Below are 124,414 nucleotides of genomic sequence, written 5' to 3'. Positions count from 1 at the left end.
ACCAAGCTATGTACTTATTTAATGTGAAGCACATAATTTTGGCAGCCAAATTTATTTTTGCCTGCAGATTGTTTTAATTAATGCTAGTAGGTCATTCTGACTAAAGAAGGAAGAGCACAATTGCTTTCATCTTAATCTCTCACTCTTTAATTAGAGATTGGCCTGAAACCAAGCCGGGAGCCCACGCATCTTCACACCCACACATACCGGGGCAAAGTCATCACTGAATTACACACTGCGTTCAGCTATCTGTCTATCTGTACACAATACATGCAGTGATGGCTGTGACACTTGTGAAGTTGCTCTGAGTCTCCAAAGCTGTAAAACTCGTTCCCATGCCTCTCTGACAAAAGTTTAGGTCACGGGTTCAAAATCCAAGTTGAAATCCCAAGACCAGTATCTACAGATAGAGCCCATTACCCAGACCACTAGATCTGAATGGAATCCAGATTTGATCGGGTTTTAAACTAAGCCTTAGATCAGGACCAGGTCTCACACCAACGTGACTGACAGCGGTGGTGGTAGGGCACCTGTTGAAATCATGTCTACTGAGCAGCCGAACAGAAAATGAGTGATGCACCAGTTAGAGAGAAATGAGAGAGAAGGATCACAAAGGTATCTGGGCTTACAAAAGAGGAGGAAGACCAGGTGCCCAGACAGGGTGCCTGGAGAGGTTGTGAATTCTCCATCTTTCAAAACTTCCAAAATTCAAAAGGAACCCCTGAGTGACCTTATCAAACTTAGAGGGTAGCCCTGCTAGGTGAGCTTTCAGGGTCTCTCCAACTCACTTCCTCCAACAAATCTAAAAGAATTAGGGCATTTGTGATCAGGAGACCACACCTGGCAGTGCCACATGGAATAGCCATTGCGTTTCTGTTGCCTGAAGTAACACAAAGGACTTCATCTCATTGTCACATATGATTCTCCACTAATTCCCAGTATCCAATTTGGATTCTGTTTACTTTTCAACATCTTCTCTGCTATTTGCTGGCATGGGGAGTTTTGTTGTCTTCAGGGAACCTAAGATGTTAACCAGGGAGCTGGAGGACAGGACCAAAGGTCTGTTTTCCCAATTCAGTAAGTCGAATAGTGAATCCACACTCAGCTCAGGCTGAACATGGACACGGATCAGGGAGGATGCTTCAGTGGGGAGTATCAGGATGAGTCCAAACTCCAGTGCTGGCCACGAGGAAACATTTCCTTCACAGGTCTGGCCCAGACATCATGTGTGGAGTTAGGTCTCCTGGTGCTATCAGCTGGTTAAGATACAGACGTAAGTGTTGAGTAAAGGGTCCCTCTTGATATCTTGACACTTTGATATCTTGATATCTTGATATCTCTTGATACTAATTTGCTAGTATAGACGTATCTTTGCTCTTTGTTTCACTATAGATATTAATTATACATGTTTATACGTAATAAATATGCGATACATAAATCTAATAATTCCCTGTATCATTAGCCTTCCTATCTGCTCACATATTTCTCTCCTCTCCAGCTTGTAAGATACAAAATGGTGTCAGATACCCACCAACCAAGTTCCATGCCACTGCAGGCAGCATCCCAGGCAGTGCTGGCTGCTCTCCCAGCCTGGAACCACAGCCGGCTGCAGCCACTGCCTGGGGCATCTCCCCGTGCTCATGGCATCTGATTAATTGTGATCCCTGTAATTTTCTCTTTTTATGATGAGGAATGATAATCCTGGGTTTTGTTACATCTCCCTGCTTTATAAAGACCATAATAAGGAATATTTTCTTCTCTTGCCCTGCCTATTTAGAGTGCAAATTTTGCGCATGGGGCAGAGAACTATCCCAGTTCTTTGCATCTGGTAGTTATCAAGGGGGTGCACGTACAGCTGAATAAGCTCGGTGGACTCTCTGCCTTTCTCCTTATCCGTATTTGTTCATTTTCACCTGAATTGTAATAGGATCAGCGTATGAGTTTTAGAAGTTGTCTGACATCACCAATCCTCTCCGTGCACCTGTCTGCTGGCTGATTAGATTACAGCTTTTTTCCACTCTGCTGCTTAGTGCGCGATAATAGGCGTTTCATCATCCCATTACACTAGAACATAAGAAGAGCTACTCTGGGTCAGATCAAAGATTCAACCACCCTAATCCCAAAACTGAGCAATCCTAAACACTTCAGGAGAAAACAGCGTGAGTATACAGCATTGCAGCAGGGCGCTTGTTCCTTTGTAGACATTTCTGTGTTCAAGAAACTGGCAACTGAAGGATTTCATAAGCTGGAGGCTGCAGAGGGTCGCTGTTTTTAACAGCCCCGATGGCTCCAGCCTTCCTCAGGAGCATGGGGACCTGCAGCATCAAGTCCCACGGTGCCATTGGGCGACATAACCTGCCAACAAACCCGCTTCCCATCTGCACATGGTGTTCAGACCGGTCACCATTATCCATGCAATATCCCACTGCATGGTTAGCACAATATCCCATCATCCTAAAAAACAGACCACTTAAGCCTTCGTGAGGCTGGCTCGACAACTAGTGTGCTAACCTAGGGAACCTGCCTCAAGGACTCACTCAGGAGCAGACTTTCTCTGACAAGTTACGCTGCCCCACAGAAGAAACAGCTCTGCCTTCTCTTACCAGCGGTCATGAGGGAAAAAGCATTAAATTCTGAGGTATGCTGCAGCAATAGGGGCTATACGGGGCATGGTGTTGTAAAATATGCCATGAAAATAATGATTCCTAGTTTATTTACAAAGGAAATCCTAGCTAAGCATCTCCATTTGGTTGGAGATGTGTCTGAAACCGTAAGCTCTGGGAAGGAAAGGAGAGAGCAGGCAGTGGGAGCTTCATTGCTTGGGAGTCTTGGCCCCAAATTGGCAGGGACCTGTGTGGGGACGGGGCAGGGAGCAGCACACACACACTGAGAGCAATAAGCTTTTCAAACAGCACACGCTGTACTCTGTGCTAGCAGGAGTTTGTATAACCGTGCAAAACCTCCAAGCTTGGGATCTTCTAAATAAATGCCACATTTATCAGTATCTAAAGCAGAACATGCCACCTACCCTTCCCCGACCCCATAAAGCAGTGTCATCAGTGAAGTCAGAGAGCGTCATTTGTTTCTTTAAGGGTTAAAAAAAATAATCCACAGCCACTGCCAAGCAGAGACAGAATTAAACAGGCAGCAAAGAGTCCAAGCCAGACAGAGACGTAAAGCTACATCAATCATCAAAACGGGCCGCGAGGAGAGCGTATACATACAGAGCAAGAAAGAAAGCGAGAGGGCGTTTTGTTTGGGTAGCTAATGTTCCCTGGACGAGGAGAGAGAAATTCTCCCTCGGGTTCTTAATGCCACTCTAAATATTTACAGCGAGATCCTGGCCAGCTGGTGAGGCAGCGATGGAGGGGAGGGCTCGTTCTCCCCAGCGCTGTTCTCCAGCCCGTGCCCTGGTCGAGGAGAGGGAAGCGGCTGCACGTTGCCATGTGCACCCTGACAGCGACCCATCAAGGAAAACCCTTCCCGTGCTCCTTCCCTTTGCCTCCATCTCTTCACCGGGCACAGACGCAGGCTGTGCAGGGAGGGGAGATGCCGTAGCCTGCAGGAAGGGACGCCAGGCCGACCCCAGCCCATCCCTGACACAGGGCTGGGCCTTCAGGGCTCAGGCACATTACCATGTTGCTAGGCTGGGTGACAAAGTCCCTGGGAAAGGCCACGTATGGCACGGCCCGTCATGCAAAGCTGCTGTTTTGAGAGGACAGGGCCGTCCCCATCCCCACGGGATGCGGTGTGGAGGCAGGAGCCCACGGAGGGCTGCGGAGGCGAACACCACGCGGGGGTTGACACGAGGGCACAGCGGCTCCCAGCGATTTTCCTTCATCTGCCTCGCGGTGACCAGACGCAGACATGACTCACCAGTGAGCCTTGGCTTTGAGAACATGAGAAGGAGTTGTGCTTTAACCTCCTATTTCCCTCTAACTGCAGCGTTTAGGAGTGGTGTTTTAGAGCCAGTCCCGTCCCAAAACAAAGGCAGGAACTGCAGTGTTGACAAGGGGTCCGGGTCAGTCACCCATGGGGCATCCCATGCTATTTTTCCTGAAATGCCCAGAATATCGGCAGGGAGCTGGGCCACATCACACAGGACCTGCTGGAGATCCTGGCCCTTCTGTGGGGCCAGTCAGGGATGCGGAGGATCCTCTGGTTGCACAAGGGGCTCAGCTGATCCCTAGGAATGGATTTAGGCTCATCATCAGACACCTGCATGGGAGTGTCACACAGACACCTACACATGACCAAGGCAGGTGAGCGCTTACAGCCTGTGGAGATTTAGTCAGAGGTGCCTGGAGGACAATTCACCCACCCAAACACAGGTGGTGCTTGTCGGTCACCTGGATAACTCTGTAGCTGTATTGACCAGGCCTCAGGAGCTGCAAGGGGAGCTCAGACACCTTGTTCACTTGCAGGTGTCTGTGCTTAAAGACCCAAATGAGGTATCTGCAATGGGGAGCCATGTGCCACCCTGGGACTGGATGCCTCAGGTGATTTTCTAGCTTGCTGCCCTCACTTCAACAAACTGCCCTGGGCACGGAGTCCCTGTGCACCATCTCCCACCTGTCCACCAGCGCAGACCACAACGGGCAGGTGCTCCCCAGGCCTGTCCATAAGGTGGAGACAAGGTCCGCCACAGCAGGATCCCTGGAGGCCCTTCTTTCTGCACGAAAATACGTGACAGTGCATCACCTAGCGCAAGGCATTGCAGACTGTTTACAGGCTTCTCGAGTTCCCAGGCACTTTAGGACAGGGTCCTGTTGCTGTTTCCAAACGGACAGCCAGGACTTTTATAAGTGAACTTTCCTCTCCGTGTCTATTTATTATATGTAAACATTTGCCAGAAAAACACCACTTGGGCATGCTCAGTACCGGCCAGGTCATTGCAAAAGGCAACGGCGGCGTCACATGTGATAACAGTGAGAAGCCCATATGTGCCTATTCTTAGCCCTGGAATGTATACAATGCCCCACCGCCTTGCGCTCCTGCACAAAGCTCCCGAAAGCGGCAAAAGTGACTTCAGAATAAACACGTCCAGAAATCACCCTCTATGAATCACTTACCTACTGAAAGAAACGTCCTGTGGGTTTATAGTTTTTACCCAGGCTCTAGCTATGGAAAATCTCAGCAGAGAATAAGCGACAGAGAGTAAGTGCATGCAGGGAAGGACAACAGAAGGTAAACGTTTCTACCGTACGATTTCACTGCAGATTGAGCAGTTAGTCATGAAATACTCATCAGATTGTTCTGCCTGGCAGTTAATTTAGTCATTGTGTGTCTGATTAACATGAAAAAAAAAAAAATCAACACAGCTAAGCAGAGTTAACAAATAACTGTTTTAATGCAGATTCCCAGTCTCTAGGGTTTAGTTTGCCCTGCTGCAGAGTTCAGCTCTGCCAGATTTACATTCTTTGGGAATGACTAACTCTAGGCAAAAGAGGCGCAAGTTACTAAACTGCTAATACTTTAAAACAGTGAATAAATGTCTAAGCACATTTATTCAATGTGATTAAAATGAACAACCCAGTTGCTTCAGCAGTTCAGCTTTCATCTCAAATCAGCAAGATAACTTCAGTGCTTTTGCTTCTTGCCAGGGATGCAGGCGATGCTGACCCCATAGTTGCAACCTATCTGACAAATTTATAAAAATTTTAAAGGGTCTTTGTGACCTTATAGCCTCTTTATTATTTTCCCACTGTGCCTAACCCATGTTCCATTTTTATGCATAACAGCAAACGAATATTTCGAGCAACATCAAAGTCCTGATTTGTTCCCTTGGAGCTGGATATTTCAATAAAAGCTGCTAAGAATTTGTTTTTTCTGCCAAGTCCAGAAGTCATCTCTCTCTTACTTTGCTATGGAGGAGGGATCTGCTGAGGAGCTCCTCTTCAAAGACCAGGACTTCTCTTCTGAACTGCTGAGGCAGCTGAATGCTCTGCGGCAGAGCAGGATGCTGACTGATGTTACTCTCTGCTCTGGGGGTTTTGAAGTCCCCTGCCACCGAAATGTGCTGGCTTCCAGCAGCCCGTACTTCAAGGCAATGTTCTGTAACAACTTCAAAGAGAGTCACCAGGCTAAAGTCATCCTGAAGGGCATTGATGCTGAGATTTTGGACCAGATTATCCTTTATGTTTACACCGGGGAGATTCTCATATCTGCCGAGAATGTCTTGTGCCTCTTGGAGACGGCGTCCATGCTGCAGTACGCCAAGCTGTTTGAGGCCTGCTCTGCCTACCTCCAAGACAAGCTGACTCCTGACAACTGTCTGAGCATGGTCAGACTGTCAAAAATCTTGAACTGCCAGAGCCTGAATAAGAAAGCCAAGGCTATGGCTTTGAAATGCTTTCCTGAGGTGGCCTCTTCCGAGGACCTGAAGGACCTCTGTCCTTTGGAGCTCCTTGATTACCTCGGGGACGATGACCTCTGCGGGGAGGAGGAGCAGGTCTTTGAGACACTGATGGTCTGGATCCGGCATGACCTCCAGGCAAGACAAGGCTACATCCAAGAGTTGTTCAAGAAGGTCCGTCTTCAGTACGTCCACCCAACTTTCCTCTTCCATTTCATCGCCAATGACTCCCTTGTTCAGTCTTCACCCACTTGCAGGAGCATTCTCGAATCAGCCTGGAGACAGATGTTTTCCTTGTACAGCACCAACGCACCTGACATCAAGCCCATGGTGCATGTTCCTCGCAGGTACTCCAACCAAGAGTTCCTCATCATCATTGGTGGCAGGAAGGACAACAAGCAGACCACGAGGGATGTCCTGCTCTACGATGACAAGACCAACCAATGGCTAAGCCTGGCCAAACTTCCTGTGCGCCTCTACAAACCCTCTGCAGTAAGCTTACACAGCAATATTTATGTGCTTGGAGGGATGCCTGTTAGCAATAAGAAAAGCCCGGTCAGCGATAATATTTACATTTACTCCCTCAAACTCAATCAGTGGAGGTTGGTTGAGCCCATGTTAGTTCCACGTTACTCCCACAGAAGCTTGGCGTATAAAAATTATATTTTATCATTTGGCGGAATTGGTGAAAACCAAGAAATCCTGAATTCCGTGGAAAGATACGACAGCATCTACAATACCTGCGAGAGCATGGCAAACATGCCTGTTGCTGTCCTTCACCCTGCTGTTGCTGCTAAAGACCAGAGGGTCTACCTCTTTGGGGGAGAAGACATTATGCAAAACCCCGTTCGGCTTATCCAGGTAACAGTCAGTCTTGCTTGTCAGAGGCAGTTTTATCTAAAGTATTTAGTGGTTCATCACCTTGATGAGGGAATTACACCCCCAGAAAACTTTATTGTGAGTTGCAGCAACAGGCAAGATGAGTTGACACACTGCTTCAGGGAAGTCTTGTCTGTGAGAAGAGTTGCAATTCTTTCATTCTCCCCCTTGAATGTTTCTCAGGCACAAGCCCTGAGACCCTTCCTCAGGTGCCAGCTCTGTGCAGGTGAGTTGCTTCCCACAGAGGTCCTGGGAGTTTCCGTGGGTGATGCTACGGCAGGCTACAACTGACCTCTGTGCCTATCTCCATGCTTGTAATCATCTCACCAAAATCAGTGCTTGCTGTTTGGCCAGCCTGCAGCTGAGCTGGGGTCTCAGCTGCGCACCTGCTCCCTCGCAATGACAGCAAAGATGCCAGTTTGAGATCATTAGAGCAATTAGCCTCTCACTCATCAAAGGGCCAGAGCTTAAACTGACAGTTATTTCACATAAACAGTTGTGTTAAAAGCGTTGGTCCTGCCACATGTTGCTGGATCTCTGCCTGCTTTCAGTGGTTGAAGTATATTAGGAGGAAAAAAGACATGAAATCCTTCCTTATCTGATCTGAAGCTTTAGTGATGCAATGTTACTTTCTCCTTGAGTGTTTTTCAGTGGTTTAGGTAGTTTAACTAAGAAGCATCATTAGCAGCCAAGATGGCAACCAGCACACGAGCAATACTTATTTACGATGATAATCCTACTTAATTATCAGGGGAAAGGAAATGTGTTTTTCAACATGGGGAGATGTCCTGGAGATATTTGCTATATTCATCTCTATATGGCATGACACAGAAGTTGGTGTCACCCACGTACAGATGACTGAGTGATTGTCATCTGGCAGCAGCTCTTTTTCTCACGTAAATTGATGACTTTGATATCCTTCTAAGTCCTATCAGCAAGTCTCTTTGCTAATCTGATCACATACCAGCCACCAACACAAATACAGCTGCAGAGCAAACACGGGGGCCACCAGCAGAGCTGGGTGACGTTGTGGTTGGTTTGCCCAGGAAATGGGGAAGGCTAAGGCAGGACTACACAGAGTAACTGGAAAATGAAACGAAGTGACCTGCATTTTGGGAGAGTGTTAGCCAGGAGTTACAGCAATTTAATGGCCAGAAGAAGCTTGCTTCTGGCAGAAACTCTCTGCCTTAGTGTGTGTGCTAGCATCCCCTGAGCAGACAAGCCTGGAGAACCAGAATGCTTTCCAAGGGGATGTACTAGGAAAAAAAAAAAAAAAAAAAAAGAAGAAAAAAAAAAAAAAGAGTGGGTAAATTCTCAAATTTCCAGCAGTTTGAGCCAGTGGATTGTATTCATTAAGACACAATAAAAACCATAAGTTCCTCTGTAATTACAATTGCCAGTCAAAAAAACAACATAAACAGCTGTGTGTATCTTTATTTATTTGTCAGGTTTACCATGTCTCAAGGAATACATGGTTTCGGATGGAGACCAGAGTGGTGAAGAATGTCTGTGCACCAGCTGCTGCGATTGGAGACCAGATTATCATAGTAGGAGGTAAGGGCACTGTTTCACCCTCCCTGCTGCCTGACCATGCCCAGATCCTGCAACATTTCACTCCCTTCCTCTTTAGGATGCCCCCTGCTCTGGCCAGGGATGGTCAGAGCTGCAGCCAGCCATGCTGGCAGTGAGAAGTGTTGATGCCAAGCATGGCTATCACGCTGCGGGGGTGAACATCATGTGAGGGCTGTGCTGCCTGTAACAGCTTGTAAAGCTCGGGAAAGAGAAAAGAAATATGCACCTCTCAAGGGATCTCAAGGCTGTGGCAGTGGGGAAAAGCTCTCCACAGAACACCTGCTCACTCTGGGTAGCAAAATCTCAGTGGGAAAAACTGGGAGGAGGAAACTGGGGAAAACTTTCTGCAGAGAAAGGAAGAAATAAAAAGCCATGGGGGCCCTGCTCCTCCCCTGCTGACTCACAGCCTGGCCCTCCCTGACAGCTCTTCTTGGAAGGGTGGAGGTTACGGCTACCACGAGGCCAAGGATGGCTTGTTGGGGTGGAGGGGGCTATAGGGCTCCTCCTGAGGGTGATGGTGAAATGGCCCAAAAGGGGCATGAAACATCTGGAAAGGAGAAACTTCTCAGTGTCTTATTCAACTCAGAGATCAGCCTCTGCCCATGGCACTTGGAGAGATCAGATCTTGGTACTTTGGCACTCCATAGTCCTTCATGCAGCTTCCCTGACCGCAGGCTGGCAAGAGGAAGCACGTGTTAGATTATTTAAGGGAGAATGAGGCATAGGGAAGCTTTAGAAGAGCAGAGGAGTGAACCCAAATCACACAGGGCCTCGATGCAGTATGTTCCCCCTGCACGAGGCCGCTGCTACCCTGTGCGATGAGAGCAGGGGAGAGATGGGTCAAAAGGTCCCAGACCATCCTGTGTGACAGATGACCCTGATCTCAGACCAAAGTGCCCAAAATACAGTATTTTCAAGTCTTTTATCTTCAAATACTTTTATCTGAAGGGCCTCTACTGACCCAAGTGATGGTTTCAGGTTAGGGGAAGTGGCTTCAAGGCCTGCATAGCAAGGCCCAAAGCAGTTTGCTTGCCATGGGCAGTCCTGATTATCTACATGGGTACATAGACAAGCTACTTCTGGATAACAGTGGACCCTCTCAGCAATGTGAGGTTAAACCACCCTATCCATTGTTGCGCTGGCATGGTGACCAGCACAGAAGTGGCACAGAAGGTAAGGGAGTGGAGCGAGCAGTGGTGGGACTGCGCTGTCAAGTACCCAGCTCCATGGGGTACAGAGCTAACTCCAACCCAACCAGGCATTGTCACTCCCTCTGTCCTTTCTGGCTTCCCACATCACTGTTTTCTATATTTCTGAATGAGGCTCTAGGAGCCTTTTGGGTAAAAACAATTACTCTGTGACTTCTGAAGGTGCACGCGCAAAACTGCAAGCTCCAGCTGTATTTGAGAGGCCTGATCTGATAGGTTTTGTTGTGCTCATCAAGTCTTAGCTGCCAAGGTGATAGGAGACAGGGTGAGGACAAACAAGAAGGGAAGACAGGCAGGCAGTCTTGTGACACATCATCACTTCCCAGTTAGATAGCTTAATTCTGCCAAATTATGTACCAGTATAAACTGAAACAGAAACCCTAATTCCCATCTGTCTCTTCCACCTCTGGTTTTGCATTTAGGGTACACCCGGAGAATAATTGCTTACGATACAAAAGGCAACAAGTTCGTTAAATGTGCAGACATGAAGGACAGGCGAATGCATCACGGGGCCACTGTCATCAAGAACAAGCTGTATGTCACGGGAGGACGGTGTCTCACTGTGGACAACATCATCGAAGACTCAGATTCCTTGGACTGCTATGACCCAGAGACAGACACATGGACAACAAAGGGAAAACTGCCACACAAACTCTTTGACCATGGGTGCCTTACACTCCAGTGCGTCCCCTGTTCTAACCTTCTCTAAATGACTTTTGGTGCATCCCAGGACATTCCTGGTGTTTTCCTTCCCAGAAAGGACCCACCTTGCTCTGCACAGAGCACATGGGGAATCCTTATGGAGTCCCACAGACTCCTGTTCCTGAAGGTACCAGTGGGGCTGGTCATTCCCCAAATACTCTGCCACAAAGGTCACGAGCTTTGTGTTTGTACCATAGCCATCTGACCAGTATCGCGTGTGGTGCTGCTGAAGTCCAGCCCCGAGGCCTTACCCAGCAGCTCAGCAGAAAACAAAAAAAAAATACTGGGTAAGAACCCAGAGCAGGATTTGGTCTTGTGAAGACTTTGAAATGAAAGGTGAATAGGAGTGCTGACACCTCCAGAGAACGTGAGATCTGGGTAACCTGCATTTATGTTAGCATGTGAAGAAGCAGAACTACTCAGCTGCATGGCATGGCCCTTTGCTGCTCGGTGCTGACCAAGCTTTCAATTTCCAGTGGCAGGAGCATTTGGAATAGGAAGCCCCAAGCCCTGGTTGTGTAGCTAGCCCAGTAGCAACTATCTGCATTAGCTACAGCAATCATCTCATAAGACATAGAATTTTAATGACATCAAATTAGAAATTAGAAAAAGGCTGATGCTTTGGTCTGAATGCTCATATTACAAGATGCACATTTGATTTTCTTGAGCTACCTCTGTTTCATGGTGCAGTGAAGAGTTGTGTTTCGTTTGCCTGCACTCCAAAGGAGCAGGAGAAGGGATAATGGAAATAAAGATTGTCTGTGTCTTCTTTTTGGAGGGCTCTTGTTTTCCTGGAAGCTTGTTTCTCCCTTTGCATGTGGGGTTGGTTAGGAAGCTCTTCAGGTGATGTCATTCCTGAAATCTGGAATAGCAGAGGAAGCACATGGAGGGAGGGGATGTAAAAGAGCAGCGGTATTTGGGAGGAGCTCTTTTTTTTTCCCTTTCTCCTCTCTCCAAACCACTGGAAGGCAGTGATGAGAAAACGCCAGTGACAGGAAACCGGCTTTCCAAGAAGAGCAAATCTAAGTTTGCCACTTGGCAAAGCAGCTCTGGCTCCACCAGTATTTTTGTGGGGTTCTGCCACTAACTGCATATTTTCAATGGGAGGGGATTAATCATCAGATACTGAACAGGCTGTGAACTACCGTCAGGTTAGCAGGCTTGGTAAGACTGCTGAAATAGCAAGGAGCTTTTAAGATCACATTGGTGACCAACATCCAGAAAGGAATGGCATAAACTGCACCCTGTTTGCCTTGTGCTTGGAAGAAGGTAGGACTTTTTTGAGGGCATAAGGTGGCTCGAGGAAACCACAATACCTTCCTTGTTGCGGAAGGCTGCACGACCATGTATGCGGTCATCACCACCTTGCAGGACACCAACTCCAACCACTGTGATCGCCTCCTGTAAATCTGTGTCTGGGAGCAGGAGGTTAACAGAAATAGTTAACGAAGCAGGGGGCTGGAAGGAGGACTTGGATATCCACTGCTGTTTTAACAATGCAAAATAAAATGGTTATAATTGTTTGTGCGAGCTTTGCGTTGAGGAGTCCCCATTGTTCCCTCTGCATTGTTGATAGAGGGAATTGTTTTTGTACCAGCAGTTTTTGCCAGGGTTTCCTTCTAAGGATCTGAGTAAACCTGCAAAAAATGAGTGGGAACCCAAACTCATCCCCCAGCTCGGAAGTCTTTGGCTAGGCTTCTCCTGCCTTTCAGCCTGTATCATCATCTCCTCCCGTGCAAAGCAGGGCTAAATCACAGCACTTGCCAAATTGGACCGGAGCAATGATTCATTCTGCTTCCTCACAGGCCAGCTCCAGCTCCCTGGAGAAAGAAGCCTTGTCATGGCCAATTATGGAAAGCCTGCCCAGGGGAGATGTTTATTCCTAACCCCTCGGTACCGCCTTCCCAAAGCCCTTCCTGTTGTGACCCCACTCAGCTCCAAGGCTCCGGGAGACGCCAGTCGCTGCCACGCATTTTAGCTGACACAGATCCCTGCCAGGCTCGTGACTGTACCCAGAACCAAGAAAAAAAAAAGCCGTTTTGGGGTCATAACCCCGTGTTTGCAAACCATTGCCACAGCCATTGGCTTTCACTTGGAAGCAGAGCGGTTTTGTTTAATTCCCGTATCATATAACCACCAATTTTCTTGGTGTACATGCAGGGGCCAAACAGTGCCTTGCACAGCTGAAGCTGGGCAGGGAGTGCAAAAAGGAGGCAAAGTCGCAGCAGCGATGAGCACAGCATCATTCCCCCGGCCCTCGGGGAGCCTCCTGTCACCCCCACGTCCCCTGTGCTGCAAAGGGCTCTGCTCCAGCTGTGAACCCTGCTCCTTCCCTTCACAGGCTCCTCTCCTCACGCCCATAACTCAATGAATTTGTGTTCCCTGGGCAGTAAATAAAAAGCGTGGTTTCTGAGAGCCTTCTGTCCTGTGGCTGATTGGCTTTGATGCAAACTCTGACCAAGGGCTTTGTGGAAAGGGTTGAAATGAGAGCACCATGCTGCGCGTTACGGAGGCAGACATCTGGGTGAGGGCAGGCAGCTGCTGGAGCCACCAGATGCTTTTCCAGAGGTCTCATTGTCCTAACGTTTGAGCATTTGAGAGCCCACTTAGATGGGAAACCCCCATGAGAGAGAAGCAACGTGCTCCACAAATATGACCACGGCCCCATGTGGAAGCAGGTATTTAATAAAATAAAAAAGGTCTTCAGAAAGGACCCTTGATTTGATTTGGGGGTCAGCTTTTGGAAGGTCTGAGCAGCTGTTGCCTTTTTCCAAATCAGGGAGGGCTGTGAAGGCTCAGCACCTCCAAGGTCTCATGACCGGGTGTCCCAAGACAGTCTCCAGATCATGGAAACTGTAGGGTGAAGAGGCTGAAAGCAGGCTGCTCTCTGGGACAGCGAGTTCCCAGCCCCTCGTGGCAGGTACATATCTAACACGTTGAAAATCTCCCGTGACAGACTCTCTGCTCACTCCCTAACATATCGGAGAGTTTTATTAACCTCTTAGCTTTTAATAGTAGCTACCCTAAATCCTCTTTGCTATACATTCAACTATCCCCACCCAGGGAGAGGGCAATTGATTACACTTTATCTTTTTTACATCTTTAAAGTTTATTAGCACTTCCAAGTTCTGTAGACTAAACAAACCCAGCCCTTTCAATCTTTCCTCATAAGTCATGTTTGTAGACCTCCGATCATTTCTGTTGCTCTCCCCTGGACAATTTCCAGTTTGTCATTTTTTTGTTTTGTTTTGTTTTGCTTCTTTTAACTTAAGCGCAGCGCCCTGCCTCAGCCTGGCGGTGCTGAGCAGAGCAGTGAAGCCCTCCTGCATCTTACCTACCGCCCGCCCAGCAGGATATTTGCTTTTTGCCAGATTGCAAGCTTGGGTTCAGTCGTCCTCTGGCCTCAGCACTGAGCAACGTGCTCAAGTTCGGGCAGGGTGACATGGAAAGACTGCGGGAGACGCAGGCTGTCCCAGCGCTGTGCCTTAACTCCATCTCTGCTTTGGCTCGCCGGGGCCCTGAGCCAGATCCTGCTGAAAACAATGAATTTCTCCACAGGCTTTGGACCGGGCCCTAATTATTGTGTTCTCAGCTGGATTCTTCACTAATTCTATTAATTTTTTATAGCAAATATTTAGCGTTTGAGTCATTTTTTATACTAGGGGTAAAGTTTCAGGGAAAAAAAATATTAAAAAAAAAAAAAAAAAAAGAAGAAGAAGAAGAAGAAGAAAGGAGATGATAGCATTTGCTTTTTAGCTTTCTTCCCCTTCCCTTGCTGCGCTCTCAACGCTGGACCCCGCCGCACAGGCAGCTTGCGGCAGTAGGCAGCTTTGCTTTGATCTTAGCAAAGAGCCTCGTAGGTTAAGCCTGTGTTTTCTCACTGCAACCATTTCTCAAACAACACGATCCTTTCCGAGGGCAGCCTTTTCCTTGCGCGCTAATATGTGTTTATAATTATAACGTATTTCCTGCTCCTTCTTGATTAAACACACCTGACAAAGTAGGAAAGCTGTTGCTGCATAAATAAACGGGCACACCGAGTTCAGCCCCTCGTCAGCCCTTTTTTTCCAGCCGTCGAGGAGTTCACCGCGAGGTGAATCCTGTAGCCGAGAAGGAAACAATTGGGCAGAGCACATCTGAGCAGCCTACAGGGTAACTTATCCCTGGCATTGTTCCTCAGCCTGACCTGAGAGCCATTAATAATTGACAGTGGCAAAAACAATCCCTGTTTCAAAATATAAACATCCATACTTTTTTTTTTCTTTCTTTTTTTTTTCCAGCTGCTTGAAAGCTTCCCGCAGAAATTAAACAGCCTTATTCTCCACGGCACAAATGAGCACAAATTCCTAGGTGCAAGCTTGCACCAGCAAAGGAGCTGAGGCCTGCTAATTAGCGGGCTGCTAATGATGTTTTCGTTAGCTATTTCGGGCTAGCTTGCCCAGGGTGCAAATGAAGCCTGGTGCATTGGGGGGAACAGGTATCTCAGGTTGCCTTTGCCACTGAAGTCAGCAGGACTGCTGAGGGCTGGTGCCAGGGCACTGAGATTGATCCGGCCTCTTCTGTTTGTTGAGATTTCCAAAACAGCAGCAGGGCGGCGCGGAGCCCGAGTGCCCTGTCACTCCGCGAGGCACCCCCCGTGCTCCAGCTGCCGCTTGTCACTTTGCTGGGTGCCTCTTTGTTTGCCTGCGCTGCTGTCGTGTTGCAAGACCCGCTTCCGAGAAGAGCAAGGAGCAGCACGTCTCGAGCGGGCCTGGGCCTCGCGGTGCATCCCTCGTGGTGCCTGCCAATGCAAGGCATCCCCACAGCTGCTGGGGGCGAGCCATGGGGTAAAACACTGCTGGGGGCGAAGAAAGGGGGCAGAATCTGCTCCACTTCTTCACCTGTTCAGGAAGATATCTATAACCCATCCTCTGATATCCCATCCTCCCATATCTAATCTTCTTGTGCTTGTTTCTTGGACCTGATGAATAGGCCCTGTCCCACCACACCTCCCTAAGGCAGACACGCGGGGTCAAGGCAGAGGCACATCGCTTTCCTCAGCTCCACCACAGCCATAAGGACCAGTTTTGCCCTGGTCTTGGCTCCTTGCTGAGGTTTCTTCCTGCTCCTGGGCACCTTCTTAGGCCAAAATTTGTAGCAGATGTGCTCTGCAGGTGCCCTGAGGTGGCAGCGACTGCCCAGGACAGCAGGGAACAATACCAAGGACTCAACTCCTTTTAAAGCTGTTCTCAAGCTGGTGGGATGCTCCTGGTCCACAAAACAGCTGAAACCAACCTGAGCCTTCGTGCAGAGTCCTGATGCCTTTCTGCAGGAGCACAGGGACAGCCGGGGAACGTGCAAACCGCGTGGAGGCTACTGCAATGTGCAGCTTGGCCACAAACCTTCAGTGCTGGGAGAGCGGGCGGTTTTATCCAGCTCAACAGCCAGCTCTGGAATTAATAGGGTTGATTAAACAGTTCTGATGTGCATGGTATGTGGAGATAAGGGCACGATTCCCAAGGGTTTCCAATGAAAACGAAGACGTTAACCACAACAGATGTGACATCAGCTGCCAGAGGCAAGGAAAGCTGGAAGGCAAGAGGCAAATTTGTACCAAGGGGGCAAAACGGGCAGCACCGGTGTGAGCAAAGGCACCGTGCACTTGCTGGATCTGTTTTGATGCCGAAATGACGTGGACCCTGGCACTAGGCGGGTCGAAAGTGAGGGAAATACGCCTGCTTTATGTTGTTATGACACATATATTTCCCCCCAAATGACATTAAAGAGTACCAGAGGCTCAAACATTGTTCTGTTTATCTGTTCCCCGGGTAGGGCTCTTACTCTTAGAGACAGCCTGAGCACTGCAGAGCGTGGCCCCTGGCAGGAAAATTTTGCCTTTGGCACCAGGAGCATTAGCAAGTGTGACACAGGAAGCCAGCCCGGGGGTTGGGGTGTGTGTGGCCATTGCCCACTGCCACCTGGCAGAGCCCCACAAAGTGCTGAGCCACTGCTGCACACTCAGGTTCACAGATAGGATGCCAGTGGCAGAGAACAACTCCTTCTTCTGCCGTTGCCAGGTGTTTTCCCAGAGATCATTCTGGGCAAAAGGCTGGAAGGTCTCTTTGTCACCCAGGCTGTGCCTGTGGTGCCTCCAGCTCTGGGCTTCAGGCCACGCTTCAGCCTTGGGTCGTCCCTTCAGAGGAGCTTGCAGCCGGATTAATGGCATCCCACAGTTCCCCATGTGGGATGAACAAACTCGTGCTCGTGCAAGGAGAACAAATGTGGGCAGGGCATCCTGAGGAGAAGAATCCCAGCAGCTATGCTGGGCACCAGCTCAAGCCTTGAACCAGGACATGGTTTAGTGCTGGGAGTCGGTAGGTCAGGTGGGTGGTTGGACTTGATGATCTTGAAGGTCTTGTCCAACCTAGATGATTTTATAAAAACGGGGAGGTCCTACAGATGTTCTTCAAGACACTATTTTTTAATGGAGAATTCATCCTTTTTGCAGTATAGCAGTTCCTGGGCTTGGGAGATGCTAGCTGATGGCTTCTAGCTGAGATGCCCTGTTTAGAGCCTACAAGAGTTGTCTTTTTACTCACTGAAACTTCGAAGAAATGCCAGTCAAAGTGGTCTGTTCCTTCTCCAGTCATACAGGGCTCTGGAAGTGTTTTCAGGAGAAAAACGCCCAGCGAAAGAAGGGGTGCTTGCAGAGTGAAATGCAGCTGACAGAGAAGCAAAAAGTGTGTTTGCCCTTCCAAGCTTGATCTTATGTTTTTAAAGGCAGGAAACATGTCCAGTTAATCACAGATTTCAAGCTGAGTCCATTTTGTCATGATGGCAACATAAAATACCCCGGTTCTTACCCCAAAAACCTTGCAACAGACTCAGAGCAGAGAACACAGATGATCCTCAGAGCATCATCAGCTGGAGTTTGAGAGCATCCAGCTCATGCATTAGGCAAGAGCAACACCTTACACCTTAACCTGGATAACTGAAGTACACTGAAGCCAAAACTCAGCTCTTCCCAGTGTCTCCCTGACCCACAGACCTTCCCACAGATCAGCCCAAAAACAGGATCAGACAAGAGCCAAGAAAGGGTTGGGACAATTCCTGGAACTGGCAAAAAAATATAAAAAATAAATTTTAAAAATGTGAATGTAAATCTTTTCTGCTTTTAAAAACCCATGTTTTACAGTGCATGAGGAGGGAGGAACACTCAGATAGCCCAGGGCTCTCTGATTTCCAGGAACAAGCTATAAAAGCCATTTAGGTTGTCCGGAAATAATTTGGACATTTTCCTTTCATATTTCCAAGGCAAATTCAATGGTAAGGTGACAGGTAGTGCAGATAGATGTTCCTAGGGTTGGCAGGCAGGGAAGGGAAATACAGCTGGGGAAGGGATCACACGAATCCATAGGGTTTTGCCTTTATCATATTTCCTTGGTTCTAGAACATGTTTTTCCTCTGCTGATCTGTGGCTGGACTAGTGCGAATACATGGATTTTCATGCAAATACAGCAGAGCGCTTGGGGCTGCAGGATGTTGGCGAGCTCACCTTGATCAGGAGAAAATCCCTTGCCCAGGTTTCAGCAGAAACGTGCAGACACGGCCAGCAGAGGCTCAGTGGGATATTGCACTTGCAGACAGCTTGAGTCACTTGCCCTGGAGCCGTAGGAGCAGAGCACATCTGAAGATCTAGATCAGATTGGTGAATCAGCAGCATCTGAAACAGTTTAAGAGGTTAAGCCTATTTATAGACAAATGAGGGTAATTTTCATCGCTGAAGGGATTGGGTTTTTCTTCTTAATAAATTCATAATAAACCATAGGGAGGAGAATAGTGAGATCTGTGCTCAGTTAACTGCTCAGAGAGCGGAGGAGGTTTGCCCAAGACAGGGATGGAGACAAAGGAGGCAGAAACTCAAGAGCATTATTCTCACTTTCTTGCTTTTTATCCACCCATGGGACTAGATTATGCTTTCAGGGCAGTACAAAGCATCCCTCTGGAGCCAGGTGTTAATCCCAGTGCCTGGTACACCAGTGGGACTCCCCTGACATCCATTTCTTAACTTATTTCATATTTTACCCCTATTATCACTACCCGTAGATGTGAGATTTAATTTGTCAGTGTACATTAGCAGCAAAGTTAGGTGGCATCATCAGTCAAGTGAGAAGAAATGGGACTTGCTGGGTGATCGTGGACAAAACATGTTAATTCTTTTGTGTCTCTGTTGCTACAACATTAAAATAAGGATGCTACCAACCCCACAGAGGTATCACGAAGGAATCCATAAAACCTGAAAAATGCCATCTCTGGTGAAAGTCCCCCACCAAGTTCCTGAAAATCATTCCTTTGAGGTGATCTGAAATCTTTATTAAAAATTCAGAGTAATACACATATAAACCATAAACCTATTTCATTCATAAACCTCCATAAACCTATTTCATTTCCAAGTCTGCAATTGCAGGTCATGCCAAAACACCCTATTTCCATAGCATACATTACTACATCCACGTACACAGGACCAGATCTTTCCTTTATTCTTGAAAAAAAAAAAAAAAAAAAGTTTTTCAGTTCTTTCAATATTTTGCACCAGCCTTCCTGAGACGCCTTCCTATAACCTCCCTTCAGCATCTGTTTTATTTTAAAAGGATAAAAATGCATCAAAGTCTCACACATTCTTGACACTTTCAAGGTTATCCAATTACATTATTTATAAGAATTCATCTCTCCCCCCTTTCTTTTTTGGTAGTTTTCATTTCATATCGTCAGTGGCAAGGACAGAGACCTGCAGGATGTGTTGTTTTTAAAAACCATTTTATTTTGTCTGTTCTGTGATGAAATCTGCCTGCAAATGGAGGATTGCGAGGATGTTTGGGCACCTGCCATCGCTCTGTTAACTTTAAGCTGATTCTAGGAACTGGCAGTACTTGACTCTCCAGTTCCAAAGTAGCATTTGGGAACTGCAGGAGTCCTTCAACCTTGTTGTCTTCCAAGCACCACTCCCGAGGTCTCACCACCTGCCTTGGTAAGCTCAGCACATCCCAAAATCTTAAAACTAGCAGGAGGCATCTCCATTCTTTGGGCTCTGTGTGCCTGTCTTGGCACAAAAAGGGACATTGAGTGGGGATGCCCAAGAGGGCACTGAAAAGGTTCAACAGCATTCACTTCATCCACATTTGCCCACGTCAAAAATTCATCTATTTCCTGGAGTTTGATCTGACAGCAGATATTGCAAATCAGACTCAGGGTGCTGGTTAAGATTTCCAGGGCCAGCGTGGGTCTCCGGGGTGCTCTGTGGCTTCTCACACCTTCCCAAAAGCAGCTCTGGTCAGCATGCTTCAAGAGAGGCAAGCAAACCAATTAACTCCGTATGAAAATCCTGGCCTCGGTCTGTTATGCTGAGATCCTCTTGATAACAGCACTCCCTGGAGTGAGCAAAGAGCTTCCCTTGTTTTCTCTCAGTCCAAATTCAAGCAAACTTTTGCTGACCTCTTCAATTTGGCCATTCAATTTCAATGGGAAATGGACTGCACCGGGATCTTTGACCTCAAGCCTTGTATATTTTCTCTAATATTCTTTTATCTTCACTAAATAACATGTAGTAATATTTTAAGCTAATGTGTCTCTTCAGAGGGTCACATGCAGTTCAGCGAGCATCTTGCATCAGAAGATTTCTCCAGATCCCTATTGTTTCCTTTATGTTTTTCCAAACAGGTCGGGTACTGACTTGCTGTTGCTTAAGGGAGCAAGCGGAGCCCTTCTGGCTGACAGGTTGCTACATCCAAAATAACGAAAGGGAAACCATATGCAAACCGTACTTTCTGGGAATAAACTGACCGTGCTATATTTACGAGGTCAGGGGAGTACAAGCAACCCCACATGTCCCCGTGTGACTGCCCAAGTTTCTGCATAGCAGGGGGGAACAGGTCACACAGATGTAGTTACAGCAGTTGAAAGGGGATGCGGAGGAGATGAGGAAACGCCACCAGATCTACAGCAACAGGTGGTTCCCCATGGCACCCACGGGGGACAAGAGGAGCTGGGCGCCACAGGGCGCTGAGTGCTCCCCTTCCAAGGAGCCCGCACGGCACGAGGTGGGTCAGTGCCTAGGGACATGGGGCACCGGGGAAAGTAACCAGAGGAACTGGCACCAGCAACATCAGCCCTTTCCTAGGATTGGTCCTGCAAGGAGTTTTGGAGAAACCCGATCCTGCAGTAAGGGCTGGAGCTTAGGACTTTGGAAACATGGGTTTAGGCACCTGCTGTCCCGGACTGTGTGACTATCAACAAACCATTTGGAAATGGTGCCCAGATCCCAGCGAGTGCTTAAATACCTTTGTAGATGTGGGCGTTGGTGTCTCAGTTCTCCTGTTTCCTTTCCATGCCGGGGGGAAAATATCTCTTCCCTACCTTGCGCGTTGGAGAAGACAAACACGTTCAGGAGTGCCAACGCTGTCTGAAATGATGCCCTTATTTTTGGGTGGTACAGCTGAGAGCCTGCTCGACTCAGAAGAAACGACCCATTCCCGTGTTTCCATCCCAGCGTGGATGCCCCACATGACCCTGCAAGCGCCTGGCCAGCAGAGGACAAGTCACACAGAGGCAGTGACAGAAACCCAAGCAGAGCACTGCAGTCCAGAGGAGATTATCAACCCCTAGGCAGCTATGGGAGTGAACTCCTAGCAGGTGAAGAAGAAAACAAATAGCACAAGGTCTGAAACACAGTCCCTAGGAATGCTAAGAAAGGTTTTCCACAGACATTTCAGACAGCTTTAGATAGAGGAAAGGGGTGTCAGGAGCCCGGAGGCATCTCATGGACACTGACTTGATTCTGCACCATCCTTCCCTTTCACATGGGCACTGAGACATCAAGTGCACACAAAATACCACGCAGCTCTAGGTCATATTTTACTTCCAGTTTGTGCTCTTGAGCCTGTCCAAGAGAAGGAAGAGAGGGATTTTTACATACCAGGCTTACTTAGTTACACTGCAGCTATGCAGCTGGGGCTTTCAGCAGCTAAGGCCAGATGCAGCCAGGCCCTTCCTAGTCCCACTGACCTTTTCCCATCAATGACTAACATCAGGCCTGTCTGTACGAGCAGAGAGCAAACAAGTCCACAACGGCAGTTCCTTGGCAGGGACGTAGTTTATCTTTCAGTGCCATGTTTAATAACACTGGGTGGCACTTATCAGAATAGATTTTCCAGCAAGTGGCATACCAAAGCCTTGATGAAATGAGGCCTTCTGTCTGATGTCAATCACCCACCCTTTGCCAGTTCAAAAACTGGAGAAGCAAGACCCAAGGAGCACTTAGCCCTGAGGCACACAGGTAAATCTGGCCTAGCAAAACATCGTCATAAAAAGAAGTCATCAGTGCATAGACTTCTACCTGTTCTTTTACACTTTGTCTGAAATAACACCTACCTACTGCATGTGTTTCCACAAGTCTTCGTATCTTTTTGATGAGGAGGTGGAATATTTAATAGAGGTGGAATATGTAGCTAGGTACGGGTGTCTAACAAGGTGCCCCCAGGTAGAAGTGCATCCACCACAAATTTTGCAGACATTCCCTAGTCTTTACAATCGATTGACCCAAACAACAGTTTGCAAATATGTGAAGATTTTAGGGCCAAGCTAAATTCTCAACGCATGGCCCGAGCCTGTCCTGGCTAAATATACAAAAATGGACATTGTTCTCACCCTAGATTAGGTTATAACTTTGGTTTTTGTTGTTCCCTTGTGTCAATAGGAATTATGTTCTCCGGCATCTGCATTAGGCCCATTTGCACCAGTCCCCGATGGCTGCGGAGCTGCAAGTTCTGCTTGTGGGCGGCGACTTTGCCTCCTAGTCTTTTGTTTTCAAAATGCAGCTGCAGAGGAGAGGAACATGGCATCATTACTGCTATGAAAGGTCTTTTCATCCTCTGTGGTTTCCGGGTTAGAGCTATGTTGGCTGAGGATTCCTCCCCCAGGGTGGAGGAGTAATGGAAATGCAGCCTAAAACGGGATCAGGAGGAAGATGTGAAAAGGAGTGCAAACGTACCATGTATGAGTCAGTGCCACAAGAAATCACTATCCCGCCTTCCTTCTAGCGACATGAAATCAAGATCACACCTCCTCTTGGTACAGTAAAGCTGTTCCCACACAGAGAGAAGGCAGCGTGTGTTGTTCATCATCTTAAAAAGGACTCGTGTCCTGATGGAAAGTTTAATAGTGGGAAAATGTTTTCAGGTCAGTAGCATTGCAGCTTCAGAGAAGAGCAGGGAAAGCAAGCGTGACATTCTGCATTCATTATCTGCTACAAAATGATATGGACTGGGTGCCGAGGCCAAATCCTCTGCATGTGCAAATCAACAAAGCCTCATTGATGCTAAACTGAGGTTAAACAGACTAACTCCATCCGATGAGCTGGCTTTTGTCAACAAAATGACAAAATGACGACTCTCATGACATATGATGTTTCTTAATTTTCATTAACAGCCTCACCTTGAACTGTTCTGAAGAATTTAATTCTAGTTTTAGCACAAGGAGTAGGCAAATTTCTCCAGGCTCCCAGGTCTTACAGAGGCAGCTTGGGGCTATCAGTGGCTGAAGCTCTGACCTGAGCCCACAGGTTTTCCAAAGCAGATGCCAAGTCTGTTGTAGTGGGGAGTATTTGTCCTCAGGAAAGAACCAGGACCCAAGTGAGAAAGATCGCCTTGTCTTAGGTAAGTGTGAATATGACAAGGCAGAGACAAGCCCCAAATTTTCCAGAGATCCAGGCGACTGGTAAGGTTGAGGACCAATATGCAAAGATGCTGTCATTACCATCTGTATCCTGAGGAGCAGGCTACTATCTGAGGCAGAAGTGGGATGTAAGGAGGCAGGATGAAGCACAGCTACATGGGGTGGGACCACCACACAGACATGACCACAACACAGACTGTCAGCCCCATTTCAGCTCCTCCTGGTGAAGTTTACCAAGCCCTTCCTCTCCCAAGGAGCTAGGGGTGGTCAAGGAGCAGAGCTGATCACCCAGGCAGAGCCTGATGGACCTTCCAGCGGGACACCTGAGGACACATCATGCTCTGCACCAGCACACCACCTCTCAAGACGAGCCCTGACAGCAGGAGAAGAGCAGCAGCATGCCACTCCGCCTGCTCACCCATCACGCGGCAGAGGGAGCAATGCCCCAGCTGTGCAGGCCGCCCCGTAGGCCCAGGGGCATGTTGCATTCCTCTGCCATTAGTGTTGCTCATCCAACTGCACCCAGCTGCCTGCCACGGCCACCCCAAGCGCTGCAGAGCCAGCCTTAATGCCAGCAGCAGTGCTGGGGGACACAGGAGGAGCTCTCCTAGGAGAGAAGATGTGTGTAGAGGTGGTGGGCCACAGGTGTCACCCACCACCAGTGGGCAGGCAGCTTTGGAGATGACCACCTTGAAGGATGTGCAAGAAGAGGATGCCTTGGTCTCCCTGCAGGTTTAAGTGTCCTACTGACCTGAGAAGGGTCTCCTTCATGGCCTGGATGGCACCCCAAGGACCCCAAGATGTAGGATGTTGAGACCAGGCCCAGGAGGGTGGCCTGGGCCATACCTCTGCCCTGGATGGCCATTTATAAAAAGCCTTTGTGCAATTTCTCTCGGTGTCTCTTCTCTGCTGTGTCCAGTTTATAAGCACGACGACTTTTTTCCCAAATATTGGGCTGACAAACTCCGCTGGCACCCGAGGCTCAGGCTAAATTCCAGCCCTTTCCTAGATGTTCCCAAATAAAAATCGTGCTTCCAAGAGGACACATGAGCATCTTACTCTCTCCAGCAAACTTGCGCGTCTGTGTCTGTGGCGCCTGGAGAGCTGCTGATAAGGCACGAGGAGGAGCAGGAGGCAGGGCATTCTCTGTCCACGTCGGCTTATGTGAGCGCAGACCTTGCTTCAAATGCAGTCAGGAAGCAGCAAATGTAAGATGCCATTTGTCACCCTTCAGAGCAGATTTTCACTGGAGAGGCCCCACACTCACTTACAATAAATTGCCTCATAATGTGGGGGTGATATATGCCGTTCTCAAAGTATAAATTATATTTACATCCACTTTATGGTCTGCTCACACTGTTAAAGGGTAGTAATGTGACTGTGGGGCAAGTGATAGTGATTACTTGTCCACATGGGGAAATTCATCAGAATAACTCTGCGCATGAGGAGTCTTTTTTATCTTGGAAAAATATTCTGTCTTGTTAATGTGAAAAAATAAATAAATTTTTTAAAATTCCCATCTCAGATCTGATCTGCAGGCTTTGTTTCCCTTGACCAGAACACTGTGCAGATATGTTCTGTATCTCCCTCTGAAATGGGGTCAGGAATTATGAATCTCTTCTATAACTGACATTTTTATTCACAGTATTCATGCCGAGATGCCGAGCAGAGAGCAGAAAGCTATTCCATCAGAAGCAATTTAAGCTGTGAATGAGGATAAATTTGTCCTGTTTGCTTTTTTGGTTTGCTTTTCAAGCATCCAGAGAATATATTTCTTCCTATTATATGCTATTTTTCAAGGGTGATTTTACTTACAGTCCAAAATGAGTATTGTGAAATCGACTGTTAAATTTAGATCTTCAGGCTGTTTTCATCAGAACAAAAACACGGGGATTTGTAGCTGTCAGCTTCCCTAAAACTGATTCATACAGAAAGACCGGATCCTGAGCTCAGTTACCTTAAGGTGGTTTCTAGTGATACAGAGCCACAGGCATAAGATCAAGGTCCCTCTGGACCTCAGGACGAGAGATCTTTTGAGCATTTGAGATCAGGAGAGGTAACTGGGAGTGAGCCATTTCAGCGGTTTCTGGCTGTTAGCTTCCTGCAGAAACTTTTGAAAGAAGAAAACATTTCTGGTTTCTCATTTTTCTTTCTATTTTAGGATATTGCTTGTGCTACAGTAGAAGATTTCTAGCCTTGAGAGCCAAATTCTGCCATTAGATCTGCAGGGCATTTATCTGGGGGAAACAGAAAGTTGGCTGGAGCACTAAAGAGGAGACCAGCAGGATTCCTCCATGCTCCAAATCCTGGTCTGGGTGGATCCACGACATTTGTGTGCTCGGGATAATGTTGTAATCTGTCTGATCCAGGGGCAGTTCTGGTACCACCTGCAGCACTAACACAAGCTGTGACTGCATGTGCTAGGGGCTGACTTCTCCCGTGCATTGTCTGATGATTTCTGGGGCCAGATTGCTCAACATGATAAATTACAGCCAATTACCTTATTATTATGGATTGGCTGTTTTTGTCCAACATGCCGGGGAGATGAACACCACATATCACGATGCCTCTGATGTTCACAATTAAGTTTTCTGAGAAGAGATGTCCATCGGGTTCGCTGGTAAAAGATACATCTTTTATCGCTTCCCAGCAGAGGGAATAAACCACTGACTGGGTGGGCTCCTGTACTCAGAATTGGGCTTTAGTCTTGGAAGTTACTCCGAGAAATAAATCATGAGTTGAAATTCTGGTTTCTGCCAATTGGAGTTTTTATCCTGCTCTGGTAATCCAGCAAACCGGATCGATGGTCTCAGTGACACTGTGTCAGCTTAACTGCAGGAATAATGCTGCACCAGCTTTTAAGTGCAGCCTCATTTTATGCCGTTTTAAATGTCCTTTACATCAGGTTAATTTGTCCAGGCCATGATGCTGCACATCAGCTCCATATTGCATTTCCTAGGGGGTACAAAAGAAAAAAAAAAAAAATCTTTCTAACAGACTGGCTGCTGCTGCTAGATTTTATAGAATAAAGTAAATTCAATCCATGAATACAGTTGGTCAGAAAATTAGGTTTACATTTAAAGGGGCATAAGTCCAGAGCTGACTTTTTTGCGTATGTGTTAAACATTATGGAACCTGTAGTTAATGCATTTATGCTGCCAACTCTGTGAGACATTTCACTGGTAAAGACCAAAACCCCCCTGGAGATGGAAAAATATGTATAAGGAGAGTCCTTAATGCTGGTGAACCACAGGAGACCTTCTGTGGCCGAGAAGACAAACCATAGAAAAGGACAGAAAAGCAGAACAACAAAAATGCCATGAAGTCGATTTTAACCTTTTCCTGCTGGAAGCGTTGCAGACAGCCCTCTTGCCTGCCAATAGAGGATGTCTCTTTTTTCTTTTTCCTTTCTTCAGTTAAAGATAGAAACATTTGTACGTTGTATGGACAGTCAGAACATGGCCAAGCTACAGCTGGGGGAAAAAGAGGCGGCGTCACTGCATTTGGGAGGCCGTGTCCTCTGGTGCCCTTTGTGCTTTCCATGCCTGGGGAACAGGGGGATATTTTTGGAATATTATTTTAAATAACAGGGAGGGGCTATCAGGTTTCGTTTCATCTGTTGGTTCAGGTCTGCAGTGCCAGTCAAGCTGTAACTGTAAATTATAAAACGGACTTCTACATGGCGAGAAGGAAGGGAAGGGACAATGCCCTCCGCACCCGGGGCATACCTGTGGCGATCTGTGTTTTCACCACTAAGCCCGTGTTCCTGCAATTACTGCCTGCCTACGACTTATTTATTTGAAGCCTATTATGTCAGCTTAGTAAGATCAGCACCGTAATGCTCTGCTCTCTGTAGCTCAGCCCCTGGGGGAGAGAAAATGGGTTCCTCTTTCTAGACGGAACCGCAGTTGTTCTGACTGCACTCGGTGGCACACAATCTGTCGTACAACTGACATCTAAACCCCAAAGTCTTTACCAATGCCCCCTGCAGACCCCATGCACCCCAGTGAAGGAGGATGAACAGGGAGCATGAGTGACCCCCCATGTCCCCTCTCTCTGGGAATCGCTTCCATCTGCGCTTTCCATTCTGTCCCCTCTCCACAGCCTACAAATCTTTCAGCATTTCCATTTTTACATCAACTTCCGCTGCCAAAACAGCTGATTATTGTTCGGCCTGAACATGTAGGAAAGATGTCCCAGAGATGCACCGAGCATCTCTGTTTATATCCAGATAAGGCCGGGGATCTGGGGTGGGGATGGCTTTGAAGATCCATCAAGATAAGGGAGTTGAGTGGTATAACTCCAGTTGACTTTTCTTGAGAAACACGTCTGAGTGTAATCCTACACAAACCCCAGCATCGGGATGGATGGAAATGGGATAAATGGGATCAACTGTTCTCATGGTTTCAGCTATTCCCACAAGCTTGCAGCTGCAGTGAAACCACACCAGAAGATAAAGTGCCTTCCGACTCTGGTGATATTAAAGATTCAGGGCTGATCTCAGGTCTGGAGATTTTAAGTTGAATTTACCTTCTCTTTCTCCCTCCAGCTCAAATACTTTCTTCAAAAGACAGCGGGAAGGACCGTTCCAAAAATATTGTGAAATCGGGTTTATGGAAAAAGTTATAAATTGACTTTCTGGCTTCCAGGGTTGTATATTGTGTACACCATTACAATGCCCTAACTGAACTGGAAGAGTTACACCCAGGTATGATGGCACAGCCTGCTTCTACAGAGGGTCAGCGATAGCTGCTTTGTACAAGGTGAGCTGCAGCACCTGGAAACTGGAGGGAAAGGCTGGGCTCACATAGTTTAAGGCAAGCAGTTGCCTTCTCATGTATTTTTACAGCTTAGAGGCCTAAAAAATTGTCAGTTCAGTCAGCTGTCACCTGTTCAAGGCTTCCTAATTCTCCTGTGCTACACACACTACCTTAGACAAAAATTCATTTTGCTGCAGCACTCGTTGGACATTGAACAGACACACGAACGCGGTGAGCTCTCGCACCAGTTCCACGTTCAGTGCAATAGCTGATGGCTCAGCCTGGACCTAGAAGCGTTTCCCTTCCCCTGTGCTCCAGCTGGTGCACTTACAGTGGCCACCCTTGAGAAGCCGGCACACCCTGCACAGCCCTCAACGATAAATAGCACGGGATCTGCTGGGAAATGCTTCGTGCTTGGCCACCAGATCTGCCTCCCAACAAGAGGGCTGGAGGAAGGCGACTACCGAGCAAGCAGCTTACCGAGCAAGCAGCTAGGGTATTCCTCAGGGACACGGGCTGCAAATTTAAGAACAAAACCTGCTGTGCTAATACCAGTGGGAAAGTCGCCAGCAGCAGCTGCAGAGGCCGCGTTAGCCGTTCTGGCAGCAGCAGGATCTGGTCTGCACGCTCAGATCCTTCTGCTCTGTCCCACCTGGGCTGGGAAAAACCTGCAGTGTGTTAGAGTAGAAGAAGCTTAAAATTAAATGCAAACTTAGGGAGACTCACTTTCTTGATGCAACATGGGTGGGAAATCACACTGGAGAGTTTAGCTCTGAAAAAAAAAAAAGGCAAGTCCTGCTTTTTGCAGTCCAAAGACCAGGCTGGGACAGGCTCACTGACAGGCTCCTTGCAGTGCATGGCCAAAGTTTAACAATTTCCTGCCTGCAAGCGGAGCCCAGGTGACCCTCCCTGAGCACACTTCTGACCCCAGCGAAAGGCAAGGCAATTTGACCTAGTTTAAGAAGTTTATGGCAGATTGCATCACCCTGCAGCCGGTGCACATGAAGAGCGTGGAGCCACCGCATTGCCGCAGCTCTCATCGTGCGCAGGGACTTGTTAAACTCAGCTCATCTGCCAAAAAGCCAGAGAAAGGGTCTGTCCTGGGCCAGGTGATGCATTTTGGATCAGGGGACAGAATTTTCTCCTGAACTGGCCTTTAGACCTAACACAACAGCTCACATATCTTACCACGTGCCAAAGTGGGCTGACAGGTAACTGTTTTTTCCCTTTAGGATGGATGTGTGGTGGCTGAGTAGAGCACCTAACTGTTTTTGCAGAGCTCGAGAACTCTTAATCCGCATGAGCTCTTGCCAAATATATACATAAATAGATATACACATACGTTCCAGCCATGCAGGTGGCCTGCTTGGGCTCCTGAATTATGATCCTGCTGAGTGTGCTGAGTTACGTGGCCCCGTATCTCGGTTTTACTATGGCAGGGATTCATTATTTTTCCATCAGCTCCAAGCGCCTGGACCCCTGCCAAAGTCTAAAGGGGCCCTTTTGTGACTTCAAGGGATTGGTACAGCTTGTACCTCTATCTTTGGGAAAGGAACCAGAGATGCTCTCCAAAACATGCTTCTGCCCATTGCCAAGAGGTGAGATGAGCAACTCAGCACAAGGGTGCGTAGTTACGTTTTTAACCCTAAGAGGTGGCTTGCTTTTTGGATGGGAAAACCCTCAGAGCAGCAAGTTGTATTTTTTACTGCACAGTTTTTAGTTTAAAATATGGATCAAGTCACTGGAGAGATATTTATAAAGATAGGTCTGGTATTGCTTGGATCTTCCTTCTGTTTTACAAGAAGAAGACTGCCTCTTTCCCAACCAAAACGGAATAAATAAATAAATAAATAAATAATAATAATAATAATAATAATAATAATAAAAATAAAAGAGGAAACTACAACCAAAGAAAAATTGACTCAAACTCCTGATCTCATTCGTCCTGTTGCAGGTACCAGCATTGTCCCTCATCCTTGCAGCTACCAGCTCTGGACTGATGGAAAACACCTTGGAGAGTATTGCTCCTAGGCTGCCTCTGAGCTGCTTCCCTTCTTACAGCATCTTCCAGGGGCTGGGCTCCCACTGCCTGGTAGAAAAACCATGAGAGCCTACAAGTGTAGCAGCTGCCCGTCATCATTTCGGCACAGCGTGTGCCGAAAATCCCATCCTCATAATAGCGAAGATGCTGCTGTGACTCCTTGGCACTTGCTCTGCAAATGCACTTGCTTCCTGGAAAAATCAGGCACGCTTTATTCCGTTGCTGGCCAAGAAAGCCCAGATGCCTTATTGCTTCACTCCCGTGCTGCCTTCAGTTTGTTCATGCTCTCATGTGAAAACAGTGTGACACATGGGAACCCGAAGCCGATACTGTTTGTTTCCTCTATAAAGTCGCTTCTTGGTGAGAGAGCTAAAGGTTACAAGCAGTGAGTGGCTGCTGACTCGGGGGGTTATTCCTATAAAGCAAACCAACACTGATTTTTATTTCTGTTTATCTGAGGCTTGCAGAACGCTACGCACCACGTAAACATCACAAGGCAGCAAGGGGGAAGCTGAAGGGAAGGACTGACCGCTGTGATTACATCTGCACACAGCAAAGAGAAGCACAGAAGGAGAATTAAAAGCTGTGGTTGCTGAGCTACAAACTCGTCGCCTCTGCTGGAGCTACAGCAAGCCTGATGGGGTGAAGCCAAAGCCCTTGAGAGATGTCCTCATGTTATTTGCTGGGACAAGCTCAGAGGCTCCGTGGTCTTCAGCAGTAGATCAGAAAACTGAAGGTCTTCAAGGTGCTGGGCAGGAGTGGTGGCTCTGCCCTGCTCAGCACCTCCTGGAGCAAAGGGGAGAACTTGTTGCCTGTGCCAGGGCACTTAGATCCCTGCAGCCCTGGATCTCCAAATTACGGGCAGCCTCTCCGTAACAAAAAGGCCTGGCACAATGACATCTCTCCACAGGATTGCCAGTGCCAAGTACTCAAAAAACACAGCTTAGTCTTAAATAAACATATATATATCTATATTATTGGCTTCTTGGCCAAAGCACTGAGTGTTTTGCATTTGCCTTCTGCATTTTGAGTCATGGCTGAACACATGGGACGAACCTTGCAGGATCTCTCTGAAATTGTCAGGGCTGCATGTGTGCAGTCTGGCTTAAACCAAAAGCTGAGCTTCTCACCCCGAAACTATGCTCCAGAAAGTGGGGCTGTCAAAAAAGCCAGCCAGCTATCACAAGACTTACGATAACAATCAGAGAGCAGGCAGTCGCCCTCCCAGCCAAGCATTCTTTGTGGCTACAAGTAGCCAGCTGAATCCCAGCTATGTGGCTTTAGGGAAATCAGTGCCTCCTATTGCACAGCGGCAGGCCTTAACTGTATGAACCCAAGAAAGCTGCTCTGCTGTCCCTCACCAGCACCAGCGCACAGCACCACAGGGAGCAGCAGGTCCTGCACAGCACCCGTCGGATGCTCAAGAAACAGAAAACAAGGCTGAAAGACTGCAAGTGTAAGTCTTAGGTGTGAAGGATAAAGAATAGGTGGCGATGGGTAAAAAACGGCCCAAACAATGGTAATTACAATTCTTCTTGCTTGGTCCAAGTTCAAGCACGCGGGCCAAGCGGCCCTGTTCGGTTGGAGAAGTGTTTGGGAGAGGTCCCACGCGAAGCCGCAGCGCTATTCCTGGCCACCCTCTGGTCGAGCTATGCAGGCAAAGAATGCGTGCTTCAGGAATGCAGCTGGACAGGCTGTGTTTAGGAAAAGCCGTGTGTCCTACCAACAGGCAGAATCGGAAATCTCTAATAACAAGGCTCCCCCACTCCCGGGAGCTTTCATGTGGCAAATTGTCCCACTGCCCTTTGCAGTCTGGCTGTGTCACTCGCTGGCCACCCAGCAGAGTCTGCCGGTCCCAAGGCAGCTTGGTGCCATGCTCCCCGCCAGCCAGCGCTGCTCCTTGCATCCCACTGATGCTGTCGGGGTCATGTTTAGGTAAGCAGAATACAGAGTGACCCAGGCTGGAGCCTGCTGCAGACGTGGAGGAGAGCATCCTGAGAAAATGCTGTGGGTTCTTTATGGAGATCAAGCAGTCAAGGCTTTTGTGGAAAGCAGCTGCTGATGCAGAGCAGAGCTGTCTTGTACACGGAAAAATGAGGTGTCTTGTAAAACGGGTAGTTCTGGGCTAGCCTTTGTGTTAGAAACACAGAAGAGGCAGGAGGATCAGCAAAGGGATATGGCCAAATCCAGCCAGGAGCGACTTCCTGATCTGCTTCCCCTGCGTGGCTTTTATAGCACAACCATGAAATCTGCATTTTGCTTAACGCTGGTGAGAAAAACAACTCCTTCCCGAGCCTGTGGGACAGGGGAGATGTGCTCTGTGGTCCAGCAGGAAGGGCTTTCCCTCAGGTAGCCCCCCCATGGTGTCGAAGGGAGGCTCGGAGCGGGCAGTGTGCCCGATGGGCAGGGCTGCAGCCCCCTGGCACCTTCCCAGCCCTTGCCTGGGTCCACCTTCGGAAAGTGCCCTGCCTCCACGCAATGGAAACAGCTGCCTTCTCCGGGCTCCAGGGCAGGCAGGAGGGTGGAAATTTCAGTCTGTTCCCTCCGTCTGTGCCCTCACCTTCCTTGTAAGATTGTACGAGGCTGCCCATCCTCGGCAGCAGGCTTTGCCCTTGAACAGTGCCATCCTGCCGCCTCCGAAGGCTTTAGGAGGCAGGAAAAGGAAAACACAAGGAAGCTCCAAAACTGAAGCCAGAGAAAAAGAGCAGTGGGCAAACAGAGGAGAATCTGGGTCACCAGGCTGGGCCCCCTGAGACTGCAGGGCCACATAACATCAACCCCAAAAGCCACAGCAAACACCGCAGCGTGCCAATAACAGCCCTCAGCCCCATTGCAGAGCCGCACTGTGATGTGCCACGAGGGCAGGAGGGACCAAGGGCATGGCCACTGTGTGATGCCCCCAGGGTAATGACAGGAGGTTATTGGTTATGCTAGGAAGTCAGCCACGACCCACACTACAAAGCCAGCCCAAACCAACCCCGCTTCTGACTCGATTTTCCCAGCTGTGAGGGGTGCAGCACCCTGGGAGCTTCAGGAGCATCACCGAGGCTCGGTGCAGGCACTGCTGGCTGTTTGCCACCCCAGCGCTCCGCTTCTGCTCTTCTCCCTTGTGGGAGTGGATGTCAAGCTCCTGGCTACAAAACCCTGAGCTGAACCCAGCGGGCAGGAGGCGGAGACACCCTCTGAGATGGCAAAGGTGTGTTTTCCGTGCAACCAAACCACCCCTGCCATTAGCTGCGTCGTGCCCAGCTTGCGACCAGCAAGCAAGAATTCCCGGATACCCTTCTAATTCCCTCTCCACGGCACGTGCCCCTGGGGCTCGGCCTCTTCCCAGCCAGTTTGCTGACATAGTTTTGCTGCTGGCCGGTTTCAGACAGCACCCTGCTGCTTGTCCTGCCTGCGTGGGGAACTGCCAGTACTTCTGCGGCTTTCTCCTCCGTGTTATCTGTCCTAGCCACTTCACTCCGTGTTGCAGGGTGCTTTTCTTCCAGCTGAGGTAAATCAAGGGCATTGTTTTAGTTGTGTTTTTTTCCTTTTTTTTTTTTTTTTTTTTTTTCCTGAAGGCTGCTTACTTGGGAGTTTTCTCCCCAAAGCTGCTTGCAGGTGTTTGCCCAGGACGCTGTGCTGTTCGCAGCCCTCTGGTTCCTAAAGAGCCACAGCAGGGTGGGCTTCTCCCGAGGAGATGGAGATCCTTGCCCTTCAGTCCTCTCTAAAGATCCACACCGACAGCCCTTTCACCCCGAAATCCACCATCAAGACCCCATTCAGAAGGTGGAAATTTTTAGGTGACGGATAACATTGGGCACCCAAATCCCACTGGGAGCCAATTCCCTCGGCCTTTCAGCATCCCCAGCACCACAGGACGCACCCAGTGACTCGCTGGGGAAAACCAGCGCTGATCCCAGCAGCCGAGGGTGAGCAATGCCCAGCACCTCCTCCCGGGCTGCCTGCCTGCTGCCACCAGGGAGGCTGGATCCTGCACCGCCGGCTGCCAAGCTGATGAGTACGCAAGGTCTGAGGGTCACGGGACAGGCAGGCAGGAACTGCAGTGACTTCATCCCTGCTGTGGCCTCGCTCACCCTTTGACGGGCCTTCACCACCTCGTTAACTCTTTCTCTTTGCCAGGCGTCACGAGACTGGTGCCTGGTGTGAGGATTCATCCCCACCAGGTAATGCGTGGAAGATGAGACGTGCTCTGCCCACCTCGCAGGCAGGACTCGGTGCCCCGCGGGGAGGAGGGTTTGTGGAGCTGCCGAGGCTTGTCCCAGCCCTCGGGAAGCAACCAAAGCTGCCTCAGCCCTCGGTGAGGTGGCTGTTCCTGTATCACAGCAGAAAATCAGCTCCTGTGGAGCATCCCTGTGAGATACTAAGATAATTTTAGGGGATGGGAGCACCTGGCACGTGAGGACAGGCTGAGAGAGCTGGGGCTGTTTAGCCTGGAAGAGAGAAGACTGAGGGGAGATCTCATCAATGTGTACAAATATCTGAGGGGATGGTGTCAAGAGGATGGAGCCGGTCTCCTTCCAGCTGTGCCCAGCAACAGGACGAGAGGCAGTGGGCACAAACTGCAGCACAGGAGGTTTGGGCTCAATACTAGGGGGCACTTCTGTACTGTGAGGTGACAGAGCGCTGGGACAGGCTGCCCAGAGAGGTTGTGGGGTCTCTTCTGTAGATATCTAAAACCTGCCTGGATGCCATCCTGCACAAAGTGCTCCATGTGATCCTGCTCGGCAGGGCTAGGACCAGACGAAATGCAGAGGGCCCTGCCAACCTCGGCCATCCTGTGGCTGTGACTCTGTGAGACAAGCTCCTGCCATGACTCAGCCCTGGGTGGCCTCCAGGCCAGTTCCTCTGGAGAAATATCTACCAGGACCTGCACGTGGAGTGTTTTCCAGGCAGTCCTGAGGTGCCCGTGCAGCCAAGCACGAATTCTTCACCTCTCTCCATCGGGTGGCATGGGCAGGGTCCCCTAACACACACCAGGCCCTCACCTATATGCCACCATGAACCCCTCACTTTTCCTGGGGGCTCTTCACATTTCAGTAGGGTTTGCTGCCCAGAGTCTGCTCTGAAAGAGGGTTCCTGGTTCCAGTTCAGACATGATTTCCCTGCTCGTGACAGGATTGCCACATCGGCGATTCCCCCAAAGCCCACTCACCTGCGGGCACTCGAGTGACTCACGGCCAGCAGCCAAGTGCCTGCTGCACTTCTGCGAAACAACGCTGCTGGGTTTTGTCACACAGTGCCCTCACGTAACATCCTCATGCTCTGCCTCAGTGCCAACCTCCTCTCTCGGAGCTGATCTCCAGTGTTAGCCTGGCCCCGCGGTGTCTGTAGGTGCTGGCTGTGTACCCACAGGTACAAGTCGGGGTGCCACTGTGGGGAAGTCCTTGCCAGGTGCCCCCAGGTTGTGCAGTTAAAGGTGTAAGTTAGAGGTTTTTGGGGTGTGTGATCTCTAGGAGGAGGCGTAAGAGGCTGCTTTGATGCTTTTGGATAGGCTGCTTTTGGAGCACCTCTCCTACAAAGAGATGCTGACAGGGAGCTGGGACCGTTCAGCCTGGAGCAGAGGAGGCTCAGGGGGGATCCCATCAATGTGTACAAATAGCTGAAGGGAGGGTGCAAAGAGAAGAGCCAGGCTCTTTTCAGTGGTGCCCAGTGCCAGGACAAGAGGCAATGGGTACAAACCAGCACACAGGATGCTCCCTGTGAACACCAGGCAGCACTTCTGTGCACTGGGGCCAGGAGGAGGACGCCCTCCTTTCAAGGCTGGACATCCCCGTTTCCAGCCCCTAATGCCATTTCTCAGATTTGTAAGCACGGAGCCACCATCAGCTATAGATGTACAAGCTCTAGACAAAACATAACCCTTGCACACCAATGTCCAGAGGACCAAAGGCAGAGTAGCAGAGCCTGAGCTACCTGTTGTGGGTTATCACCCCAGCCCACAATGGCTTTTAAAAGAGACAGCACAAATCAGTCTGTGGCTGCTTTCCCTAGCACCCATTGCTCTCCCTGTCCCTTCCTGCAGACTGAACCCGACCTACAGTGCAGATGCCAAGTGACCCTCATTAAAAGGATGATGGTATTTCCAGTGGCATGGATCCAAACCGCCTGAACTCATCCGGGCAGGACGCAGACACTGCAGGCACTGGGGCACACGGACATGGTCCCACTGTTAGGAGCTCTCCTCGTCCCAAGTGGACTCAGCCCCTGCAGCCCTTATCCCCCAGGGACACCTTGCAGATGGAGGGCAGCATCACTTGCAGCGCTGCTATTGCAGCTGTGCTCAATTGTCAAAGGCACAGGATGCTTAAATCACACAAGAAACACACTCACAATTTGTCCTGCAGCTCCAAGCACTCTTACAGCTTAAACACTATCCCCTTTCACACAAAAAATAGCTGGCCCATAAGGAAAGGGTTTTGCTGCCCCAGAATGCTCACTCTGGTGCCCTTGCACTTGACTTTTAGTTTCTGCCTGTGCTCAGGCTCGCCGCAGCTCTCGACCACTTTCTGCCCTGCCATGCAGGTGTGAGCAGCATGCAGGAGCTGCAGGCATCCAGCACCACTCCTGACCTGCACAGCCTCCCCAGGGCTTCAATGCTGTTAACTGCATCATCATCGAGGGTGAACGCACAGCACCGGTGCTAGCAAGCGCCAGATGCCCGTGGTAGTGAGCAGCACAGCCAGGGAGCGTGGGTGGTGCAGGCTGGATTAGGGCAGCTGATCCTCCCCAGCCCACGCGCCTGTTGCTCACTCCTTCCCTCGGCCTGAGGAGCAGAGCAGCGGCTCTGTCCCCTCTGCCACAAATTCCCTGTGTGAAGACGGGTTCAGCACAGCACCGGGCAGCTCCATTGCAATACCTGCACAAAGTGCCCTGCGTCTGCCAAACGAGCTGTGGTGGCTGTCAGTGCACCACAGCCTGAGCTGGACTGCAAGGTGGCAATTGTTAATGTTCCGTAACGCCTCTGCTAACAAGTACCCAATGAGTTATGTTTACAGATGTCCATACATATTGTCATGTATAATCTTGGGTTTTAAATATTTGTGCTATGAATATTCACCTCTATAGTATTATATGAATAGCTGTATGTGTATATATATAAACATAGTGCTTTGCAAACATGCATATATAAAACATACATGCATAAAACATACATACATAAAATATAATGTGGTGATACAAAATGCAAACGTAAGAAACATACAGTTAGAAAACATTCTGTATATAATTCTCTCTGTGAGGCCGCCCCTCGAGTGCTGTGCTCAGCTCTGGGCCCCTCAGTCCCAGAAGGACATCGAGGCCCTGGAGCGTGCCCAGAGCTACAAAGCTGGTGAAGGGCCTGGGGCACAAGTCCTGTGAGGAGCGGCTGAGGGAGCTGGGGGTGGTTGGTGTGGGGAAGAGGAGGGTCAGGGGAGACCTCATTGCTCTCTGCAACTGCCTGAAAGGAAGGGGTGGGGAGCTGGGGGTCGGCCTCTGCTCACAGGTAACCAGTGATAGGACCAGAGGGAATGGCCTCAAGTTGTGCCAGGGGAGGTTCAGGCTGGAAATGAGGAGACATTTCTGCTCAGGAAGAGCAGTCAGGCACTGGGACGGGTTGCCCAGGGAGGTGGTGGAGTCCCCGTCCCTGGGGGTGTTCAGGGAGAGGTTGGACGTGGTGCTTGGGGACATGGTTCAGTGGTGACATTGGTGGCAGGGGATGGTTGGAGCAGGTGAGCTCCCCCACAGCCCTATCACTGCACACGGCACGAAGGGGGCGTGGCTGTGAGCCGAGTGGGCGTGTCCCGCTGGCTCCAGTGGGCGTGTCCCTGCCGGGCTCCGGCCCCGCCCCCCGGGAGGGGCGTTGCCCATAAACACGGCCACGTGCGGCGGCGGCGGGGCCGGGCCAGCGCCGCGCTTCCGGCAACACGGGCGCGCGCCGCCCATAAAGCAGCGCCCGGCGACGCCGCGCCCGCAGCCGGCACCCGGCGGCACCGAGACCCCGCGGCACCGCTCCCGATCCCAGCCCCGATCCCGATCCCGGTCCCGGTCCCAATCCCGGTCCCGGTCCCAATCCCGGTCCCAGCCGCCATGCCGTTCCTGGGGCAGGACTGGCGTTCCCCCGGGCAGAGCTGGGTGAAGACGGCCGACGGCTGGACGCGCTTCCTCGACGAGAAGAGCGGCGGCTTCGTCGGCGACATCAGCAGGTACCGGCCCCGGCCCCGGTGGTGGCCCCGTTTTGGGTCCCGGTCCCTTTTTGGGTCCCGGTCCCGGTCTCAGCTACCGCCAGAGGGCGCTGGGTGCGGGGAGCCGCAGTTATGGTCCCCGGGGGGACGCCCCAAAATGGATGGGGGCGCTGGTTTGGGGGTCACCAGGGTCTGGGGGGTTATAGGGGATGGGTATGGGGTGGGGAGCCATGGGGTGGACCCGTCGCCCTTCGGGGAAAAGCCCCCCTCGGTTGTCTGAGGGGCTTGGATAGGGCACTGCAGACTTAAGGGATGTTGATTTTTGGGGTGTTTGGGGCTGGGTTTTATCCTGGAGCCGCTCAGGGAGGTGCTGAGCCCTGTTTGGGGTTCTCAGCGCTTCCCCTTCTCCTAAAACCCCACCGGAGCCGCGCAGGCTCCCGGCTTCGTCACATGCTGGGAGTCAGCCCTGAGTCACCAGGCAGCGTTCTGCAGCACGGGGAATAAACACAGCCCCAAACCGCAGCCCGGCTCCCCTGCTGCTGGGGACAGGGGGGCAAAGCAGCCCCGGGTCCCTTGGGGCTGTACCTGCTGGGCTGGGGCAGGGGCTGTGCTGCCACCTGAGGCTTGTCTCCTGCAGAAATAGAGCTGCAGAGCCCCCTGTAACCCCACTCAGGGGCGTGCTGTAATTTGGAAATAGGCTGGGCAACGGCAGCCTTTTATTCCTCAGCCTCCTTGTAGGAACTGTCACGTTTGCTGTCCCCTTGGTTGTGGGATTTTGCCTGTAAGGAGTGCCACTGAAAATCTCCTTGTTACGTACTACCTTCACAGGGGAGCTCTGGAGGTAACCTGCCCTCCCTCCCTCCTTCTCCAGCAGCAAACCCTTCCTTAGGCTTCCCAAGCTGGAGAAGTAACATGTGTCTGAAGCCATAAATCTTCCCCCCAGATTATGGGAAGCTCGCCTTATGTGTGGCTTGATTAATCTGACTGCAGAGGGACTAAACCCCCGGGATGGTCTAAGCGCTGTGAAACTGCGTGGTTGAGGGCAGGAAGCAGCGGTACGGGTGCGATGGGTCCTGGCCAGATGGCCCCTGTCAAAACCACCCTTTTCCTGCAGAGCTGCGCCTTGTTTTCAGCTCTGCCCAGCGAGGTCTGGCTGCGAGGGGACAGGAATGTACGTGACAGCAGCTCGGAGCAAACGGGGGATTTGCTGTGAGCCACGGGTGAGATCCTGTTGTGCAAGGAGGCTTACGCGGTGGCTCTTTATCTTCCCCTCCTTTGTGCAAGCTCTAAATCAAGCTCAGAATGCGAAACAGCTATTTTGTAAATAGGTAGAAAAATGTCTGGCTGGCAGGAGTCAGCGCGTTGGGAACACTGAGGTTTGGCCTGGGTTTAGGCATCTTCCTCGGTCAAAAGAGAGGAGAGTCCTGGACCGAGGTCCGTGCGGTGTGAGGTCCCGGTGCCTGACCCTTCAACCTGTCCAGGCTCCTTGGAGAGCAATACGGAGATCTGTCAATACACAGGGGAATAATCTGCCTCCCATGCTGGAATCCGTCCACCGCTGCTGTTATGAAGGCTTCGGGTTACGGAGTCATTCAGTAGGAAGTCAACAGCCCGGGGTGTGCTGCTGACATGTCAGATTTAAAGCAGATCTCTCGTGCTCTTGAGCTTGGATTCTGGGCACGTTCGCCTGGCCCACTCCCGATTTTTGTGCGGCTTTGATAAAGCAGGAGCTTGGACTGCTCACAAATGGTTTTGACTGCCGTGTGCTGTTTGGTTTTGGTCCCCCAGCATGAAGCAGCGCAGGCAGGGGAAGCGAGCAGCCGAGATGTTTTGCTCTCAGATTTAGCTTCTGACCCTGGGGACTGCCCAGCTGAGCTGGTGGAAGTGTCCAGTTCCCCGTGCTGTGAGCGTTGTCCACCTGCATTTGTTTCCCTGCCTGTAGTGGTGCTGTGACCAGGCTGACAGCCACCAACCTCCCTCCCCTGGCTGCAGGCTTGGGCTGGCGATCCGCTTGAGCAGCAGGGAGAAGTGAGGAGCCTTCTCCTGCAGGTTTCGTGTGCTGATCAGCTGTCAGGTGTGAGCACGGCTGTGGGGTGCTCGTGTTTATGCTCTTTAGCCTCAAAAGAAACAAGAGGGCTGCGGAGGAAGCAGCCTGGCTGCGTGGGGTCCTTGTGGCTGCAGCACAGGAAGCTCAGCGCCGTGAGCAGCAGCGGGGTGCAGCAGCAGCCAGAGCTCCAGGGGTGTCCCAGGTTAGTGCTGCCATGGGTGAGGTGCCTGAGACCCTTCTTTTTTAGGGTTTGGGTCTGTTGGCAGCTGTCTCCCATCCTTTGCAAGCTGCTCGAGCTCTTTTTCATCTCCCAGATGCATCGCTTGCCTTTTGCAGCACCTGTGGGGCATCCCTGCTCACCCAGCGTGTGGGGGCTCTGGTGGGGGACCAGAGCTGCAGCCAAGAGCTCCAGGACAGTGCTGCCTTCCCCGGGCTCTGCACTGCAGCTGCCCAAGGACTTCTCAGTTTCACGTTGCTGCTCGCATCCTGCTGATCTGCAGGCCCGCAGAACGCGGCGATCTCGAGGCACTCGTTTAGCCTTTCATTGCCCTCCAAGAAAATGAGTGGTTACAGCTCCCCCCGCTAATGATAAAGCAAAGCTCCAGCAAATACAGAAGATGAAGCCTTAGATGAGAGATCCTAGCTGTTAATTTGTACAGTCACTGCTCTGTGGGGCTCGGAAAACCACTGAACCTCAGCTGAGCTTTTCCTGTCTGCTTGAAAGCAGAATGTTTTGGAGGGACTCTGTTAATACTTTGTGTGCATCTGTGTCGTCAGATGCCTAAATATGTCCTGGCATAGAAATCTGTCTCAGGGATCTACCACCTACAGTAGGAGGAAGTGGTGTTACTTAAGCACAGAAACAGGGAGTTAAAGGGAGGAAAAAAAAATGCTCTGCCTGCTCCTGTCTGTTATGTGTTTTTTTTTCTCCAGCACAGAGATGGGGCACTGGAGGCTCATTGAAAAATAACATTATTGGATGCAAAACCTGCGTGCAGCCTCTAGAATGGTCTGCAGCGAGGTAGCTTCAGGATTTGTGATGAAAATCTGTGTATTTTCTCTCCTTGCAGGAGATATAGGAGATATATTCAGCAGACTCTAGAAATAACTAGAATCCTTGCTTTGTATCATTCACAGCTTTTGTAAAAAGGAAGATCACAACAAGGAGAATCTCTTCAACAGCCTCAACTATGATGTTGCTGCCAAGAAGAGGAAAAAGGACCTGCTGAATAACAAAGCCAAGATTCAGTGTAAGATGTCTGCTTGGGCATTTTTTTTTTTTCAACTAAGTTGTTGCAGGGGGAGAATGGAAAATGCTTCAGATCTATGGGTTTTTTGGATGGTGCCTGAGAAGTCTTCCAAACTATCTCAAAGGGCTTTGCGCCCATGTTTGACTTAAGTAGGGAACTTGGATACAGCTTAATGTGAAGATTTATGCCCCTGTTAGTAATCCCTGCTCTGAGGAGTTGTACTTGTTGTGTTCAACTTTTTTGTCATTTGTATTTGTCAGGAGGAGGGTAATTTTTTCCTATGGTACATTCAAATGAACCAGTTCCAGTTTTTTTTTCCCCCTGTAGACTTCCTCGTGCACAACAGGCTAAATTTATTTTCCCTTCCATATGCATGCGGAGCACTAATCGACGTTACTGGAGGCTACAAGCCTGAACGTGAGCTTTGATTGTATCTCTGCGCGCAGAGCGCGTGAAAAATGAACCGAGACTTCTTCAGCTTGCTCAAAACAATGGGAGCTTTGAGATCTTTCTGTGCACAGCGAGCGGCCGGGGTCTCAGATGGCACCCTGGGGGATAACGTGGGGATCCTGCGGGGACTGCGAGTCCTGGTCCGATTGCAAGATAGGTACTGGAGCTGGTGAAGGCTCCAAATGTAAACATGCACAGAGGAAATGAGTTACCGTTCCCACACTAGTATTAGCTCACTGTGGATCCCCCAGGATTTTGGAAGCAGATGCCAAAAGCTGGCCCCTCTGTGCATTCGGCTCTCTGTGTGAACAAACAAATGTTACCATGACAGTTTTTGGCTGGATTTTGCTCTGACCTCCTTGTTTGAAAGGGCTTGATGCAGGATCTGCATGCCTGCAGCTGAGGCTGGGTTTGTCCTTGGGCTCTCAGTACCAGGCAGACATACATCACTGTGTCCTTAGGTGGAAAAGGGTTCCAGGAGCACAGAGTGTCCTTCACAGTCAGGAGTCTTGTAGGATGGGGTTCTCTTATTCATATTACCCGTTGAATTGCCAGTGTGTGGTGAAAGCAGGGTCAAGAGCCCATGTGAAAGTGGGGAGGGAAAAGGGCTGAGCCATGCAACTGCTGTTACTGCTGCAAACTGAGTGAGCAGCATGTGGTGGGTACAGGGAGGCTATTTTGGGGGACAGATGGGACAACTCCTATTTCTGAGGGAAGGGAGGGGCAATTAGAAATAGGAAAATTTGGGTCCCAAATAGGTTTTTCTTTTTTAGCAAGTTAGCTGCAAGCATAAGCATGCTCCTCGGAGCCTGACCTCACTGCTAAAAGCTCTCTCCCACATGCCTGATGTCTCATGACATTTTTGCTCAACTTCAATTTTGACATTCAATCCCAAGCCTGTATCCAAGGTAATGAATAGTTAATAAAATCAATAACAACAGAACCTGGCTGTCAGCCACGCTTTCTGTTTGGTACCAAAGAAGAGGAGGTGCTATGGTATATCTGTAGCTGGCAGATTAAACATTTACAGTCTTGAGCTCTGTCGCTGAAACATAAACCCTTTTTAAGGCTCAGGGCTGTCGTCTCAAATGAAGGAGTATGGAAACAAAGCAGCTCAGCAAGTTGCTAGTTTTGGTTTCAAGTTCAGCAGTGTAAACAATAAAAAAAACTCCCTTTGTGATAAAAGGGCAGCGAGCATAGTGAGCAGAACAGAGATCCGGCCCTCTGCAGAGTAAAATTAACTGAGCAAAATGTGTTTTTTAAACAGATTTCCACCAAGAGAAGTGGATCTATGTTCATAAGGGGAGCACAAAAGAGGTGAGTAGGTTGTCTGTTCCCTTTTGTACTGTTTTTCCACCCGGTGGAAGATAGCAAGCTGATATAAATCAGCAGAAGCTCTTAAGAGATAAGTGGAAGATCTGGCTTGTGGTTGGAATTGCAGTAATGATTTTAAGCCCTAATCAGGGAGCCAGGGCTTGCTGCGCAAGGCTCTATACATGTGTTTAAAGTATGACTTGTTTGCTTCCCTCGGTTTAAAAAAAAAAAAAAAAGCCATTTGCGGACCAAGCCATAATACTGTTCTTGGCCTTCACCCAGCACAGTCCTAACATGGAAAATCATTGGAATTCATCACAACGGCTCGCTTGGGCTCGTGGAGGGAAGCGGCTGCATGAAACCACCCTCTGTGAACTTGGGCTGTATGTTGAGCCCCAGGAATGTCAGGCTCCTTCTCCCTCGTAAATTCTGGAGGGATGGATCCGAGCTATCTAAGGGTCATGAATAGAGCTCGTGTCACTTTTGGGAAAATACCATAACCCACATTGAACCGTGCCCACTCTTGACGTCAGTGAGCGCGGCTCCATGGGAGATGGGACTGCCTCCTCGGGCTGTGAGCGAGTCCCATGCTTTGTACCCATGAGCTTGCTAAATTGAGTTCCCCTGGGTCACGTCTTCCTGATGCTGTCTGGATTCTTGTCTGCCAAAACATGACCCAGACTGTTTTTTTTCCCTTAGCGCCATGGTTACTGCACCTTGGGAGAAGCCTTCAACAGGCTTGACTTCTCCAGTGCTATCCTGGACTCCAGGAGATTCAACTATGTCGTGAGGGTGAGTGAAAGGCCCGGGTTTATCTCACTGTGGTGGTGGGGAGGGTTCTGAACTGAGTATCCGTCGGGTAATGGGAAGCACCAGCAAAGAAGAGGTGCACATGGGGATGTTGGGCCTTGCTATGCCAAGTTCTTGATGGAAAGTGTGTGGATAGACCCCAAAGCCAATGCTCAGATCTGCTGAGATGGGGAGAGAGGGATGCGGTAGTGATGTGAAAGATGGGTAGGCTGTCCTTATTCCAGCAATCCTAATATTTTAAGTTATAGTGAACTGTTGATAGTTTCAGGTAATACATAATTTCAGTTATGCATAAAATTCATGTTGGAGAAGAAAAACAAGCTGTTTTTTCTAATTACTGTATCTTAAGTCCTGCTTCCAAATGCAGTTCCTGTAGTCCCAGGAGGAGCATGGGCTCTGCAGAGGCCACGGAGCTGTGGGGACCTCTTTTTGCACAGGAGGCTGAGATACCTGTCAGCATGAGTGCTGAGGGGGGTGGTGTCCTGTGAAGTGATAAAGGAGAGACCTCATGTTTTGGGAATGAGAAAACGGGCTGAACCTCATAGAAGTTGGAATGAAGGACTTGAGGATCGTGGTGGTTCTTAATCTTTAGCAGCAGCAGTTTCAGTGGGTGAGGCATTCTGTTAGCCCTGATGCTTTCAGTCAGTGGGACTTGTCAGCCCCAGGTTTCTGCTGAGGTTCCTCATAATCTGACTTATCATAACAGATCAGGGCTTCTCATTTCCCTTTGGATTACCAAGAAATGGTGGTGTTCTGGGGTATCCCCTATCCTAAGGGCTGCAGGTGGTTGTGTGTTTATGTACATGTGATCTGCAAATTGATCTCACATTTCAGAATGCTTATCAAGTCTTGGAATTTAATAAGCTTAAAAAAACCCTGTTATTAGCTTGGGGCTGTTTATAAACAGCTCCTTTTCACATTTTGTCAGCTGTTAATCACTGGTGAGGCACCAGCTGTTTAGGTTTTAGGTTCTGAAGCAAGCAGCAGTGGTGTTGCTTTCCCTTTGAGTCAAGTGTCCTGGGAAGTCAGGAAGAAATGATCTGAGCAAGTTCACTTCAGTTCACCTGTTGGTTAGGTGACCAGGAGCCTGTGAAAACCCTGTCACCCTGGGAAGGGCACAGACACTGCGGGGGTGATTACCCACCCACAGTGCAGGAAGGAAAATGGTAATTGCTTGGGTGAAGTGCCACAGTGGTGGTGAGGAGTGGGGATGATGCCAGAGGAAAAGCAGGATACAGGTCCATTGAAATTCAGGCTTCCCCAGCTCTGTGAGTCCTGGGACAGCTTGTTTTCCTGCTCGCACAGAGAAGGTGGTTGCCAGGACAGATACTGTTTTCTGATAGTGGATGTCTACACCACTACGTCATCCTTAGGGCAGTTAGTTTGTGCCAAGGCAATAACCCTTTAAAGATAAAGAAGAAAAAATAAAACATGTATTTGGTGCTCCAAGGATTACCTTGGTGGATTTTTTTTTTTACCTTATGACCATGAAAAACTCTGGAGACTTGTGCTAAGTCCAGCCTTAGGTCAGGCTCTGCCATGTGATGGGCTCCTGCTGCTCTCACAATGTGACAGTTATCTCACAGGGCTGCAGTGACTGGGCAGGAGGCCCATGAAATTTCTTAAAGAGCAAACTCAGATTTCAGTGTAGTTGCTGTGGCCTGGTGGGATGCTCAGGCTGACTTCTTTCTTCATTTTTCCTATGAGGACTTCATAAAAGCATACCCAACCTGCCATGTGTCCCAAATAGTATTCTGTATGGAAGTCAATATTTATCCTTGTTTCTACAAATTGAGCTTTTAAGGCTAAGTAGTTCTAAGGATACAGCATTACAGAGAAGTATGAAGCTTTCTAATTGAGGCTGACATGTGGTTTGGTGGATTTAGAAAAAAAAAAAAAAGATATTAAACCTGGTACCATGGATCAAATATAAAACTGACTACTTAAATGAAGGGGTTGTATCGGCCAAGTCTCTGGTGAATAGTAGCTCAAAAAATGCCTGATGTGCCAGATTCACTCATGAAAAGCTCTGCCTAGATGTGGATCTTGTTTATGGGTCTTTGCAAACTGCAGGCCTCCTAGAGCACGCAGATGAGCAATCTGTCACATGGAAAATGCCTTGAATATTGGCAGGCAGATTTTTTTTCCCTTCCCTCCCTCTCCTTGTTCTCTCTGGTTCCACCCGTTGCCCAGAGGATCTGATTAATGTCATAGTATTTACTTCATCAAGCAAATGCTTTCCAAGGAGGTAAGCTGAGTTGGAATGAGGATGAGGATGCCCACAGGGAAAGAAGGGAGAGAAACGGCTACAGACCTGGAACTCTGCTGGCTATACCCAAACTTTATCAGTAGAGAAAAAAGATAACATCACTGCTGTTAACACAGGCTTTCAGGCTGACCATCAGCTTCCTCTGGCCTTTCTCAAAGCATTCCCTTATGAATGTCTCTGAACATCAGTGCTGTAGTGTTTTCAGTACTGGTTTTGTTTTACAGAAGTCTAAGGTATTCCCAGATTAAGTTCTTAGCTCCTAACAGTGCACTGATCTGTTACAGGTTCTTCCAGGTGAGGTAGATTTGTGAGTGCTGGAAAGCTTGTCAGACTTTTTTTCATGATCAGGTACCATCAACTGCAGCTGGTGAGCTCATGTAACTGAAGGAGGAGAAATCTTCTAAAATCAATCTTGTCTCAACAGTGCTGATACAGTGCTGGAAGTGCAAGCACAGGTATTAGTGCTGTGACCTGGTCCTTGCTTGACTGTTTGAACTATAGCATCTACATACACATTACAAGAAAATATTCCTCTTTTAGAGCTCATAAGGAAGGTGCTTGATTGATCCAGAAGATCCAAACTTTTTCATATTGAAGCAGCCCTGATTTCTCTGCTCTTGCAGAATTAACAGACTGGAAGTGTTCCTGTGAGCGTACACAATATAAGCAGAGACGAGTGCCTGCAGCCCAGAAGTTGTTGGTTCTCCTCTGGGAACACTCTGTTCAGATGACAGTGAGGCTTTGCAGGCTGTTTCCTTCAGAAAGATTTGTCATATGATGGTTGTGTAGTAATGTCTCAAGGGAAGGTGCTGTTTCTGATCATAAAAGCTTAGGTCAGGTTAAGCTGCATGGGCACAGCTCTTGGAATAACATGATCTAGACAGCATGCAGCCTGCTAAAGTAGTCTCTTAAATTTGTTTCTTCTTAAGTTTTTATAGCCCTTAGCTCCAGGAGTCCTGGATTTATGCTGTGCTGAAAGAATATCAGCTCAATGCTGCCTCATGGAGATCTGTCAGCACCTGCACTGTAAATCATCATAACTTGCCCTGCTGTTGTTCTACCTCCCAGCTTACAGCCAATGTGACATTTTCAGCCACAAAAAGTGAAGGGCTGTGAGAACGGGGGGTGACAGGAGGAAACTTTCATTGCAGTAAGCTTCTCCGAGCAGCTCAGGTGTGAGGAGCCCCAGCCCTGAGGAGCTGGGGGATCCCACAGGATCCAGTCCTCCTTACCTATGGCAGGTGTTTGGGGGTATTCTAGTGGGGTTTTACACTCCCTCAGCTTGAGGCTTGTGATTTTTAACCACTGCTGGGTTTGAGGCCAAGTTATGCCCTCCTCAGTGCAGTGCAGGCCTGCAGAGGCCTTTCGGTCTCTGGGTGCTGTAAGCCATTTAGGGCCTGATGGCCATATGGGGCTGAATTGCCTACACAGGAGTATGGCAGAAGTTACCAGCTGGCTGTGGGGTGCCTGCAAGTGATGTGCACAACAATGAGTACAGAACAACACAATTTCAGGGCCCTTCTTCCCTGCTGTGTGTCACTTGTTTCCTTTTCCTCTCCGTGTGGGGAGGAAGGCCTGTTGTGCTCCCTGAGCTAGTGGGGTTTGAGCAGGAGCCCCATCCCCTTGGTGTGGGGAGGTGAGCAGGATCTCGCCCTGCTGTGGAAGCTGCTGTCTCCTGCCAGCTCTGCAGATGCTCTGGAATAACCTACTGCATCTCTTGCCTTTCCTTCTTGGCTGTTGCAGACCCCTGAGAGCAAACCAAATAACAGCAAGGTGACGGGATGGGTTTTATGGGGGTAGCTACCAGGTCACTTTTTTCAACTTCTGAGGATCTGAAAGAAGGAATTGGGATCTAATGCCCTCTTTCCAGGAGGGGTTACAGACTCCCAGCTCCAATTAAAATCAGCTGGAATGCAATTACTTAGTGTTTCTGAAAAGCAGGCCTTTTAAAATTGCTCTTAACCTTTCCCTTTGTGCTCTCCCCACCATCTGTCCCTCTCAGCTGAGCGTGGGCTGGACTTAATGCAACAGCATCATAACATGCTTGCAGCTCTCCGCTGTTTTTTACCCTACTCAGCATTAATCTGAACCCATCAGTCTGGTTTTAGTCTGTATTATGCAAGTGACAACATTGATTTGTATCACACCATAGACCCAAATTTGGCAGTCCATTAAATGAGGCTGTACTCCGGGGCCGTGCCAGTGCTAAAAGACCCTCAATTCACTGCAGTGTGTGGGGTATGGATGGGTCAGAGCCTGGCTGAACCATATCCCTTACATGTTTTGCATGCATTATATGAGGACAGAGGAATAAAAATGCCTTTGGGTTGCTGGGGAGTGGAGTAGTCCTAGAAGTACTCACAACATAGTTTTCATATGGAATTTCATCCTGTGTTTATTGCTGCAGGGGAAGGGAGGTGACACGTGACATCAGAGCTGGTTCACTGCACATAAATTGAACCTTGATAAACACAGGCAAGGCAAATCTGAGTCTGTTTGTCTAGTTTGAATTTTGTACCAATTTAGTGTTCTTCAAGGAACTGAGATTTTTATCTTCAGTCCTCGTGAAGAATGGCTCTGGCTTTTCCAGCTCTTACAGTGCTGCATTACGTGATACTTATCACTGGGCATATTTCAGTGTTTTCAGCCATGGGCACAACATCACTAACACCCAGCCTGGAGGAAGTTGTCCCTGTGCCAGCTCCTGAGCGGTGCAATCTGGAGGCAGCAGTTGTTTGTGCACAAGAGCTGATCTGCGTGCATGTGTGCCTAATGTACAGATGGAGTCTGGCAAGTTGGTCATTATAATCAAAGGTCTGGAGGCTAAATAGGTTAATGTAAGCAGAGTATCGCAGGTTACTTTGGGATGCTGTTTCTTCTACTTCCTCCAGCATCTTCAGAAATTAGGAAAAGATTTAAGACTTCCCAAGCACCCTGCAGACTGCCTTGTTTTTAAGAGTACCTGGGGTCTTTGTTTTGCTGAGAGGCATCAGTGGGCCATCTTGCTCTGTGCACCAAACACTATCCAGCTCTCCTGTATCTTGTTTCTACAAAATGAGGCAAGAAAACAGGCAGCCTGCCTTTCACAGAAGTTGGTGCAATGCTTTTTCCTCACTTTTTCAGTCACGCGAGGTGTAAGATATTCATAGAATGTAAACTCAGTGCCGTCTGATGGTGTTGGCCTGGAAATTAAACTGAAGAAGGCAACTTCACTCTCAGCGACCTCAGTGCTGCTAACTGGCAGTCACATGCCTGAGACGAGCAGAATGGGCAAACGACTGCACTAATTTCTCTCCCCGAGCTCTCTGCTTCATGGCAGGCTGCCGGTAACTTTATGGATGCATTCCTGTCATTCTTAAAACGGGGCGAACAGTTCAGCTCACGACTTATCGAGTCTTATCAAAAAACATCTTAGTTACTTGACACAAGTAGTTGCACCTTCTCTGTACTCCCTGCGGTGCCAGCCATGGGATAGCGTAGCTCCAGATGATAAAGGATTAATAAGCTAGTCATGTGGTAACGTGTTGATTGATTTGTGGCATAAAAGGTTTTTCCTTTCCCTTCTAAATTAAAACAGAAGGCTATGTACATCCAAAACAAATGGAACGACATGTGGACAGCCTGTATTTATATAATGCTGGGGGAAGGGAGGAAGGCTTGGAAGATCACAAGCCACATGTTCTGCAGAACATGACCCGTAGGAAACTTCCACGACTCTTCTTGCACCAGCAGAGAGCCCGGGGAGGAGAGGGCATCTGTCCCAGGGGAAACGCTTCCTTCAGCAACTGCAGCCCAAATCCAGCAGTCGGTCAGGCAGTCGGGGACAGGAAGCAAATGGCAATCGAAAGTAAAAGTGAGATTTCCCTGGTTCGACGGGGAGTAAACAGGACAAACAGGGAAAGGTGGATGGCTTGGGACTGTTACAGCTGCAGGAACTGCATGGAGGGGAGAAATGTTGAGGGATTAGGGGGTTGTTAGAGCTGGGGGGGGAATTATTTGGTTTTAATACAGCCCTTAACCTTTCCATTGTGGTGACAGCGCTCTGACAAAGCCCATGCAACCAAGGCGTTTGACGTAAATTGCAGGGTCTGATTCTCATTACTGCCCCATCAATAACATCCCCATCCAAACCAGCGCTCGCTTGTGTTCCCTCATGACACTGCTTGTTTATGCCCCAGCGAGGGACGGTGACGTCTCCGTTCATTGTTCCTCGGGGTGAATAGATGCTGTCAGCCTGAGCGCTGCTCTGTGGTTTCCCTGCATCTCTGAGCCATGAAACCAAATTTTTCTCCCCAGTATCATTAGAAGGCTTTTTTTTTCCCCACCCCTTTCTGTGTGGATTTAATTATTTCTCCTCTGCTTTTTTTTTTTTTTCCCCCCCCGTGCATTAGTTTGCTGTCGCTCCATCTACCTTTTATTTTCATGCAGCAAACAAGTGCCCGGACTGTTTTGCTGTGTCATGTGACGGGAGTTAAGATTAGAAAGGTATCTCTGCTCTCTAAGGCTTGCCACTTCTATTTTTATCCACAGCTGCTGGAGCTGATAGCGAAGTCTCAGCTGACGTCACTGAGTGGCATTGCCCAGAAAAACTACATGAACATCTTGGAGAAAGTGGTGCAGAAAGGTAAGAAATGGAAACGCTGCGGGGGAGGAGGAGTTGGAATTAATGCGGTGTGCTCAGCATGAGCGGCATCCTGAGGGATACCCCGTGTAAGATGGGTGAAGAGGGGCCACCCCTGTTTATTTCTGTCGCTCAGTTCCACTTTCCTTTTTGTCAGGGAAGGACTATGTAGAGTGGGGAGAGTGGGAGGAAATCTCTGTATTTTGGTAGGTATCTGGGGGCAGTTCCTCCTTCTCCTACTTCCCTTGCTACCACTCCTTCTGCATCCTTCTGAATCCTATTTCTGACTGCAGAAGAGGCTCCTTCCCCCCAGCCTGACACACTGGCAGCCTCTGCTGCTCTGTCTTCAGTTTGCAATATCAAGTGTTCCCTCTCCTCCAGGGGAAAGTAAAACTGGAGGGCTGTCTTCACCTCCCCGGGCTCCTGGTGGGGCTGGATTGCAGCTGGGAGGTGCTGTTTCCCTTCCTGGTGCTTCAGCTCTGACTGAAGCCTGGGAATGGAGAGCACCCTGTTGGGGTGTGCACGCATGATGAGGCTGGAGATGCTGAGCATTATCAGCTGGGGTGGTGGGGGAGAGGCACACACACAACCCCTCACGTGTAACGGAGGGGAAAGCTGGCTGGTTTCCCAGCGATGGAAATGGGAAGCGCTCTAGAAAGGATGGGTACCTCATCTGCTTATCCTGGGAAGGTCTCCATCTGCTCTCTAACCTGCTGTGCTTGGCTCATGTTTAAGTGCTTTTCTGTCAAAAGAAAAGCGCAGGCTGGCTCTCTTGGCCTGTGAGATTACAGCAGGTAACTTTTCCCTGAGAATCATGTAGATTCAGAAAAGGATTTGGGCAGCTTCCATTTTTAACCTTTCCTGTTCCCCCCAAAGTCCTTGAAGACCAGCAGAACATCAGGCTAATACGGGAATTGCTGCAGACCCTCTACACATCCCTCTGCACTTTGGTTCAACGGGTCGGCAAGTCTGTCCTGGTTGGAAACATCAACATGTGGGTGCACAGGATGGAGACGATTCTCCACTGGCAACAGCAACTGAACAACATTCAGATCACCAGGGTAAGCACGAATCCCAAAGGCTAAAAATAATGTGGCTCCTTCATGAAACCTTCTCATGTAGCAGCTTTCATCTGGGTGACTCTATCTCACTGTACTCCCGATGCAGGCAGAGTGCTGCAGAAGGACCTGAAGTTGCCAAAATAACTGGCTGCATTCCTTGAATCACTTCAGTCCCTTAATTCAAAATAAAGCACTAGGAGCCATTACATGTCCCCAGCCGGTTCAGTGCACACAGTGTGGGATCATGTTCACCGTTACTGGTGGCGTGACTCCTTTCTGGTCTTGAGGCTCTGTGTGAACAGAGCTGGGCAGGAAGCATCTCCTCCTCCTGAGAGTCTTTAGAGATGAGGCCTCGGTATGAAAAGTCAACTCAATTTTTCGAAATCTGAGAAATTGCCCTCAAAACTTTGTTTATCAGATAGTTGAGGTTTTTAGATTTGTTTAATCTGTAAATTAAATGCAAATTTCCAAATAGCTGCATAACTTCGTGCTTCCTGGCTGAAAACATCAGTGATTCTTCCAGTAGTCTGGAGCTGGCTGTTCCAGCCAGACAAGTCCTGCTTTCACAACATCTGGTCCTCTAGCAGCATCTGTGGAGCAGGGAGAGATGAGGAGTTGATAAATTCCTAACCTGGCTTTGTGTGTGAATTGAATGTGAACTTGCTCCACTTCACTTTGAGTGGGTGCTCGCACCCCAGAGATGTTAAAGCCTTCCTGCTTGCTGACCCCCCTGACAATGTGTCTGTTGTAAGAGTCTTCTACAGTGAGCTGAGCTGTGAAATTCCCACGTGGCCATACCAAAGCATGGCCAGAGGGGATTTTAAAAGCGCCTTTTTCCTTGGTGGGTCAACCAGAGAGGTCCTGCTTTCATTGTTCTTCAGGACTGTGTTTGCTGGGAACATCAAGAAACAGTTTCCAATCCTTTGGTTGTAAAGAGCAATACAGGCAGAAGGATTTGGGAGAAGATAAACTCTGGGAGGTCCCAGGGAGTTTGAAGAACTGCAAAATCCACATTCCCTTAGGTGGTGGTGGTCTCTGCCCTGCTGTGGGATGTGCTGCTCTGAGGAGCTGCTCAGTGCCTGGGCACTGCTGGGATCAGCTCTGCTGGGGCATCTGTTTCCCCGCTACCCTGCAGGTTAGGACCTCCTGCTCAACTCAGTACTACAGTATGGGTTTGTTCCCCTCATCTTTATGGACTACAAAAACTCCCATAAGCTTTTCAAAGCTCTGCCTGCCCAGATAAAATCACATCAAAATGTGCTTGTGAAGGGAGCTGCCTTTTATGCACACTTAGCGTAGGTTTGCAGTCACTTCTCTAAAATATAATAAAAGTACATGGAGAGCTTGCAAAAAAAAAAATTCACACCTCTGAAGGTGGCTTCAGGTCAAACTAGAACAAAACCTGAGGTGAGAGGAAGGCAGAACAAGCCCAGTTCTGTGCAGCCAGATGCTTACAGCGCTGAGCGCTTCTGGTATTTCTGGAGGGGGTAAAAAGCTTCACAACAGCCAAGACAGACCGTTTTTAAAAGAAAAATTGCAAAACACTGAGTATGTGCTAGAGTTGCATTAAAAAAAGGCACAAAAACAACTGTCCAGAAAGCGACAACATAATGATCTGCTCTGATCTAATCTGTGTTCTTTCTCCAAAGAAAGTAATGTTTGAAAAGTCCTGGAAAGGAGCACTGAGGGAAAAGAAGTAGCAGATAAGTCCTTGGCTCTGACTCAGAAAACCTGTATGGAGTTGTTTTAGTCACACTGGCTTCCTCAGAAATAAGACATTAGCGTGTGCTTGCTTGATTTTGCCTTTTTTTCCCCCCCCCCTTGCTGAACCAAGAGCCTCTGAGCACAGTCCTGCCTGCTCTGCCCTGGTGGAGCTTGTGTGGGCTGTCTGCAGGAGAGGGCAAAAGCCAGCGTGGTGGGGAGATCACCGGGAGGGGATCCAAGGCTGCGGTGCGCTCCTCCTGCCCCTAAAAGCGACCTCAGCTTGCACTGGCAGGCGGGGACACAACTCATGGGCTTCAGGAATTGATGGAGTGCTGCTCTCTGCCTCCTCTTCCATTTCCAAGTACACGAGTGGATTGCACCAAGCAAACATCTGCGTTGTAGCCAGGCAGCATGCTCGCAGCTTAACCCTCGGCACGAAACGGGAACAGGGGAACAATTGTTTGAGGTTGGTGTTGGAGCAAATACCCTCTGGAGGTGGCCGAGATGGTTCAACTCTTCTGGAGGGGTTGGAGCAGACCTCAGCCTTGCTTTGGAGCCATCCAGAAATGATGCCTGGCTTCAGCTGAGGGGTTCTTGCAGGTACCAGCCAGGCTGCGTGGACCACCAGCAGCACAGGCTGGTCCCTGGGGAAGGTGGGAGCTGTTTGTGTGCAGTTGTTCTCCTCGTGCCCCTGCGGTTTCACATGGCTGGAGATGGGGCCGTATGATTGAAAGCAGCCTCACGCGGCGTTCCCCTGCTGCTGCTGGCCCACGTGCTTCTCGTTTGAAACGGTTAACAGCCCTGCCAATTGCCAGGCGGGCGATGTGACTCTGCAGCTTAAAAATAGCAGCGTCCCTGCGCAGGGTAAACGATCAACTTGGCACATCTGTTGGACATTGTTTCTTCCTTGGGGCCCATTCCGCAAAGCTGCCGTTTGCCTTAATAAGGCTGGGGCTGATTTGGGAGCAGCTCGAGCCCAGGTTGCGGTCCTTGCTGATGCTTTGGATCGCCCCCAGGTGCAGGATCTGCGAATCCGTTGCAGTTGGTTTGTCCTGGAGCTGTGCAGACTCATAAAATAATCCTCTATAGACCAGGCAAAGGTGAACGGGAGCGGAGGTGGCTTTGGTTCTGCAGAGCATGCTTTGATGTGGCTGAACAGCCTGCGAAGCTGCGGCTGGTGGGAAAGGGGCAGGTTCTTCAAGCGTTCAGAGGAAGGGGTAGCCCTGCCAGCACTGCCTCGGGAATCCCTGCAGGGAAAATCCTGGTTCATCAGCCACCACTGTGGTTGCAGTGAGATCTTGTGATGATCTGAGCTGAAACAACATTGAAGATACCTCAAATTCTTTTTTTGTGGAGGAAGGTCAAATGTCTCTTTGTTCAGAAGAAGGAACTACTGCTTATTTTGAGTGTGAAATGCAATATTTAAAAAGCAGTAACTCACCTGCAAGTTAGAAGTACCGGTTTTCCAGCTTCCTCCCAGCTCAATTTTGCTTTTTTTTTTTTTCTTTTTTTTCCCCAGCCTGCCTTTAAAGGAACCACTTTGACAGACCTGCCACTCTGTTTACAATTAAACATCATGCAGCGGCTGAGCGATGGGAGAGACCTGGTTAGCCTCGGTCAAGTGGCTCCCGACCTGCAAGTGCTCAGTGAAGACCGGCTGCTGTGGAAGAAGCTCTGCCAGTACCACTTCACAGACAGACAGGTACGAGGAGAGGTGCAAATCGCTATCAGTTGCCTGTTGTAACCTGTTAGCGAGTGAATCTGTATGGGTAGGACACTCTTACTTGACTGTCTCCTGGATCTGTGGGCTGTGCTGCAAGCTGATAACGCCGGCTGGTATGAGAATGGCTGTAAAGATGATTTATGAGGAGGCTTCTGCATGCCCCAGCAATGATTCCTGAAATAGGAGTCTCAGGAATTAGTCACAGGGTGAACTTCTGCAGCCCTAATCCAGGTGGTAACAACTGCAAGTCATGGTTGCTCGCCCCACGTGTGCAGGGAAAACGTGCGGCCGAGCTCCAGCCTTAACTGCAGTGTCCTAAGGACTGACACCCTCATGGAGAATCTCTGTGGATGTGGTTTGTGAGCAATGTGTTGTACTCTCCTGCCCTTTAGAGCGAGAAATCCCCTCTGAGCTGTTTCGTGAGTGACAGGACAGTATGTGGAAAGCAGCCCTGCTGCTACCCAAGTTGTACCTGTGTAAAGACCCTTGGCCTTTTGCAGGCTGGTAATCGCCTAGGGTCTTCTAAAATTAAAAACAAATGGAAAGAAACAAACACCTCTCTGTTTATAGATGATGTTTGTGTGGGGTGTCTGTATCAGATCTCTGCACTTCAGGAAACATGTGCCAGATTCCCCTGCTGACTTGCTTTGTTTGCTCGCTCTGGATCTGACTTTGGAAGTGACTCTGGGGAAGTCATTTCTGTTAAAGAGTACATTCAAATCCAATTTCTGCAGCTAATGAACCCAAAAAGAAAGATGAAGGTCTCACAAGCTAATGTGACAAAGAACTGACCTGAACTTTAGAAACTGTTAAATGCAGTTCCACTTCCCTGCCAGCCTGAAACAGTGGCTAATGTAGTATGAAATAGCTCCCGGAGTTGCAGGCTTTCATACAGTAGTCATCGTGAAATGAGGCTGGACCCTGCTAACGGTATCAGGTGAGGCTGTTGCTATCAGGAGGCCTGTTAGAGCAGAGCATTCAAAGCAGGAATTTTCCAGGTGTTATACAGAAACTGTTACGTGATGGGCAGGGATGGTGCTTAACTTAAACTTAAAGCAAGGGAGAGAACAAGATGGGTGGAAAGAACAAACCATGATTTTTTTTTTTTGTCCTAGTGCAGTTACCATCATATTATTTCTTTCAGATTCGTAAACGGCTAATCTTATCTGACAAGGGACAGCTGGATTGGAAAAAGATGTACTTCAAGCTTATAAGGTGTTACCCACGGAAGGAGCAGTACGGTGACACGCTGCAGCTGTGCAGGCACTGCCACATCCTCTCCTGGAAGGTAGGAGGTGGGGGGGGGCAAAATTGGTTGGGTACCCAGGGCTTCCTCTGATTGCAGCACCCTAAAGAAGCTGCAGTTCCTTTGCCTTGCATGATTGGGTGTTTTCCTACATCCCAATCCTCCCTCAACTCTTAAGACCCTTTCATTATGCTTCAGGGATTCCCATTTTGACTGCATTGAACAAGTTATTGCTGTCAAAGCCAGAAGGGAGTGAGATGGGCATACTGTCAGGCTACTCGCAGCAAATTGCATTAGCACTGCCAGCAGCCCCTGCCACCCATCATGTGGAGGTGAAGGTCTTGGCAGTGGGATTAGCTAGAATAAGAGCTGATGGCTGTAAAACAGCCCACAACACGATTCTGCTGGCCTCTGTGTTGCTATCCATGGCACACCTCTAGATTTAAGCTCCTGTAGCTGATGGTAGCCTCTGCCCTGTGGTGCCTCAGAGAATAGGATGAAAGAGTGAATTGGATTTTTTTCTGGTTTCATTTCCCCAGACTTCACAGTAACCCCTAAAATATGAAGCCCAGTTCTGAGCTGTCTGCTTTGGCGAGAGTGGGAATATTTTGGGCTCCGCTCTGTTTGCAAGCAGGATGTCTGGCGGAGTGGCAGCACTCAGTTGGCACTTAGGTGCCCTGGCACCCTTTCTGCAGTCTCTCTAAATGGAGTTGTTTTCTCCTTTCCCAGGGTACCGATCACCCTTGCACAGCCAACAACCCGGAGACGTGCTCCACCTCTCTTTCCCCGCAAGACTTTATCAACTTGTTCAGGTTCTGAACTTGGCTCACCGCAGCTCACGCGATTCTTACAGGACACTTTATGCCACTGAGCTTGGACACTCCGTTTGTAAATAGTGTAAATATTCATGGTTGTGTGAAGCTCCTGAGTCAAGGAACAAGAGGATTTCGGAGATGAAAGGTGAAATTGCTCGCTGACGTGCAGCACTTAAGGAATACAGAATTCCATAGGACTGGTGTATAAATGCAGCATGTTGTACAGAGTCCCTTTTTTATGATCAGAGTACAAGATACAGGGCAAAACCTTCATTTTCGTTTTTAGAAGTTAAAAATGAATTTGCCCCGCAACCATTTGAGAACTTTTCTGGTTTGTTTCTAATAATTGAGAGAAAGCAATATGAGGCTAGGACTGTTGAACTGTTTCTCCATCTGGTTTTATTTAGCATACATATTTATAAATATGATGTTTTTAAAAGTATTTATGAAAAATATCCCTGTGACAAGTTTAATAATACTTCTGTTTTTAAAAAGGAGACATTCTGAAATACTTAGCGTGGAACTCTAGCCTACTTACAAAAGAATCGCACCATACCACTTTCTACCTCTAACAGATTGAGTACCTTTCAAACAAAAATCCAGTGTACAATGTGAACTTTTGTATTTTGTACAATGATTTAAAGGGAAACGTTTGTGATAGTAAGCATCTTTTCTTGCATTAATGCTTACCTCTTTACATTAGTTTTCTTGCTCTACTCAGTGCTTGAATGCCTAGATGATAGGCACTGTATAAATACCTAAGACTTTACTCCATCCTCTTTTAATTTGTTGGTTTTATGAAAGACTTAAGTAAAAGGGAAGAGAAGTCATGAGGGTGAAGATTATCTAAAAGGGAGGAAGTTCTATTATAGGGAAACAAAGGACTGGGTTTAATCTTGCAACATAAATTCATATCAGCTCCACTAGGTTAATTGCACTGGATGAATTCCCAAGTGAGGTTAGACTCTGGTTCAAGCCCGTGTCTTCCTGGTTTTCCAACATCCACACACCGCTCTGTATTCCCACTGCTGTCAAGTGAATTAAATCATCTTGGAGCTGGTAATTCGTGGGGAGATTTGGGCTGTTGAGTCCAGTGAAGTGATGCGGTTTTAATTCCTCGAAAGACTGGCAGCATTCTGCTTAATCTCAGCCTAGCGGGGTTTAGGGTGGTGAGAGACCATAAAGAAAGTGGCCAGCATTTTGCTAAAAACAGCACTCGAGGCTGCGGAAAGTGAGGGATTTCCAATGTGGCACTCAACCTCTTACGTTATCTGTGTGCCAAGGAAACAAAGACCCAGTCTAGTCCCTTCTGCTTCCAGTGCTGGCCTTCTTTATGGGATCTTTTAGGACGAGCCTAGAGCAGAGTTTCCAGTCCTATGGAGCAAGTGGCCAAACTCCTGACATCGTTGTGGCCGTGATTTGGCTCACAATCTTTTCAAGTGTAACCTTACGTGCACCATGGCAGAACTAGAAGATTCCAGCTCACATATAACCATTTGAAAACCTGCGTTGGAAGGTTTTTGCCATTTGCCCATAGATTTCCTGTATAGCACTTTCTCTGTTGTGCGCCACAGAAGCAGGATACCTCAGGAGGGTAAAAATTAGGGGGTTGTGTCTGACCATGTACAGAGAATTGAGGAAGAGGAGTACTCAGGACAATTCAGGAAGAACTACTTGAGTTAATATTGTTAAATATTCTGTTCCTTTTTTTTTAACGTTTTTATAACTGACTTTCAACACTTTTCTGCGGCTGTTTGTATTTTAAAAAATGGACAGTATTTGCGTTTTTGCAAACTAAATCACTTTGCATACCCTGGGAGAAACTCAAAAAGGGGAAAAAAGCTGCCTCTAGATGGAGGAGTAGGGAAGAGGGGAAGAAGACTGGGAAGGGGAAAGGCAGGAAAAAGCTGACAAGAACTGCTGTTCTCCTGCCTTCCCACAGCAAACCCGAGTTTTTGCTTTTTTAGAGAGCTCTGTGAGCCAGCACAGCCCTTAGCTACGGCCAAGAGCTTGGCGATATCCAGAGACGAGGAGAAAACCTGGGATAGGGAATTCTGTTTTGGTGTTGATGCTCTCTCCGTCAGTTTGCTGGTAAAAATAAGCCTGTTGATTATGCTCATGTCAACTGAAAGTGATTTAAAAGCTGATACCTTGGGAAAATCATCTTGTGCTTGTTTTGGGGGGATGCTCATGAGTAAGGGAGGCTGGTTTTTGTTTTCATTCCCGCACCGATGTCAGCGGGTAGATGAGGCTGAAATCCGCCTCGTCGAAAGAGGATGCTAAGGACAGGAACCTGCAAGTGCATGAAGTATTGCCACTGTCTTGGGAGACTCCTGTTAATTTTTATAGTAGTGAGAGGACTCGCGTGACCTTCACCATCACCATCTCCTGCTTCCAGCTGTGACGCAGGAGTGGTTTGGTTTGTAGTCCTTCTGCCCCTGCCCTCTGCAGTGAGTCAACCTCTCGTGATGGAGGTGGCCTGAGCTGCTGGGGGTTTCTGTGTAGGCTGAGGCCGTGCTTGCCAGATGACACTTACCCCAACAATGAGGTTGTTGCTCTGGGTGAATTTCGAGCTTGGCTTTAAATCCAGTCTGCACGACAAGACAAAACCCCAGAATTTAGCTGTGGTCTAGGAACCCCTCAGCTCTCAGCGCTGCCTCTGTGAGCCCTTCACTTCTTTTGAGCAGAGTTTATGCCATGTGCCCTGCCCAGAGAGCACAGGTGATGCTGTACTTGCATAGAACTGAGGCTCCTATCTGCAAAAGTTAATTTCAATTAGTGTTCTTGTAGCACTGGGTAGATCTTAAAGGGTCAGATTGCTGAAGATCAATCTGCTAATCCAGGCACTTGTGTGTTGCTCGTCCCGAGCCCTGGGATGTTGCTGTTGGTGTCCCAAGTAGCAGAAATCCAAGCAACCACTGTGCTGGAGAACAAAACCGGCTGAACAAAAAGCAGAATAGGCCTCAGTCAGTTACTGCCTCCGTCACCATCTTACAGCTCCAGCAGCTGTCAAAGCAGACCCTGATCTCTTTGGGATGCTCATTGTTCCTCAAGTGGCTGGTACAGGGAGGTATTGTGTGAGATTCAGTTCTGTTTTCTGCATTTAAAACAAAATGCTGTTGCATCCAAATACCTCGGCCTAACCACTTGAAAACAAAATGATTGGGATTTAGCAGTGCAAATGCATCTGCTTGGCTTTGGGTGGCAGAGGAGCGAAACCAGCCAGGATAGCTTGGGACCCCAGACAGGATGGTGTAAGGCTGCTCTCTCGCAAAAAAGGACCTTGGTTTTAGGACAACTCTGGCAAAGCCTACTGTGAATGGAAAACAGGCTTTTACTGTTTGTATTTTGGAAATCGAGTGTTCTTTTCAAACAGCATCTCATCCTCAAGTTGGTGGCTGCGTTCCCATTAAAAATGCATCGGTTCGTATACTAAAGGAGGTTTTTCCTCTTTTTTTTTTCTGCTGCCAGTGTATGCAAAGAAATGTCTTTATCTTCAGAGGTTTTTAAGCAGTGCAGTGGTATGGAGCATGGCACCGCGGAGAGGAAAAACAGATCCATGCAGGGGAGGAGGCTCAGAAAGGGAGAGATCTTTCTGTTCCAGCTTTCTATAAGAGGCAGGTGTTTGGAATTCGCTTTCATGTGACAGCCACCTCAAGAGGCACCGTTTCAGCTGTACATACCTTAAGCCATTTATATTAACTACGGTATGGTGAAGTTTGATCCTAAAATGTGTGCACCTCCTCTTACATCGTTTGGGTTTCTTTTATGAGTTGCGAAAGCTTCTAGGTCCTTTTGTTTTGTGAAGTGATTAGAAGAACTTCTATTGCTCTGAAGACATCGCTTTTTATGTAAGCATTTAATTGCACCCTGCCACTTTCTGTATATGAGAGTATCTTTTCTATCATTTTTCTCTGCCCCCCAGGTTTTGAGCTGTCTGTGTTCCCGTTTGTTTGACTTTGATTGCTCTCGCAAAGCTCTCTCCTCCTAGAACACACACAGGTACTACACCAGCTTTTCCTGCCCGGAAAGCTCCTTGGCCTTTAGTAGCTGAAATTTGATTTAGAACAGGAACATTTCAGGTTCTGTTGCGTAGCTAGTCGATCAGACGTGCTGTTTCATGCTTAGGCGCTGTTCAGTGCAGCGAACCATGTTCTGGGTTTGTTCTCAGAAACCTATTGCACAGCTTCCCCACAGATCAGCACCTTGCCAAAAAAAAAGAACTAGCTTTAAATTAAAATGCCACTCTTCCTAGCTGGCCTGTTAGCAGAAGCAGGGACCCAGCGGAGCTGATGGCTGCTTGGGTTGATGAAGACTGCCAGTTACAAGGTTGGGGACTCCGATGTTCTGCCCGTGCTGCTGTTTGCAGCTCATTGCTTGTCATGATGCTTATTAAAGGCCCCGAAGATGCAACCAGGTGTCCGTGTAGCTGGCAGCGTGTGGCTGCTGGGGCATGAGCTGCTTTTCCAGTGCCTGATTTCTATCCCCCATCTGCCTCCAGTGATTTCACTGGCAGCAAATAGGCCTTGCAGGATTTGGCCCTAGGGAGGGTAAATCTTGTCTTTGCCATAGGTAGGCTGCTGTATTAATATCGTGAACACCAGAGAGATTCCCCCTCCGGTGGCCAAGCATTGCCTTTCCTCCCCCTGGGAGGGCAACCGAGGGCAGACCTTGCATTTCCTTAGCTATTACGAGCGGTGCGGAGCACGAACAGGTCTGCTACCAAGGGAGCATTTTAATTTGACATGGCAAATATGCTCATCTTTAGGAACTATCTGCAGTAACTATAAATACTTGTATATGGAAGAGAGTGTGTTCTATTTTGTTTTTCTTTACAGTTGTAAGTAGAGATGATATGAAGTGAAAGGCATCCCTTGTATAATACGACTTCTGTTTAATATTACTGTGTGGTTAAAATCCTTATAAATTTGCACACTTTTTCCTCTTCCCTTGCATGTTCAGCCCTGATTTTTACAGCTGTTCTGTGCAGACAGTAATGTATTTTTGTAAAACATTTTTTGACACTGAATTGCAATAAATGTTCAAACAATGTGAACCACAGAGTTGGTTGTCTCACTGCTTCCAAGTTGTTGACCTTATCGGCCTTGAGCTTCTCGTGACTGTAAGCAGAAACTCTTCGGCAGGAACATCCAGAACTTGGGCTGTCATGGCACTAGGCACATGGGGAATGTCCAGGATGGAGCTGCTACTTCACTGCAACTCGAAAGAAAATGAGGTGAATGGAACACTTGCTTCCAGTAAAACCAGCGCCCACCTGCAGCTCATGCACTTGAATTTGCGCTCTACCAAACACAGGAGTGATTGTTCCAAAAGAGATCTCCAGTGCTTGCACTGATCTGATAGCTTTACTTCCTGGCTTACAGAAATGTTTTTCTAGCCATGTTATCCAAGTGACTTTGATTTATTTTTATTTTCGTCCCAGTTACTGCATCTGGTTAGTCAGCACTGCAACGCTCAGACCCAGGCTCCTGGCCAGAGGGAATGCAAGCGAGGAGCCCGCTGAAGGGAGTCTCAGTAAATTGGGGAAGAAATAATAATAGAAAAGGCAAATATGTCTCCGGCTGGGATGGGAGAAGTTATCTTGGTAAAACAGGATGACTTGCTGCATGGAAAGCAGCTATGAAAACAAGACCAAAAAGCAGATGGTTATTTTTCCAGTTCATTTTCACTGTCAGGTAGGGTGTTCGAGCAGTTGCATGTGTCTTTCTGTGCTTATGCTGTATCAGGACTGTAGTTAGAGGGTTGCATCCCCAGTCTTTGGAACATGGGACAGCCTGCCAGCCTTAAGCAAGGCAGTGAGAAAGCTGTTCAAATGCCCTTAATCTTCTTGGAAGTGCTCAATTCTACTTATTTTAGTAGACTAAGTCCTTTAAAGGCGATACTTGGTCTCTTTAGAATGAGTGGGTAGGTGAGTCCATAGTCCCTTTAGGTGACAGAGGTTTGGCCATGCTTTTTTCCTGTTTTCCTGTCACTGTAACACCTCCAACCTTCTAGGAGCTCACAGGGACTGGAGCAGAAGCAAGCCCTGGAATGGGCTGTCCAGGGGGCTGGTGGAGTCCCCATCCCTGGAGGTATCTGAGATGCTTGGATGTGGCACTAAGGGACATGGTTCGGGGATGGGACTCGGTAGGTCAGGTTGATGACTCAACTTGATGACCTTGAAGGCTTCTTCTAACCTAGATGATTCAGTGATTCTATGGAAGCAGCCTGAAGCATGAAGGAAGCCCTGCCTTGGTCAAAGATAACATGGCACCTGCTTAGTTCTAGTGAAACAATTACTCAGGGAGCTCCTTGGAGTGCCCTCACCACCTGCCTTAAAGCCCAAAGCCCAGTAAAGAAGTAGAGATGGGGCAAAAGCATTCTGAAAAAAACTACTTGCACAACAAAATTTAGGGTTATGACTCTTATTTGCCCCAATTTTCATTAGCCATCACTTCCTGCTTCTCTTTTTTCTAAGGGATATGGGCTGAGCTCCAGAGAACCCTTTAGAGGGTTGCTTTATTTTTGACAAAACCTGAGCTGATCCTTTTGTTAAATTGCAAAACTAGAAGAGAGCTGTTTTCTAAAAGGCTCTATAAATAACTCACATAGGTTCAAAGGCCTTTCCAAAGCTGGAAGGACATCAGCTCACCCCTCGCATTTCTTGATGCGTACTATATTGTGCTTTTTAGTAGAAAGTAAACAAAACAAACTAATGTCATTTTAATATGTTTTTCTTGGATCACTTTGGTCCTGGTCAGAACAGGCCTTGAACTTGTAGCAGAGAAGGGGAGGAACCAAACACAACTTGTGCAGCCGAGGTGGCACGTCCAGCCCCTCACACCAAGAGCTGCTGGCTGCTCTTTATGCCTCCATCGGAGTTTCCAGCTCGACTGTGTTTTGTCACAGCGGTCTCTGTTGTTTGTTGCTGAAATTACAAAATGCAACTGTTGAAAATGGGTGGCTAAACAGGAAGGACACCCACCCCCAGCTCTACAAAACAAATAAACAGCCCTCTGCGTTTTGCATTTATAGATGGACAAATGCAATCAGCTCAGGAAATGTGATTTCCTCCCCTTTGAGGCACACCATGAATTTTGACTTATTTTAAAAGAGCTTTGGCCGTCGAGTTAAAAATGTCAGTAAGAGTAGGCTCATTCATCAAGTACATCAAAAACTATGACTCTGTGGGTAAGTTTTTGTCGGGGTGGTGCATGTGCCGAGCTGCTTGTGGCTGCCTTGAACCCTGCGTGCTCCCCACTGTTCTGAGCTCTGGGTCATGGAGCAGCTGCTTGTTTTCTCTTTGCCTCTTCTCCTGAGGCAAATCTCACTCTTTTGAGAGGGTTTTGGACCATGTTACACTTCAGACATCTTCTTTCTGCCTCCTGCTCTGATACTACAGCCCAGGTGGTGCGAGATGCCTCTGAGGAGGCCACACGTCCAAGGGGAGATTTTCCTTGGCCAACGCTCAGCCCAAGTTTGTTGAGAATCCCATTGACAAGTGAGTGAGTGTTTAAATATTGTGGTGCACTGGCACCTTGGCCCTTGCCTTGCCAAGACAAAGGGCTTTGGGTACTGCAGTAACTGCAGCTTTTGTCCTTGGGGCTTGGCACGCACGCCTGTGGGGCCTTTTGCCCGTGGATGACCATGTGTAATTTGGTTTCCCACCAGAACCTGAACATGGTTTTCAACACAGGCTATCTCTCAACTTACTTTCTTCCAGTCTTTTTATAGCTCTCTCGCCTAAGTGGAATTTATTTATATTTTTTTTTTGGATGTGGCTGGAGGTGTAAATCCAGATGGCTGTAACTCCTGAAGGGGCATCAAGCTGTCTGTGCCGCTGCACCTCAGCACTTGCATTGTCTGTGTGTAAAGCAAACACCACCATGAGCCTTTTTAAACCTCAGAAACTGAAGTCATTTTATTTGTTGGTGTGTTTTTTTTTGTTTGTTTGTTTTTTGTTTTCCTTGCTTATAACCAATTAAATGGTTCTTGTTTAAAATAGCTGGCTCATGGCAGTAGGTAGAAACCTACAATCTTTCCCTTACTACACCCTTTTATATTTAAACCTGCTATTTTTAACCCAATGGTGGGACTCAGGGTTAATGCTTGTTAGATCTGTGTCTAGACAGTTGTGAAAAACAGGAAACGAATTACATTAGGGTATGAAAGGAGAATTTAACCTTTTCTCTCCTAGCTAATATGGGACTGGGTGAAGTATTTTATATTGTGAAAGTTTAAGGAAGTAGAAGATGAAGGAAAAATAATAAAATAAAGTAAAAAAAAAACAACACTGGGTTTCCACAAGGCCCCGTGAGAATTATTTCACAGAAAATAACGAGCCAGACTCTGCCCCCAGCTACACCCAGGCAGTAATTCTTTTCCTGTGCTCTCTGGGGAAAAGCTGTGTTTTATTATTCCCTGCTTCTTGTGAACATTTGAAGGAAAAGAGGCCGGGTAACCGGTTTCACACACACACACACAGAGTAGAGCTGAAGGTAGCACGGCCTCTGCGTGCTCAGTGCTAGGCCTCACAGTCTGTAACACACCTGGGCACCTTAAACCCCTTCTCCTCAGGCTAGAGCCTCAAGGTTTTTTAGTATTTGTGAATTCAGTTCGTCTTTATTTGAGAAAGAAACCCTGAAAATGCAAATTTCCCTTGCTTGCGCCTTCAGGAAAGCCCAAGGCCTTGAAGGCCCCAGCGGGCAGCAGGGCAGTGCCTCTGCTACAGTACAGGATGGGACCCCATTTATCTCATGCTCCTCATCCCCCTCGTTTGAAATGTTCTGCCTGAGCCAAATGTCCCTGTGCATGCTGTCAGCCTGCCAGAAACCCCTGTCCCTGAGGCACAGCGGCGAGGCCTTGCCCTGCCACCGGCCTGCCCTGCCCGACTGGTGGCAGCAGGGTTAGCGCCATTCCTGTCCTTCATTTTACTGTGATCCTCTTCTTATTTTGAAGGCAGATGTGGCTGAAGTGTGCAAATCCCTGAAGCAGTACTGTAGCTAATTTTATGGCTTCTTTAGCCATAAAACAAAAACAACAACAAAACCCAACACCAAACAAGCAACTCCCACGATGGAACAGTCTAAAGAAAGGATGTTAAGCAACACAGTATTAGCCTGTGCTTTTGTCAGTGTTTCCACTGCCAGGTTGTCTTCCTAAAGGAACCAAGCTTTGGCATGGAAAAAAAAATAAAAATAAAATCTTGAAACGTTTCCAAAGGGCTATGTGATGGGGTGACAATGGGAGTTAAAATGACTAACAGCGCTGCAAATTTTGGCCCAAAATCCCGTAAATGTTGCCAGGCAGCAGCAGCCAAGGTGTGAGCATTTCTCAGGAGGCGCCAACTGCCCATGGGAGCGATAAGGGCACATGCACACACATTACGTGCAAATAATTAATAGAAGAGGTCTTTTAGATGCTGGGCGCTGCAGCATGAGTAATGGAGGTCAGTAATTTCTTGTCAGCAGCAGCTTTTCTTGAAGGAAAGGTTTTAAGACATGGCTCATCCTGTGGTGGGGAAGAAATCTTTCTGCATTAATCATGAACTTGTCTTTTTCACGAGTGTATTCTGCTGGAGGTAAGCACACCCTGCCTGACTGTCTAAAGCAACCAGAAACAGCATTTGATTTCCAGAGGAGGTGGAAATCTGAATAGAAAAGGACACAGGTGTTCTGAGGGCCTTCATTTTAGTCCCTCTCCATGAGCACGTGTAACCCTTGAAGTTTCTCGGAGCAGGACACTGGTGGAGGAAGGCTGTCCCAGCCATTTCTCCCAGCTGCCATGCCAAGCAGTGCAGAGGCCATGGAGAAAGCCCTAAATGAGGGATTAAGCATCTAATTCCTCCCAGTAAAACACCACTGGTTCATATGGCAGGTAGGGCACTGTAACCCCCTCCAGGTCCCCTCTTCCCACCCTGCTGCTGGGACCAACATGGGGGGAAAACGGTGCTGCTACCCCTGGTCTACAGCCAGGCTGGAGGTACTTGGCCTTCCTCTTCTCTTCTTCCTCTGCACCTCAGGACCAAGCTGCTCGAGCTCCGTTTACTGCGTAGCAGCTCCCTGGAACAAGGCGTTTGAAAACATCTTCTGGCTAGACACATACCTTAGCATATTAGAAGGTATTTTTAGTACCTCTGGCAGAACAGATCAAACTCAGCTTTCAGCTCTGCTAATAGAACCCTGTGGACTTTGCTGGCATCGCCTCGTATTCGTACCGAGGTAGCAGCTGAGCAAAGTTTACTAAATAGTTGTGTTTACTTCACACGAGACAAAAAAAAAAAAAAAAAAAAAAAAAAAAGGCAGAGAAAAACACCAGAGGGGTTCCTGACGTACAGCAGGCTGGAGTTTTTGTGCTAGGAGCGTGGCTCGGGCTGGTAGATGCTCCGTTTGCTGAAGAAACAGCAGCACACAGCAAGGGCAAAACACGCCGAACGTTGCCGCCCGAGTTTGTGATGACTTTGTTTTTGCACGGGGATAAATATAACCACGACCATTTCATCCAGCAAAGCACTCTGTGATGAGTACATGAGTACAGTATAAATAGCCTTACTGATTACAGGAGCTATAAACACGGGCTGGAAACCCTTGTTCCCCCCTGCAAGTCGGAAGCCATGGCAGCGGAGGGAGGTTTTACAGCTAAATCGTTAAAAGCCGTGGCAGAGTGGTTTTTCTGGAGGGCTCCGAGCGTGAAGCTGGTGCTCTGCCACCCGACCAGCCATGCCAAGGCGGTGGGAAGCGTGCCACCACAATTACACACTCGGAAGAGGGGAAGGCCGAGCTAACTACCATATTCTTAGCGTGTAGGCTGGTTAAAAAAAAAAAAAAAAAGTAACATATAATGATTCCTGCCTTATTGCAGTGTTTGGCTTCCAGATATAGCCCTGCATGGGAAGGCAGGTATGACGTTGGAGGGAGCCAAATGAGCATTTCCTGCTTTTAAGTCATGTAATGTCAGGAATCTGGCCCGCTGGAAACACCCTGCTCATCACACCCAGCAATGCCACCTCCCTCAGGCCTGGCGAGCACCGGTCCACAGCTCAGGTCCTTTGCATGCTGATTTTCAGCAGCACGAACCCGAGCTCTGTGTGCCTCCCGCATGGGAAGCGGCTTAGCTCCCCCAGAAACTCAGGGACTTGCCAGAGGCCTTAGATAAGTAGGCAAGATTTGTTTTAGCCGCCCTCAGCATCCAAGGTATTTCCTACTGTAAGAATAAGGAAACATTGAGGACGCTTCAGCTGCCATCTTTGTTTATCTTAGGTCAAAGCAGGGAGATTTTCCAGAACCGCTGCTGCAGCTGCGCTTCGAGAGGCTGCCCTTCCAGTGAGTGCTTCTCTGCTGACACCATGATGACAAAAAAGCCTCGCTCAGATCTTCGCCGAGCTCCAGGGGCAAGGGCGCAGGCAGCTGCTGAGCAAAGCTGCGCGGATGCCTCCAGACACTCACTCCCCGGGCATGCCTCATTCACCTTGACCTCGGCTGGGCCAGGAGGGAGAAGAAAATCACCGGCGCTCGCTCCCTCCAATTTCTGAGCAGGAAATTACCTCAGGCGGACGTGGAGATGGGTTTCACGTTGAGATTCCCCGGGCCTGTGAATCCTAAGTGCCCTAAGAGGGCAACCCCTCAAAAGGTGGAGCCAGCTGGGGTTTTCACACCTCCTGCCTGCTCCTTGCCGTGTCCTTCAACCCACCACCCGCGTTTGCTGGAAAGGCAAGGGGAAAAGGAGAAAACAACCTCACGGCACTGTAAAATGGGGAAATTCGGCCCAATTCATCCTAACAAGGGAAAAGCAGACCCTAGAGCTGACCGTTTTCACAGCAGATGGTTTCACAGCATGTGTGAGGTCCTGGCTGGATGACGCCGAGCGGGCGAGCAGGGAAGGGCCCCACAGGCCAAAATGTTCCGACCCGGGCTCTGATCCTGGAATCTGATTCATACGAGTGCAGCCTGGTGCCTCCCAGCCGCTCTACTTAATGGTGCAGATCGGATTGCAGCCTCCCGGGTGCCTAAATTTAGCCCCCCAAATCCATATATTGATTAGTTTGACATCCTCAAGTGCCACGCACCCATTTCGGTAGGAATTACGAACGCTGGTCCCATCCAGAGGCTTAGTTTGAAGGCCTTGGCACGCTCCTCGATGCCCTCAGGGGCCCAGGCTGACAAGGGCAACACGAAACCCGGTGCCCCAACCCCGTGAGACACAGATCACCTCTGCACCGCTGTGGGATGATTTGTTTTGAGCTGTAACAGCTCCTGGCACGCCGTGCTGGAGGGGAGCTGGCCGCACGCTTGCTGCGTGCCGACTGCTCTCTCTGCTGGCCAACTGAAAAATGTTATTTCCACGAGACGGGCCTGCAGAAATGCACCGACCGAGAAAATGCGTGTCAGAAAAATAGAGCTTTTTTTTTTTCCCCTAAAGTCCCAAACAGGCATATAAAAGAGGTTGAATTGAATAAATGGTATTCTTAATGAAAAAGAAGCAGTGGAGGAGAAAGAGGCAGGACAGACATGGGTCTTCTGTCCCATCCCAGCTCACTGCATCCATAGTTTGGTGGAAGTGAGAGGACCGACCCGTGGGACAGGGTGCCCCCAGTGTGCATGTAAGGCCATCAGGGCCTTGCCCTAACATTTTCAGTAGCGAACGTTGTAGTGTTGGGTTACTGGAGAATTTGCAGTGACCACCAGCACACACAAGCCAGGAGAGAGTGGGACTGTGAGGAACTTTTTTCTGTTTGTTCAATGCCTAACTCAAGGGTGACCGAGTCCAAAAAGCCACCACACAGGGACTCTCAGCACATAAATACTGTAATAGGAATGGACTACAGAAAGTCAGGACTTCTCTGTGGGAAAGGATAAAGAGTGATTAAAGAGAAAAAGGAACATTTCTTCATGCTGATTTTTAACTTCTACATTCTGAATAATGGTTTAACTGTGAAGGTCTTCTATTCAGACTAATAACGGGAAGAAGTTTGCCCAAAACTTTGAAGAGCAAAAGTTTTGATTCCAGGAATGCTCCTGCTTCCTCATTGCCTGTCATTCCCTTTTAAGTGTGAAATTTTCCAGTTGCAATGCAATGAGCTGACTGTGGTTCCATAGGTAAAGATGCATTTAGGATACCAGGTTTTCAATATTGTCTTGAAGTGGATAAGAAGAAACACATTTTTGCCTCAGTGATATTTTTTTTTTCCTCTCCTTTGCATGCAATGAAAGCTTCCTGTTGTCCGCTCAACACAGGCATCTTCTTCACGGTAGCTTTTTAAATACAGTGCTAACAACACAGCTCTTTGTTCCCTTCTGTACATCTACTGAAACACAGAAGATTAGGTGCCAGGCGTAGGTCAGTCTTGGAAAAAGCTGCCACCCCTAACACACTGACGGAAACGTCAGCATTGAGTTGCACCTGGCTCACGATTTGCCAGTGTTTGCCTAGAAAGCTCCATGGTTTATATGGCACAGATAGATCCTGCAACAATTGAGAAAAGTTAGACTTGGAGTACTGTGTCCAGCAGTTCTGGGCTCCCCAGTACAAAAAAGACAGGGGTCTCCTGGAAAGAGTCCAGCGGAGGGCAACAAAGACGATAATGGGGCCTGGAGCATCTCCCCTGTGAGGAAGGGCTGAGAGACCTGGGGCTGTTCAGCCTGGAGAAAAGACTGAGAGGGGATCTCCTCAGTGTGTATAAATATCTGAGGTGTGGTGGACAGAGGGATTTGGCCAACCTCTTTTCAGTGGTTTGTGGGGACAGGACAAGGGGCAATGGCCACAAAATGGAGCCCAGGAAGCTCCGCACCAACATGCGGAAGATCTTCTTCGTGGTGAGGGTGATGGAGCAGTGGGACAGGCTGCCCAGGGAGGTTGTGGAGTCTCCTTCTCTGGAGATATTCAAGGCCCGTCTGGATGCCTACCTTGTTGCCTTCAGGGGGCAGTGGCGACCTGGTTCAGGAACAGCACGGCGACCAACCCCAGGCCGCTCAGTCCATCGGCTCACAGACACCAATGTGGTGGATGGCAAATGGCGTTTATTGTTGAGTCACATGGCATTATATACCCGAGGCCCATAGTGTCACTTCCGCTTGCTTACATTACAGACCACACGCTACTGTCCGTCAAGGGATGGGCTCCACCTTTCCGTACAGCACGACATCTTCCGGCCGCCAGACCCTAACTACCCACACTACCTGGGCAACCTGCTCTATGGAACCTGCTTTGGCAGGGGGGTTGGACCCGATGATCTCTGGAGGTCCCTTCCAACCCCTACAGTTCTAACAAAAAGGACTGGTTCATATTCATTCTGGTGCCTCAGTGGTGGAAGACGCTTATTGGACTGGCCTAGAAACCTGAAGTAATGTGCTCAGGAGTGCTAGCTAGCATCCCCAAAACTCAGCCTGGGGCTACATCAGGCTGGTGGCTGGTCACCAGCGGGGTCCCCAGGGCTCCGTTTTAGGGCCAGTTCTTTTCAATGCTTTTATAAACAATCTGGATGTAGGACTAGAAGGTGTCTTGAGCAAATTTGCTGATGACACTCAACTTGAAGTTGTTGACTGTTGAGGGTGGAAAGGCCTTGCAGAGAGATCTGGACAGATGGGAGAGCTGGGCAATCACCAACCGCATGAAGTTTTACAAGAGCAAGTGCCGGGTCCTGCACCTGGGACGGGGCAACCCTGGTTATATGTACAGACTGGGCGATGAGACGCTGGAGAGCAGCCCTGCAGAGACAGATCTAGGGGCGTTGTGGTTGACAGCAAGTTGAGTATGAGCCAGCAGTGTGCCCTGGCAGCCAGGAGGGCCAACCATACCCTGGGGTGCATCAAGCACGGCACTGCTAGTCGGGTGAGGGAGGTGATTGTCCTGCACTGCTCTGCGCTGTGCGGCCTCACCTCGAGCACTGTGTGCAGTTCTGGGCACCACAGTACAAAAAGAACATTAAACTGTTGGAGAGTGTCCAAGAGAAGAGCTACGAAGATGGTGAAGGGCCTTGAGAGGAAGACATATGAGGAGCGGCTGAGGGCACTGGGCCCGTTCGGCCTGGAAAGGAGCAGGCTGAGGGGAGACCTCATCGTGGTCTACAGCTTCCTCATGAAAGAATCATAGAAACACAAGCTTGGAAAGGACCCACAGGATCATCTAGTCCAACCATCCTTCTATTACCATTAATACCCACTAAGCTACTAAATCGTATCTCGTGCACCTTGTCCAGGCGCTTCCTGAACACCGTGAGGGACGGTGACTCCACCACCTCCCTGGGCAGGCCGTTCCAGTGCCTCACTGCTCTCGGAGAGAAGAAGTTTTTCCTGATATCTTATCTAAATCTCCCCAGGCACAACTTGTGGCCATTTCCTCAAGTCCTATCGTTAGTTATCTGAGAAAAGAGGCTGACCCCTCCTCATCACAACCTCCCTTCAGGAAGTTGTAGAGTACAATGAGGTCTCCCCTGAGCCTCCTCTTCCCCACACCAACCACCCCCAGCTCCCTCAACCACTCCTCACAGGACTTGTGCCCCAGGCCCTTCCCCAGCTTCGTAGCCCTGCTCTGGACATGCTCCAGGGCCTCGATGTCCTTCTGGGACTGAGGGGCCCAAAGCTGAGCACAGCACTTGAGGGGCGGCCTCACCAGAGCAGAGTACAGGGGGACGATCACCTCCCTGCTCCTGCTGGCTGCACTATTTCTAATGCAGGCCAGGATGCCATTGGCCGCCTTGGCCACCTGGGCACACAGCTGGCTTGTGTTCAGCCGAGCAGCGATCAACACTCCCAGGTCCCCTTCCTCTTCCTAATTTTCTAGCCACTCTGCCCCAAGCCTATGGCATTGCATGGGCTTCTTGTGGCCAAAGTGCAGGACCCGGCACTTGGCCTTGGTAAACCTCACCCCATTCAACTCAGCCCAGCAGTCCGGCCTATCCAGGGCCCTCTGAAGGGCCGCCCTACCCTCAGGCAGGTCGACACTATCTCCCGGCTTGGTGTCTGTAGTGGGTGTCTGTAGTGGCAAGGTTTTGGGGGCAGGGGGCCATAGGGGTGGTTTCTGTGAGAAGGATCTAGAAGCTGCCCCATGTTTGGTAGGGCCCCACTGTTTTCCAGAGCTGAGCCAATAAGCGATGTTGTTTTGCGCCTCTGTGAGAGGGAAAGACAGGGAAAAAAATGCTGTGCCACACAGCAGCTGGGAGAGTGAGAGGAGTGAGGAACGGCCTTGCAGGCACCAGGGTCAGTGTAGAAGGAGGGGGAGAGGTGCTCCAGGCACCAGGGTCAGTGTAGAAGGAGGGGGAGAGGTGCTCCAGGCACCAGGGTCAGTGTAGAAGGAGGGGGAGAGGTGCTCCAGGCGCCGGAGCAGAAGTCCCCTGCGGCCTGTGGTGAGGACCATGGTGAAGCAGGATGTCCCCCTGCAGCCCATGGAGTAACACGGTGGAGCAGGGTTCCACGCTGCAGCCCGTGGAGGAGACCACGGTGGAGCAGGTGACCTGGCAGGAGCTGCTGCCCGTGGGGGAGCCAGGTTGGAGCAGTTTTCTCCTGAGGGATGGACCCCGTGGTACGGACCCATATCTGGAGCAGTTCTGGAACAGCTGCTGCCTGTGGGAAGCCCACGCCGGATCAGTTCATCAAGGATTGCATCCCGTGGGTGGGACCCCACAGCACAGGGGACGAGAGTGACCGAGAAGGAGCGGCAGAGAAGAAGCGCTGTAGACTGACCATAACCCCCATTCCCCCGTGCCGCTCGGGGGGAGGAGGTGGAAGAGGGTGGATGGGGGGGAGGTGCTTTTGGTTTCTTTCCTTTGTTTCTCACTTCTCTAGCTTGTTAGTAATAAGCAATGAATCTTACTATCTCCCTATGCCGAGTCTGTTTTGCCCGTTACCATCATTACTGCGTGATTTTCTCGTCCTTATCTCAACCTTTGAGCCCTTTCTGTAATACACAATAAATGTTTGTTCATTGTCTTTTGTATTATAAAACAAGGAGTTCCGTTTGAGGAGCAGGAGTTGCAAAAGCTCCCTGCTGAAGTAAGATGTATAATACTTGGCTAGACACTATGAAAATTCTTTTGCTTAATGTAACAAAAAAGAGAACCCCCTCCCCTTCTCTCCTTCTGCATCTCAGTTGCCTCTTTTGTTCAAAGACACTGCTGCAAAGTTCATGTAACCATCTCCTGATAAGTTGCTAAACTAGTGTATCAACATCCTGCATTCCTGTCTCACGCTGGGCCAACATGACCAAATAAAAAAAAGAAGTTGAACCACAACGCGGAGGAAGACTACGGCCTTCATCTTCACGACCACCAGAGGGACAGAGACGACCCCCTAGCAACAGTGCGCGCAGTCGCAGAATATACCAGGATGTGCTGCGTAATCCCGGAATTACCAAGATATAAAAAGGGACCCTGGCGGGGGTGAGGTGCGCGCCGTTGGCGGAGCCGAGACTCCCCGGCCGCCCAGCGCTGTTTTGCTTGCTGTTGCTTACTCAATAAATTCCTTTCTATTATTAATGCAATGCTCTCTGAAAATTAATTAAGGGGGCAACTTATAACAAATTTGGTGCCGTGACTCGGATGAAGGCAATCTGATTGAAAGACCTTCGGAGGGGGCGCCCCGCTGATTTCAGCGGCCTTCGCTAGGACTGCTTTCATTCAAATCCTTCACCGACGAACCCTAAATTCGGCAGCAAGCAAATAAAGCCGGCAACCCCTAGTAATCTTTGTGCACGAAGACCGAACGAAGACTCAGGAGTGAGTAAGTATAGGCCGGTGATCCGTTCGGTTGGGGTTGGGTATCCTGGAGCGTGTCGCTGTGAGACGTCCAATTGCGGACGAAGCGAGTGCGGACCCCTCGGTAGTGCGGTTCCCACATCCCGCGAGGGACTGGGCCACGAAAAGGGGGAAGCGATTTGTGTGTGTGTGTGTGAAGGCGCTCCAGAAGATGGGACAGAAGAAGAGTAAGCCTTCTGGTCCCATGGGCGGGGTAACGTCTGATGTTAGGTTACCCCGGGATTAATGATTAAAAATTGGGAGGATTCCCCTTTTAGGCGGGGAAGGAATAAAGTAAAAATGATACATTATTGTGTTGAAGTTTGGGGTGGTAAACAGATTTGAGGAGACCACCTTTACTGGCCTGTATTTGGGTCCTTTGAAGATTGGGTTTGCCAGGCCCTAAATATTTATGTAAACTCAAAAGAACTTTTTAGTTTGGAAGAAAGTGAATATGCACATTTGTGGATCAGCTCGGAAACTCGAGCCAATTTATATCCTCTAAAAGAAAAAGGAGGGGATGGGAGGCACAAGATAAACCGAGAATTAGAGATTCCAGCCCCCACTGCCTCCCTATATTCCACCACCCCCACCTGCAGCCCCTCCGACTCCCGGGCTTCCTAATCTGCAACCCCGGGGAGACTCTGATAGCAACTCTGATTCTAGCACTCAGGGACCAGTGACTAGGAATATGTGGCAGTCCCCATTAACTCCAGGGACGTCTGAGATTTTAAGAAAGAGACAGGAGGAGGGTAAGTGATCTTTAATGGCAACTGGCATAATGTTTGCAGCTGCTGAGGAATAATTCTAACTGGAATAATAACTGTACATTGTATATTGTATATATAAAAGCCCGGGCATTTTTGTTAAAGTGTTCTTTTATACATATGTTAATATGTTAATATGTAAATATAAGAACTGCCATTGAGGTGTATGTCTAAGGGAACAAAATTTGCCCAGGCATATTATCGGCTCATCAGGTTTAAATGTCCCCAGTGTAATTGTCTACAGGCAGTTAATTTACAGTGGTTTGATTTTACTTGTGTATCTGTATATTGTGGATTTTGGAGGGATTGGGATTGACTAGTAAAGAGCTTCTAGGAAAACAGTGGAATATTAACCACTGTAGATTACAATAGGAAAAGTTCAAAGCAAATAAATCCCGAGGAAAAGCCTCCTAGGATGTATACTAACACATTGGAGGGATATAGTGGGGTGAGAGGGTACAGAAAGTAAAAGAACTCTTATCAAATATTGTAATCAGTGGTGGCCACTTTATAAACTAGAGGATGGAGCGGAGTGGCCCCTAAATGGAACTACTAATTATAACACCATATTACAGTCAATGTTTTTGTGGAGAGAAGGAAAACAGGATGAAATGTTGTATATTGATGTTGTTTCAGCATCTTGGAGGGAAAAGGTATGGAATTAAGTTGGCCCCTGACTGAGCCTTTGATGTCGGCATTAGAAAAGTAAAGGCTAGAGAAAGATAAAGGAAGTGTTAAAAGGTTTGTGGAAAGTGTTAAAGGTATTCGAAGTTGAATGAGCAGGGAAAGGTGATGTAGGTATTATCTAAGTAACAGTCTAGAAGTTTTGGTATATTTGCATATTTGCTGTGGTGTTTGTTCAGTTTCCCAAGCATCAGGGAGGGGGGAACAGCCTGCTCCACGAGGGGCCTCTCCAGCGGCCGCAGAGGGGCTTCGGCTCCAGCGCCTGGAGCGCCTCCTCCCCCTCCTTCTGCACTGACTTTGGTGTCTGCGGGGGGGTTTCTTGCTCTCCCAACTGCTGTTGAGCAGCAGGTTTTTGTTTGTTTCTTTGTTTGTTTGTTTTCGTGGACGTGCTCTCACAGAGGCACGGACTGTGTTGCTATGGCTTGGCTCTGGGCAGCAGTGGGCCCCTTTAGGGCCAGATGAAATTGTCTCTTATCTACCACGGGGAGGTTTCTGTTTTTGTTTTGTTTTGCTTTGTTTTGTTTTTTCACGGGGGCTGCCACTGCAGTTTCGCACCCCCACACCCCTCACACCCCCCGAACCTTGCCATCAAACCCAATACACTGGGGCAGCTAAGTCATTACTGACTTGTAAAGTATCAGGGATTAAATTAACTAATGAAACCCTAAATGTGATGGGGGTAGAAGGGACTGGGATAACAGTGCCACTTTTGGGGGATACCAAGCTGAGACTAGGGGATAAAATGATCGCGGGGCAATTATTGTATGTATCCAAGGCAGAGACTAACTTGTTGGGAAGGGATTTGATGATTAAATTGGGCATTCAAATAGTAAATTGTTAGACTGGAATAACAGTGTTATTAATGGAGTGCTCTCTGGCCCTGAGAGCAAATATACATGTATATTCACCTCTGACTGGAAAGACCCTGAAATGGGGGCGGAAGCAACAATATAGGTGGACAATTTTACCTCAGGGATTTACAGGGCCACCTATCTGGGTAAATTCCAAAAAAAAGATTTTGGAGTAATTACAACCTCCCAAGGAGGTATTAATGTTATAAATATGTGGATCATTTTAAGGAAAATCGATACTCCCTGATGGGAGAGAAATGCTGAATAAAGTGATAATGAGGCAAATATTAACTGTTTTACATCAGAAGAATCATTGGGAGGTGCAAGCAATGTGTGATGTTGTTCTAAGAAAGCATGTCTGTGTAGAAATATATACTTTAGGGAAGCACACATGCAGAGGATGTACTACTATATGTCAAAGGGTAAATAAAAAGGTCTTCTGTAACCTATCTAGAGGGGGACGGGAGCCAGGGGTTTGACCTTTCCAAAGTATACAGGTAGACTTTACTGAGTTACTTGTTTGTCCTAATCGACCACGTGACTGAATGGGTGTAAAGCTTTACTGCAAGGATTAAAGCAGGCCTTAGAGATTGAGTGGGATTTTCACAGCCCCTGGCACCCCTCCTCTTCTGGAAAGGTAGAGCGAATGAATGGTGAAATTAAGAAACAACTAACAAAACTTATGCTGGAAACTAAGGCTTCTTGGGTAAAATGCTTACCTCTTGCACTGTTAAACATATGGACACAGCCCAGAACTGATATAGGAATTTCTCCTTTTGAAATGCTATATGGTATGCCCTATGACTCGGAATTGCCACTTGATCACCCTCAATTCTAATTAAGACTTGGAAAGAGACTTCTTTAACACCACGATGGGGAAGGCCCCTATGTTGTTTTGCTTACCACAGAAACGGCTATTCGAACTGCGGAGAAAGGATGGACGCATGCCGGCTGAGTGAAAGGACCAATCCGGGAACGTAAATGGGAGGCAGCTCCAGGCCCTGACGACTTGAAGCTGACGCTAAGACGGACTCGATAAGTATTGTGTATTATCTGTGTATCGTGGGAAGGGGAGGAGGCCCTGTTTCGAAGGCTCCCTAGTAGGTTCCCCTGAAGAACACTGCTGCTGCCAAGAAGAACCGATACCTTCTAGTTCGCTGCAACCGAACTGACAAGCGAGGCAGAGAAGTGAAAACGGTGGGGGACTGCAGGGCCGACAATTTAGATGGGCTCCGACCACCTCCTACGATACATGGGAGTCAGTATCATCGTTTTGGTCAGCTATGGGTCTGCGCATCCCCACCAGCCTTTTAAATGGAGCTTAATCAGATGGGAGGATCAATTCATCATCCAGCAAACAACGACAGCGGGTGCTCCCAGTTTCCGCATCACATTATGTGACCTGGCGTCAGTGCAGCCATGCTTTAACCTATCAGGATTTTATTTCTGCCCAAGTTCTAACCCAGGAAAGGGGTACTGTAATTATCCAAACACATATTATTGTGCATACTGGGGGGTGTGAAACCATTGCTACGGACTGGACACTCGGGGCTGGTCGGAATACATTCTTACAAGTGGGATATGGGCCGCAAGGTTGTAACTGACAAGTGGATCCCCGTTACAGGTGGCAAGGGCATGGTATAGGGTATACAGGAACCTTCCATGGAAATAAAGAAATTTGCAAGATACTAGCTGGGTACTAGGAAAATGTCAGATTTTACGAACACAGAACAGATAGGGGAGGACTCATACTAATAAAAAGGAGGATGCTGATAGGCCCCAGGCAGTAGGAACAAATGAGGTATTGTCAGAAAATGTCCAGGGAATCCAGCCTGTGGAAAATACTACAGTGCCAACCCTCGGCAGCCCTACAAGCTCAGGTAAAGCTGAGAATGATAACATAGTTGAGAATAACATATGGGGGGGGGGTCATGAATGCCAGCTACCAATTATTAAACAAAACAAATGTAACAAAACACTGTTGATTATGCTTTAGTATAAGGCCTTCATATTATGATGCTATTGGGGATCCTGGGGAGCCCACCCGCACAAACAAGAACAGCCCTCTACATTGCAGTTGGGGAAAAGACATAAGGGTAACACTAACACAAGTCACTGGAGGTGGTAGGTGTGTGGGCATGGTTCCTAGTGGGAAGTGTCACCTATGTAATACCATGGAGAATGGAAAACAATCAACCGAGTGGCTAATCCCAGCCAACAACGCTAGGTGGGTTTGTTCATGAGTGGGCGTAACTCTTTGTCTATCACTAAAACTCTTTAATGCGTCTCGTGATTTTTGTATACAGGTGATAATTATACCAAGGATTCTATACCACCCTGAGGATTGTATGTATACCCAGCACACAGTGGCAAGTTATCATCTGGAAAGACGGGAACCATTCACGGCTCTAACTTTGGCCACCCTAATAATCCTGGGAGGAGCTAGAGTGGGGACCAGGGTAGCCTCATTGGTTAAACAAAATCAAGAATTTACTTCCTTACGCGTTGCTGTGGACGAGGACCTGACCCAAACTGAACAATCCATCTCGGCCCTGGAAAATCTATCAGGTCACTTCAGAGGTAGTGTTACAAAATCGTAGGGGATTAGATTTGGTATTTTTCAACAGGACGGGCTGTTTGCAGCCCTGAAAGAGGAATGCTGTGTATGCTGATCACACTGGAGTGGTAAGAGATACAATGGCAAGACCCAGGGAAGGGTTGGAAAAAAGGAAACGGGAGAAAGAAGCCCAACAGAGCTGGTACGAATCTTGGTTTAATTATTCACCTTGGCTTACTACTTTATTATCAACAATAGCAGGACCTTTGTTGTTATTAATAATAGCACTAACTTTTGGACCATGTATTTTTAATAAATTGATTGCGATTGTAAAGGGATGTTTAGAAGCGGCACATCTAATGCTCATACATGCCAAATACGAGCCAATAAGTACCAACGAAGGAATCGAGGAAACATTAGTTCTTAATAGCCAGGCATTGCAGAGCTTCAATGAACAAAATGAGTAACTAAAAGAAAAAGGAGGGATTGTAATACACAATAAATGTTTGTTCATTGTCTTTTGTATTATAAAACAAGGAGTTCCGTTTGAGGAGCAGGAGTTGCAAAAGCTCCCTGCTGAAGTAAGATGTATAATACTTGGCTAGACACTATGAAAATTCTTTTGCTTAATGTAACAAAAAAGAGAACCCCCTCCCCTTCTCTCCTTCTGCATCTCAGTTGCCTCTTTTGTTCAAAGACACTGCTGCAAAGTTCATGTAACCATCTCCTGATAAGTTGCTAAACTAGTGTATCAACATCCTGCATTCCTGTCTCACGCTGGGCCAACATGACCAAATAAAAAAAAGAAGTTGAACCACAACGCGGAGGAAGACTACGGCCTTCATCTTCACGACCACCAGAGGGACAGAGACGACCCCCTAGCAACAGTGCGCGCAGTCGCAGAATATACCAGGATGTGCTGCGTAATCCCGGAATTACCAAGATATAAAAAGGGACCCTGGCGGGGGTGAGGTGCGCGCCGTTGGCGGAGCCGAGACTCCCCGGCCGCCCAGCGCTGTTTTGCTTGCTGTTGCTTACTCAATAAATTCCTTTCTATTATTAATGCAATGCTCTCTGAAAATTAATTAAGGGGGCAACTTATAACACTTTCCACATATTTTCTCCCCATTCCTCTTTGAGGAGGGGGAGGGAGAGAGCGGCTGTGGTGGAGCTCAGCTGCCCACTCGAGCGGAACCACGACAGTGTCACCTGCCACCTTACTGAGGGTACGCTCCATCCCCTCATCTAGGTCATCAGTAAAGGTATTAAACAAGATAGGCCCCAGTACCGACCCCTGGGGGGCACCACTTGGAATGGGACGCCAGCTGGACTTAATTAGCCACAACCCACTGGGCACAGCCCTCCAGCCAGTTCTGTACCAGGAGAGGGAGTGGAGGGGCAGGCACCAATCTGTCCTCTTTAGAGACCAGTGACAGGACCTGAGGGAATGGTGCCAAGCTGAGGCAGGGGAGGTTCAGGCTGGACATCAGGACGAGGTTCTTCACCGAGAGGGTGGTCACACACTGGAACAGGCTCCCCAGGGAAGCAGTGGCTGCACCGAGCCTGTTGGAGTTTAAGAAGTGTTTGGACTGTGCTCTTAGTCACATGGCCTGAATTTTGGGGTAGACCTGTGTAGTGCCAGGAGCTGGACTTGATGATCCTTAGGGGGCTCTTCCAACTTGGGATATTCTATGATTCTGTGGTTCTAAAAATCTGTGACATATTAACCAAGTTGAAGAAGAATTTAAGGAAAAAGGAGGTCGACTCCTTTATTACCTTCTCAATGTAATAATACATTAAAATGTAAATTCTCCATATATATTTTTCTTCCTCCTGTGTTTGCCTTTGACATATAACCAAGACAACAAGAATGGGGTAAGCTGCTCACAAACTTTTTTTTTTAAAGTTTATACAGTTTTAAGTGTAAGATTAAAAAACGACGACAACAACAAAACAGATGTTTTTATTATTACATAAATGTTTTTATTATTACAAAATGTGATGTTTTTATTATTACAAAACAGACTTTTTATTATTACATAGCCAAACAATACACATGAAAGAAAAAATTCTTAATACTACACTGATATTGGGACAGATGCTAAAAAGCTACACGTGTTTCAGTTTTCTTAAGAAAAACAGACAAAGACATTGCACAGCATAGATTGCATTGCATAGAGATGGTATTCACCATCACTAGGTGTTGTGTACGAGATGTGACAACACAACAGCAACATATCCTGCTGCGTATTTTAGCACAGCTGATACAGAATCTTATTTTCAAAAAAATTAAACCTTTCCTGCCTTAACTTAAGTATCTGTGAAATTCAGAGAAATTTTTCTCTGCTGGGTTGAAGAGGTACGCTTCAAACATAATATTGCTTTCTGTTCATTTAAATATATTTATCACCAGCAATATATTCATTTTTATGAAAATAAATATCTATAATTATCTCCAGGTCAGTAGAAAACAATTTATTCAACTATAAGGCTTTCTTGTAACTAGTTTTTCATATTAAAATGGTATTCTCTGGTATCAGTAACACTGTCATTGTTAGAAGCAAGACTCTTGCTTTGCTTCAGTTTGTGTCGTTTACTTTTAATAGGCAAAAATCTTGTGTTTGTGGACAGTGTTTCTCCCACATACTTTCTCTAGCGTGTTAACGCTGTGAAAGCCCTTTAAGGTGCTATCAGTAAATTATATAAAAAAAAAGATACCTCCTGCACTAAGGTCAAGGAGGTTTACAAGTTTTTATAGGACATAAAAATACCTCCTGCACTAAACTGCACTAAGAGGTTTCTGAAGGATTTGCATTTCGTATATAGGTTTCTTTTAAGACATTTATGTAGTGTCCAGTGGAATAAAGAGCACCACAGGTTACTTCAGAAAAATATATTCTGAAGAGCTGATAGAGTACGTTAAAAGTCTATCCAGTTTTCAGTTCTCTCTCTCTCCATACAGTAGAGCACGCTCCTGACTAACTTGTACAGTGCACTCTGAAGAGGAGAGATTTGTTTGCCGAAGCTAAAGGAAGAAATAGAAAACCAAGAAAGCTACTTAACTTTTAATACTTCAATTAAATGTTAAGTTACAAAAGTTCACAGGCCATGGGATAACATAAATAAATCCCTTCTCGAGCTAAAAGATCTCATTTTTTTATTCAGGAGCGGCCTCCCTGAATCTAAATAATCCTCTCACAGGCAGAACAGAGTGTCCGTTCTAACTCTTTATCAGATGTGGAAGAAGAGAGCGAGGTGACCAGTGCCTAAAAAAAAGAGGCACTCTCTTTTTAAGGCAGACTGATCGGCACAACACATTTTCTCTCTTCTCAAGCACAAGCAACTCTAAGATAAATGGGTTCAAGGATCTTCAATGTGAAGAGTGAATATCCAGCGTATACAGGGGACACCTGACTTGGACCATGGACGCCTCACGCAGATTTCTGAGGAGTTCGGACAACTCAGAAATCATCTTTTACAGGAAGAGACCAGAGAATTCGACTCAGTGTAAAACTGGCACAGGCAGAAATCTCCCCAGTGACAGATGCTCAAGGGCATTAGTTAAAAAGAGATTAGAGTGTGACTAGAGAGAAGTCTCAAACTCTTGTTATATACTTAAATTTCTCTCCAAGGATGGAACAACTGCTATCACCGTGCATGACTGGCTGTAGAGGGAGAGAGAGCAAGTGAAAGACTTAGAAAAGCACCTTCCCTTCGTAGTCCTCCCGCTCCCAAAATGGTTCTCAAGGAAAACTACTGACAGACTAAGGTTAACTGCTTTGAAAGGGCTGTGTGGGTGGACTCATTCATTGTCTTCAAGTTCAAGCTTTTTCCTGCAGAAACTGCCAACAATTATGCCAAATATAACAATGGTTTTGCAAGATGGAGAAACGTCTTCCAGACTGAAAGGGAGAAGTTGTACTGTTGTTGTTGTCGTCTGCGCACAGACAGCTAAGCAGTAACGAGCAATGCTAAACAACCACGATATTCCAGAACACACAAATACTGCCTAACAGTGACAGAAAGTGCTAGAATTCAAAACAAAAATTACCTCCACCAAATCGGTTTTGTCGTAGTCTTCTCGATGGTTGTAAATACACTGAATAATGACTCCATACACTTTTTCCAGGTGATATATGTCCAATCTCTTCGTTATCTTAGTGACAAAGCGTAACAGTTTCTGAAGACAACAATGGAGCAAAGCAACAACTTTAGAATAGTACAAGATCCTTTGAATACGCTCTGTATGTTTTCGGACGTTGAACAGTAACAATACAAGTGACATCCTACTTTTTCTTTCATTATTAAATAAAATGTGACACACAGATTAAATATCCCATGAGATTTCAGCAGGGAAAATGAGTTAATTTTTCATCGTTCAGAGAAAGGAAAGGCTGAAATTTCGGACAATCTTTTACTACTAATCAATCTATCCCATCGATGGTCGTAATTGCAAGTCGACTGCTCCCAAAGCAGCAGGGAATGACACGATCCTCGCTGTAGGACAGCTGCTGCCACAGCAAAGCCACTGTTGCAGTTCATTCGAGAAGTGTTGCAGCAGCGCAGGGCACTGTAAAAAGGCTGCAGATCTTGTAGATACAGCTGTGCCAGCTGGAAAAGGAAGCACCCTTAGGTGATTACCTTTACCCACGTGTGCCATGCCTACAACTCTGCTGGCAGAACAGATTGCTCAAACGCCCAGACCAAAGGTGGACTCGTTTGCTCAATCCTACCTTTAAATTCAGGGGTGGGTAAATAGCAAAGTGACTGCTTGGAGCAATCACCTCTCTCTCACACAGTCATTTCTATTACCAAAGATGCAGAGATGATCACCTCTGGCACAGCAACAGTGACAAGCTAGTGGCAGCACCTTCTTCCACTGCCACAGCTGTCCATTAGCTGTGTGAGCCTGCGAGTATGTAGCTGCAGACGACCAGAAGCAAATGGTAGCCTACAGAAATCTAAACGAGCTGTGGAAACTAAACAGTCACAGTGCATTACAGGCTGAATGATTTCACTATCTATATGTCCTTCCAATTAATTGTTTTAATTGGCATTGGTTAACAATGGGATTAATTTGCAATTTCACATGTCACAGGAATATGCCCTATTTGAGCATTAAAAGAAAGCTGAAATTAGACATACTTTGAGCTCATTGCGATCCACGATAACTACGTAGTCTGTCTCTGCAGGAACTTTTACAGTGTTCTCATCCCTTGTCTGTTGCTGGTCTTCTTCCCAAGAACGTTCAGGAGTCACCGCTTGAAATGCCCAGGAATCTGGAAGGACACAAATTTCTTCAGTCAGGTTTTCTGTTTATCTAGAATACAGTCTCAGTGAAGTATCCTGTACCTGCAGAACAGTCTCCTTCTGCAAATACAGAGACAGAATTGTTAGCGTCTTCACTGAGAAATACTTGGCTTCTCCCTTCTTTCCAGCTACAGTCACTGCTCCATGAAAATTAGAAACTAAGACCAAAAAAAGCAAACAACAATACCCACAAACAAACAAAAAGCACTCCTGAAAAGGTTAATAGTGGAAAAAAAGAGTCACGTTGCCAATTCAGGTTAGGGAACACATCTTAGAGTACAACATAGGGCTTAAGTCTCCTATTCCACATGTTACTCTGGATCCACGCATCTTGAAGGGCAGCTTTTTCACCTAAGCTGCTCGTTATTGGAAAGCACCTCGTACAATAAAAGAATGGCAGTGACTGTCAGTGACTGCTGGCTTTCAGTTAGGTACCATTAGAAAAAAACAGACTTTAGAATCAAAACACCAGCACCTACAGAAACCTGTGGGCTTGGCTTGCACAATTAGAGGAGCAACATCATTACGGAATAAGCTGTGTGATGAGTTTTGAGAGCTGTAACAGAAAAAATAGAGTGAAATTGAAGGCTAAAGCTAAGAAATAGTGCAATCCTCCTCAGCAAGAATAAGGTGCTAAAGGATCTGTTGGACTTCTCCCTTACCATTTGAACTTGGATTTTCATTAGTTATAGTTCCCCATCTTGGTGTCGAATATCCACAAAGCTTAGCGCTTTCCTTTTCAGTGTTCAGTTTCACTTGACATATGTCAGAAACATGTTTTTCCACAAACTCTTCTTCAGCACTATCGTTTTGGTCACCTGTTGGTACTCTGTTCTCTTTATCAAATTGAGAACTCCTTCTTCTCTTTGCTGCAGCACGTGCACAGTTGTTCCTTCTGCGCTTTCTTTCTGACGCACCTACAAAGAGACAGCATAAAAAAATAATCCAAAACAGAACCAAAAGAATTCTTTCTTCAAAATACGTTATCTTCATCTTACTCAACTGACAAGGAAAACAGAGGAACTGAGCTGCCACTGCCTATATCCCTACATATGCTGAGAAAAGAGTTGAAAGTTCATGGGGTCAGGTTGCTATTAAGATTAAAAACAAGCAAACAAACCACACACACAGCTACGGAATTTCATTCACTAAACAGTCACTTTCAGGATTTTACATGCTGAGGATTCTTACTTTGGATGGGCAGTATTAATACAACGTGAGGTTATTTGATAAAGTCTGATGCTTGGGTATTGGGCCTGTGATGTTCCAGTACCAGGAGAGAGGTTTCCTAATGCCCGCCTCAGCCCTCGTGCCTTTTGTAAGCCTTGCTATTCTCCCCATTACTTGTAGCCTTCTTTGATATCAGCCTGGGCAGCTCACCTGAAGAGTAGGCTAGTCCTCATGTGCTCATACCACATCTTGGATTCCTTAACATGCAGAAAACACGGGTATGGCAGGGGGTTGGAGAAACTCCAGTTACTATTTTCAGTGGTAGTTACTTACATTCAGTGCAGTTTTCCAAAAAGTAAATTGAAGATAGTTGTTGTTAACTCCTCTTCCTTCTCAGATCATCCCCATAACGTTTGGACCTCTTTTTAAACCATGCCTTTTTCACGATATAAACACACCGATAATTTTCCAGAAAATGATTCTGTAATGACAGAATTTCAGAAATTCACAGATTTTTTTAAAGCAGAATTTCTGAAACAAATTGCCACGCAAAATTGATTTTTTCCCTCCCATACAGTATAACCATAACTACACAGCTTTAAAAGGAATTCTGTAGTGGCAACTACTGAACTACATTCAATTAAACGACACGCCAAAAACTCTGGAAGAGCTTACATACACGCTGCCACCTGAAGACATGCATTGCTCACGTTTTTCCATCCCGTGTCAGACCCACATGGATATTTTCACCCGTCAGCTTGTTACAAGACATCTATTTAACATCCTACAAAGCTGGCGGGCCCCAACAAATCCAGACAGTCATTTTCACAGAACTGTTGTGCGCTCTTACCAATGCTAACTAAGCTTTGTCACCTGGCGGTTTTATGGGCCATCTCACTGCTCTTTTCCTGTGAACAATAAAAGGAGGGCTGCATTTAGGCTGCTGTAGAAGAAGAATAAATACTAATACAGAACTACGGGATGGCTGAGGTCGGAAGGGACCTCTGGCACAGTGAGAGTGCTTCCTGATGCTCAGGGGGGACATCAACCTAAATTCATTCCAGCAGAGGTATCTAACACTGCCCACATCTGATCCTGCAGACCTCAGCTGCAGAGGCACGCACTTCAATACTGACAAAGAAAGAACAGAGGGCCTTACCCAGACAACAGGCTCATCTCCATGCCCTGACTTCTGTTTCCAGAGCGGGATCTGAAAGTTAAGCAATTTGCCATAAACCACTCCTGACTTCCAGAGATTAGTTTCGGCTTGGGTAAGTTCTTCGCTAAACTCTGCATTTCATCAGCTTGTATCAGTGCTGCTGTCAGAAAGCTTGCCCCAGTTTTTATCTTTCAGAAACATTAAACTGGACGCTATTCCGGACCGTATAATGTAATCTTCCCCCTAACTTGAGGGATGACAGGGAAAAATCAGCCCACAGCCCTTAGGGGCACCACGATTCCTTCTTCCCACAATCCAAGCGTGTCAGGTAAGGACATTCACAGAAACATTCAGGTTGGAAGAGACCTTTAAGATCATCCAGCCCAACCTTTAACCTTTAATTAAGATTAATCTGTTGTTTTAGGGCAACTTCTTTTAAGCTTGGAAAGAATGCCACGAACCTTTTGTTCCCCTGAGGGTATCCTTATCCTTGGGGCTTCTAGAGGAGAGAGCAGGGCTCTCTTCTGGTGCAGCAGTTCAAGCTGTTTCCTTTTACCGTTTCTCAGGTTCTGCTGTCGCCTTGATGTCTTGAGCAAATGCTGCCTGGGGTCCGGAGGCCAGAAACAAATGAAATTCTTCATGCTCCCGGGTGGTGCAGCCCGCACGCCTCTCAGCTGCTGCAGGGGGGCCTGGGGCCAAGTCTCACCTACCCCAGGCCCTAGTTAAAAGGCCTGGGGTAGTTAAAGGGCCTCCCAGCTCCCCCCGCCTCTGCTTTACCACCCCCCCGGAGCGCACAACTCCCCCACTCGCCATCCTCCTCTCGTCGGAGATGAAACCCGCGTAGGACTCCTCCACAGGGCGCTCCCCCCGACTCCTGATGCAGTCGCGCAGCTTCCACGCCTTTTCCTCGCTGCAAAACACAACCGCCGACGGCACCGTTTTCTGTTTTTTTTCCATCCCCTTTTCACCTTCACCTCCAGCAACCCAAACCGGGCCGGGAAGGTTTCCCTGCGGGGTTTTTAGCTCCGTTTCCAGCTCCCCCCTCAGCGCGCCGCCAGCCTCCATTTTGAGGCGCCTCCCTTACCAGGAGCAGCCGGTGTAGGCGCAGGCGGCTCGGGGAGGCACCGCCGGCCGGTACCAGTACCGACACCGATACCGGTCCTCATCCAGCTCCGCCATGCTCCGGGGGGAGATTTCCCGTGCTGGGGCCGGGCTCCTGAGGGAGCCGCCTGAGGGCGGGCGCGGAGCCCGTGAGGAGGCGGCGCCCGCCTGAGGGGGCGGCACGCGCCGCTTCCCGCCCGCCAAAAGGCTCAAACGGTGCTGAGGCCCCTAAATCGAACCCTCCGCCGGGAAAGATTTCAAAAATAGTTCCGAAAAATAAAGAAATAATAATAATAAAAAAAAGGGCGGGCGAGGGCCGGCCCTCCGTGAGGGCGGGGAGAGGAGGGAAGAGAGGGGAGGAAGAAAGGGGGGAGGAAGGAGCTGGAGGGCTCCGTGTGAGGCGGAGGGATCCGCAGCGCTGCGCGGGGCCGCCTCAGCGGGCGCCGTCCCTGCGGCGCCGCCATGGTGGTGCTGAGGCGCAGCGCCGGCAGCCGCCGGCAGTCCCTGGCCGCCATGGACTCGAGCTCCGAGTTCCTCTCGCTGCAGCCCGGCGGCAGGAGGACGAGCAGGCAGAGAGCAGCCCCGGCCGTGAGTTCCCGCGGGGGTCGTTCTCCAACCCCCCCCCTCAGCCTCCCCCTTCCCTCAGGCGGCCCCGGGGGCAGGTGCAGGCGGGGGGTGCTGAGGGGGCTCGGAGAGCAAGGCTAAAAATCAGGGTAGTAGTGCTGAAGGAAAAAAAGCGTTAGTTAGGGGGTGTAATGTGGTTACGACTTCCCTGAAGGGTTTGCTGGTGTTAGGGATAAACCCTAATTTGCTCTTAGGGACGATTTGTGTGTCTGGTATTTCATCTGCACCATTTCCAGCGCCTTCTTGCTGCTCCCATCCGCGCTCAGCATCACCTGGAGGAGTTGGCTGCTGTACACGCAGCTAGCTAGAGGTCAAGCTAAAGCTCTGCTCTTCCCAAAGGCAGAGCAGAAGCACCTCAAACCACCTCACAGCTCTGGGGGTGAGCCCTGCCTCCGAACGATGCTTTCAGCGCTCTGTGCCGCCGAACTCAGCGTTCTCGGCTGTTTGGGTTCAGGCTGGGGTTTTGTTTTGCTTTTTCTCTTCCCCCTTCTCATTTCAAGTCTGCTGAACTAAGCAGGAAGCAACCCTTGGGGTGTCTTCTCTTTGCAAGCAGGCGCTGGAGGCTGCTTCAGTATCTCCACTTTGCTGTTGCAGTGTGCACGAGAAGCGGTTGTCAAAGCCTGCAAGGACTTGAGCTGCCCGTGGCACGTGAGGGAAGGCTGTGCAAAGTCAGGCAGGGCAAACAGCCGGCCCGCTTTCGTTGTGGGAGCAGGAATGAGGAAGTGAAGTGTAAAGTTTTCACTGAAGCAAAAGCAGATGTTCGTTCTCATGAGACAGGTTGTAAGGTGTGTTTGGTTTGGTTTCTTTCTTTGTGTTTTTTCACCTCTTTGCAGAACTTTCCCATGCTTCGAGGCACAGAGTCACTCCTGTTTCGATTGTAGGACCACCAGGCTTTGCTGGAGCACTCAATATGGGAGACATGTAGAAGTGCCCTAGATGACAGAGATGGCGATCCTGCTCCTAGCTGCATGTTCACGTCCTAATGTCTCTTCCCTAACTTTCTGGTGCACAAAGACATGGCAGTAGCAGCTTTTGCAGCTTCCCCAATATCAGCAAGCTGCTTACCTCCAGTTATTCGGCGTAGTTCATCCATCTAGATTAAGGAGCATGCAGCAGAAAGTCTCAGGTAAACTGGAATCTGATGGCTTCGTCTTCTCCCAAGTTTCCAGTCCCAAGGAGTCCCGTGGCAGACCGTAAGTGGCTGCTGTCCCTCTGGAGGCTGTTTGTCTGCAGCTTTACATCCCCTCTGTAATTCCTCAGGCTGGACCAGGTTGTTTTGTTGTGACCTGTACTTGACACCCGTGTGCTCCAGAGTTCCCTTTTTGTTTGGGGAAAGTGGCCCTTTTCTCTGCTGAGCCTTCCTGAGTCATCTGCGTAGGGACTTGACACCAGAGCTCGTAGCCTAAACACGCTTACCTGTTTGGCTGGCACTTGAGCATCTGCTTGCTTCCTTAGAGACACCCGACAGCTAACTTCTTAGAAGCAATTGTTGATCACTTCCCGTAGTAGGAGGAAAATAACTTTCAAACTACTACAGAATTCCTTCCTCCGGTTTCCTTGTTCTGGTTTAGGTGCTTGCTTCTGCTGAATTTCACTTCTTGAGTGCGTTTTTTCAGCCTTGTATGACTGATGCGAGCCAGTTCTGCCCTGCTGGCAGCCTGCTGCAGGTGACATAGTGCTTCTCAGCACCTGCTGTCTCACTGACTTGGGATGCTTTCGTAGGAGCCAGAGGATGGTCAGAGTTAGCAATGTCCATTGTTCCTGGCTGTGCCCTTGTTTGAGACAGGGTGAAGATAAAAGAAGAGCTGATAAAGAATAACACGAGTACACGGCACTGTGCTTGTTGCAGAGAAGTCATCAAATAAATGCAAAACTATGTGTACAGAGGTCTCCCGAGTTATTCCAATTTTTTCTTTCTTAAGCCTCCCAGAGGAAAAACGTTAAACAGGCTGGTCTCGTCAAGCTTTAGGTCTTGTTTCATCTCTGCTGGATCTGGGGAACAAAAAATGTCTTCAAGAGTTGTTTCAGGTGCCTGGATTCAAACTCGTGCTAGGGCAAGCATCTCGTGAGGCCCCTTTCTATCAGCACGGAGAACAGGAGGAAGAAAAGCGTTCTCCCACGTGCCCTTACCAGTGCCCTCCTCTAACTTCTTCATGCCTTTGCCGTTACCTTGAGCAAACACTAACTAAGCTCTTAGTAAAGTTGGTGCTGAGAAGCAGAAGAATCTTGTCTATTTTCTGACTTTGGAGTGAAATTTGGTTTGAGGTACTCTTACTGAAACTTCATTTTGTAAACAGAACGAGTCCCCGCTCAAGGATATCACAGCTTCCCTCCCGTACTAGAAATGATAGTACTGACCCTTGTAGCAGCAATGTGAAGAAGGTCAAGGGCAGTAAGAAGGGTTCAAAGCTTTGGTATAACGAGCCTGACTCTTTTTTTGACAGAGCTCCTAATAAGCATCTTTAGCAAGGTCTGGAGATGGGAGAAAAACTCTAACTAGATTTTAATTCTAGGACGTATAATGTCAAGCTTGACTGTTCCTCTGAACAGTCAATTGAATTTAAATTTTTTTAATTTAAATTAATTAGTTTAGTTTTTTTTAATTTAAATTCAATTGAATTTAAAGTTTTGAATTTAAATTCCAATTGAATTTATTGAAAGAAATTCCAATTGAATTTAAAGTTTTTTGTTGTTGTTTTTCACGAAACACTAAGTTTATGTGAAAGGTTTTGCTGCAATATCTTTTTGCCAAGGATATTAAGCTTAAGTTAGCCACAAGAAAACGGTGGGGAGAGGGAAGCTTTAGTGTTGAAAGCTTTTTTTTTTTTCTTTTTTTTTTTCCCCGGGTTTTTCTTGAGCACAGCGGTGTTTCAGTGTCTGCCTGCCATTAGTTACCCCACTACCAAGTCAGGAGGGTTAATTAAACTTGCGTGAGGCAGAATTTCTTTATCTGAATCTACGCGGTTCACATAAATATATTCTTATTTCCTTCTTTCCCTAGGATTATTCTTCTACCAGTATTGAATGTTTCAACGGACACTGTTTAAGATCAATGAGAAAAAGCATCCTGCGGTGTTCGGACTCCAACTTTGAAGGAAGTATGGCGATACTGAGGGCGAATGTCAACAGAAGACGCTTTTCAAGGTACTGTATTTCTGTATGTTCAATCTCTGTTCAATTTGTAGATTGAAAAGCAAGAGAGAAAGCATGTGCAGTGAGTCGTGGCCTGAGAAAACTCTGGCTAAAATCAGCAGAGGCCTATGAGCATGCTGATGGCGGTACCAGTACCTTAAAACTAGAATCCCTCTTCTCAGTGAAAGTCTTCTGCTTTTCTAAAAAAAAGTGTGTTTTTTCCCCAACCCCTTTGAGGTGTTGTTGTGGTTTAGCTGCCAGCCGGGTTAAACACCACACAAGCCCTTCGCCACCCCCCCCACCTCCCTCTCTGGGATGGGGGAGAGAAACAGGAAAGTGAAGCCCGTGAGTTGAGATAAAGACAGTTTATTAAGACAGGAAAATAATAATGATGATGATGACGATGATGATAGTACTGCTGCTAATAGTAATGTGTACAAAACCAGTGAAGTACAATGCAGTTGCTCACTACCCGCTGCCCAGTGCCCAGCGTAACCCCTAGCAGCCCGGCTGCCCCGCCCTATCCATGGTGCAGCGTGTTGCCATGAGGCATAGAATTCTTTGGCCAGTTGGGGTCGGCCATCCTGAGTCTGTCCCCTCGCAGCTGTTGCTGTGCGCCGATTCTGATCGCTGGTAGGACAGTGAGACACCGAAAGGTCCTTGGCTTGTTGTAAGTACTGCTCTGCAGCAATGGAAACATCGGGGTGGTATCAGCACTCTTCTAAACATCCTTTCACACATCCTAACCAAAACATAGCAACCTACCCGCTACTAGGAGAACTAACTCTGTCCTAACTGAAACCAGGACGTGGATCTTTTCCACTTGGGTGCTATTGCTCCTAATTTTGAGAATTCAACATGAGCAAGCTAGGAAATGTGGGTACATACAGAACCGCGTGTACATGGTACGCAACAGACTTGGGATCTGGATCCTCCGTGAGGCCTACAGGCTTCTCCTTGTATACCATGGAGCACTGGCTTGTAAACCTGGTGAAATTTCCCATCCTTGATGGGTCTAATACAAAAACTCTTTTCTCCCTTCTCTCCCCTGTCCTCTTTCTTAATGTAGGCAGTTGAGAAAGCCGAAATTGGAACGAGAAAAAGAACATAACACAGGTAAGTGGCTGTAACTCCCCGGGATACCTATTTATGCTGGTTACTGAAGAGGATGGCACTTGGTCACTGCATCGCTTTCATTTGGCCCCAAAGCCTTCTGTAGTCAGCTGAATTCACTCCTCAGTGACTTTTCTGTGAAGAGAGGTAGGTGCAAATAGGAGATTTTATGAATTCCTTGGGGAGGGAGCAGTCTGAATTGCAGCTTCGTAGGCGCAAAGGAAACTGTTCTAATTGTGCAAAGTAAATTGAAAAGTAAGTTCAAAGTAAGTTCAAACTTAGTTTTATAGTTGGCAACCCCAAAACTAAACATTAGCTGTGATCCTACCACCACAGTGGTGCAGCTCTTCCCTTCCCCTTGTCCTCTTGGCTCTTTTAATGACAATGCAAGCAACAAACCTGTGCCAAAGGGTGCTGTATGGTAAACAATGGGCAGGCTTTTTTCTAAAAAGCACGAGTTTGAGTTACCTGGTGTTTGGATGTTTCTCTTGAAACGATTCTTACCTCCTTGAGCTGTTAGATCATAATGCAGGAAATGAAAGTGCTACATGCCTAAACAGAGTAATAAAACATACACCTCTTAGGAAGAGGCTTGCAATGTACTAGTGGTTTTTTTGAGCACTGTTAGATACATTTCTACATAAATGGAGTGAGAACACCTTAGAGAAAGGTGTTGATTGTTCTCACTTTTCCAAGACAGAAATCACTGGAGTAAACTTCCCTCCTGCATGGAACAAAAGTTGCACGTTTGTTTTCGTCAGACTAGCTTTCAGCCTCTTTAAAAATTTCTCTACAGGTCACAGTTTTAAGTAGACAGTTTAAACGTGCAGAGCGATAAATAAATGGAATGCAGTGGTTGTGACAACAACTTCTGATCTGGAATGTAAAGAAAAATCAATCCACTTCAGGGTGCCTTTTTTGTTTGTCTGTTTACATTTTACAAGAGCAACGGTGAAATAAGGAGAATCCCATCTTCACTGTTTCAAAATACTTTGTTTCTGCGTTTCAGTCACCAGAACATTGAGGAGTAGAGCTGGTGCAAAACCTGTGAGACGAGTCCACGGAGAAAACAGGGACTTGGAGCTGCGCCGCAGCTGTCAAGTCCGACGCAGTCGGTACTCTACTCCTAACTCGTCTATTCTATTTGACAAATTTATAACAAAGTAAGTCATCTTTTCTTGCAGACATCTTAAAATGATCTTTCTTAGCAAGCCTTTGCGCTATGGCATGATGTTGGCCTCGACTTGCTCTTTATTTTGACAGCAAAGAGGTATGGCTGCTCCTGGCCTTGAGAGTTCAATTAGTTGAGTTTTCCCCATTTGGCAGTTTTCTTAGCATCAGAAGTGCCATCATTTTTAATGAACTTTTTTTTCCATACTCACAAAAGTGAATGTAATGCTTGGTTAGGAAACTGAGGATGGTTTGATACAGTCAAAGCAAAGTAGTCCTAGCGATTCTGCACTTCTGTCAGTGGTTTATTTCTCTTTCTGAAGCCAAAATTGTTTTCTGCTTCAGAATTTGCTTTCCTTTCATTTCATCATTTTCTACAACACGAAACTTAGATTCCCACGTAGAGAAGAACAAACAGCCTTTCCTCGGTTAACAAAAAATGACTTACTGCTACTGTGCAGAGCAACTTAAGTAGGATTAAAAGTTGACATAATTTTTTTATAACATCTTCTTAGGATGTCAGAATTCTTCTTTTCCTGCTGCATTTAAATATATATATATTTTTAAATGTGCTCAGTAAGAGGGAAAAATAAACCTGAAAACAGCGTATGTTTGCAAATCCTCAAAAGCTTGTTCTTAAATCTCTATCAAAAATAAAGATTTGACCTAATTTTTTGGTAATGTCTAAAATCTTGGCTAAGTGTCAATGACTTTTGCTTTGTGCATACTACATTAAAATCACTTATTGATTATGTGTGCTGTTTTATTTTTTTCATACATACCGAATTTTGATCTTACACGTCAACTTTGTATCTTAGTACTGCGGAAGTTGTGCTACAAAAAATGGATGAAATGGAGCAGATACGTAGATGCCAAAGACGTTGGGAAGATGTTGAGGTACAAATGACAGAGCAAATACTCCGTCAGTTTGCCATTTTTGTAGAGTATTTCCCGTAGGGAAGTAACTTAGTTGTAATTTTAATTGAACTGAAATAACTTCCTTCCAAAGAATAGTGTGGTCTAAACTACCATTTGGTCTTGCTCTCTGGTTATGTCTTCATGTCTTACTGATACGGTTGTGCTCCAGGTATCTTTTAAGAGTGGAGGAAGCATCTTCTGCAGAAGACGTGGGATAACGGGGAGATGCTGAAATGCATGTCTTCCACTCCAGTTTCTGAATTGCCTTCTGCTTTTTGAATGGACACTGTTTACAAACAGCTGTTTTGGACTTGGGTTTTTACTGCAAATGTTACTAAAAGCTCTGCCTGGGGGACTGAATATGCAAAAAGCCTGGTGCTTTCCATCAGCTTGGCAGTTTAAGCTGTTTAGCTTTTTATCGTTAACTCCTAAATCATATTTCTCATCATGGAAGGAACGCACTTACTTGGAAAGCTTGACAAAAGGCAGTGCATAGCTTCCTGTGTTGGTCACTCGCTCAAATTTTGACTGAACGTTTTTTTTTTCCTGAGAGCTCACAAAGAATCTCCAGTATCATGTAGCTTTAATCATCTGTTACAGGCAAACGGAGCTGTTTTCTTTAATTGACCTAACTTGCATTTTAGAATTCTTCCTTGGTTGCAAACTGCTCCCAGAGTTTTCAGCAGAGTTTTCAGAAGCCTTTCAAATTTCCAGCTGAATGAACTGATGGCTACTTTATGTATATTTGTTCGTGTGCTGGCCTTGCCTGAGAGCTTAAATAAACCCCTGTCTGTAGAGGAACCCATGTTAAAGTTGTATGCAGCAATCATACTTCCTCTGTCTTAGTTTTGCTCTATTAAATTAAATTATTTTATTAAATTACTGTTCTTTTGAATGATAGGCACATCATTGTAAAACTTCCCGATAACCTACTTTCATAGCTTTTTGTTTAGCTCTGAATTCCTTTTTTTTTTTTTTTTTTTTCTCTCAAATCACAGAATGGTTGAGGTTAGAAGGGGCCTCTGGAGGTCACCTGGTCCAACCTTCCCCTGCTCAAGCAGGGACACCTAGAGCTGGTTGCCCAGGGCTGTGAAATTAATCCAGAATTGTCCACAGTACTTTTTATTAGCATCTCTCACACGCCTGTATGATTTCTTTTGGTATGTCTGCTAGAAAGGTAGTTCTTTTTCCTTGGTTCTGTCACGCTGTAGGTTATTAACCTATGATTACCTAATGCACTCAGTTTTGTATCTGGGCAAGTATTTAACCACTGCATGTACTGAGCCCTGGTTTAGAGCAGAAATTCTTGTTACTGATTGTGAGTGCACGCAATCATATTCCCATTCTGTCATCTTGTGCAATAATTTATTTTTTGTGTGTATACGGGGTGCCTCGATAATGTTTCTGTGTAAGCATCAACAGACAGACGTGTCTGTCAGTGGATGTATGTGTATGCACGTCTGTTTTGCTGCACGTTTGTGACCGATCTTTCTTGCTGCTTGGAATTAGGAGAACCTTGATATCTTCACCTGTGTGAGGTCGGACTTTGAAAGAACTGGACCTGGCAGTCCAGATGAGATTGGTGAGTTCTGGTTTTAAGTTTTCTTTACTCTGTTCTAACCAAAAGCCTTGTCTTGAACAACTGAAACAAGCTAATCTACTGGGTATTTGTCTTCTGTAAAAATTCTGTGTTGCTATTGACTTCACAAGCCTTACTATGAGCTCTAGGGCTGTACTGTAGTGAGCTCAGAACAGGTGAAAAAAAAAAATACAGCACTTTTCCAAACTGCTTACAAGATAAAAGGCAACAGATGGTTGTAGACAGGTGGGAATGGAAAGAAATGGACAGCATTACTCAGCATGCGAAACGGTGATACCGCTACAGCAGGAGCGTGACAGTTTTCATGGTTTTGAGCAGCACAGCAAGAATTTTCAGGAAGCAAGATAGATAGGCTGCCAGATGTGTATGAAAAGCTCCTCCCAAGCGTGAAGCTCAGCAGGAGGGAAGATAGCGTTGTGCATTTCTGCGTTTAGGAGGCAGTCACCGTAAGCTGCTGTCAGGGCCTGTAATTAGGAGCTGTCATCTGGGTACTCAGTGACTTGTGGAATGAGGTTAAGCCACAAAAGGCCATATTAACTTGGAAGTGATGGGAAAACTTACAGTTTTTAAGAAGAATGTTAGTTGTGATTAAGGCAGTAAATTAGATCATCCTCGTAGGAGCTTTGTAAACAGATCAGAACAGGGCAAGACTGTACTTAAGGACCGAAAAGAGTGTTGCATTAGATGAGCTGACGAGTTAGATTATGTGATAGAGCTCACCTGCACACCTGCAAAGGAGCTCAGAGAGACAGTGACAGGAGGCTGAGCCCCAGAAAAGACTTTGCTCCTCCCTTCAGAGGCCCAGAGGAGCAGAGAGATGCACAGTGGCAGGTGGGAACCCGAGGGAAGTTCTTCAGAGGAAGAATGGCTGGGCCGTGGACTAGTAAGGGAGAAGCAGAGTTGACTCCTTTGGAGGTTTAGTTAGGAAAACGTGAGCCGAAAGTCTTAGTAAGAGTAGCTTGAATACAAGGCGGGGGCCAGTCTAGAGGGAGAAGCTTGGTTAAAGTGTGTGGGTTTCAGGGAGCTGTGCAGTAGGGACTTGTAGAGAGGAATATTAAATAGCACTTTGAATGGGAAATGAGCCCGGGGCAATTAATTGATGATCAAAATGCAAACTACAATTTTAAATCAGGAAAGAGCTAGACTATACTTTTATAATGAACAATACGCCAGAAAAGAGTGAGGAAAGTGTCAGTGTTGTTCTAAAGGAAGTTATTGGAACAAAGGAAAGGGTTAGAGGAGCAATAAAGCAGAGAAATTCATGCTTTTGTGATAGAAGTGTTGGAACATCAAGGACTGGAGATGGTAGTGATCACAAACTCATTTCCTGATCGCTCAGTTTTCCGTGTGCTGTCTGTATACCCCATGGCACCTACCTTGCATTCAGAAAGCAATGCAACCTTTGGGGTTAACAAATAAAAACCAAAGAGGGCAGTGCTTTCCAAGAAAAAAAAAAAAAAGTCCTTTTGGCAAACAGGTAGGTCAACGGAGTATGTGCATTCCTTCCTCGGTGTCCTGCTGTTAACGTGAGAGGATATTCAGCAGAACCCAGTAGATAATTGCACTCTGGTTCTTGTGTATTTTACCATCTTTCATGAAACAACTTCAGGTTACTTGACAGAAGCTAATGGACTAAACTTGGGTGCATTTGGCATTGTTTTCTCATTGGTGAGCTTCAAGCCTGTGTCTGGCCCATTATTGCTCCCAGAATTTGTGGCAGAGTTCGACTTGGACTTAGATGACTATGCTTAGTCTTAGCACTCCAGATTATTAAAACCCTTTCCATTAAATACTTTCTCAAACTAAGAAGTGACTTTCTGAAGTAGCTGATTTCAGAAGATCTGCATCTTAGCTAAGCAATATGACAGAATTTTGCCTGTTGTTAAACGCTGAGGCTGACGACAAGTCCATCAGTGGTTTCAGAGAGGACAGAACAATGTCTAGATGCATGCTCATCTGCTAGGATTTGTGATTTCTGAAACGTGACTTGCATAAATTCATCTTAAGGTTTTGCAGGATCCACTGTGTCATTCAAATAATGATAATAATAAAACTTACAGGCATCTGTGTAATGCCTTTTGGATTTCATATAACTTGCAAAAGTACGTAACGATTCGGTGTCATTTTGTGGTACAGTACAAACATCAAGAGGAAGTGAGAACAAAGAAAATGATGGTGAAGATGTTCCAAGGCGTTACAACCGTCGACAGAGGAAACCTGTTGACCGCTACCAAGCTCCTATGGAAAGTAGGTTGAACGCCCAGTTTCTCTGAAAACCTTATTTCTTGCACATAAGTGAGATAAACTTTTTGAATGCAAATACACGTGTTTGCGCACACAGTTCTATTTCAGTTCTGTACCTTCATTCTGCACATGAACTTCCCTGTTTTTAGCAGACACGTGTGTCCTGTGCACATTGTATTTCTTTGCTGTTTGGCGTACTTAGTGCTATGTATCCTTGATATAACAGTAATTAATCACACTTAATAGTCTTGCTCTTGTGATTTTCAGTTCACCTTTAAAAAGGGCGTAGTTTTCCACTTGTACCATGCACTGCTGAAAAGCAAAACCAGTTAAAAATTCTTCTGGCATTAGGGATGAGTGAAACACGTGGCATTTTCTTTATCTTTTGATATCCTCCTCTCTTAACTGTATCTGTATCATTATTCTAAATTCTTTCCTTTCAGTAAGACAAAGAGATCGAGAGAGGACTAACTCGGGCCAGCCCCGTTCTGTCAGACAGAAAGAGTCACTTGAAAATGCTGGGTCACAAAAATCTAGAAGACGTGCCAGGTTGGTGTATGGCTAGTGATAGCTCTTACTTATCCGTAGAGCTGTCAGTCTCCTTACTGCATAATGCTTCAAAGGGTTTTCAGTTTAGTGGTAATTGCAGAGTAAGTTTATGACCGGTACTTTGGTAGTCTGAGGATAGAGAGGAAAGAAATATTTGGAGGGGAGGAGGCGGATACTTTTAAGTTGGTTTCTGTTTTAAATCCAATATTTGTGGGTCGCTGATAAGATGATTATGGAGGTAGTGTCTGAGTTTCTGTAACTGAAATTCTTTGGTTCTGGAACTGAAGCCAGAATCCCCCCTTAAAAATCTTAGTCAGACTATTTAATCTTGAAGGATACAAATTATTTTCTTAAAACCGAAAATAATTGTATTCGATTTAGAGGGAGAGGCTTTATGGAAGTTCCGTTAGATTTAAAAAAAAAAAAAAAAAGTTATCACTCAAATACTGACTCTAGTTTCTGTTTGGAATCAAGTAATGTTTCTATATGAAATTAACCTTAAACAATAAAAGATCTAAATGAAATCATAAATTGCCTTAGTCATGATAAAGGCTTTTTGGATTCTGTAAGCAGTTAGTGTGTAGAGAATGCTGTTGATTGCCAGATATTTTGTTGAGCATTCTTGAAAGCAGACAGTTGTCACGAGGAAAATCATGTCATGGCCTTTGAAATCAGATTCCTAAGGAGTACAATGGACTGGAAAATAGATCTCAGAGTAAATTCGGAGATGGAATTCCTTTAATTTTTGGTGTTACTTAGTATCTGCTCTATTTTCTTTTTAACTTTCTGGTTTATATGCTTGCTTGCAGACGGAGACGTGCAGATGACATCAGTGATTCTACATCCTCTTGCTCATCTCCCTCGCTTAGCACATGTGATACGGAGGAGGGTGGTGAGAGCAGTGAGGACGGCGAGAGCACATCTCCAAGAAGGTTGCTGTCGTTAGAGAACAGGGGAGGGATGAATCTCCTTCAAATGAATATTTAGCCATGTTTAAGTTTATCTAAATTGAACTGTGGAAGTTTATGTCAATTAATTAGGTCTTCTATATATTAATTAATGTCTTCTACATTTGCTTGGCATTACTATGAAAAACAAAAATCTTTGAGCTGTATCTTAAAGAAAAACAAGCCTTATAACTTCTCCTTAATTCAAATCAGGACTTTTCGAGTGAAACTTCAGAAACAGGACCTAAAGAGAGTTCAGAGGGATCAAAAGAAAGTTGGAGGAAGTCAGGGAGATGCAATGCAAATAGATAGTGCGGTAAGTCTTAAACTAATCCTCGTGTCAGCGAGTGTTTCCAGTGATTATGGGAGATCTCAGTGTGCCATCTACACCATCTACAACTCCCTTTGTTGATGGTTTTCTCTAAAGCAACTTCAAAAATTGCCCAGAATGTTTCCGTTGTGCTGAGAGAATTTCTGATGAAACCTTGATCTATGTTGCTGCTTTCTTTAACATACAAACTCTGTGGTGTTGAATTTCTCTTTAGATTGGATTTGAGAATGTGGGTGGTCTTTCCAAACACATCGCAGCTTTGAAAGAGATGGTGATTTTTCCCCTCCTGTATCCAGAAGTTTTTCAGCGGTTCAATATTCAGCCCCCAAGGTAACTCATTAAAGTGGTAAATCGTAAGTCAGCTGTTTTCAGGAGAAAGTTCAATTAAGGTATCACTATGCTTCCATGCTTCAACATTTTTGGCAGTGGTGAACATTTGTTTTAGTAGTAGCAAAAAGTGGTTTCTTAAAAATGGACAGAATCCAGAATATTTGTAGGTTAAAAATATAAGCAACGTCTTAAAATTTTAAGTTTTACCATCTGGTGTTTTTAAAAAGTTGGGTTAGTTGGGTTGGAGTGGTTTTGTTCTCAGTTTTATGTACAAGTCAGCTTGATTAGTTTGTAAGCAAGAAGGGATTATCTAGTGGAAGTCAATTGTAATATGTTGCCTGGAAGCCCAGTTGTTTTTCCTGCCTACTTTTGCTTTCTTTTTTTTTTTTTCTCCTCTGAGTGCTAAGGCATCGCTTTTCCTTCTGGCTTTAGGCTTCCTCACTTGCCATCAGCAATAGATGGTCTGAGAGACCAAACCCAGTAACTTAATGCTTTTGAGAGGAGCATTAAATGCTTTACTATCAGATTCTGCATATTGTGAAAGCAAGAATATGCAGTTTATCGCTGAAGAATAAACTGGTGATTCACCGTTCAGCCTATTCTCAGATTCTGTGCTGAAGTTTTCCCGTTTGGCTCCGGTTTGCTGTAATCACCCTGTTTGTCAGCAGTTTTGGAAGTGTCCTTCTGGGACAGTATGCTCTCTTTTGAAGGTTTTATACACTTGAGTTACCCCCTTATTCATTTCTTTGGGTGAAAAAAATGAATTTTCTCGTGAAACGTTGTAAAAACGCAGAACTTCTATCTGTTCTTATTATGTTCTTATTATTGCAGAGGCTGTCTATTTTATGGCCCCCCAGGAACAGGGAAAACACTAGTTGCTCGTGCACTTGCCAGTGAATATAGCCGAAGTGACAGAAAAATATCATTTTTTATGAGAAATGCTTCGGACTGCATGAGAAAATACGTGGGGGAATCAGAACGCCAACTTCGTGTGTTATTTGAACAGGTAAGGTTGAAATGCACAGTGTATTCTGTCAGAGTTGAAACCATTGTTTTCTGTAGTCAACGTTTTTAAGTAGAACTTGCTCTTTTTTTGTATTTTGTTAGTTTTTTTTTGTCCCACTGCAATGGAAATGTCAGTGTTTCTGCTGTGAATGTCAGCTGTAAGAACTACTGGAACGATTTGCTTCCTGTAACCTGGATCCAGTGGGTTGACACAGACTGCTGTCTTCTGTTAGTCATGCCAGATACTCCAGTGGCTCTATCAGTAGAGGTCCCAGAGGCTAAAGTGAAAAATCAAGTTTAGATGACATTCCAACCATGATGTTTTTGTGCATTTTTCCTTTAAATAATGCTGTTTTACTCTGTGTTTTCGTGCTAGGCCTATCAGATGCGACCTTCAATTATTTTCTTTGACGAGATAGATGGTCTCGCTCCTGTGCGCTCCAGTAAACAAGACCACATTCATAGGTATTACAGTTTTGCACCTACATAAAATCTGCTTCATCTTTGGGGAAGTAAAAAGAAAAAAAAAAAAAAGGGATGATGACCTGTTTAATTTACTGTGAGCACGTTAATTTATCCTGCACACTTGTAACTCAATGCCAAAACAGGTGATTTTAAACAATAGCTGAAACCAATTTACTAAGCCTGGTATCAGCATGTGGTCTGTGTTAACTTACCTGTTTTTTATGTCTTAAAACGAGTCTTGTCCTTAAAGCTTGTCCTTTTTGACTACTCATGGAAGAAAGTCGTGGAATGTAACAAAATTTACTGAACCAGTAAGTAAAACTTCTATTTTTCTATTAGTTCCATTGTTTCAACTCTTCTGACGCTTATGGACGGCGTAGGTAACAGAGGGGAGATCGTGGTAATCGGAGCTACCAACAGACTGGATTCTATAGATCCTGCTTTACGAAGACCGGGACGCTTTGACAGAGAGTTCCTCTTCAACTTGCCAAATAAAGAGGTGAGAACTTAAATTCAACGTTAGTGCTACCATGGCAAAGTCCAACTTTATAGGAAAAAAAATTGACAACTTGAACAAGAGAGTGATATGTGGAGACACTGCGTTGTTCCGTGGAGGGCAAATCTGGTACTGGATATATATGGTCAGGATGATACCACCAAGTAGTTAGTTCTGTAATCAATCCTTTCATTCCCAAAGTTGTACCTGTTTGCTTAATTATTTAGTCCACTTGGGCGCTTTCATCATGAAGTTGTTTTTGGTCTCAATCCTTCACTTATGAATGAATAGGGGACGTGTTTGCATTTGATTGTGCCCCGGATCAGCGGTAGTAGTTTGAGTCATAATTATTTTCTTTATAGTAATTGTAGCAATTTGAGACATTGTGCCAGAAGTGCATTCTGTGAATTTACTGACTGAAAAGCAAATGTGATGAACTAATGAGACTGTCACAATGAAAGCTTGCTAAATGTTAGAGAAGTTTTTTGGACAACAAATAAATGCTTCTGGATAAATTTTTCATTACAGTATTTTCCTCTGTGTCCTTACGTCTCCTACTTTGGAAACTTGTTATTGAAGCTATAAATGCCTTTTCTTTCACTGCAGGTTCCTAGAAAAAAGTTAAGTGTTAAAAGTAAGAAATATTCAATTTCCTGGTTGAAAATGCAGAGTGTATATTAAATAACTGTAAAATACTTTAAAGTTGAGCAAGTAAGAAAAGCGTATTAATAGACAAGGGGTTTTGAGGGAGGACTGTTTTTGGTTGTTTTTGTTGTTTTTTTTTTTTTTTTTTTGCTTCTTGGTTTGTTTGTTTCTGGTTGGCATTTTTAAGGAAAACTTGGGACAAGCTAAAATGCAATGATTTTGCTTCCAGGCTAGAAAAGAAATTTTCAAGATTCATACTCGTGACTGGACCCCTAAGCCACCGGACATGTTGCTTGATGAACTAGCTGAGAAATGCATTGGTAAGACTGAAACCAAAGTGGATTCTTGCTTGTGACCAAGCTGTAAAGAACCTTAGCTTGTACCAGGCAGTACCCAAGCTCTTGTGCCTTGCTGCACAACTAGTCAAGGAGGCAGCTGGCACGCCTTCCTAGCAATCAGAGTTAGATGCTTTCATCTATTTACTCTTTGTTGTCGTTCCTCTTGTTGTCTGAGAACATGAAATGGTTCTGGGGTATCTTCCTCAAGAGTAGGGTTTTTGATGAGGAGTCTGCTTCAGCTGCATAAGTGCAGGATATCAGGCAGTGAGCAACGTGAAACTTCCCTGCAGAGCGGTAGCACTTTGAACTCCCTGTTAACCTGTTTGGTTTTGGCATTACAAATTCTTGAAATGTTGCATGTTGTAAACCTGGGCCTTGACTGATGTAACGTTTGATTTTTGTTTGTTAGGATACTGTGGTGCGGATATCAAATCCCTATGTACTGAAGCTGCTCTGTGCTCTCTGCGCCGATGCTATCCTCAGATTTATGCAAGTAGGGAGAAGTTGCAACTAGACGTTAATTCTATTAAAATAACAGCAAAGGACTTTTTCATGGCTATGAAGAAGGTTGTTCCAGCTTCAAACAGGATCGAGGCTTCACCCGTACAAGCACTATCACCCATTTTCAAGCCACTTTTTAAAAGATCAGTAGAGAATATTTTACAAGTTGTGCAGAAGATCTTCCCGCATGCACAGCTTGCGCTAAAGAAGGACCGAGAGCAAGGTATAACCACAGCATCCACTTCTTCATAATTCTGCTAAAGCAAAAACTTGTGGTTTGTGCAATCAACTTAAACCTTTCAGACATAATGATGGTAGAATTTTATTATTTGCATGTGCGTGTCTTTCTTTTGGGCATGTCTGGAATATAACGCGTAGGTTTTATTCTGGATTCGAAACTGAAATGCCAAATGGAAGCTCTGAATGACTCAATACACAGTAAAGGACGATGCGTTCTCTACTGAAGCATCCTGCTTCTGACGGCAGCTAAGATAATTAGCATTTGTAGAGGTTGACTTGAGGCTTGAAGTATAAGGCACGTATTTTTCTTTAAAAAACAAAAACTCAGATATTTGGAGGGGAAACATTTCTAGGTCAATGTTTCTAATTCCTTTCTGAAGAATGTCAGGACCAGGATACAAATATAACTGGTCTAAGCTAAATATTGTTTTAGCTATCATCATTTTTAACCAGTCTCCTAATTTAAATGTTTGTGGATCGTACTATACACGTGCATGTGAGATCAGTTAGCATTGATACTTACTAGATGAATGGAATTCTGTGGCCATCACCTCCTTAATTCCCGTGCTTTCATTGTGGGAACCTCCCCCAGAAAGAAATGGTCTTGTTTGTTTTTGTTTTTGTTTTGTTTTTTTTTTAGCTATTTAGCAACTGCAGAAATTGTTCGTAATCTCCTTTATTCTAAGGGGGAGAAAAAAATCACCAAGAGTAGCGTACCTTATACGTACACATCAGTGGGACTAAGTACAGCTTTGTAGGGCCTTGTGCCATCTCCTTAGATTTGTGGTGGGATGAACTCTAGGAAATAGCTTTCAGTGTGTGCTCTCAAATGAAGAAAGGGTTTTGGCACTGATTCAGAAGCTGTATGAATGTAAGAGAAAGAGACACGGGCTATTCAGGAAAGTTAACAAACCTCTTTTGCCTTTCAGACCATTTAAATCCTATTTTACAAGATGATACGTTCGACAGTGATGACGATGCATCCTTGGTTTCTGGAGATGAATTAAAAGATGGAATGCCTGACGGACCAGAGAAAAAATGCCTCTGTTTCAGCAGGTAAAGAAAGACAGATCCCTGTTATGTTTAAATTCTCAGGTCTGCTGAGTCTTTGTAAACAGTTCCGGCTGTTAAAAGTGCGAGGGGTGGTAGACGAAGGGGTAACATCAAGTTTGTGTGTTGAAGGGGTGCTTGGTATTCACGAGAAGAAAGGGTGAAGGGACTAAAGTTGTAATGAAATTGCTCTGAATGACCAAATTGAAAAGCCCAGGCTTCTCTTCCTAAGCCAAAGTGATCCATAGACTACCAGAACACGTTGACTTAATCCATGGCATTCTTTGAAAGACTCAAGACCACATAAATGTCCTGTCTGTCCTTTTAGCTAAAAACACCCCAACTTTATGGGTTTGTGTTGCCACCTTTTGCCCTTCTGTTTTCCAGGATTGTTAAACCAGGAGTGAATTATGTAGCAGAAAGAAAACTGAGAAATGGCTTGTTAAAACACCTTGAGAAAAATTTGAACGGTGTCTTTATTTGTTAAGCCACCAAGTTGTGTCAATCTTTTGGTATTTTAGTATGGAAGTCATGCAAGCCCACAGTTGGGAAGTTAGATCATGTTGTCACAGCAGGATCGGTTATTTTTCTCCGTTTCTATTGCTGTGCTGTCCAGAAGATTTTCTGTCCTCTAGAGCAAGGCTAAGTCTCAAGCATCTTTGATTTAAGCCAGCAAAGGTACAGCCTGATTGTAGTGGGGAAACAAATGCTCATTGCAAATTTATTTCCTAGTAGTAAAGCAAGATTGCAGGGATATTAATTTGCAGTCTTGGTTTAGTAAAGTATAGGAAACACAAGGGAAGAAGATGAAACAATTGGAATGACTGAATAACTTAACTGGAAATGTTACATGTATTTAATGTACTGCTGCCATTTGGATTATTTGGGGAGGGAAAAGAAAGTCTATAGGAAAAGTACTTGGAACATCTGTGTGTCTATTCAGCACCTCATTTATAAACTTGTTTTCTTAACTCTTGTTCTAGGAGTGCTTTCTGCGAACCAACATCATGCCGGCCCCGTCTGTTAATAGTAGGAAAAGAAGGGTATGGCCAGGTTTCTTACGTGGCACCCGCGGTGTTGCACGCTTTGGAGAAGTTTCCCGTTCACACCCTGGACCTTTCTGTTCTGCTTACAAAGGTTGCACCGCCAGAAGAAATCTGCGGACAGGTACCTTTTTTCTTTTTCTTCTCATTGGATTCACTGGCTCTATGTAAAGGATCAATTGAGTTGCAAGTAAGGTGAGCAAAATTCATTGGTAATGGAGGTGGCCTTGTTTTAGTGTGCTAGGATGTTTGCTTCTGTCTGAAAATCCCCTTTTCTTTTAGACAGAACCACAAACAGTCTGGATGTTGTACATGTCCACGTTTTCCATACCCAATTTTACAGTGAGGATGTTGCTGGCAGCTCAGGAAGCTGGGCGGTGTTGCTAATAAACATCTCTTTGTGGAAAGAAATGCTGCTCATCTCACTGGGATCCAGAAAGTAGTTCTCATTGCCTCCTAAGACTGTGTGCTCCCAGTAGATGGCTCTGTATCAGACTGCATGTCGGCTGCTTTTTGTAGCCTTCTTTTAAATTATACTAGTAAGGCAACCAAGGTTTGGGGCTTCTGTTTATTTTGTTTTCACACAGACATACACAACTTGTGCTGTTGCAGTATGTGCAATGAAAGCATTAACATTCACAAAACACTTCATTTGCATGCTGATGTGGTTTTAACTAGAAAAAATGAACAGATTCAGTGTTTTTACTTTTAGGCAGGAAATCCATTTTATTGTTTGGCATCACTACCTTAAAATATTTTTCCCTTTAGTGGAAACATTTGAGAGCCATCCAAGTAAGGACAGATGTGTTACACAACTGAATACTGATGTGTCCCATAAGAGGGACATTTCCTTTCTTTGTGATGCGATGATTGTGGCTGTGGCCATATAGCTACGGTGTCTAGCCACTGCCTGAATATATCCTTCCCATCTTCTGACTAGAGTTCTCTAAATACTGATCATCTGAAAGGGTGCACAGAGAAATTCCTTATGTGAAAGGATGCTTGCCACTCTGTTCACGTAGTTTCATTTCATGGGGCAGTCCGATGGCTATGTAGCTGTGTATTAACAGGTTATTCTACGTGTTTTAGTTTTCTTACCCAAGCTTTCCTTTTCACTAGCTGATCCGAAATGCTCAGAAGACAGCACCAAGCATAATTTATGTCCCAGATATCCATTCATGGTGGGACAACGCTGGACCTGCCTTGAAATTTACTTTTCTAACTCTACTACGTAACATTCCAGCATTTTCGCCAGTTTTGCTGCTTGCTACATCTGATGTAGGTCACTCAGATCTCCCAGAAGAGGTATTTGTCAATACTTTTCTTACTATTTCTTCAGTTTCTTGTAATTTATGAATGCTTTCAGCATCAAAATGCTGTGCTTTGGTAAATGCATGCTGTTATTACTCAGGCACCCTAACAAATCTCTTAAAATTTGCTTAGAGAAAAAGAATACTGTGAAAGCATCTGCTTAAGGTCAAGCAAGTGACTTTCACCCCCTTCTCACGCATGCAAATAATAAATTAATACGATAATCCCGGTGGCTACAAAGTGGTTCAGTCAAGAATATGCAGTGCTTGAAATGACAAGAGGATGTTTTCACTGAAGAGATTTCTTCTGACAGTCTGCCATTCCATGCTATGTTGGGTAAACTGCTAATAATGCAATTCAGTAGAGAATTTAAACACTTTGATTTAAAAAAAAAAAAAAATCAGTTTCTTTCTTCATATAGGCCAAAGCTTTCCAAGCTGGAAAGCTGAGTTCCAATTTCTGCTAAAGTAACTTTGGAATCGAATTCTAGTTGTATTCCTAAATAAACTGCAGTAAAAGTACATGCAGAACTTCACTGACTTCTGAGAGTTTACATGAAGGGAAGGTGCCCAAAACAGGAACACACTGTTCTCATTCGGATTATTTTGTCTGTTATTGGGGGAAGAGAACGGGTCTTACCTAGACATGTTTATTATCAACTGCTTTGAAAGTGCTTGAATTCCCACAGAAGTTTTTGCACAGGTTCTAAATTCCTTCTAAAATAAGTAGTGAAATTCCTTACTGTCGTGGTTTAACCCAGCCGGCAGCTAAACACCACACAGCCGTTTGCTCACCCTCCCCCCTCCCTCTCTGGGACGGGGGAGAGAAATGGAAAGTGAAGCCCGTGAGTTGAGATAAAGACAGTTTATTAAGACAGGAAAATAATAATAACAATAATAACAATAACAATAATGATGATGATGATAGTACTACTACTAATAATGTGTACGAAACAAGTGGTGCACAATGCAATTGCTCACCACCCGCTGACCGATGCCCAGCCTAACCCTGAGCAATCCAGCCCTCCTCCCCCCATCTAGCCACCCCTATATATTGTTTAGCATGACGTCAGATGGTATGGAATACCCCTTTGGCTAGTTTGGGTCACCTGTCCTGGGTCTGTCCCCTCCCAGCTCTTACTGCACCCCCAGCCTGCCCATTGGCAGGACAGAGCAAGAAGCTGAGATGTCCTTGGCTTGGTATAAGCACTGCTCTGCAACAATTAAAACATCGGGGTGTTATCAGCACTCTTCTCATCCTAAGCCAAAACACAGCATTCTACCAGCTACTAGGAAGAAAATTAACTCTGTTCTGACTGAAACCAGGACACTTACCTACCTTTTAATACTAGAACTTGAAAATGGAGGAAGACGTAGAGGTACTAGCTACTTCAGACACCTTTTGGTACAGAAATAAAAACTCAGCAAAAAGCCCTCACTTGTCTGCTGAAGCCTTTCTCTTCCCTCTGTAGCCATAAAGGTTCTAACTAAAGGATGCAGCGAGGCAAGTAAATACAAAGGAAGCGATGTTGGATGTGGTGAAAGCCATTACTTTATCAGTGTAGCGTACAATCCCTTCACCGAGATTTAATTCTCCAGGTGATTCTTAAAGGTGATACTTGAATTTGCCGTGCCAGCCTGTGAGCATGTAGCCTTTTAAGGCCAGGAAGATAACTTTTTCCAGTGTGTGTTCTTCAGGTTTTTATTAATTTTAAAAAGTACTCGTCTTTTTGGAATAGAATATGAGTTTTTGTGGCCTTAAATCTGAAATGTCTTTCCTCCTTCTGCTTTAGATCCAGAAATTATTTAATAAGGAATTTGGAGAAGTTTTCAATCTTGAGTTGCCTGGTAGGGCAGAGAGAGCAGCTTTTTTTGAGGACCTAATTCTAAATCAAGTGGCTAAGCCTCCTGTAAAGAAAAGAGGTGAGGAGGATATAAGAAGTACATCTAAAACTTTCCTATCTAAGTTGCTAGCTCTTTGGGATTTGCTTTGGTGGTCGTTTTCTGTCAGTAATTTGTCATATGCTTGTATTTGAGTACTGTAAATTGGCTAATTTTTCCTGATTAATTGAAGTTCATCGGACATTGGAAGTCGTGCCTGTAGCACCAGCAGCTGAGCCTCGGAAGCCACAAGAGGAAGAAGTAGTGATGCTGGAGGAGGAAGAGGAGGATACCTTGCGTGAACTTAGAATTTTCTTGAGGGACGTTACTCACAGACTTGCCACTGACAGACGTTTCAGGGAATTTGCAAAGCCCGTTGACCCCCAGAAGGTAAACTAGTGCTGATGTGTGTGTGTCTGTAACTGCTCAGTGTTCGTATTTCTCAGCGTTTTGGGGAAGGTTCAACTTCATTTTTAGGGCTGCACTATTGGGATTTTGCAAGAAGCAGAGGCAGTGCTTTTACTTCTGCTGACTCTCAAATGTCTCTTACCGGATTGTTCGCTGAAAGCCCTGGTTTCATGCTAAAAAGCTAGTCCAAATGCCAACACAGTTTGCTCGTGAAAAGGCTTTGATATGTAGGCACGTCACAGCACTGAAAAGCGCAGAGATCTTTCCTTATAATTACAAACAGTATTTACAGGACTACTTTAATGAAGTCTAAAGCCCTTTATTGGACTGTGAGTTCCTGTGGGAACAGGAATAGGAGCAGCAGTTTGTAAAAATAAGTTTTGAGATCCTGTTCTCTGTTTCATCTGGAACGCCTCAATAGGAATCAACCATAAGTGCAGTGTGTTTTCTTTTTCCTCCGATTGGCTGCTTAGAGCCCTTTTTCTCCTTAATTTATTAGATAAGCCTAAACTAGGGGCGTATATTTCAAAGACAGATGTAACTTGAATATACCTGCGGATCAGCGAAGTCCTCTTTGTGTGGGCATCCACTGGCTTTTCTTCCCCTTTTCTCCTAGGTTCTTGAGCTGTGAAAAATCTAGACAGATCCATATGTCTCATCTGAACTAGTCCTTAGGCTCCTCTTATGGTCTGAGGGAAGAAATCAGCACCTCTGGGCCCAGTTATCTCATTCTAAAGTAGATGCCTGCACTAGGTACTTCACAGGTGCAATGCATGCACCTTTTCCTCAATGTCGACAACAAAGAGAATGTTGGATGGCTTACTCAGCTTTCACTGTTGTGATTTTCTGAAGCAAAGTGAAAAGAATCTCCCACCCTCAGAGTTTCTTCTCTACCATGCACGTGCTTCTGACCTCCCTGCTTCTTGTTGTCCTCTCCTAGCAGCTCTAATGCCAGTTGAAAGAGCCCTCCCATTTTTGAGAAGCAAACTGGTTAATTTCGGCATCTTCCGATGCATCGCAAATGTTCAGAGTTTTTAGGAAGTCGTTTATGTAAAGTTTTCAGAATAATTTTGGCAGACAGTGTGCAAGGTTAAGAAAACCTCTGAATGCTTGTACTTGACCTGCAGGTACCTGACTATGCCACGAGGATTAAAGAGCCGATGGATCTTTCAACAGTTCTGACGAAAATTGACTCGCGCCAGTACCTCACTGCAGGAGACTATCTGAAGGACATCGACCTAATCTGTAACAATGCCTTAGAGTACTACCCGGATCAAAGATCTGCAGGTGAGGATGTGCTTTTTAGCCCTAGTTTAAAAAATCTGTCAAATGTAGAGATGGATAAATGCTGTGTGCGGACAGTAGACTTCGGATGGATTAGATGATTTTGGACGTCCACAGAGAACATCTCTTAGCACATTGTAAATATTTGATCATTTTGCTACTTGGGCATGGAATTGTGATATAAGTGTTCCCAAGGAACTAGTGCTTTTGTTTTAATTAACTTCTATGTTGTTATGCTGAAAATATTCACTGAGAGAACCTTTCGGAACCAACCTCTGAAGAAAGCAATTTTTTTCTGTGATCCAAACAGTTTCATTGGTTGGTAGACAACATTCAGTTAAAGTCTGTAAAATTTCAGATCGTCACAGAGCCTATGTTTTGCAAGACACTGCATATTCAATGGTGAGGAACGAAATGGAGGCAGAGTTTGGACGACTTTGTGAACAAATTAAAGAATCTCGTGAGAAAAGAGGTACGTGCTTTAACGCTAAGGATTTTAAGACTTGTCTCTGCATTTGTAACTGAAAATGCACGACGAAGACCTTTGGTATCTATTCTTTGTTGCAAGGTCGCACCTCTCCAGCGTGTGCTCCATGCGACAACTCCAAGTCACCACAGCAGAACCCTGCTCCTGAAGACGACAAAGCAGATGAAGAGAGTAATGAAAATGAGGAGATGGCAGCGGCACCTGTAGATGCCAGTACACCCATTTCTAATGGCAAGTTGCATTTTATTCAGCTGCTCTTGTCATTCCTACCTTTTCTGTTCTTGAGGTGCAACAGGTGTCTCTGATGCCTGGCTCTTTATGCCAGAGGTATTTTGTTTTCAAATTTACTTCAAAATGGGAGAGAGAAATCCAGAGGTCATTCATTCAATATAGTTATGAATTAAAGTTCAAAGAAAGTTGGTTTACAATATAAAAAAAAACAACAAAAAAAAACAACTTCGATGGCCCAATTGACATTTAGTCGCCCCTGAATTGCTAATTCTTGAGGTAAAAAACATTGTGGATGGCAGTTTATGAATACTTAACTAGTTTTTAATTATGCACAATGGTATTTTTACCCCCACTCCACCCCTCCCTTCCCCAAATGCTAAAATCTTAGCTACCTCATCCTGTGATTCCCAGTTGAAGGAGGGAAGTCTAACTAGTGAGAGTGGGAATTTTGCCATGGACTCCACACATATCCTTTTGCAATACTAGATGGGTACTACGAATGTTGGGCAAAACCACAAAGTCTGTTTTTTCACAAAAGGTTTACCGAATCAGGAAGCATACGAGGTATAAGTCTTCCCGTTTTTTCTCCTTTGAATATTCCCTTAAAATTGTCTCATTAATTAAACTCTTCCAAACACGTATTCAGCTTTGGAAGTCTTCAGCTTGATACCAGACTCGAAGGAGAGCTTCTTTCCAGAGGCTTTTATGATGTTCATCTGTATTAGTTCATGTAGTAAGACAGTGACTTTATCAAATAACCTCACGTTGGATTAATACTGCCCATCCAAAGTAAGAATCCTCAGCACGTAAAATCGTGAAAGTGACTGTTTAGTGAATGAAATTCCATAGCTGTGTGTGGTTTGTTTGCTTGTTTTTAATCTTAATAGCAAACTGACCCCATGAACTTTCAACTCTTTTCTCAGCATATGTAGGGATAGAGGCAGTGGCAGCTCAGTTTCTCTGTTTTCCTTGTCAGTCAAGTAAGACGAAGATAATGGATTTTGAAGAAAGAATTCTTTTGGTTCTGTTTTGGATTATTTTTTTATGCTGTCTCTTTGTAGGTGCGTCAGAAAGAAAGCGCAGAAGGAACAACTGTGCGCGTGCTGCAGCAAAGAGAAGAAGGAGTTCTCAATTTGATAAAGAGAACAGAGTACCAACAGGTGACCAAAACGATAGTACTGAAGAAGAGTTTGTGGAAAAACATGTTTCTGACATATGTCAAGTGAAACTGAACACTGAAAAGGAAAGCGCTAAGCTTTGTGGATATTCGACACCAAGATGGGGAACTAAAACTAATGAAAATCCAAGTTCAAATGGTAAGGGAGAAGTCCAACAGATCCTTTAGCACCTTATTCTTGCTGAGGAGGATTGCACTATTTCTTAGCTTTAGCCTTCAATTTCACTCTATTTTTTCTGTTACAGCTCTCAAAAATCATCACACAGCTTATTCCGTAATGATGTTGCTCCTCTAATTGTGCAAGCCAAGCCCACATGTTTCTGTAGGTGCTGGTGTTTTGATTCTAAAGTCAGTTTTTTTCTAATGGCACCTAACTGAAAGCCAGCAGTCACTGACAGTCACTGCCATTCTTTTATTGTACGAGGTGCTTTCCAATAACGAGCAGCTTAGGTGAAAAAGCTGCCCTTCAAGATGCGTGGATCCAGAGTAACATGTGGAATAGGAGACTTAAGCCCTATGTTGTACTCTAAGATGTGTTCCCTAACCTGAATTGGCAGCGTGACTCTTTTTTTCCACTATTAACCTTTTCAGGAGTGCTTTTTGTTTGTTTGTGGGTATTGTTGTTTGCTTTTTTTGGTCTTAGTTTCTAATTTTCATGGAGCAGTGACTGTAGCTGGAAAGAAGGGAGAAGCCAAGTATTTCTCAGTGAAGACGCTAACAATTCTGTCTCTGTATTTGCAGAAGGAGACTGTTCTGCAGGTACAGGATACTTCACTGAGACTGTATTCTAGATAAACAGAAAACCTGACTGAAGAAATTTGTGTCCTTCCAGATTCCTGGGCATTTCAAGCGGTGACTCCTGAACGTTCTTGGGAAGAAGACCAGCAACAGACAAGGGATGAGAACACTGTAAAAGTTCCTGCAGAGACAGACTACGTAGTTATCGTGGATCGCAATGAGCTCAAAGTATGTCTCATTTCAGCTTTCTTTTAATGCTCAAATAGGGCATATTCCTGTGACATGTGAAATTGCAAATTAATCCCATTGTTAACCAATGCCAATTAAAACAATTAATTGGAAGGACATATAGATAGTGAAATAATTCAGCCTGTAATGCACTGTGACTCTTTAGTTTCCACAGCTCGTTTAGATTTCTGTAGGCTACCATTTGCTTCTGGTCGTCTGCAGCTACATACTCGCAGGCTCACACAGCTAATGGACAGCTGTGGCAGTGGAAGAAGGTGCTGCCACTAGCTCGTCACTGTTGCTGTGCCAGAGGTGATCATCTCTGCATCTTTGGTAATAGAAATGACTGTGTGAGAGAGAGGTGATTGCTCCAAGCAGTCACTTTGCTATTTACCCACCCCTGAATTTAAAGGTAGGATTGAGCAAACGAATCCACCTTTGCTCTGGGCGTTTGAGCAATCTGTTCTGCCAGCAGAGTTGTAGGCATGGCACACGTGGGTAAAGGTAATCACCTAAGGGTGCTTCCTTTTCCAGCTGGCACAGCTGTATCTACAAGATCTGCAGCCTTTTTACAGTGCCCTGCGCTGCTGCAACACTTCTCGAATGAACTGCAACAGTGGCTTTGCTGTGGCAGCAGCTGTCCTACAGCGAGGATCGTGTCATTCCCTGCTGCTTTGGGAGCAGTCGACTTGCAATTACGACCATCGATGGGATAGATTGATTAGTAGTAAAAGATTGTCCGAAATTTCAGCCTTTCCTTTCTCTGAACGATGAAAAATTAACTCATTTTCCCTGCTGAAATCTCATGGGATATTTAATCTGTGTGTCACATTTTATTTAATAATGAAAGAAAAAGTAGGATGTCACTTGTATTGTTACTGTTCAACGTCCGAAAACATACAGAGCGTATTCAAAGGATCTTGTACTATTCTAAAGTTGTTGTTTTGCTCCATTGTTGTCTTCAGAAACTGTTACGCTTTGTCACTAAGATAACGAAGAGATTGGACATGTATCACCTGGAAAAAGTGTATGGAGTCATTATTCAGTGTATTTACAACCATCGAGAAGACTACGACAAAACCGATTTGGTGGAGGTAATTTTTGTTTTGAATTCTAGCACTTTCTGTCACTGTTAGGCAGTATTTGTGTGTTCTGGAATATCGTGGTTGTTTAGCATTGCTCTTACTGCTTAGCTGTCTGTGCGCAGACGACAACAACAACAGTACGACTTCTCCCTTTCAGTCTGGAAGACGTTTCTCCATCTTGCAAAACCATTGTTATATTTGGCATAATTGTTGGCAGTTTCTGCAGGAAAAAGCTTGAACTTGAAGACAATGAATGGGTCCACCCACACAGCCCTTTCAAAGCAGTTAACCTTAGTCTGTCAGTAGTTTTCCTTGAGAACCATTTTGGGAGCGGGAGGACTACGAAGGGAAGGTGCTTTTCTAAGTCTTTCACTTGCTCTCTCTCCCTCTACAGCCAGTCATGCACGGTGATAGCAGTTGTTCCATCCTTGGAGAGAAATTTAAGTATATAACAACAGTTTGAGACTTCTCTCTAGTCACACTCTGATCTCTTTTTAACTAATGCCCTTGAGCATCTGTCACTGGGGAGATTTCTGCCTGTGCCAGTTTTACACTGAGTCGAATTCTCCGGTCTCTTCCTGTAAAAGATGATTTCTGAGTTGTCCGAACTCCTCAGAAATCTGCGTGAGGCGTCCATGGTCCCAGTCAGGTGTCCCCTGTATACGCTGGATATTCACTCTTCACATTGAAGATCCTTGAACCCATTTATCTTAGAGTTGCTCGTGCTTGAGAACAGATAAAATGTGTTGTGCCGATCAGTCTGCCTTAAAAAGAGAGTGCCTCTTTTTTTTAGGCACTGGTCACCTCGCTCTCTTCTTCCACATCTGATAAAGAGTTAGAACGGACACTCTGTTCTGCCTGTGAGAGGATTATTTAGATTCAGGGAGGCCGCTCCTGAATAAAAAAATGAGATCTTTTAGCTCGAGAAGGGATTTATTTATGTTATCCCATGGCCTGTGAACTTTTGTAACTTAACATTTAATTGAAGTATTAAAAGTTAAGTAGCTTTCTTGGTTTTCTATTTCTTCCTTTAGCTTCGGCAAACAAATCTCTCCTCTTCAGAGTGCACGGTACAAGTTAGTCAGGAGCGTGCTCTACTGTATGGAGAGAGAGAGAGAACTGAAGGAGTAATTATTCAAAGTCCAGAAATTAACTTGAGCTTGTTGTGGCTTCTCAGGAACTGTTTCTTCTTTCTAATTGTTGTGAAACTGCTGCTGAGAGAGATCCATATAGTTGATATCCTCCTCTCTCTTTTGGATGTATAAGGATGCCTCTGAAGCTAGAAGGGGTAATAGGCCGTTGTGATGGTGGTAGCACACTGTTTGCTAAATATTACTAACCATGTATTACAAATTATTTATTTTTGTAGTAATAGAAAGTGTTCTTAAGCTTTCATTTGTGCTTACTGCTATTTTGTCTTTTTTTTCTTCCTAGGAAATTAAGAAAGAAATCTCAGCCTTCTGGTCCGACACGTAGTCTTCAACATACTTAATTTTTACTCTCCAGAGGCTTTTGTTGCACACTGTTCTGTTATTTGTAAACAATTTAGTAAATAGTATCTCATATAGGTATATAAAATTTCATGTATAGGTATTTTAAGATATTTTAGGTCAAATAAACAAATTTGTTTTTCTTAAATATATTTAAGTACTTTTATTTGATATTTTTAGCTCTCTATTTATTATCCTCTCTCTCTATGTATATGCATGTATATGTGTATGTATATAGCATGATAAATAGCAAGCTTGGCAGAAGGAATGGAATATACACAGTCTTCTGAAATCACACGACATGACTTTCATTTCCATTACACAACACCTTCATTTTCCATCTTTTTATCGCAGCTACTGCTGACAGTGCCTATGTAACACTGTAGATTTGAACGTCTTTCGGATACTGCCAATACCTCTTTTTAAAAGAAAATGACTGAAAACCGGATAGACTTTTAACGTACTTTGTCAGCTCTTCAGAATATATTTTTCTGAAGTAACCTGTGGTGCTCTTTATTCCACTGGACACTACATAAATGTCTTAAAAGAAACCTATATACGAAATGCAAATCCTTCAGAAACCTCTTAGTGCAGTTTAGTGCAGGAGGTACTTTTATGTCCTATAAAAACTTGTAAACCTCCTTGACCTTAGTGCAGGAGGTATCTTTATTTTATAATTTACTGATAGCACCTTAAAGGGCTTTCATAGCGTTAACACGCTAGAGAAAGGATGTGGGAGAAACACTGTCCACAAACACAAGATTTTTGCCTATTAAAAGTAAACGACACAAACTGAAGCAAAGCAAGAGTCTTGCTTCTAACAATGACAGTGTTACTGATACCAGAGAATACCATTTTAATATGAAAAACTAGTTACAAGAAAGCCTTATAGTTGAATAAATTGTTTTCTACTGACCTGGAGATAATTATATCTATTTATTTTCATAAAAATGAATATATTGCTGGTGATAAATATATTTAAATGAACAGAAAGCAATACTCTGTTTGAAGGATACCTCTTCAACCCAGCAGAGAAAAATTTCTCTGAATTTCACCGATACTTAAGTTAAGGCAGGAAAGGTTTAATTTTTTTGAAAATAAGATTCTGTATCAGCTGTGCTAAAATACACAGCAGGATATGTTGCTGTTGTGTTGTCACATCACGTACACAACACCTAGTGATGGTGAATACCATCTCTATGCAATGCAATCTATGCTGTGCAGTCTCTGCTTTTGTTAAGAAAACTGAAACACGTGTAGCTTTTTAGCATCTGTCCCAATATCAGTGTAGTATTAAGAATTTTTTCTTTCATGTGTATTGTTTGGCTATAATAATAAAAAGTGAGCCACCATCTGTTTTGTTGTTGTCATCGTTTTTTAATCTTACACTTCAAACTGTGTAAACTTTAAAAAAAAAAAAAAAAAAAAAAGTTTGTGAGCAGCTTACCCCATTCTTGTTGTCTTGGTTATATGTCAAAGGCAAACACAGGAGGAAGAAAAATATATATGGAGAATTTACATTTTAATGTATTATTACATTGAGAAGGTAATAAAGGAGTCGACCTCCTTTTTCCTTAAATTCTTCTTCACCTTGGTTAATATGTCACAGATTTTTAGAACCACAGAACCATAGAATATCCCAAGTTGGAAGGGCCCCCTAAGGATCATCAAGTCCAGCTCCTGGCACTACACAGGTCTACCCCAAAATTCAGGCCATGTGCCTAAGAGCACAGTCCAAACGCTTCTTAAACTCCGACAGGCTCGGTGCAGCGACTGCTTCCCTGGGGAGCCTGTTCCAGTGTGCGACCACCCTCTTGGTGAAGAACCTCGTCCTGATGTCCAGCCTGAACCTCCCCTGCCTCAGCTTGGCACCATTCCCTCAGGTCCTGTCACTGGTCTCTAAAGAGGACAGATTGGTGCCTGCCCCTCCACTCCCTCTCCTGGTACAGAACTGGCTGGAGGGCTGTGCCCAGTGGGTTGTGGCTAATTAAGTCCAGCTGGCGTCCCATTCCAAGTGGTGCCCCCCAGGGGTCGGTACTGGGGCCTATCTTGTTTAATACCTTTACTGATGACCTAGATGAGGGGATGGAGCGTACCCTCAGTAAGGTGGCAGGTGACACTGTCGTGGTTCCGCTCGAGTGGGCAGCTGAGCTCCACCACAGCCGCTCTCTCCCTCCCCCTCCTCAAAGAGGAATGGGGAGAAAATATGTGGAAAGGGCTCAAAGGTTGAGATAAGGACGAGAAAATCACGCAGTAATGATGGTAACGGGCAAAACAGACTCGGCATAGGGAGATAGTAAGATTCATCGCCTATTACTAACAAGCTAGAGAAGTGAGAAACAAAGGAAAGAAACCAAAAGCACCTCCCCCCCATCCACCCTCTTCCACCTCCTCCCCCCGAGTGGCACAGGGGAATGGGGGTTATGGTCAGTCTACAGCGCTTCTTCTCTGCCGCTCCTTCTCGGTCACTCTCGTCCCCTGTGCTGTGGGGTCCCACCCACGGGATGCAGTCCTTGATGAACTGATCCGGCGTGGGCTTCCCACAGGCAGCAACTCTTCCAGAACTGCTCCAGATATGGGTCCATACCACGGGGTCCATCCCTCAGGAGCAAACTGCTCCAACCTGGCTCCCCCACGGGCAGCAGCCTCCGTCGGTGCAGGGCCACCTGCTCCACCGTGGTCTCCTCCACGGGCTGCAGCCTGGAACCCTGCTCCACCGTGGCACTCCATGGGCTGCAGGGGGACATCCTGCTTCACCATGGTCCTCACCACAGGCCGCAGGGGACTTCTGCTCCGGCGCCTGGAGCACCTCTCCCCCTCCTTCTACACTGACCCTGGTGCCTGCAAGGCCGTTCCTCACTCCTCTCACTCTCCCAGCTGCTGTGTGGCACAGCGTTTTTTTCCCTGTCTTTCCCTCTCACAGAGGCGCAAAACAACATCGCTTATTGGCTCAGCTCTGGAAAACAGTGGGGCCCTACCAAACATGGGGCAGCTTCTAGATCCTTCTCACAGAAACCACCCCTATGGCCCCCTGCCCCCAAAACCTTGCCACTACAGACACCCACTACAGACACCAAGCCGGGAGACAGTGTCGACCTGCCTGAGGGTAGGGCGGCCCTTCAGAGGGCCCTGGATAGGCCGGACTGCTGGGCTGAGTTGAATGGGGTGAGGTTTACCAAGGCCAAGTGCCGGGTCCTGCACTTTGGCCACAAGAAGCCCATGCAATGCCATAGGCTTGGGGCAGAGTGGCTAGAAAATTAGGAAGAGGAAGGGGACCTGGGAGTGTTGATCGCTGCTCGGCTGAACACAAGCCAGCTGTGTGCCCAGGTGGCCAAGAAGGCCAATGGCATCCTGGCCTGCATTAGAAATAGTGCAGCCAGCAGGAGCAGGGAGGTGATCGTCCCCCTGTACTCTGCTCTGGTGAGGCCGCCCCTCAAGTGCTGTGCTCAGCTTTGGGCCCCTCAGTCCCAGAAGGACATCGAGGCCCTGGAGCATGTCCAGAGCAGGGCTACGAAGCTGGGGAAGGGCCTGGGGCACAAGTCCTGTGAGGAGCGGCTGAGGGAGCTGGGGGTGGTTGGTGTGGGGAAGAGGAGGCTCAGGGGAGACCTCATTGTACTCTACAACTTCCTGAAGGGAGGTTGTGATGAGGAGGGGTCAGCCTCTTTTCTCAGATAACTAATGATAGGACTTGAGGAAATGCCCACAAGTTGTGCCTGGGGAGATTTAGATAAGATATCAGGAAAAACTTCTTCTCTCCGAGAGCAGTGAGGCACTGGAACGGCCTGCCCAGGGAGGTGGTGGAGTCACCGTCCCTCACGGTGTTCAGGAAGCACCTGGACAAGGTGCACGAGATACGATTTAGTAGCTTAGTGGGTATTAATGGTAATAGAAGGATGGTTGGACTAGATGATCCTGTGGGTCCTTTCCAAGCTTGTGTTTCTATGATTCTTTCATGAGGAAGCTGTAGACCACGATGAGGTCTCCCCTCAGCCTGCTCCTTTCCAGGCCGAACGGGCCCAGTGCCCTCAGCCACTCCTCATATGTCTTCCCCTCAAGGCCCTTCTCCATCTTCGTAGCTCTTCTCTTGGACACTCTCCAACAGTTTAATGTTCTTTTTGTACTGTGGTGCCCAGAACTGCACACAGTGCTCGAGGTGAGGCCGCACAGCGCAGAGCAGTGCAGGACAATCACCTCCCTCAACCGACTAGCAGTGCCGTGCTTGATGCACCCCAGGGTATGGTTGGCCCTGCTGGCTGCCAGGGCACACTGCTGGCTCATATTCAACTTGCTGTCAACCACAACGCCCCTAGATCGGTCTCTGCAGGGCTGCTCTCCAGCGTCTCATCGCCCAGTCTGTACATATAACCAGGGTTGCCCCGTCCCAGGTGCAGGACCCGGCACTTGCTCTTGTAAAACTTCATGCGGTTGGTGATCGCCCAGCTCTCCCATCTGTCCAGATCTCTCTGCAAGGCCTTTCCACCCTCAACAGTCAACAACTTCAAGTTGAGTGTCATCAGCAAATTTGCTCAAGACACCTTCTAGTCCTACATCCAGATTGTTTATAAAAGCATTGAAAAGAACTGGCCCTAAAACGGAGCCCTGGGGACCCCGCTGGTGACCAGCCACCAGCCTGATGTAGCCCCAGGCTGAGTTTTGGGGATGCTAGCTAGCACTCCTGAGCACATTACTTCAGGTTTCTAGGCCAGTCCAATAAGCGTCTTCCACCACTGAGGCACCAGAATGAATATGAACCAGTCCTTTTTGTTAGAATTGTAGGGGTTGGAAGGGACCTCCAGAGATCATCGGGTCCAACCCCCCTGCCAAAGCAGGTTCCATAGAGCAGGTTGCCCAGGTAGGCATCCAGACGGGCCTTGAATATCTCCAGAGAAGGAGACTCCACAACCTCCCTGGGCAGCCTGTCCCACTGCTCCATCACCCTCACCACGAAGAAGATCTTCCGCATGTTGGTGCGGAGCTTCCTGGGCTCCATTTTGTGGCCATTGCCCCTTGTCCTGTCCCCACAAACCACTGAAAAGGCCAAATCCCTCTGTCCACCACATCTCAGCTATTTATACACATTGAGGAGATCCCCTCTCAGTCTTTTCTCCAGGCTGAACAGCCCCAGGTCTCTCAGCCTTTCCTCACAGGGGAGATGCTCCAGGCCCCATTATCATCTTTGTTGCCCTCCGCTGGACTCTTTCCAGGAGACCCCTGTCTTTTTTGTACTGGGGAGCCCAGAACTGCTGGACACAGTACTCCAAGTCTAACTTTTCTCAATTGTTGCAGGATCTATCTATACCATATAAACCATGGAGCTTTCTAGGCAAACACTGGCAAATCGTGAGCCAGGTGCAACTCAATGCTGACGTTTCCGTCAGTGTGTGAGGGGTGGCAGCTTTTTCCAAGACTGACCTACGCCTGGCACCTAATCTTCCACGTTTCAGTAGATGTACAGAAAGGAACAAAGAGCTGTGTTGTTAGCACTGTATTTAAAAAGCTAAGAAGAAGATGCCTGTGTTGAGCGGACAACAGGAAGCTTTCATTGCATCTCCAGGCAAAGGAGAGGAAAAAAAAGTATCACTGAGGCAAAAATGTGTTTCTTCTTATCCACTTCAAGACAATGTTGAAAACCTGGGATCCTAAATGCATCTTTACCTATGGAACCACAGTCAGCTCATTGCATTGCAACTGGAAAATTTCATACTTAAAAGGGAATGACAGGCAATGAGGAAGCAGGAACGTTCCTGGCATCAAAACTTTTGCTCTTCAAAGTTTTGGGCAAACTTCTTCCCGTTATTAGTCTGGAGAGAAGACCTTCACAGTTAAAAAAAAAATATATATATATATATATAAAGGTGTAAATCTCGGTTCTACATGAACAGCTGTCACAGCTAAGGGTTCCCAGAAGCCCCATTCTGTTTTTTCTGACTTGGGGAAAAGATCAACTTTTAGCGTCTGAGGTAAAAACATTGCTAAAAGCAGCGGTATGTGGAAACACAGCGTATTGAAGAGAAGTACGTAGTGGGAGTTAAAGCGAAGCGTAGACTAAGATATCTGGACGCGTATTGAAGGAAGAGCTCCTCTTTATTCAACTTGGAGGTGGAAAAAAAGGGGGTTGGGGGTGAGTTTTTTGTTTGTTCGCTCTTCGTTTGTTTTTTCTCCAAAGGCTTTGGGGGTGTCCCAGCCAGCCCCGGAGGGAATTCCTCCCTCAGCACCGGGCACCTGAGGGGAACTCGGGGCTGGAGAAGAAGCCGAGGGCGGGGAGCCGGGCGCCCTCAGCGCCTTCATGCCCTGAGCCGAGCCGAGCCGAGCCGGGCCGGGCCGGGCCGG

General features: G+C 46.6%; 5 protein-coding genes across 7 annotated transcripts; 4 read left to right on the top strand and 1 right to left on the bottom strand.

The window, feature by feature from the left end:
• The first annotated feature begins 5,032 nt into the window (after positions 1–5,032).
• On the top strand, positions 5,033–11,481 carry KLHL38 (kelch like family member 38). Its single transcript, XM_082752821.1, has 4 exons — positions 5,033–5,187; positions 5,742–7,216; positions 8,683–8,788; positions 10,437–11,481. The coding sequence occupies exons 2-4, from the start codon at positions 5,867–5,869 to the stop codon at positions 10,721–10,723; spliced, it is 1,743 nt and encodes a 580-aa protein (XP_082608947.1). The 5' UTR covers positions 5,033–5,187; positions 5,742–5,866; the 3' UTR covers positions 10,724–11,481.
• A 26,634-nt stretch (positions 11,482–38,115) lies between these two features.
• Positions 38,116–62,761, top strand: FBXO32 (F-box protein 32). The gene is made up of 9 exons (XM_082753024.1): positions 38,116–38,411; positions 41,575–41,687; positions 43,405–43,454; positions 44,151–44,243; positions 51,061–51,154; positions 52,028–52,212; positions 55,436–55,618; positions 56,784–56,927; positions 57,615–62,761. Exons 1-9 carry the CDS (start codon positions 38,296–38,298, stop codon positions 57,702–57,704), a joined length of 1,068 nt encoding a protein of 355 aa, XP_082609150.1. The 5' UTR covers positions 38,116–38,295; the 3' UTR covers positions 57,705–62,761.
• Positions 62,762–83,645: 20,884 nt separating this feature from the next.
• NTAQ1 (N-terminal glutamine amidase 1) lies at positions 83,646–89,145 on the bottom strand. Of its 3 annotated transcripts, XR_014316793.1 has the most exons (7): positions 89,008–89,145; positions 88,385–88,833; positions 86,975–87,974; positions 86,257–86,511; positions 85,430–85,563; positions 84,336–84,464; positions 83,646–83,949 (listed from the first exon to the last, which is right to left on the bottom strand). XR_014316793.1 is itself a non-coding variant. In XM_082752136.1 (6 exons), exons 1-2 carry the CDS (start codon positions 89,100–89,102, stop codon positions 88,626–88,628), a joined length of 303 nt encoding a protein of 100 aa, XP_082608262.1. In that variant the 5' UTR covers positions 89,103–89,139; the 3' UTR covers positions 83,646–84,186; positions 84,336–84,464; positions 85,430–85,563; positions 86,257–87,974; positions 88,385–88,625. The 3 variants fall into 3 exon arrangements, 1 of the variants encoding a protein (XP_082608262.1); XR_014316792.1 differs by having other exon boundaries at positions 86,257–87,974; XM_082752136.1 differs by having other exon boundaries at positions 83,646–84,186; positions 86,257–87,974; positions 89,008–89,139.
• Positions 89,146–89,435: 290 nt separating this feature from the next.
• On the top strand, positions 89,436–94,706 carry LOC309875726 (ATPase family AAA domain-containing protein 2-like; the record flags this gene model as incomplete). Its single annotated transcript, XM_082755399.1, has 4 exons — positions 89,436–89,612; positions 92,650–92,792; positions 93,850–93,896; positions 94,690–94,706. The coding sequence occupies exons 1-4, from the start codon at positions 89,487–89,489 to the stop codon at positions 94,704–94,706; spliced, it is 333 nt and encodes a 110-aa protein (XP_082611525.1). The 5' UTR covers positions 89,436–89,486.
• A 199-nt stretch (positions 94,707–94,905) lies between these two features.
• LOC309875659 (ATPase family AAA domain-containing protein 2-like) lies at positions 94,906–119,430 on the top strand. The gene is made up of 25 exons (XM_082755329.1): positions 94,906–95,056; positions 95,882–95,960; positions 97,491–97,563; positions 99,718–99,828; positions 100,269–100,374; positions 101,184–101,306; positions 101,535–101,637; positions 101,867–101,982; positions 102,814–102,988; positions 103,364–103,452; positions 103,792–103,951; positions 104,823–104,913; positions 105,341–105,655; positions 106,602–106,728; positions 107,706–107,889; positions 108,885–109,070; positions 110,869–110,998; positions 111,150–111,346; positions 112,492–112,651; positions 113,007–113,120; positions 113,217–113,366; positions 114,428–114,682; positions 115,376–115,509; positions 116,475–116,603; positions 118,029–119,430. The coding sequence occupies exons 2-25, from the start codon at positions 95,907–95,909 to the stop codon at positions 118,068–118,070; spliced, it is 3,324 nt and encodes a 1,107-aa protein (XP_082611455.1). The 5' UTR covers positions 94,906–95,056; positions 95,882–95,906; the 3' UTR covers positions 118,071–119,430.
• Positions 119,431–124,414: the final 4,984 nt, after the last annotated feature.

The sequence above is a fragment of the Aythya marila genome (genome assembly GCF_965140915.1).
Source record: "Aythya marila genome assembly, chromosome: 2".
Classification (NCBI taxonomy): domain Eukaryota; kingdom Metazoa; phylum Chordata; class Aves; order Anseriformes; family Anatidae; genus Aythya; species Aythya marila.
The sequence above is the reverse complement of the archived record's forward strand: the minus strand, read 5'-3'. Positions and strand labels throughout refer to the sequence as shown.

What these genes read in the sequence shown, in the direction of transcription:
- KLHL38 (XM_082752821.1), top strand. Translation starts at nt 5,867, where the DNA reads ATGGAGGAGGGATCTGCTGAGGAGCTCCTCTTCAAAGACCAGGACTTC. An exon ending in ACCCCGTTCGGCTTATCCAG is followed by an intron (nt 7,217 to 8,682) that starts GTAACAGTCAGT and finishes TTTATTTGTCAG; the next exon opens with GTTTACCATGTCTCAAGGAA. An exon ending in CCAGATTATCATAGTAGGAG is followed by an intron (nt 8,789 to 10,436) that starts GTAAGGGCACTG and finishes TTTTGCATTTAG; the next exon opens with GGTACACCCGGAGAATAATT.
- FBXO32 (XM_082753024.1), top strand. Translation starts at nt 38,296, where the DNA reads ATGCCGTTCCTGGGGCAGGACTGGCGTTCCCCCGGGCAGAGCTGGGTG. An exon ending in ATAAGGGGAGCACAAAAGAG is followed by an intron (nt 43,455 to 44,150) that starts GTGAGTAGGTTG and finishes TTTTTCCCTTAG; the next exon opens with CGCCATGGTTACTGCACCTT. An exon ending in GCCACATCCTCTCCTGGAAG is followed by an intron (nt 56,928 to 57,614) that starts GTAGGAGGTGGG and finishes CTCCTTTCCCAG; the next exon opens with GGTACCGATCACCCTTGCAC.
- NTAQ1 (XM_082752136.1), bottom strand. Translation starts at nt 89,102, where the DNA reads ATGGCGGAGCTGGATGAGGACCGGTATCGGTGTCGGTACTGGTACCGG. An exon ending in GCCTACACCGGCTGCTCCTG is followed by an intron (nt 88,834 to 89,007) that starts GTAAGGGAGGCG and finishes TGTGTTTTGCAG; the next exon opens with CGAGGAAAAGGCGTGGAAGC.
- LOC309875659 (XM_082755329.1), top strand. Translation starts at nt 95,907, where the DNA reads ATGGATGAAATGGAGCAGATACGTAGATGCCAAAGACGTTGGGAAGAT. An exon ending in TGGCAGTCCAGATGAGATTG is followed by an intron (nt 97,564 to 99,717) that starts GTGAGTTCTGGT and finishes TTTGTGGTACAG; the next exon opens with TACAAACATCAAGAGGAAGT. An exon ending in ACTCAGATCTCCCAGAAGAG is followed by an intron (nt 109,071 to 110,868) that starts GTATTTGTCAAT and finishes CTTCTGCTTTAG; the next exon opens with ATCCAGAAATTATTTAATAA.